Source organism: Camelus dromedarius, chromosome 21 (genome assembly GCF_036321535.1).
Source record: "Camelus dromedarius isolate mCamDro1 chromosome 21, mCamDro1.pat, whole genome shotgun sequence".
Taxonomy (NCBI): Eukaryota; Metazoa; Chordata; class Mammalia; order Artiodactyla; family Camelidae; genus Camelus; species Camelus dromedarius.
In genome coordinates, this window is record NC_087456.1 from 4,511,313 (window position 1) to 4,634,998 (window position 123,686).

The window sequence follows — 123,686 nt, forward strand, 5'->3', positions numbered from 1 at the left end:
ACTTATGAATGTAGAAGCCAACTTGAAATTGAAAATAAGCAAACACAAACCTACAGGGCATGGGACGCCTCCATCTTCTATTGTATGTTCATGAAGTACCTGGACAAACCCCTATGAAGTATCTCCAAAAATACACCCAACATGTATGGGGAAAGAGCAATGAATATATGTGTTAAAATACAGAGAGATGTACAGAGATGTGTTTCTACATTTATAGACTGGACGTGAGTGAGAAAGCAGACCAGCTCTTAGAATAATGTCAAAATTACTATTCCAGCAAAAATTAATGATATATTTTAAATTAATGATAAAAACCATGGAGGTTTTCTTCAATATTCACTTTGGTTCTGAACCAGAGCACGTAATGTCAGACTTCTGAAATAAATAAGGATTTGTATAATAGAGTTTTAATCATATTATACAAGATTACTCAAAGAATGAAGTTACATAAAAAGAGAACTCAAAATAATCAGTACAAATAATTTACATGCATATTTCACAGTACTGCACCTACGTCCATTAACAGCCACCAAGAAAATTAATTTGTATTTCTGGGATGTACAGTCACCAAAACAAAAGCCAAACACATAGTTTTGTAAAAACTAGATTTATAAGTATTATAGGAGGGGATAAATGCACAATGTAATTTGTACTTTATCTAGACACCAAGTTTCAGTCTTGTGCAAATAAAACCTCTCTAGAAAGCAGCCTCTGAAATCAGTAACACTGTCATTGTCAGCTCTCACAGTTGGGGTCAGTAAAATGTGTGCTGGTGGAAAACATGCACTGTCTTTGCATAGCTGCTGTCTGAGAGAGCAATGACTCTCAGCACAAAGGAGAGACACGCAGATCAAAGGCACAAAAACAAACACCATCTAGTCGCTAACTGGTAAAACCCACTCCATCATGGGCATGCTTGTTACACACAGCACTGTCTGAGTGCTGACGTCAGCATCTGCCTCCTACCTAGAGTCTATCCATCAGGGCCGATGGACTCAGGTTCTGTCAGCGGCCATGAGCAACGGTGGAGAAGGATAAGTTAGTTTATCCAAATACTCAAAGATGTGGTAGGGAAAGAGGGCTGACTAACCTGTGAGAACTCAGCCTCATTCCCTTTGAGGGAAAAAATCCCAACAAAGATGACCTAGAAACGCCCTCCTTAGTAGGCTCAAAAGAAACAGAACAGACTCTTCTTTGGGTGGAGTGTTCATGTGGCATTGATTCTGCTTCAGTGCAAAGATTGTTCCTGACACTCGGTTTTTCCAGGTCCGTAAGAATCTGGTGGAAGCCTATCAGAACAAACCCACTTAAATCCATGAGGTGTTCTCAGTCTTTCTTTTTTAGGGTGTGGAGGTGATTTTTCCTGACACAGTAAAAATTTCACAGCATGTATCTGAATTTTCTTTATATTTGGACAATTCTAAGGACATGAAGGACACTTTCTGCTTTGGGGAAATCAACATTCTTCACAAGGACACGTCACTAAAAAAAAGACAACTCGTCCACCTCCTGGTCACATGCCTCCTGAGCATTTCCTCATTGTAAACATCACAGCAGGTTGCAGCCACTGATTTTCACATCAGCTCGGCTCTCAGGGCTCCCCCATCAACCTAGCTGGACACAGAGTCCCTGGGGGCAGCCTCCAAGATGAAAAGGAAAGGGATAACAAAGAATTTGCTAGAAGTCCAATAAAAATAAAAGCAAAAATAAACAAATGGGACCTAATTAAACTTGGAAGCTTTTGCATAGCAATGGAAACCATAAGCAAAACAAAAAGACAACCTACAGAATGGGAGAAAATTTTTGCAAAACACAAAACTGACAAGGGCTTAATTGCCAGAATATATAAACAAATCATACAACTAAATAAGAAAAAAAAAAACTCAATCCAAAAATGGGCAGAAGACCTAAACAAGCAATTGTCCAGTGAAGACATACAAATGGCTAACAGGCACATGAAAAAGTGCTCATTATCACTGATTATCAGAGAAATTCAAATCAAAACTACAATGAGGTATCACCTCACACAAGTCAGAATGGCCATCATTCAAAAATCCACAAATGACAAATGTTGGAGAGTCTGTGGAGAAAGGGGAACACTCCTACACCGCTGGTGGGAATGCAGGTTGGTGCAGCCACTGTGCAAAACAGTTTGGAGATTCCTCAAAAGACTAGGAATATACTTACCATATGACCTAATAATCCCGCTCCTGGGCATATGTCCAGAAGGAACCCTACTTCAAAAAGACACCTGAACCCCAATGTTCATAGCAGCACTATTTACAATAGCCAAGACATGGAAACAGCCTAAATGTCCATCAACAGATGACTGGATAAAGAAGAGGTGGTATATTTATACAATGCAATACTATTCGGCCATAAAAAAAACAATATGCCATTTGCAGCAACATGGATGTCCCTAGAGAATGTCATTCTAAGTGAAGTAAGCCAAAAAGAGAAAGAAAAATACCATATGAGGTTGCTCATATGTGGAATCCAAAAAAAAAGAGCATAAATACAAAACAGAAACAGACTCACAGACAGAATACAAACTTGCGGTTGCCAAGGGGCTGAGGGGTGGGAAGGGACAGATTGGGAGTTTGAAATTTGTAGATACTGACAGGCATATGCAGAATAGATAAACAAGATTATACTGTATAGCACAGGGAAATATATACAAGATCTTGTGGTAGTTCACAGAGAAAAAAAATCCTGACAATGAAAATATGTATGTTCATATATAACTGAAAAACTGTGCTCTACACTAGAATTTGACACACTATTGTAAAATGACTATAACTCAATAAAAAAATGTAAAAAAAAAAAAAGAAGCTGTGGTATATTTTATACAATGGACTACTACTCAGCCATAAAAATGATAAAATGATGCCATTTGCAGCAACAGGGAATGGATGGACCTGGAGAATGTCATTCTAAGTGAAGTAGTCAGAAAGGAAAAGAAAAATACCATATGATATCACTTATATGTGGAATTAAAAAAAAAAAGACAAACATTTACAAAACAGAAACAGACTTACAGCATAGAAAGCAAACTTATTGTTACCAGAGGGGAAGGGAGTGGGAAGGGAAAAATTGGAAGTTTGAGATTCATGGATACTAATCTATATAAAGTAGACAACAACTAGTTTACACTGTACAGCACAGGGAACTCTATTTAATATCTTGTAATAATTTATGGTAAAAAAAGAATATGAAAATGAATATATGTATTTTCCTATATGACTGAAGCATTCTGTTGTACACGAGAAATGGACAACATGGTAAACTGACTATACTTCAATAAAAATATTTTAAAATTTATAGGGCTATTGAATATTTTTGTTACATTAAAATTTCTGAAAATAATACACTTCAAAGAAAAAACAAAGTTGCTGTAAGTTAACAAACCAGAAAGCACAGAGCACAGATGACATTTCCCTGTTTAACAGACCAGCACCAACCCAGTGCTGAGACCCCACTGCTCCCAGGACTGCCAGACGTCACCACCAGGAAGGGCGCACACACAGGAGAGTGCATCTCACGGGGACGGGACTGGAACACGCACAACTTGAAGCAGGATCCTGACAAGCTTTCTGGGAGCCAGTCTCACTATGACTTCTAGTAAATAAGAGTTTCTCGCTTTTTAAAAAACTGCTTTACTGAGATAAAATTCCCCCATTCCCGCATTTTAGGCATACAACTCAATGGCTTTTAGGATGTTCACACTTCCTTCTTTGATGCAACAAAGTAATTATTTCAGGTTTCATCCTGTCAACCTGCTGTTTGGTCCAAGAGGTCCTGACAGGACTCAGATCTTGAGGACGCCCGTGGCCAGAGCCGCTCTAGGCTGGTCGAGAAACCTGTCCTGAGAGCCTCGGGCTTCACCAACAATGCGTTCCCATCAAGGACCCCATGAGAAAGCAGCTAGTTAACCACAGTGTGAAAGAGCTCAGGAAAAAGGAGGACACCTGATGCCCGATGTTTACTCACATTTGTATTTTCATATCCAGTGCACCCCAGCACGTGGGACCAGAACATCCCCATCACCTCCATGTCCTGGTCCTCTCAGGTGGGGAGGGGGGAGGGGAGGGGAGGGGTGGGGAGGGGAGGGGAGGGGTGGGGGTGGGGGATGGGGTGGGGAGGGAGTGTGACAGGAAGAGGGGTTGGGAACTTGGGAGGAGGAGAAGGGGGTCACAGGAAGGATGAGGGCCAATCAAGCTCTTGAGGGGAGGAAGGAGGGTTCAGTCAGGTCAGGAGGTCAGCAGGTCAGGAAAACAAACAGCAGGCAAGCGGACTCTCAGGAGCAGCTGGAGGGGACGAGATGCCTCCCTCCAAGCCTTCTCCTGTCTGAACGCTGCCTTAGCAACGCCCCATGCTTTATGCCCTCTCTCGACCAATCACCTGCCTTTGCCCCTGGCACCTCACAGTGGACATTCAGGGTGACGTCACTTTTACAATGCGCCCCGCCTAACTGGTCCCCCACCACCAACTGCCACATAACCGTGGGTCCTCTCTGCAAACTTTTCTGACCTTATGCCTTCTGGTCCTGCCCAACCGATGTCCCCTGCCCCCTACTTCTGGGGTGCTCCCTCCTCCTTTTCCAAATTCCCAGGATTTCCCTTGGGCAGTGGCTAAAGAACATATTAGGTAGACAATGACAGAACCAAGAAGAATCAAATATACAGGCAGGGTGGGAGGTCCTCACTCCCCTCCGCTCAGCACTGCACACAAAGTGCAGAGAGAACGTCCACAAGACGGTGAAGTTCTTAACAGCACACCATCTTAATCACATTGCCACACCCATGTGGCTGTCCTTATCTGTAGTACACCTGTAGGTGACACATTAATTTTAAGTATGTATGTTACATGCATAAAAATAAGCCCTATGATTTTTGCCAAAAATATATAAAACTATAAAAAATAATTATATATTGTCACACCCCCTACACTGCACTTGGGTGATTCACTTACACCCAGGTTCAAGGAGGCAGAAACTACCTGGGTGGGACAGAAGCAAAGTTGTGCTTTGGGGCAGTACTGGCTGTGAGGGGGCCTGAGAAACCCTTTTGGGGCTGTGGGAAGACTTGGTGTCTAGATATGGGGGGTGGTTGTGTTCACTCAATCAAGAAATACTGAGCACATGGGGCCTGCCAGTCTCAGGAGTCGGAGAGACCCTCCTGCCCTGTGGGGAGTTGACCCCGACTCCTCACAGGCTCAGTGGGGCTGCGTTTCCAACCGCACTGCTGGGCCTTCCTGGTCCCACAGCCGGGCTTCAGGCGCTGTGCTGGCTCCAGGATCCCCTGGCCTGGAGGGACTGAGTCCCATCCAGGGTGAGCAGGCTTCAGGAATCCTGGGTCTCATCCTACTGTCAATCAGAATTCCTTCCAACCCTCAGGAGTCGGGACCCCCTGTAAATCACCAATTAACATCAGGACAAAGGTATTGAGGTCTCACACTAAGCAATAAACTGTGCCAACTGACCAAATTCAAAGTGCAGTGTTCCAATTACACAACATTCTCAATAACCCATTTTATGGATGAGAAGACAGAGGGGATGTGAATCACCTAAGGTTCTCGGTGCAGCGAGTGCTGTAACTTTACCCTGAACTAAGATCTACCTTGGAAAGCGATTCCACCTGGAGCCCATCCTGTGACCTGCTCCCTAAGGTTCTGAGGAAGACCGTTGGCTTTTCTTTGGGAAATTCCTCTTGCAATGACATTAAGTCATGCATCAGTCAGGACAAACTGTGAGGATGTGTTCACGAGGGATCCTAACTCTTAACGGCAAGTCAACTTTGTCTCAGGAAATGGGTCGTCTATTATCATTAATTCGGGCACCAAGGTAAATAAGAGTAAAAACATAAAATCCATCATACATATAAGTACTTTTAATTTAAAATATAAATAACTTTATGAACTATAAATGGATGCATTGCACTGGTCCATGACAAACAGGACATTACATACATTCATTACAAAGAAGTGCTGTCATGGGTGGGGATGTGGTGACAAGAGCAGGGTCATTTTTAGCAGGGAAGGAGGTCCCACAGCTCTCAGTACAGGGTGGGTAAGTTCACAGTGCTTCTCCCCACGACCAAACTCTCACCACACACACACACACACACACACACACACACACACACACACACACGCATAGGCAAATGCACATAGATCCTAAAATGACCATCTACCTTCTGATCAGAAAAAAGATAAAGATATGTGCTCACACCACCTAACAACACACTGACCACACACACAATTCCCATAATAACTTCTTAATACTTCAGTTCTATGAGCCTCTGAAGTTCCCCTCACTTGTGCTCACCATCATCTAACAGAAAGAAATCATAAACAATACTTCAAGTTTGATTCATTACAGTTCCTCTAAGAACTTATATTATTGCAAGTGTCAGAAGAATATAAAATTCAATTTCAGATGGAGTTTTTGGCTCAGTAGTTTTCATGGTTAAAAGCTTCCCCTGACTATACAAAATTATTGGCTCTACTTTTCTCATTCTGTGCTTTCTGTCCCAACTAAAATTTCCCTATACATCTCGTTATTTTGGATTTCAGTCAGTGGACTGATAGTGCATTTTGTAGATGGTTTGATTGTTCCTATAGATCGCTATCTATTGATGAGTATTTTATTCTTTTAGTATTAAATAGAACAACTGACTTCCAGTCTACAGCTTTTCCTGTGCCTGGAGAAACAATAAAGCTTATACCGACGTCACTCACCACTACACTACCAGACTCGCAGCTTGTCCTGACCGCACTCTGACCTCCTCTAGTCAGTGTCCAGAAAAATCAAGCCCACACACGTGTGGATGTGACTCTGTAGGGCCAGCACGCCCACCTTCTCCATTTACTTCCTCTCAGTTGTCACTACTTTCCTATATTTGACCTAGAAGTTGCCCTCCTCCTACCCCTACCCTGAGCATTTCAGAAGAGTAACCTAAAAACTAAACTCTTCATGGCACAAACTGTAATCGCATTACTAGTAGCCATAAGGTTAGCCTATGAATTAATTTAAAAGGATTAGAATGAATGTATAATAATTGCTTTAAACAAAAACATTTTGACTCATAAAATTATAATTAACTTCATAATTATCAAATGGCATTAGTCTATATTACTATCCTCTTTGCATTTACACTATCCTATATGGATACTAATATATAAATCACACTTAATACCCCCATTACTGTGCTTAGATGGCACAATATCAGTTTTCATTACAGCCGCTGTCACCATGCTCAGCACCCATTCTACGTGAGCTGGCATAACACCTGCCATCAGTGCTCCCCGCCTGTGCGGCTGCACCGGGACCGTCACTAACAGCTGTGGGATCCAGCGCCTGTGGTACTGATTATGTACAAAATCTTAACCTTCTTCAAGGCTAAAACTCATTATTCCAAACATTATAGTAATACAATTAACATGATTATCAAAAATTATATCCTCTGAATTAACACTAAACCTTATGGCCTATTAACCAGCCTTATCAGCTTATTGTTCCTGAATCAACTGACACAGCCTCCACTTTTCACTAGCCTCCTTTCTGTTAGTGCCTCCACTTGGATCAACAACGTCTCTTCTTCCACCAGCACACACAGACAGCCGATTTCATCCATCCCAGCAATCATTAACCCCCAAAACTGTATCATCACAAGTACCCTTACTACAAACATCCTTAGACTTTCACACTTCACAACTGACCACATTCTATAGTTTAATCAAAACAACATTAGTCAAAACCCTAATTATTTACTACCCACTGAGAAAATCAGACAAGATGATTAAATTCAGGACTCTGTTTATTACTGTTTGTACTCCTTGGATCATTTTCACTTGTCACTGAATTAATTTTTACCCAGAATCTTGTAGGTTCCTTACATTTTATAAAATTCAACACTAAACTCAGGCAGCATCCATTTCTTAATCTGGTGTTTCCCTATGACTGGCATGTGTAAGAGCATTTAGAGTAAGCAGACCCCTTTAGGACCTGCTGCTTTGGTTCCCAAGGGCGTAACTGGAGTTTGCATTCCTGGACCCAGAGCACCTGCAGTCATGCTGCTCACATGAGGCAGCTGGGGCACATCACACATTATAATATTCAATCCCTTGGAAAACCAGACGGCATATCCTGTCCTTATACTATCTTTACAAAGAATGATCATAACGAGCCCCATCTGTCTGTGCCAGACAGACGTACAGCCACTCCCCACAGGGCTCCCCACCAGCCACACACAGTAGGAGTGGTGGGCATCCGTGCTCAGACAGCATGATGTCACAGAGGTGCTCCAGCCCTGACAACAACCCACGCCTTACATCATGGTCTGAAGCACGTGTCAGGCACCCAGGCACGGGGTTCAGCACTGGGACGAGGAGTCCCCTCAGTTGGAGTGAAAACCAGCGAGCTTGCTGGGGCGCTGTAAGACGCGGAGCCCCTGCTCTTGAAGAGCCTGTGCAGAGACCCGCTGACTCCCCGTCACGGCAGGGACACAGCAGGCTGAACACTGCCTGGGGCTCCGGCCGGCTGGCAGGGCTGTCTCAGGGGGACCCCCGGACTCCCCCAGGCTCCTGCTCCCGCCCTCCGTGTTCTGGTGCTGCTCCCTACGCAGGCGGAGGCCCCCACTGCCAGTGAGCGTGCACACCGTGGGAGAAAGTGGCGCCGGCCTGGGTGCGGCCCTGCCTCTGAGAAGGCGGCCGGCAGTCACGGCCAGCTAGTTTGTCCCTGCACACACTCTGCAGGGAACAGCACCAGCAACAGGGCAGGGCCTGCCATCCCCAGAACTCACTTTCCTGGGCACGCCTGACGGGGTGGGGCCAGCTAGGTGGTGCGGCCCCAATCTCTCTGGCCCCGACCCACCCTCTAGCCAAGGTGTGCACACTGGGGAAAAGGTAAAACCAGTACAGAAGGGCTGCTGCAAGCCCTCAGGCCTCAGCCACATCCCAAAGCAGAGACTGCCACCACACCCAGGAGAACCCCACTCCCACAGAGATCCTGCTCCAGCCCCACAGGACCCCGTGCCACCCCTGATAGGGCTGGAACAGTCACTGAGCAGAGGAGAAGCCTCTGCTTCAACCTGGAACTGGCTCCAGTCACTCTGACTCCAGCCCTGCCGCCCCCACTGCAGTGGCTGCCAGCACGTCCCGGGGGAAGAGGGCAGCCCAGGCTCACTTCAGGTCCAGCTCTTCCCAACAAACCCGCTGGGCACAGAAGACTGCACAGGAATGCTCTCTCACAAGGACACCTTTCATTCTGGGGCAGGCAACTGTTTCACCTAATTTCGCAGAAATACAGAAAGTTAAAATGAGAAGACACAAGAACGCATTTTAAATGAAAGAATAACAAAATAACCATAATGAAAAGAAATAAATACTTTACCTGACAAAGAGGTCAAAGCAATAGCAACAAGAATGATAACTGAACTGGGGAAAAGAAGAGATGGGCACCGGGAGAACTGTCGAAAGAACTAGAAAATATAAAAAAGAACCAGTCAGAGCAGAACTGCAGGTAGTACAGAAGATTAGGCAATGCAGATGATCCATTAGCAATCCGGAAGACAGAATGAAAAACACCCAATCAAAAAAGCAAGAAGAAAAGGCCTGCTACATGAGTTTAAAGCACTTCTGAGACAGCAGCAAGCATAGTAACACTCACATTACAGGGGTCTCTGCAGGGAAAGAGAAAAAGGCTGAGAAAACATTGGATAAAATTAAGGCTGAAAACTTCCCTAATCTGAAGAAGGAAACGAGTATCAAGGCACAGGAATCAGAGAGTCTCAAACAGGATCAGCTGAGACAGACTCACATCAAGACATATCATCATTCAAAAAGCAAAATTTAAAGACAATGATAGAATTCTAAAGGCAGCAAGAAAAAAGGAAAGTGTCACAGAAAAGGAAATCCCTCATGAGTCTATCAGCTGTCTTTACTGCACATATTTTTTAAATTTACATGTATGCACTGTTCATTGTCTCTAAGAATGTTTAGAGTTTTAGCTTTTTAAACTTATGTAGTTATTAAAGGAATAAAACCAAACACAATAAAAATTCAAAAAGATACACGCATCCCACTATTAACAGCAACACTATTTACAATTGCCAAGACATGAAATCATCCCAAGTACACATCAACAGATGAGTGGATAAAGGAGATTCACCATATGTAGGTAAAGGAATACAATTCACCCATAAGAGAGAAGTGTATTTTTCCTTTTTTGGCCTTCATTCATTTTTAACTTCAAAACCCAGAATTTTAGAACTGGCATAAACATTTCCATTGCATCAAAACCAACAAAATACCTAGAAGTAAACTTGACCAAGGAGGTTACGTATATTCTGAAAACTGTAAAACCCTGATGAAGGAAATTGAGGATGATACAAAGAAATGGAAATATATCTTATGCTCTTGGGTTGGAAGCAACAACAATATCAAAATGGCCATCTACCCAAAGGAATCTACAGATCCAATGCAACCCCTGTCAACACTCATGGCATTTTTCACAGAACTAGAACAAACAATTCCAAAATTTATATGGAACAATAAAAGACCCCTAACAGCCAAAGCAATTTTTTATACTTCTTCCCCTCCCCCGCTCTCTTCTTTTTTGTTGCCTTTTTTTGCAGTTTGATGACTAGAGAAGTTCCTTGAACATTTGCTGTAAAGCTGGTTTGGAAGTGCTGAATTCTTTTAGCTTTTGTCTATTTGTGAAGCTTTTGATTTCTGCATCAAGTCTGAACATGAGCCTTTCTGGATAGAGTATTCTTCATTGTACATTTTTTTCTTTTATCACTTTAAGTATGTCGTGTTTCTTCCTTCTGGTCTGTAGATTTTCTGCTGAGGAATCAGCTGATAACCTTATGTGAGTTCCCTTGTGTGTTGTTTTGTTGCTTTTCTCATGCTGATTTTAACATTTTCTCCTTATTTTAAATTTTTGTCACTTTGATGACTATGTGCCTTGGTGTGTTCTTCTCTATGTTGATCCAGGACTTGGGTGACTGTTTCCTTTCCCAAGCTGGGAAAGTTTTTGGTTATTATCTCATAAAAATCTTTCTCAGGTACTTTCTCTCTCTCTTCTCTTTCAGGGAACCCTATAATGCAAATATTAGTGTGCTCCATGTTATCCCAGAGTTCTCTTAAACTGTCTTCATTCCTTTTCTTTTTTTTTTTTTTTCTGCAAGGCAGTAGTGATTTCCACTAATCTGTCTTCTAGCTCACTGATCAGTTCTGCTTCATTTAGTCTATTCTTGATTCCTTCTAGTGTGTTAGATCATTAAAATCATTTCAGTGACTTTATTCTTCAACTGTTTGGGTATTCTTTATATTTTCCAACTTTTTGCTAAAAATTTTGCTCTGTGCATCTGTACTTCTCTACAGTTCTCTAAACATCTTCACCATCATCACTTTAAAACTTTCTCAGATAAATTGCCTATCTCCTCATCACATTTCTTCTTTGGGGATTTTATCTTGTGCCTTGGACTGGGAGTTATTGTATGCTGCCTCATTCTGTATTTCTATATGTATTTTTAGGTAGGTTAGTTACATTTCTTGACCTTGAAGCAGCAGAGCTCTGTGGCATATGTCCTATGTGTCCCAGCAGTATGCTCCTCTCTTGTCACCCAAGGGCCAAGGTCCAGCCAGTCCCAGTGCAGAATCTGGCTTGTGTGTGGACTCCTACCACAGGTTTTGGGATTGTTGTTTTCTTCTTTCTGGTATCTGCTCCTTGTTGGATGAGGCTGGACTAGACGCTTATAGTCAGGATCCCTGGCTGGAGGAGCCAGTGCCTGCCCACTGCTGGGTGAAGCTTTGTCCTGGACCTCTGAGCAGGTGGCGCGGCTCCAGAGGCCTGGAGCCCTGCTCACGACCGCGCGTGGCCTCTTGGCCGGGTGAACAGATTCTGATGGGCCGGGGCCAGCGTGCAGGCTGCCCATGCTGCGGACTCTGGATGTCGGGTGGAGAGAACCAGACAGCAGACGAGGGTAAAGGGCTGCTCAGAAATCAGTTGGGTTCCTAGATCTTCGATGAGGAAGGAGGCTCACTGCTCATCCCCGATCCCTTTGCTGGTGGCTAAAAGTAAAAGGGACCAAGGCCCACGAGAGCGCTTCTGGGAGCTGCCTGCCAAAACCTGAAACAGGACCGCTCATGAATGACTCTGCAGCAGGAGCAGAGATAGGAAACGTCGCCACCTGGTGGACATCCATGCTAGTGGCAGTAGGAAGCCTAGCAGCCTTGGTATAGGGGTGGAAGGACGAGGTCCTAGTGGATGATGTTTTTCACTTGTCTTAAAAATCATTGCTTCATATATTTTATCCATTTTGGGGTTTATTGTAGGGTGGTAAAAATGGTCTCCGTTACTTCATCTTAGCTGGATTGATTCATTGTTTTATTGTTAATTTTCCCTTCAATGATTTGGAAGCTCTATTGTCTTTGAATGAAAATTCTCTCTAAATGTTTATAAATCAACACTAAGTTCACAAGTTTACATGTAATTGGGCCAGTATTCCTATAACAGTCCCAAGAATGAAATAATCAATTAGATCTTGTTCCTCAATAATGAGAAATTTAGCATATTTTACCTCTTTGCTGTTCCAAATTGTGTGTGTGTGTGTGTGTGTGTGTGTGTCAGGGCGCGCGCACGATACAGTTACTACTTTTTAGACAGTTGCTCTAAGATTGTTACATTAACAATGAAAATATTGGTATAAACTTCTTGGATTTAATTGCTCACTACCACTATTTAATCCCATGTCTTTCCCATTTTTGAGTTATTTACTTCTTTCTCAATCAAAGGGACAAATGATTGTCTAATTTATTTTCAAGCTGTGGGCTTGGAACCCTTACCTGTCTATACGCAGCTTTATTTTCTCCCCATCAACAACCCTCAGCCTCAACACTCAACTCTCCTTATCTAGGGCCCCAAGCCTTGTTTGAAAATATGACATTGTTTCCATCACCAAAAAAAAAAAAAAAATTTCTATATTTAAAGTGCTGCCTTTTTACGACTGGTTAGTCTTGTCTGGTAAATGGATATTAATAAAGAATTCCTTAACCTTCCTCCTGCTTTTTGCCATAACTCGGCTTCAATGAGAAGCTTTTATTTTTACCGTTTCTCAGACGGGCTTCCGCTTTGAACCACTAAACCATCACCGCACTCTTACTCTCCATGCTTATTCCTGAAAAAGTGAGCTCTCTACCGGAGTAAAGATGCTTCCCGTCAGAGATGTGTGGCTTCCTGTACCAAGGTCCAAAAGAAGAGAAAAGGAATGATGCCTGGTTCCGATGGTTCCATTTTATCAGCTTAGAGATCTGGTTATCCGTGTGGCTGCCGTGGAATCTGCAATATCTTGCCTCAGAGTTTCCTTTTTCTGGCATAGTAGGGGAGCCGCATTAGCTGAGGTCACGGTGCTCTGGCCCGTGTCAGGATCCCGGTGCTGAGGCAGCCCCTTCCCCCCACCCCCACTCCTTGTCATTTTGATCGTGCAAACTGGGTGCCAGCTTTGTGAACCGTGCAGCTGGCGGCCAGGATTGCACCCCCATGCGACTTGTCCCCAGTCCCTCAGCATCCCTCACTGCTACCAGCTAGCTCCAGGAAGGGTGCGAGCTGGCTTCCACTGCCATCCTTCCCCCTTCCTGTGCAGGCAGGCCCTCCTTTTGCGCTAGTCGGACCGAAACCTTCTCTCCTACGCTGCATACGCTGAAGAAACTCCTCAGCGTTTCCAGGCGCTAGAGGGCGCTCTTCTCCTCTCTTTGGTCCCCTGCAGCGCTTACAGTGGAAATTTAGGAGGTGGGAAGGGCTTGAGGCTTCTCCGTAACTAGGGGCTCCCGATCCAGCAGACTCAACCAACTGTGGGTTGAAAATATTCGGGAAAAAACAGAAAGTTTCAAAAAGCAGCACTTGAATTTGCCACACACCGGCAACTGCTTACGTAGCATTCACGTTGCCTTACATACCACGCGTCCTCTAGAGATGATTTAAAGTACACAGGAGGACACAGCGAAAGAGAATGTGACAATGAATGTATGCGTATGTTCATGTATAACTGAAAAATTGTGCTCTACGCTGGAATTCGACACAACATTGTAAAATGACTATAACTCGAAAAAAAAAAGTTTGTATGTAAAAAATAAAGTACATGGGAGGATGCATGTAATTCCATGTCAGTCCTGTGTCATTTTATAAAAGAGGCGTCAGCATCCATGGATGTTGGCATCTGTGGGGTGTCCTGGAGCCAGAGCCCCATGGTTACCAAGGGAGGACATGAAGCCCAGGCTCCTAATCCCAGCCTGTCATGTCCCCACGTGGTCTGAATCCTGCCTGTACCACACTCCCCTGGTCACTCTCCTCCAGTCCTTAAAGACTGCCCTCTTATTCTGGAACAGGCCAAGCTCACTGTACTTCATATCTGACCTCTAGAAATATCCGTTACATTCTGAGCATGGCTCTGCTTCAGTAAGATGGGCTGCATTGCCACTAGAGAAGACAGGATGGAGGTTCCTTCAAAAACTACAAATGGACTTACCTTATGATCCAGCCTTCCCATGCCAGGGGACATGTCAGGAGAAAAGTCTAATTCAAACCGTCACATGCACATCAATGCTCACAGCAGCCCTATTTATAATCACCAGGACATGGAACCAACCCAAATGTCCATCGACTGGTGACTGGATAAAGAAGTAGTGGTCTATTTATGCCATGGAATACTACTCAGCCATGAAAAAGGATAAAACGTTGCCATTTGCGGCAACATGGATGGACACAGAGATAGTCATTCTGAGTGAAGTAAGTAAGCCAGAAGAGAGAAAAATGCCATATGATACCACTTGCATGTGGAATCTAAAAAATAGACAGAAATGAACTTAACAACAAAAGAGGAACACACCCACAGACATAGAGAAACAAACTTATGGTTACCAGGGAGAGAAGCGGGTGGGAAGGGGTAAATATGGGAACTGGAAAATTGCCCCTCTTGGGGAGTGATGGAAATGGAAGCTACCTTGATTGTGGTGATGGATTTCTGGGTGTAGACGTGTATGAAAATTCATCAATTATTACATGTGAGATGTGTCTAGTTTACGGAACAGAAATCTTACCACAATTAAGGTGTTTTAAAAAAAGAGAGATGGGCTGCATTGTGTCCTATGTTTCTGTGTCTTCAGGGAGGCCTTAATAGGGAGGTGCTGGCCTTCCCGCCAACACGATGACATGAAGCCCGAACAATCCATCATTGGGAAGAAGATAAGAGCCATGGTCCCATCTGGACCCCAAGCTTAGACATGGTGCATGGGTGACATTTATCGACAATCCAGCGAGGTTGCGGCCAGAGCTAGAGGCCGGGGCAGCAAACCGGGAGTGGCACTAAGGAGCATCGTGGTGCAGAGGCTGGACTGGGGGCTCCTGGGAGGAGCCTCAGGGTTTGGGAGGTGGCTAACGTGCCTGCTTCGTGTCACCATCAAGTGATGCCACCTGCGGAAAATCAGCTGGAATCCTGAGCCGGGTCAGCCCTGGGTGATGCACTAAAGGCTCCTACCAGAGGCGGCGCCAGACAGACAGTGACCCAAGCAACAGGCTGCTGAGTTTCCGGCCTGTGTTTATCGTGCTTTCTGTGTCTCACTGCATTTCAGTGTCACCAGGAGGAATTGGGGCTGTGTTTAGAGGCTGATGGCCTCTCGGTTCCTCATCAGCCTGGCAAGCACCCCAGCCCTCTCTGGCCAGACCCTGGCAAGCGCCTTCCCTTGTTCTAACAAAACCCTTCCCACCCTCGCCTGCAGTGAGCTTTTGCTATTTTAATTGATGGGAATGAGGATACCTTACAGCCTCCTCAGGCCCTTCCTTAGGGCTTCTACCCTTAGACCCCGCCATGACCACCCCCCACCCTGGGTCCTGCACTACAGAGGGTCCCTCTGGTCCTGACACTCCCTCTGGCCAAGCCCTCCATGGGGTGGAGTCAGCAGGGCCAAGGGGACACGCCCATTGGCTCCACCCCTTGCTCTGGAAACCCAGTACCCCAAATGCCCTGCCCCAGCAGCCCTTGGCCCACTTCTAGTGTCTGCACCGGCTCTCCCCGGAGTTCAGGTTCCCAGGGCTCACAGAGAGGCCAATGGGTGGCTGTTGGCATGGAGGTTATGGACAGAGCCCGGATGGGAAGTCTGAGTGTCCCCCTGTGCACATCCAAGGCCCCTTGGGGCATGGGATGGAGCCAGCATTGGGAAGAAAAGGGTCAGGCTAGTGACCAGAGACTGGGAATTGGCTCTCTCCACACTGGCACTTTCTTTGCGGGACTCCCCTGAGTCTGGGAATCCTAAAGTTGAGCCTGGCCTTCCCCCTTAGAATGAATGTGTATTTGTAAAGGCAGGAGTTTAGAACCTACCGCACTTAAAATGTTTACATATGTAGGGTGGGAACTCCAAGGTAAGCTCTGGCCCTGCACTTCCAAAGGTACAGAGCAGTTATGTTGGCTCTGCTGAGACTGCAAGAGGCAAAGACCATCTCCAGAGAGGAGGGGCTCCTGTTTCATGCTTTGAAGTCAGGAGCTTCTGAGCGGATGAAACAATGGACACTGAGACCCTCGACTGTAAGGACAAGTCATGCTCGGGTAAATGGTAGCATTTTGGTTCCTTTAAATTTGCTACTGAAGGGCTGGGACATTTCATTGTGCCTTGAAACTCCAGACCTCTTTACTCACATAGGCAGGCAAGTTAGTTGAGCCAGCTCAGCCTTTATTCCAAGTTCCTAACCAGAAGGCTATGAGGTTGAAAGTACATTTCTCAGACTCTTCTGCAGCAAGGGTTCCAGATTTGGCTTTAAAAATGCCCATCAGATATTGAGATTTGCAAATATTAACTACTGTATATAAAAATAGCTTAAAAAACTAAATTTCTTCTGTATAGAACAGGGAACTATTTTTAATATCTTGTAATAACCTTTAATGAAAAATAATATGAAAAGGAATTCATACATATATACGTGTATATGAATGACTGGAACATTGTGCTGTACATCAGAAATTGACACATTGTAGCTGAGTATACTTGAATTAAAAAAAAAAATATATATATATATATATAATGCCCATCAGCAGCATCTGAGTGTCACTGAAAGCAGAAACCCAGGTGAATGGAGGCAGAACTGGGTGGAGGAGATACGTTAATTTGCTGGGGTGAATGCAGCCGGCATAGCAGAGATGTAGAAGTAATGCTCAAAACTGCACCTCACTGATCTGCAAGTGAGTTAGGGTAACAGCTTCCTGAAATCCTCCCCGCCCTTCCTGATGAGCCAGGTGTCTGGAGTTTCTCTGGAAATCACTAGGCGCAGCCTGGAACTCAAAGGTAAAAATTAAAAACTGCAGTCAGGCAGCGAAGAGAGTGGCAGGACGCATTGGACAAAAGTAGGTCAGAATCAACAAGGAATGGGGAGGGGATAGAACGTGTGCTGAGGACCCTGACTTCAGTGGTGGATTGTCTGTGTTGAGGACTCTGAGTCAGTATGAGTAGATGGATTGGTGTGGACTAAAATGGTGGCCATTGTTCAGATAAGTGTGTGATTTGGAATATATTTATTAGAGGAGGGTTTTTCTTTCCCCTTCAACATTGATCATTTCTAGGGAGCAGAAAAATACTCTGCCACACAACATATAAGTGCAAAAGAGATGCTACGGGATGATGGTAGTATGAAAAATTTCAGTTCTGCAGTTCCAAGATTTCCGTAATGAGGTTCACAGCAGTAGGTACTTAAAATAAAATAAGGTACTTAAAATAAAGACATCATCATATGTACATATCCTTAAAGATACACATATGGTGCTATAAGTGGTCCTGAAATGTGTTCTGCTTTCTAAAATCCAATGAAATAAAATCAGTAGCTCAATGTGCCTGTCGGCTCTATAAACATGATGTAGCTAATGATCACAGAATGCAAGATCAGCTAGGAAATTTGAGATTTGTCTTTTCCAGTGTCAAAGTTAATATTTTTTGCTTTACTAAAAAGCTTTTTTTTAATTAAGGCTGTCAGCATCCATTGGTATACGGGGTTCAGTAGATGTGTTCAGATGTTCTAGACAGTGAATCAGAGCAAAGACTGAGGTTTAGACAGTAGTTAAATGCCTCACCCATGTGATCAGCATCCACATATTGCTAAACTGAAAATCCTTAAAAGTGAGAACTTCATCAAAGTAACGAAAAGAGAGGGAAAATAAGAGCCACAGACTAGTGGAAGTTTTGTAACGTGTAAATATGACAAAGGGCTATTCACAAGCATATTTTTAAAAACCCCTACACTTTAATAAGAAAAACAACAAACTGACAACAGGTTGCACACTGCTCCCTGTAGGAGAATCCATGCAGATGGACTCTTATGTGAATGGGGCTGGAGCTGTAGAATTAGTTAGTCTTGCAAGTAACTCAGTTAAAAACAAATGCAAATGGGATACACTTCTAGAATATCTGAGTAAAAATCTTGGAAATCTTACTCCTCTATGAAGCAATGACAATGGCAAAATTTGTCAAAATTAACCTCTGCAGAACTCTGGAAATTAAACAAAGGTTTCCAGCAATCCGGGGAGTGTTTATTTAAAAAAAAAAAAAAGATAAATCTCCATAAAGATAGTGAGTTTTGTGGCATTGTAACTTGATCTACCCCCATCTCCGTATCCTCACCTTAAATGGTGGCCTTTAAAAGCAACAGTCTCACAATCAAGGTAGGGGCAGAAGTGATTTGAAGTTACCCAAAAAATCCATCCCCAGAGAGCTGTCACTATTTGACCTATCTGAAACTCATGCTGTGCAAACAGCCTGTCCCCGGAGTGTGTGTGGAAAACAATCAGCAGTGAGTATTTAACATTACAACTGCCTGAGGCAGTGGTACCAGTCGAAGCTAACTAGATGCTGACTAGGAAACTTAGAAAGCAAAATTGAGTAATGAGATGTTCTGGGGGTGGAGGTAGGGTTAAAAACTCCAAAAAATTCTGAGAATTGTAGAAGGCCGTACACATGTGTGGCACATGGCAAAGAAAGATCTGAGAAAATCTTAAGCCTTCAACTCTGGCTGAACTTGAGGTTCTGCATAAGCAAGTACTAAAGGCTACAGAAGAGCTGCAGACTGCCTGCCGGTGCTGAGGGCATCCCTCAGCACGCAGACACACAGCCACCTGGCAACAGCTCAAACGATTGGCTCCAGGCTTTGAAAGAAATCACTGTCCAATCATTATTACAGTGATGACAACTAGGCTTTCTGCACACACACTGATCTCATGGCCATGCATGATAAAGAATACAGACTTTACAGAATTTGTTCAGAAAAGTAACTAAATAAATAGCTGCAGCAGCAATGACAATGGAAGCAATGATAAACCCTGGAGATGAGGAAAGTCTGGCTTTCAGATCTGCCACGTTGTAATATTTTAAATGTCCAGATTTCAACAGAAAAATTACAAGATGTATAAAGAAACAGAAAAGTCTGGCCATAACACAGGGGGAAAAGTAGTCAATAGAAACTCCCTGAGGAAGCCCAGACACTGGACTTACTAGACAAAGACATAAATAAGGAATTACACATATGTTCAAAGAGCTAACAGAAACCATGCTTAAAGAATTAAATTACGTGAAGATCTCATTGTACAGAGAATATCAATAGATAAAATTTATACTAAAAACCAACTAGAAATTCTAGAGATACAAATATAATAACTGAAATGAAAAATTCAGTAAGAGGTTTCTCTGTAGATATGAACTTGTTGAAGAAAAAGTCAGTTAACTTAAAACTACTGAGATTATCCAGTCTGTGGAACAGAAAGAAAAAGGAATGAAAAAAAAAAATGAACACTGTGTCAGAGATAGGTGGGACACCATCAACAATACCAATACACACATAATGGGAGCGCCAGAAGGAAGGAGACAAAAAAAGGGGTACAAAGAATATATAAAGAAATAATGGCTGAAAACTTCCAAAATTTGATGAAAACATTAATTTGTACAACCCAGCAGCTCAACAAACTACACATGGTATAAACGTAGAGACATCTAAAATAGGCACATCAGACTCAGTGTGTCAAAAGACAAGAACAAAGAATCTTGACAGCAGAAAGAGAACAGTGGCTCAACATATACAAAGGCTCCTGTGTAAGACAGTTGATTTCTCATCAAAAACAATGGAGACCAGAAGGCAGTGGGATGGTATCGTCAAAGTGATAAAAGGAAAAGACTGTCACCAAGTATTTTATAGCCAGCAAAATGATTCTTCAAAAAAATTAAAGGAGAAATTAAGACACAACTACAAAAACAAAATCTGAAAGAATCCATTGCTAGCAGGCCTGCCCTACAAGAAATATTAAGGATAGTCCAGCAGGTGTAAATGAAAGGACACTCACCTGAAAAATAAAGAACACTATTAGAGGTAACTACATGAGTAAAAAAGTAGTATAAATAGAGTATTACATGTAAGTGCTTTCTTCTATTTGATGTAAAAGACAACTGCATAAAACAATACTTATGAAACTGTGTAGATGCGCTTATAAATGCATAAAGGTGTAATTTGTATGACAGTGACAGCATGAGGAGGGGGAGGGAAAAGATTGATACCAAAGCAAAGTTTTTGTGTACTATTGAAATTAATTTGGCATTCATGTGAACTAGATTGCTTTAAAACAAGATGTTAATTATAATCTCCAGGGCAATGGAGGAGAAGGAGGAGGAGGAAGAGGAGGAGGAGGAGGAGAAGAAAAAGATAAAATAAACAACAAATTAAAATGGCACACTTGAAAATGCCTACTTTGTACAAAAAAGTGTAGTAATAGACGAATGGGGAAAAAAAAGACATATAGAAATCAGATAGCAGATGTAACTTCAACCTGATAAGAAATTACATTAATGTAAATGAATTAAACATTGTAATCAAAATACTAAAGGCAGAAATAAATGGAATAGACAATAGATGAACAACAGAGAATAATCAACAAAAAGAAAAGTTGGTTCTTTGAAAAGATCAACAAAATTGACAAATTTTTAGCTAGTACTGAAGAAAAAAAGAGAGAAGATTCAAATTACTAAAATGAGAAATGAAAGGAAGGATGTCACTACTGCCCTTACAAAAATAACAAGGAATATAAGGGAATACCATGAATAATTATATAGCTAATAAATGAGATAATGTAGATGAAATGGATAAATTTCTAGAAGGACATAAATGACTGAAGCTAATTCAAGGAGAAATAGAAAACTCAAATAATCCTACACTAAGTAGTGACTGAAATAGTAATCCAAAACATTCCCACAAGGAAATGCTAGGCCCGTATGGCTTTGCTGGTGAATTCCATCAACTACTTAAAGAGGAAACAAAAACAAAAACAAACAAACAAAAAAACAATGCTTCACAAACTCATCTAAAAATAAAGAGGTGGGCACACTTCCCAATTCATTCAATGAGACTAGCATCACACTGATACCAAAACCAGACAAAGGCATCAGAAGAAAACTAAACACTAACTCTTATGAATATAAATGCAAAAGTCCCCAACAGAATACAACAAATCCAATCCAGTAACATATAAAATAGACCACAATTAAGTGGGATGTATCCAGGTATGCAAAGGCAGTTCAACATACAAAAGTCAATTCATGTAATACACCATATTAATAGAATAATGGATTAAAAACTAGGAATAGAAGAGAACTTCCTCAACTTGACAGACAACATCTATGAAAAACCTGGAGCAAAGATCATACAGAATGGTGAAAGACTGAATGATTTCCTCCCAAAATCAACGTTGTAATAGAGGTTCTAGTCAAAGCAACCAGACAAAGAAAATAAAGCCTCTAGATTAGAAAGAAAGAAATAAAACTATTTCGATTCCAGATGACATGATATTATATATTGAAATCACAAGGAATCCACAAAGAAAAAAAAAAGAGAAAAGAAAAAAAAACTTATTAGAATTAATAACCAAGTCTGACCAAAGTTGTAAGACACAAATCAATATATAAAAAAGTAATTATATTTCTATACAACAGCAGTGATTAATCTAAAAATAAAGTGAAGGAAACATTTTCATTTACAATAGCATCAAAAAGAATAAAATACTTAGGAATATTAAGAAAAATATGTGGAATACTGAGAAAAATGTCTGAAACTTGTATATTGAAAAATGAAAAGCTACTGATAGAAGTTAAAAATGACCTAAAATAAATGGAAAGCTCTTCTGTGTTCATGGATCAGAAGCCTTATTATTGTTAGGATGGTAATTGTCCTCAAAATGACCTACAGATTCAATGCAACTCTGGCTTTTTGACAGAAATGAACAAGCTGATCCTAAAACTAATATGGAAATGCAAGATACCCAGAATAGTCAAAACAATCTTGAAAAAGAACAAAGTTTTGAAGTTTCCAAATTCAAAACTCACTAACAAAACTGTAATCCATGCAGTGTGGTACTTGCATAAAGGACAGACTAATAGATTGAGAGAAAAGAACTGAGAGTCCATTAACAAACTCTTACACGTAGCCAGTTAATTTTTGACAAAGGTTCCATAACAATCCAATGGGGAAAAAATAATCTTTACCAAAATGATGCTGGGACACCTGAACATACACCTGGAAAGAAAGAAAACTGAATTTTTATCTTAACACCATTTATGAAAATTAACTCAAAATAATTCACAGACCTGAAACTATAAAACTTTTAGAAAATGAACAATGAGAACATCTTCAGGACTTTGGATTACAAATACTTCTAAGATATGACACCAAAAGTACAAACAACAAAAGAAAAAAAATGAAGTAAACTGGACTTCAGTAAAATTAAACACTTCTGTGCTTCAAAGGACTTCATCAAGAAAGTAAGAAGACAATCCACAGGATGGGTGAAAATATTTCCAATATTTTCCCTGATAAGGGACTTTTATCGAGAATAGACAAAAAAGACTTAAAACGTGACAATACAAAGACAAATACAATTAAAATGGACAAAGAATTTGAATAGATGTTTCTCCAAAGAAGACATATGAATGGGAAATAAGCACATAAAAAGATGTTCAACATCAGTAGGCATTAGGGAAACAGAAATCAAAAGCACAATGACATGCCACTTCATACCAACTAGGATGACAAATATATATGATATATAAATATGTATCTATAAACCCGGTAATAAAAAGTGTTGATGAGGATGTGGAGAAACTGGACTCCTCATACATTACTACTGGAAATATAAAATGGTGCAGTCACTTTAAAAGGTACTTTAGCAATTCCTGAAAATATTAAAAGTAGAATACATCCCAGCAATTCCATTTTTTGATATATCCTCAAAAGAACTGAAAATATGTGTTTGCACAAAAACTTGTCCATGAGCATTTACAGCAGAATTATTCATCATCAAATGATAAGCAATGTGGAATATTTATAACAATGGCATATTATTTGAACACAAAAATGAATTTGGGTACTGATATATGCTACACCATGGATGAGCCTTGACAACGCTGCACTAAATGAAAGATGACAATCAAAAAAGGCAGAATACTGTATGGTTCTACTTATATGATATGCCCAGAACAGGCAAATCCGTAGAGGCAGAAAGTAGAGTGGTGATTGCTGGGGGCTAAGGGAAAGGAAGGTTAGGGAGTGACTTACTAAAGGGTACTGGTTCCTTTTGGAAGTGATGGCTACAGAACCCTGAAATGTACTTAAAACCCTAATGCACACTTTCAAAGTCTGCATTTTTATGGTATGTGAATTATATCTCCACAAAGATGTTATTCTTGAAGCTGAGCCCACCTATGGAGCAACTGGCACAGCACTGACTGCGGCATCCAGAGGGGGAGTGACCCACCCACCCACTGCGAAGGAGAGCAGCACCTGACCCAGTGTTGGAGTGGCTCGATCTTCTTGCCGACGGACACTGTGAGCAGCACAGATGAGGGGGCCAACAGAGCAAGCTGAGTCCGTGAAACAGGGCAAAGACACAAAGACCTCTCAGTAAAACCATTAAGAGCGCACAGTCTCTAGGAGAACACATCTTTTTTTTTTAAATCTTTTTATATCTGTTTTGTGTTCTATTACATTTTATATCTTTACTTTTTAAACAGTTCTATACGTATACAGTTCTCATTTCATTTTTAATTCTCTTGGTTTTGATCTGTTATTGATTATTCACAGGTTTCAAATATTGTGTTTTGATTTTTTTCTTCTTTTTATTAAGGTTTTTAAAAGACATCTCAGCTCGATTCCTAATCTGCTTCAACTTGCTCTTCTATTATAGATTATACACTGTTTTCAAACCTTCTTTTACTCCATTCTTTTAAAATTCTTTCTCTCTCTCTTGTTTTTAAACTTTATTCCCACATAGGCTTTAGATAGATAAATAAATAAACTCCTTTAAGGACTACAATAGATAACTGATACTCCTTAAGCCACAGTGCCAGAGAGATATGAGCAGTATGAAGAAGCAGAGGAAGTAATCCCAATTAAAAGAGCAAGAGAAATCCCCTGAAAGAATGATCAATGAAATAGACATTGATGGCCTACTAGATCAAGATTTCAAAAAAGAAGTGATCAAATTACTGAAGGAACTAAAAGAGATAGTGTTTAGAGACATAAAATATGTCAAAAACAAAATAGAAGCTATAAAGAAGAGCCAAGTAGAATTGGTAAATTCATTGGCTGAATTGAGATCTGACCTAAAGGTTGTACAAAGCAGGCTAGATAATGCAGAGGAACGAATAAGTGACCTAGAAGGCAGGACAACAGAAATCACCCAATCAGAACAGCTGAGAAAAACAAATAAAAAAATAATGAAAACAATATAAGGAACCTATGGGATAATATAAACATGCAAATCAATGCATAATAGGGGTTCCAGAAGGAGAAGAAAAAACAAAGGGGATGGAAAAGGTATTTAAAGAAATCATGACTGAAAACGTCCCAAACCTAAAGAAGGAATCAGACACCCAAGTACAGGAGGCTCAGAGGTTCCCAAACAGGAAGAGCCCAAAGAGACCCACACCAATACATATCATAATCAAGATGGCCAGACTGAAGGATAAAGAAATGATCCTAAAGGTAGCAAGAGAAAAACAAAGAGTGAGTTACAAGAGAAGGCTCTCAGCTGATTTCTCTACAGAAACACTACAGGCCAGAAGGGAGTGGCAAGATATATTCAAAGTCCTCAATGGAAAAAAAGATGCAGCCTAGGATACTTTCTGCAGCAAGGCTATCCTTTAGGATAGAAGGAGAGATAAAAAATTTCACAGAGAAGCAAAATCTAAAAGACTTTAGCAACATTAAACCCATCTTAAAAGAAATATTGAAAGGTCAACTGTAAATAGAAAAGAAGCAGGTTGCTAGAGAAATGGGAACTCATAACTGGAAAGGTGATAACTACCATGAATTACAAATAGAATAAACATGAAATTGTAAAAGAAGACATCTAAATCATTGAGTGGGAGAGGGAAGCATGAAAATATAGAGTATTTTTTTCTTTCTTCTTCTTCTTTTTAAATGTTTTGTTCTCGGTAGGATGGGTTTAAGATTACATTACTATCTGTTTAGTACACACAGTTACAGTAATCGGTTAACAGACTTACAAAAAAGTGTAACCACAAGTCAAAAACTTACAAGTGAGTCACAAAAACTAAATACAATCCAAGATAATATGAAGGAAAATTACCATAACACAAAAGGAAGAAGAAAGGAACAAAGAAATACCAAATCAACTGCAAAAATAAGTTCAAAATAGCAATAAACACTCATCTATCATTAATTACTGTAAATGTTAATGGACTACATGCTCCAGTCAAAAGACAGAGTGGCAGACTGGATAACAAAGCAAGAACCTTCAATACACTGCATACAAAAGACACACTTTAGGGAGAAGGACACATATAGATTGAGAGTGAATGGACGGAAAAGGATATTCCATGCAAATGGAAACACCAAAAAAGCAGGTGTAGCAGTACTGATTTCAGACAAAATAAACTTTAAAACAAGGGCCATAAAGAAAGATAAATAAAGACATTTTATAATGATTAAAGGAGCAATACAAGATGTGGATATTACAATCATTAATATATATGCACCCAACATGAGCACCTAAGTACATAAAACAACTACTAACAGAGATAAAGGAGGAAATTGATGGGAATACAATCATTGTCAGAAATTTTAACACCACATTAACATCACTAGACAGATCTTCCACACAGAAAATAAATAAGGCAACAGAGAAATTAAATGATATAATAGAAAAATTAGATTTAGTGGATATTTTCAGAGCATTACAACCCCCCAAAATAGGATATACATTCTTTTCAAGTGCACATGGAACATTTTCTAGGATTGATCATGTACTTGGTCACAAAAGAAGCCTCAACAATTTTAAGAGGATAGAAATTATCTCAAGCATCTTTACTGACCACAATGCCATTGAAACTAGAAATCAACTACAGAGAAACAAAGGAGAAAAAAAAAAGGAAAGCATAGAGATTAAACAACATGCTATTAAAAAACCAATGGGTCAATGATGAAGTCGAAGTTGAAATTAAAGTATACTTTGAGACAAATGAAAATGAAAACACAACCACACAAAACTTATGGAACGCAGCAAAAGCAGTGCTAAGAGGAAAGTTTAGGGCGATACAGGCCTTCCTCAAAAAAGAAGAACAATCTCAAATAAACAATCTAACCCACCAGCTAAAAGAACTAGAAACAGAAGAGAAAAAAAACACCCAAAAGTCAGCAGAAAGAAGGAAATAATAAAGATCAGGGAGGAAATAAATAAAATAGAGATTAAAAAAATAAGGAAAATAATCAATGAAACCAAAAGCTAGATTTTTGAAAGAGTAAATAAAATCGACAAACCTCTGGCAAAACTCACAAAGAAGAAAAAGAGAGAGCACAAATAAGCAAAATAAGAAAGGAAAATGGAGAAATTACAACAAATAACATAGAAATACAGAATATCATATGAGAATATCATGAAAAACTACATGGAAAAAAATGGATAACCTAGAGGAGATGGACAAGTTTCTGGAAACATACAGTCCACCAAGACCGAATCAAGAAGACACTGACCACTTGAACAAACAGATCACTAGGAATGAAATCGAATTAACAATAAAAAAAAAAAACCTCCCTACAGATAAAAGTCCAGGACCGGACAGCTTCACCAGGGAATTCTACCTCACATAGAAAGAAGAACTCATACCAGTCCTTCTCAAACTCTTCAAGAAGATTGAAAAGAAGGAATATTCCCAAACTCATTCTATGAAGCCACCATCAACCTGATACCCAAACCAGGCAAAGACACCACCAGAAAAGAGAATTATAGACCAATATCACTGATGAACACAGATGGAAAACGTCCTTACCAAAATACTAGCAAACAGAATCGTACAGCACATAAAAAAGATTATACATCATGCTCAAATGGGGTTCATCTCAGGGACACAAGGGTGGTTCAACATACGCAAATCAATCAATGTCATACTTCACATCAACAAGAGAAAGGGCAAAAACCACATGATCATCTCAATAGATGCAGAAAAGCTTTTGATAAAATTCAACACCCATTTATGATAAAAACTCTCGCCAAAGTGGGTATAGAGGGAACATATCTCAGCATCATAAAAGCTTTATATGACAAACCTACAGCCAGCATAGCACTCAACAGTGAAAAACTCAAAAGCTTCCCACTAAAATCTGGGACAAGACAACGATGCCCACTATCACCACTCCTATCCAACATAGTCTTGGAAGTCCTGGCCACAGCAATCAGGCAAGTAAGAGAAGTAAAATGGGTCTAAATTGGAAAAGAAGAGGTAAAAGTGTCACTATATGCAGATGACACAATACTATATATAGAAAACCCTAAAAGGTCCACACAAAAACTACTAAAGCTGATTGAAGAATTTAGCAAGGTAGCAGGTTACGAGATTAATGTTCAAAAATCAGTTGCATTTCTTTACACTAATGATGAATCAACAGAAAAAGAAAGTAAAGAAACAATCCCCTTTAAAATAGCACCCAAATTAATAAAATATCTGGGAATAAATCTAACCACAGAGGTGAGAGAATTATACACAGAAAACTATAAGCCATTGGTGAAGGAAATTAAACAAGAATGTAAAAAATGGAAAGGTATCCCATGCTCTTGGATTGCAAGAATCAATATTGTTAAAATGGTCACACTGCCCAAGGCCATCTACAGATTTAATGCAATCCCTATCAAATTACCCAGGACATATTTCACAGAACTAGAACAAATCACAATAAAATTTATATGGAATCATCAAAGACATAGAATTTCCAGGGCATTACTGAAGAAAAAAAGAAAGAGGCTGGAGGAATAACTCTCCCAGACTTGAGACAATACTATAGACTTACGGTCATCAAGACAGCATGGTATTTGTACAAAAACAGACATATAGACCAATGGAACAGAGTAGAGAGCCCAGAAATGAACCCACAAACTTTTGGTCAACTAATCTTCGACAAAGGAGGCAAGAATATACAATGGAATAAAGACAGTCTCTTCAGCAAGATAAACATAAGGCAAGATACAATAAATCTCCTAGAAGAAAATACTGGCAAAATATCTGACATATATCTCAGAAATGTTCCCCTAGGGCAGTCTACACAAGCAATAGAAATAAAAGCAAGAATAAACAAATGGGACCTAATTAAACTTACAAGCTTCTGCACAGCAAAGGACACCATAAGTAAAACAAAAAGACAACCTACAGAATGGGAGAACATTTTTGCAAATGAAACTGACAAAGGCTTGATCTGCAGAATATATAAGCAGCTCATATGACTTAATAAGAAACAACCAAATAACCCAATCCAAAAATGGGCAGAAGACCTAAACAAGCAATTCTCCAAGGAAGACATACAAATGATCAATGGGCACATGAAAAAATGCTCAATATCACTAATTGTCAGAGAAATGCAAATCAAAACTACAATGAGGTATCACCTCAAACCAGTCAGAATGGCCATCATTCAAAAATCCACAAATGACAAATGCTAGATAGGCTGTGGAGAAAGGGGCATCTCCTACACTTCTGGTGGGAATGCACTTTGGTGCAGCCACTGTGGAAAACAGTATTGAGTTTCCCCAAAAGACTAGGAATAGAATTGCCATATGACCCAGGAATCCCACTCCTGGGCATATATCCTGAAGGAACCCTACTTCAGGATGACACCTGCACCCCAATGTTCATAGCAGCACTATTTACAATAGCCAAGACATGGAGACAGCCTAAATGTCCATCAACGGATCACTAGTTAAAGAAGTGGTATATTTATACAATGGAATACTACTCAGCCATAAATACTGACAATATAGGGCCATTTGCAGCAAAATGGATGCTCCTGGAGAATGTCATTCTAAGTTAAGTAAGCATGGTAACAAGGAATAAAGAGAAGTTACCTCCAGGTACAGTTATTTTGATTAAAATATCCATACAGAAAGCAAGTCACCCCCACGACTGCTGCCAGGAGGAGAATCTGATTGTAATAGCCCAGCCAAGGAAAGTAGATTCCGACTTTCTCTCCGTAGAATTTCCTGCAGAAAGACAGAAGGTAGTTTCAGAAGACAAACATAATCAATCTGTAGCTTCATCCTCATGTTAATTTCTTTTTTCTTTGTTTTTTTGGGGGGCATAATAAGGTTTATTTATTTGTTTTTTAAATGGAGGCATTGGGGATTGAACCCAGGACCTCATGCATGCTAGGCATGCACTCTACCACTGAGCCATACCCTCTTTCCATCATATTAATTTCTGATTCTAAATCAAGGGGGCTTTAAGTTTAAACCTCTGACTCAATTCACACTTAAAACATATGCGTTTTCATAGCAGCCCCCAAATTCTACCGTGAAATAAGAAGTATTTTACGTATCATAGAAGTACAGATCACTGGTTCACCTGCTGAAGAGAGATAAATGAGAACAGAGCAAAGGAGGGGACGAGGCCGACTCCGGAGCAGATGCAGGAGATCATCACCACTCACTGGACAGTCTGGCACATTCAGCAAATCCCCCCAAAGATCATTCTTAACAGGCTTGACACAAGTGGACATCAACAACTGGCTCAGTCATCTTCTCCTGCCTTATCTCGGGAACGTCCCTGGAGCAAATGCATCGTAAACCACAGATAATAAGGAAATGGCTGATAATGATAACAACTGGGAGTGCAATGTCTCTCTGACAAAATATTTACAAAACTCATTGTGGGAATGGGAGAGGGCAGGAGGGATGTGACTGAGGAAGGCACTGCCCTGTATTCTTTATATCTAGCACGTCTGTTGTTCTTAGGTTTTAAAAACTCTTCAATGTTTCTCAGTTAATCTGGAGTAGATGGAACAGGCCAGGGAGGCAAGATTAGAAGAAAGGAGGCAGGGCATGAAGCGGTGCCAGGCTGGTCCTGAAAGGGAGACAGACACAGACAGGCAGACGCAGAGGGCTTAGGGATGAGGCGGAACAATGAGACGGCTGCTCAGGTGTGTTTGCTGTCGCTGATACTTCCCTCAGCTGGCTCACTGCTGACTCGGCAGTGCTGGGTAAAACCTGTGGATTTCCTCAGCTCTGAGTTCTCTCTGAGGCTTCTGGCTCAGTCTGGAGCTGGGCTGAGCTCTGTGGGCTTAGCCTAGAGGGGACTCAGCTCTGAGAACAGCCTGGAGTCCTGGGAAACTTCACGCAGGAACCCCCTTGGGCTGGACCAGCACTCACAGGGCTGCTGTGAGACCAGCTCCATCGTCAGAGACCTGGGCGTGAACCATTCCATGGGGAAAAGGGCTGAGCCCGATGCCAAATCAGATAGGAGGGGCAAAGTGTGTTCATTCTCATGTGACTGGGCTTTGCGGCCTGGTTCACGGATGGCAGGCTCAGGATGGTGCCTGGCAGAGAAAACCCTGGCAATGGGTTTGAGATGTCTTGGACTCTTTCTTGTTAAGTTTTTTGTAATATATTCTAATCAACTATCCGTCCTGAAAATGCCACATTCAAAACTGAAAGAATGTTAGAAGTTGCCTGCTTCAACTGCCCAATGGTAAACACACCCTGCTACAGTTAGAGAGCTGGTCAGGCAGCCTCTGCCTGCATATTTACAGTGACGGGGAGTTCATTACTTCCAAAGGTTACATGTCGGCAAGAAGGTCAGAAAGAATTTTTGAACCTTAAACAGATGTCTACCCCCTAGTCCTTGCTGAAATGCTAGGAATAATGAGGATCCCTTCAAATGTAGTTTTGTCTGATTGTTATCTCTCTCTGTGAAAAACACCCCAATTCTTAACATCAATTTTTTCAAAATTCAGCTTTGATTTCTTTTTATCAAAGTTATACCATACATTCATTAAAGAGTCAAACAGTTCTCGAACACCGATTGTAAAAAGAAGCAGTTTCCAACAACAGCCCCATTTCCTGGCCAGAAGCAACCACGTTCATCTCCTACTTCTGACTCTTGGAATAATTACTCCCTTTCTCTGACTAATGTCCTTGTAACACAGCCTACTGACTTTTTCAGCTTTATGTATCACCTATTTAACCTTCTATTTTGGAAAATGAGGATTAAGCTCTCTTTCAAACCCCATCTCATCTACACACGCAAACCTTCATTCTTCCAAGCTTTTGATACAATTACATTATAATTTTGATCAGCTCAGTATCCTTGCTTTACATTATTATGACTCTGTACAGACTGTTCACAGCTGTAGCAAGTTGTCTGCTAGGCTTACTTTTTTCTTCCCTACTTTGTTTTTCCTGGAGTTAATAAGTGTCTTGGTGGCTCATAGCTTAGATTTCTGTGCACTTAGCAATTCAACCCCAGAACTTCTCCTAATGAATAAATTTCTCAATACTTTCCAATACATTGTCTACAAATTTCATCTCCTTGAATAAATCTCTTCAGATCTCCTTCAACCTGGATTAACAACATGCTAGTCTTGTCACAGAGCTCAAGGGGCCACTAGTGGGAAGCAACAAAGGGAACACATGGACCAGGAGCAGGGAACAGATCAACATATTTTCCTTAGCAAAACATACTTAAAATAATGGGAAAATTGTTTTCTTTAGAAACACAAACACACACACAAACCCCAAAACCCATAAAGAATGATTAAAGAGCCTTCAAACCCATAGCCCTGCCATAAAATACTGTATAATATAAAATAAAAATAACAAAAGGAAAATATCATATAAATATGAATCTCAAGGGTGATGGGGTACACTCAGTGGCACAGTGTGTGCTCAGCATGCATAAGGACCTAGATTCAATCTTCAGTACCCTAATTAGAAAAAAAATTAAAAAGAAAAGAAAAATGTATCAACTTTAAATATTTACATATATACAAACATCCTCTTTTAAAACTGTTTTCGACATGATAACACGGGTTAATGAGAAAGTGCCTCTTCATGACTGTGATCCTGCTGATAATTGAGGGAGAAAATTAGAGTATGACCACATCAAATAAAATCCCTTATGAAATAATGATCCCGGGTGACAATCATTATTGGCTGCTGTCATCACAAAAAAGAGAGTCAACTGGACAAAATGTACCTTGTGACAGGAGTACAAAACTTCACATAACAAGTATTCTTGCACAGAGTTGAACCTCAGTCAGATCAAGCTTTTAGGGGAGGATCAAAACACTTAGCTAAAGCCAGTACATAGGATGGAGAAACAAGTCTAACACCACAGGGGAGAATGAAATCAGCCACACAGTAAATAGAGAAACCCCTCAGCAATTTCAAGAAAAATGAGAAACAGGAAAATTATAGATTAGAACCCACTTGAGAGATATGCTAGCTGCAATGGGTGAACCTAGTCTGGATCCTGATTTCAACCCCAAAACTACTTAAAAGTGTATTTTTGTGACAATCAGGGAATTATTTTGTAACCCTAAAAAAAAAGGAATATTCCAATTGTATTTGAAAGAGACCTTGTCATTTCACTAATGAAAGGTTAAGCTATGTAGGATTGCCTTCAAAATGACCCCGTGGTGGGGGAGGGGAGGAGGTGGCGATGAAAGATGCAACAACAGTGACTCTGAGTTGATAATTCTGGAGCTGGGTGACTGATACAGGCAGGCTGGCTGTGCTGTTCTCTCTACTTCTGTACATGTTGAATCTTTCCATAAAATATGAAACAAACAAAAAGACTTCAGTGTTTTAAAACCCTCACTTGGAAGGTTAAGAGGTTTGCCCAAGTAGGTGTGCACCTGCATGGGGCACTGAGATTAGAAGCAACAGGCACCTGGCTCCAGGCGGACCTGGGGCTACCTTGACCCTCCTCTTCTCCTCACCATCAACAGCCAGCCCATAACTGCATCCTGTCAGCCCCACTCCCCAAACGCATTCCTCCCTGGCTCCCACCATCTCTTATCTGGCCCAGTCCAAGGGCCTCGGACCCGGCATCCCTGCTTCCTGGGTCCCTGCAATTCATTCTCCACAGTATCTTTGCAAAATGTGAGTGAGAGAAAATTACTTTAGTGCTTAAACTATCATGACTGCTTCTCACTGCACTTAGAGTCTACACTCCTTTCCGTGCTCCTGACGCCCTTCTAAACCTCGCGTCTCGTCACTCTCACCAGCGCTGGCTCCAGTATCTCCTCAAACCTGCTGAGCACATTTGTGCCTCGGGGCCAATGGACAAGCTGCCTCTATTCCTGGGGTGACTTATCCCAGATCCTCAAAGTCCAGCCTCCTTATCGCCATCTCAGCTCACATGTAACCTACTCAAAGATAGCTTTCTTGACTCATTTCCCCCCAAGTCTCCCATCTCAAAACTCTGTTATTTCCTTCATTTCAATCTGACATTGTTTCCTTATTCACCCGATTATTTTTATTTGCTCGGTTGTCCTTGGCCTCCCTCCCACCAGCAGCCTTGCCCAAACACCGTAAGCTCCCGGGAAGCAGCCGGCACTGGTGCTCTGAGAAGACACATGCTGAGCGCGACATTACACTCACCTGGTGTAGTGAAACGGTGTCAAACAGCAGATACAGCAAAGCAGTGAGAATTTCTCACTTATTTTATTTATTTATTTATTTTTTAGTTGTACAGCACCAAAGTTTTCTTTTTTTTTAACATTTTTAATGATTTATAATCATTTTACAATGTTGTGTCAAATTCCAGTGTTCAGCACAATTTTTCAGTCATTCATGGACATATACACACTCATTGTCACATTTTTTTCTCTGTGACTTATCATAACATTTTGTGTATATTTCCCTGTGCTATACAGTGTAATCTTGTTTATCTATTCTACAATTTTGAAATCCCAGTCTATCCCTTCCCACCCTCCACCTCCCTGGTAACCACAAGTCTGTATTCTCTGTCTGTGAGTCTATTTCTGTCCTGTATTTATGCTTTGTTTTTGTTTGTTTCTTTTTGTTTTTGTTTTTTAGACTCCACATATGAACAATATCATATGGTACTTTTCTTTCTCTTTCTGGCTTACTTCACTTAGAATGACATTCTCCAGGAGCATCCATGTTGCTGCAAATGGCATTATGTTGTTGGTTTTTATGGCTGAGTAGTACTCCATTGTATAAATATACCACATCTTCTTTATCCAGTGCCCTGTTGATGGACATTTAGGCTGTTTCCATGTCTGGCTATTGTAAATAGTGCTGCTATGAACATTGGGGTGCAGGTGTCATCCTGAAATAGATTTCCTTCTGGATACAAGCCCAGGAGTGGGATTCCTGGGTCATATGGTAAGTCTATTCCTAGTCTTTTGAGGAATCTCCACACTGTTTTCCATAGTGGCTGCACCAAACTGCATTCCCACCAGCAGTGTAGGAGGGTTCTCCTTTCCCCACAGCCTCTCCAGCATTTGTCACTTCTGGATTTTTGAATGACGGCCATTCTGACTAGTGTGAGGTGATACCTCATTGTAGTTTTCATTTGCATTTCTCTGATAATTAGTGATATTGAGCATTTTTTCATGTGCCTTTTGATCATTTGGATGTCTTCCTTGCAGAATTGCTTGTTTAGGTCTTCTGCCCATTTTTGGATTGGGTTGTTTATTTTTTTCTTATTGAGTCGTATGAGCTGCTTATATATTCTGGAGATCAAGCCTTTGTCGGTTTCACTTGCAAAAATTTTCTCCCATTCCGTTTTACTTCTGGTTTCCTTTGCTGTGCAGAAGCTTGTAAGTTTCATTAGGTCCCATTTGTTTATTCTTGCTTTTATTTCTTCTAGGAGAAAATTTTTGAAATGTATGTCAGATAATGTTTTGCCTATGTTTTCCTCTAGGGGGTTTATTGTATCTTGTCTTATGTTTAAGTCTTTAATCCATTTTGAGTTGATTTTTGTATATGGTGTAAGGGAGTGTTCTAGCTTCATTGTTTTACATGCTGCTGTCCAGTTTTCCCAACACCATTTGCTGAAGAGACTGTCTTTATTCCATTGTATATTCTTGCCTTCTTTGTCGAAGATGAGTTGACCAAAAATTTGTGGGTTCATTTCTGGGCTCTCTATTCTGTTCCATTGGTCTATATGTCTGTTTTTGTACCAATATCATGCTGTCTTGATGACTGTAGCTCTTTAGTATTGTCTGAAGTCTGGGAGAGATATTCCTCCAGCCTCTTTCTTTCTCTTCGGTAAAGTTTTGGCAATTCTAGGTCTTTGATGGTTCCATATAAATTTTATTATGATTTGTTCTAGTTCTGTGAAATATGTCCTGGGTAATTGGATAGGGATTGCATTAAATCTGTAGATGGCCTTGGGCAGTATGACCATTATAACAATATTGATTCTTCCAATCCAAGAGCATGGAATATCTTTCCATGTTTTAAAGTCTTTTTTAATTTCCTTCATCAGTGGTTTATAGTTTTCTGTGGATAATCTTTCACCTCCTTGGTTAGATTTATTCCCAGATATTTTATTACTTTGGGTGCTATTTTAAAGGGGATTGTTTCTTTACTTTCTTCTTCTGTTGATTTATCATTAGTGTAAAGAAATGCAACTGATTTTTGAACGTTAATTTTGTAACCTACTACCTTGCTGAATTCTTCAATCAGCTCTAGTAGCTTTTGTGTGGACCTTTTAGGGTTTTCTATATATAGAAACATGTCATCAGCATATAATGATACTTTAACCTCTTCTTTTCCAATTTGGATCCCTTTTATTTCTTTCTCTTGCCTGACTGCTGTGTCTAGGACTTCCAGGAGTATGTTGAATAGGAGTGGTGATAGTGGGCATCCTTGTCTTGTCCCAGATTTTAGTGGGAAGCTTTTGAGTTTTTCACCATTGAGTACTATGCTGGCTGTATGTTTGTCATATATAGCTTTTATGATGCTGAGATATGTTCCCTCTATACCCACTTTGGCGAGAGTTTTTATCATAAATGGGTGTTGAATTTTATCAAATGCTTTTTCTGCATCGATTGAGATCATGTGGTTTTTGTCCTTTCTCTTGTTGATGTGATGTATTAAATTGATTGATTTGCATATGTTTAACCAGCCTTGTGTCCCTGGGATGAACCCCACTTGGTCATGATGTATAATCTTTTTTATGTGTTGTTGGATTCTATTTGCTAAAATTTTGGTGAGGATTTTGGCATCTATGTTCATCAGTGATATTGGCCTATAATTCTCTTTTTTTGTAGTGTCTTTGCCTGGTTTTGGTATCAGGGTGATGGTGGCTTCATAGAATGAGTTTGGGAGTATTCCCTCCTTTTCAATCGTCTGGAAGAGTTTGAGAAGGACTGGTATGAGTTCTTTGTATGTTTGGTAGAATTCCCTGGTGAAGCTGTCCGGTCCTGGACTTTTATTTGTAGGGAAGTTTTTAATTGCTATTTCTATTTCTTTTCTAGTGATCGGATTGTTCAAGTGTTCAGTTTCTTCTTGATTCAGTTTTGGTGGACTGTATGTTTCCAGAAACTTGTCCATCTCCTCTAGGTTATCCAGTTTGGTTCCATATAGTTTTTCATAATAATCTCGTATGATATTCTGCATTTCTATTTTGTTTGTTGTAATTTCTCCATTTTCCTTTCTTATTTTGCTAAATTGTGCTCTCTCTTTTTTCTTCTTTGTGAGTTTGGCCAGAGGTTTGTCGATTTTATTTACTTTTTCAGAAAACCAGCTTTTGGTTTGGTTGATTTTTTCTATGGTCTTGTTAATCTCTATTGTATTTAATTCCTCTCTGATCTTTATTATTTCCTTCCTTCTGCTGCTTTTTGGGGATTTTTGTTCTTCTTTTTCTAATTCATTCAGGTGGTGGGTTAACTTGTTTATTTGAGATTGTTCTTCTTTTTTGAGGAAGGCCTGTATCACTATAAACTTCCCTCTTAGCACTGCCTTTGCTGTGTCCCATAGGTTTTGAGTGGTTGTGCTTTCATTACCATTTGTCTCAAGGTATTTTTTAATTACAGCTTTGATTTCCTCATTGATCCATTGTTTTTTTAATAACATATTGTTTAATCTCCATGTTTTCCTTTTTTTCTCCTTTGTTTCTCTGTTGTTGATTTCCAGTTTCATGGCATTGTGGTCAGTAAAGATGCTTGAGATAATTTCTATCTTCTTAAAATTGTTGAGGTTTCTTTTGTGCCCAAGTACATGATGAATCCTGGAAAATGTTCCATGTGCACTTGAAAAGAATGTATATCCTATTTTTCGGGGGTGTAATGCTCTGAAAATATCCACCAAATCTAGTTTTTCTATTGTAGTATTTAATTTCTCTATTGCCTTGTTTATTTTCTGTCTGGAAGATCTGACTAGTGATGTTAATGCAGTGTTAAAATCTCCAACTATGATTGTATTCTCATCATTAGCCCCCTTTATCTCTGTTAGTAATTCTTGTATGTACTTAGGTGCTCCTATATTGGGTGCATATACATTAACAAGTGTAATATCCTCATCTTGTATCATTCCTTTAATCGTTATAAAATGTCCTTCTTTATCTTTCTTTATGGCCTTTGTTTTAAAGTCTATTTTGTCTGAAATCAGTACTGCAACACCTGCTTTTTTGGCTTTTCCATTTGCATGGAATAACTTTTCCATCCTTTCACTCTCAATCTATATGTGTCCTTCTCCCTAAAGTGGGTCTCTTGTATGCAGCATATTGAAGGTTCTTGCTTTATTATCCAGTCTGCCACTCTATGTCTTTTGACTGGAACATTTAGTCCATTAACATTTACAGTAATTAATGATAGATGTGTGTTTATTGCCATTTTGAACTTATCTTTGCAGTTGAATTGGTATATCCTCTTTGTTCCTTTCTTCTTCCTTTTGTGGTTTGGTAATTTTCCTTTGTATTATCATGGATTTTATTTAATTTTTGTGACTCCCTTGTAAATTTTTGGCTTGTGGTTACCCTTTTTTGTAAATCTATTAACCCATTACTATAACTGTTTTTATTAAACTGATAGTAACATGATCTCAAACCCATCCTACTGTTAAAAATTTTTTTAAAAGAAAGAAAAAAATATTCTATATTTCCCTGCCTCCCTCTCCCACTCTCAGTGATTTGTATGTCTTCTTTTATAATTTCGTGTTTACTTTATTTGTAATTCATGAGTTATCACCTTTCTAGTTGTGAGTTTCTCATTTCTGTAGCATCCTGATGCTTTTCTATTTAGAAAAGCCCTTTCAATACTTCTTTTAGCATGGGTTTAGTGTTGCTAAATTCCTGCAGCTTTTTTTTTTTTTTTTTTGTCTGTGAAACTATTTCTCCTTCTATCCTCAAGGATAGCCTTGCTGGATAAAGGATCCTAGGCTGCATCTTTTTTTCATTCAGGGCTTTGAATATATCTTGCCACTCCCTTCTGGCCTGTAGTGTTTGTGTAGAGAAATCATCTGGGAGCCTTATGGGGGTTCCCTTGTAAAGTACTCTTTGCTTTTCTCTTGCTTCTTTTAGAACCATTTCTTTATCCTTGACTCTGGCCATATTGATTATGATATGTCTTGATGTGGGTCTATTTGGGTTCTTCCTGTTTGGGACCCTCTGAGCTTCCTGTACTTGGATATCTGATTCCTTCTTTAAGTTTGGGAAGTTTTCAGTCATGATTTCTTCAAGAACCTTTTCAATCCCCTTTGATCTTTCTTCCCCTTCTGGGACCCCTATTATGCGAAGATTGGGATGCTTTATATTATCCCATAGGTCCCTTATGCTATTTTCATTATTTTTTATTCGCTTATCTTGTAGTTTTTCTGAATGGGTGCTTTCTATTGCCCTGTCTTCTAGATCACTAATTCGTTCCTTTGCATTATCTAGTCAGCTTTGCACAGCTATTAGATCATTCCTCATCTCTGTCAATGAGTTTACCCATTCTACTTGGCTCTTCTTTATAGCTTCAATTTCATTTTTGACATATTTTATATCTCTAAACACTATCTCTTTTAATTCCTTCAGCAATTTGATCACTCCTTTTTTGAAATCTTGATCTAGTAGGCTATCGATATCTATTTCATTGATCTCTCTTTCAGGGGATTTCTCTTGTTCTTTTAATTGGGAAAGGTTTTTCTGCTTCTTCATCTTGCTCATACCTCTCTGGCACTGTGGTTATGGAGTATCAGTTGTCTATTATGGTCCTTAAGGATTTTATCTATCTAATGCCTACTTAGGAATAGAACTTAGGAAAAAGAGAAAAAAATAAGAGAGAGAGAAAGAATTTTAAAAGAAGGGAGAAAGAGGGTTTGAAAACAGTGTATAATGAATAATAGAAGAGCGATTTGAAGCAGAGTATTAATCGGGTTGAGACGTCCTTTTAAAACCCTTAAAAAAGGGGGGGGGGAGATGAATAGATGTATTTGAAACCTGTGTCTAATCAATAACAGGATATCAAAACCCAAGAGAAATAGAAATGAATTAAGAAGTAAAAATTAAGAGAGTAATAGAAAATAGAACAGGTAAAAACAGATTTTAAAAAAAAAAAGAGGGGGGTTGTCGGTGTTCTCCTGGAGTCTGTGTGCTTTTAATGTGAAGTCTTTTTGTCTTCGTCCTGTTTTGGAAGCTCAGCTTGCTGTTTTCAGAGGCCCTCCGTTGGCGCCCTCTTCTGTGCTGCTTCCAGCACCTGTCGGCAAGCAGATCGCGCCTCCTCCCAACACTGGGTCAGGTGCAGCTCTCCTCTGCTGTGGGCGGGCGGGTCGCTGCCCCTCCGGATGCCGCAGTCAGATGTTGCAGACTGGCCGGGTAGGAAGGCGGGTCGTGCCCCCTCCCAGCACCTCGGTCAGGGGCTGTGTTCCTGCCCGAAAGGCGGGAGGGGCGCTCTCCCTCTACCTGCGCCGCCGGTAGCTCCGCTGCTCTGTGCGGCTGCGCGCTCCGCCCTGGTCGGCGCTCCGCAGGTGGGCTCGGGGAAGACCGAGGGACAGCCTTGTCCCTGCTCCGAGCCAAAACCCAGCTCCTTGTTTGTCTTTGCGGAGCAAGTTCTCTGAGGGACCAGGATGGAAGGATCCTATCTGCCCCGGGCTGCAGGCCAGTCTCAGTCTGGCCTTTGAGGCTGCTAAGCCCTTCCGTGCGGATGCAGGTTTCGCCCCCGCCCCCGCCTGGGTGCTCAGCACGGAGGATATAGCGATATGGCAGCTGTGCCTGAGTCCCGCCTCTCTTGCCCCGAAAACTTTCCGCGGGTTTTCAGAGATGGGGGTGTGCACCCTTCCCCCAAGAGCACATCAACCTTTCTGTTTTATGGAGGGCCCAGGTTGTTCTGCCCTGTGCACCCACAGCCACAGCGCGCAGCCCCTTGTAGTCCCCCAGGGCTGCCTCCGTGCAGCCGCCCCCGTCCTCCGCCCGGCTTGGGCAGCCTGGCCCTGCCCGCCGCTGCCGGCCCGCGTCTCAGGCTGGGTGTCGGGGGGACGCTCTGTGCCTGTTTAACATAGTTCTGTCAGACAAGGGCTGCTCTGTACAGATCCGAGCCTCAGAGGCTCCCCCTCCGTCCCACTGGCCTCTCAGTTGGAGAGAGGAGACCCAGCGAGCGAGCGCCAGTCCTCCTTTGCCGCTCCCTCCCCGCGGGACCCGTCCCACGCTGCTTTGCCTTTTGTTCTTTCTTTTTTCCTTTTCTCCTAACAGATTTTTGGCGTCTTTATCTTTTGAAGAGGGCGATGTTCTGTTGGAGTTCTGCAGGTGCTCTGGTTGGCTGAGTGGGTCTGTAGATGTGGGTCTTGGTGTATTTGTGGGAGAGGGTGAGCTACGAGCGTCCTTCTACTCCGCCATCTTCTCCGTCGGGAGCATCTTTTCATGTGCAGTTTAAAAAATAGTGACAATAACAAATACTGGTGATGTAATAGAAAAGAACAAATCTGACTCCACATTAGATCTGTTCCTTTTCCTTTAACCCTGTGCCCTGTTCTCTAGGCTTAGTCTTGCCGGCTCTGCACCTTTTGGGAAACAATGTTGCCTGTAGCCTGAAATAGACAGGAGAGCCTGTTCTCGGGGCTCTGACCTTTAAGGCTGTCAGCACTTCTGCACTCCTATAACAACAAGCTGCAGACTAGAAAGTAACATTTGTTTTGTTGGAGGTTTTGGAGGAGCACCATGACCTGGCGCACGTGGACAGCTGCGGGAACAAAGAATTCCTACAGCGAGAAGTTTACAACAACGAACACGCACCCCACCCTTTTTTTTTTTTTTTTAATAAAATGGGCCTGTATTCTGACTGGGGGATGATGGTTCTCCAAGGCATTAGTCTGCCATCCTCTCAGTCGGCTGGCTTTCCAAATAAAGTTGCCATTCTTTGCCCCAACACCTCATCTTTTGATTTATTGGCCTGTCCTGCAGTGAGCAGAGTTTGGACTCGGTAACAGTTTCACACATACAGCAAAGTGATTCAGTTATACATATAAATATGTATATATTTCTTCTCTTCAGGTTTTTCTCCATTATATGTCATTATAAGAAATTGAATATCATTCTTTGTGCTCTACAGTAGGACCTTATTGTTTATATATTTTATATAAAGTCATGTGTGTCTGTTAATCCCAAACTCCTAATTTACCCCTCCCCCACCCTGTGCCTTTGGTAACCATGTTTTGTTTTCTGTGTGCAGGAAGCATTTTTAGAAGCAGATTTCAGTGAGTTATAGGTGATATACATTTAAAATTCTGGTAGATATTGCCAAATGGCTCTTCAGAAAAGACCATACAACTTTATACACCCACTAACAGCATTTGGTGAGAGTGCCTTGCCAACACTGTACATTATCAACCATTTTTCATTTTTGACAATCTGAGAGGTCAGATTCTCACTGTTGCTTTAATTTGCCTTCCTTTTGTTAGGATTGAGGCTAGGTATCTCTCTGCCTCCCCCTCCCAGAACACATACACATCCTTGTTCACTGGAAAATACACATACAGAAAAAACAAATTTCTAGAGCACAGGGAACTATATTCAATATCTGGTAGTAACTTATAATGAAAAAATATGAAAAGGAATATACGTATGTACATGTATGACTGAAACATTAGGCTGTGCACCAGAAATTGACACATTATAACTGATTATACTTCAATTAAAATTTTTTTAATTAAAAAAAGAAAATACACATACAGAAATGTGCACAAAGCTTTATTTTACGTGTGTGTATGTGCGTGCATACACACACATTAATGAATAGATACCAAGAAAACACTTGTGCAACCATCACTCAGGTCAAGAAACAGAACATGGAATGTGACCAGCTCCCCAAATCACACCCTGCCACCAAGCTCCTCTCTGATCATAAGCCCCTCCCTCTCGCAGAGGTAACCACTATCTTGTGGTCACACCCAAATAATACAGTCTATTTTGGCCTATATTTGAATTCTCTATGGATGGAATCATATTACACACGTCCTTTTGACCCATGTTGTGTTTGTGAGATTCATGCCCTGTTGCATGGTGATAGGATGTCATTTCACACGATTAAAAATCATTTCAAATTCTCTCTGTACTGGGGGCTGGGGATCTTCTCTCTCCCTTCAGTGTCTCATTGGTGTTGTAAAATCTCCCCACATTTCTAGGGAGAAAGATTAAGAAGGTGGGAAGTGGGCTGGGAATTGGGAAGAAGCTGAGGCTCAGAGAAGCCACACAGACAGCAGGTGCCAGCCCAGATTCACATCCACGACTGTCTGACACCGGAGTCCAGGCTCACTGCCCCATCCCAAGGAGATGAAGCAGCTTCACACAGACCAAGGGCGTCCAGGGTGATCCGGGCTCCATACAGGGCACACCCTAGACAGTGAGGACTGTAGGGATGCAGAAGAGAGTGAGTTCAGGGAAGACTTCCTGGAGGGGGCAGCAGTTGACCTTTGCTCTGACCCTTCTTCCTCCCCAAGGCCCCTGTGCCCCTAGCCCAGTATGGGGGGGCTCCAGATGCTCTCACCTCTGGGCAGTGTCTTCTTGGAAATGACTTGTCTGGCCCCAGATGGGTCCTGAGACAGGTTAGAAGGTGGAGGCCATGGGCCTGTGCTAGGCTTCTGGGAACCCTGTGGTGACTTACTCTCTGCCCTCCCCTTGCAGACACAGCCCTGGACTGCGACCTGAGCTGTGAAGTCACGCAGGATAGGGGATTTGTGGACAAGGTAGAGGGTTTTCTGGCTGGGCCCAGAATGGGGGATGGAGTTTGGAGCTGCTCTAGGCTGGGTTAAGAGGGATGAGGCCCCTCAGGTGTCCCCCTGCCTCCCGGCTGATGCCGAGGTCGGGGGGGCCAAAGAGGAACCAGGCATGGCTGGGGGCCATTCACTGGGAGAAAAATCATCACCAAGAATTTTCAGGCACACAGGTGCCCAAACCTTCCTTTGAAGGGAAAACTCCTTCTGGATTTTCAGTCTAGACAGGGTCAGCAAACATTTTCTGCAAGAACAAGCTAGTAAATATTTGAGGCTTTGAGAGCCATGGTGACTCTGCTGAATTACTTGGTTCTGCCACTGTGGGATGACAGAGCCGCAGGCAACACGGAAACAAAGGGATGTGACAGTGTTCCAATAAAACTCCACTTAGAAAAAGAGGCAGTGGCTGAGCCAAATGTGGCCCTTGGGCAGTAGTATGTCAAGCCCCTGATGTAGGTGAAAAGGGAAACCTACCAAGGATGAAACTACGAGCTTTGGGCTGGACTGTGCTGGCACTTAATGCCCTGGGAGCTCAGAGAAGGGTCAGGATGGGTTTTGTGAGCAAGGACTCACTTGAAGTCCACTTAAGCTGGGCTCCAGAGCGATGCCAGAAGGATGACATTCCAGGTGCTGGGACAGCAAGGAACAAGACCTGGACGGAGGAGTGGATCTTACAGTCAGGAAGTTGCCTAGGGAAAGAGGATGTTGGCTGGAGACGTAAAACGGACATCCATGAAAGACAGCTGTGTAGTTAGACTTGACTGTGTGGGCACTAGGGAGCCATTTCCATTTCTTGAGCAGGAGTGGACCTATCCTCAGAGGGTGGGGTGAAGATGAACAGATGGGGTTCAGAGGCTGGCCAGGGGGACACTGAGGAGGGGTGCTGGTTGGTCTGGGACCTCACCACCAGCTCTGCTCTGCCGTTGGCAGCAGAAGTGGGTCTGGGGGCTTGGTGGGCTTGGAGCCATCCTGCTGATGATCTGTGACAGGGACAATCTGCACTGTGATGACCAGGATAACTGAGAAGCACGTGCACTGCCTGCAAGGAGAGGGGGCAATGGGGAAGCTTGTGGTCCTGGACTTTCAGCATCACTGCTCAGCTACACTGCAGGGATTCTGACCCACATGAGTGGCTCTGAAGGCAAAGCTCAGGGCCAGAGTTTCAGCTCCTGATACACCGTGATGTTCCTTCAAACCTACCTCAGACTGGCAGCTGGTCCTCCCCAACATCCCCAGTGCCACCAGGCACACACACCAGGGCAGAGCTCTGGACATGAGCTGACTCCCCTTTCTCCCCCTCTAGGGGAGTGGAGAATGCTGACATGACTTAAGTGCCTACTGTGAGCTGGGCCCTTTCCCAGAACTCTCTGACTATTCAAGCCGGAGGGCAGCATCTCCTCACTTCAGAGGTGAGGCTGCTGAGGCCACTGGAGGCACTCCGCCAGTCTGCAGCAGATCCAAGCTTTCCTATTCCAGCACAAAATCCGGCCTCCTCCCCAAGTGCTCTAAGTTCCTTGGCCCTAAGGATCTCAGGGGCTGAGGAGGGTGGTCCGGGGGGGGGGTCCTCAGTTCCTCTCCCCCACTTTTGGCCAAGATCCAAGCAATTGCCTGAGGCGAACATCATTGCTGGGGCTTGGCACATGGGGTCTAATAACCACAGGATTTAGGGGCTCCCAGGACTGAGGGGGTGTGGCCCATACAAGCTCCTGAACCTTCTGGCTGAGATGAGCACATCAGAGCCAGAGAGCTGAGGGACCCACAGCAGGAGGGAATGTCCGTGTGGAGAGCCGGGGGACACAGGGTCTTTGCTGTCTCTGCCCGGAATTTCTTTCTCATCACCCGCATCTTCAGCCTCACCTCTGGCAGGTACTGGGTGCCTGCTGTGGGCCAGGCACCATGACAGGCATGTCACGTGGTCCTTTCATCCTCATAGCCTGAAATTAACCCTTTGGAAACGTTATCATCCCCACTCTATAGCTAAGGAAACTGAGGCTCGGTGAGAACAGCAACTGAATTCCAGGAATGTCCTCACCTGGTGGGTTCTGAATCCCAGCGCAGGCTGACTCCTGAGCTCTGCACTGACTCCCTCTACTAACAGGAACTGGGAGTCGTTGGGCAGTTCCTGTGGGATCAGTCTTCTATGTGGATTGTTTCAGAGCTGCACACGCATCCTCTGAGGTAGGGACCTGTGTGATCCCCATTTTGCACGGTGAGGAAACTAAGGCAGCTCAGAAAGTTGAAGGGCCTTGGCCAAGGTCACAGAATCCACATTTCCTGGGCTCAAGTTGAGACTTATCTGAATCCCAGCTTGAAGAGAGAATCCCTAAAGCCTGCCCCATCCAAACCCCTCATCTTATGGCTGGTGAAATGGAGACCCAAAGGGGAGCGGAAGCTCACCCAGACCCCACAGTGGTCGTCGGCAGCAACAGGACGCAGGTCTCCATGGAGTCCCTCACATATAGTTTCCATTTTACAGATGGGGCAATTGAGGCGTGGAAAAATAAATGGCACAGAGAAGGCTAAAGGAAGTCAGGGTGGTAAACCCAACTTTAGCGCAATGAGATTCCTGAGGTCTCTTCCCCTACCTGCCAGATCCCCCAAGACCTGTTCGGGGGCAGGGCTCCTGGCTTCAGCCAGCTTGACGCTGGGCCCGCCTCTACAAGTTCAGATTTTCTGCCACTCCAGCCCTGAGCCCCTGCCCCTGGCCTGTGCGGTGCTCTGCCTCACCTGTGCTGGTAAGCTGGGGGTCTCGGCCAAGGGCGGTGTGAATTTGGTGCTGTATGCTTTAAACTTATAATACAGTGCTTCATGTCAATTAACTCTCAATAAAACTGGAAGAAATAAATTGCGACTTGGGAGACAGATTTGGGTAAAACTGAGTGTTTCAAGGACAGGAGTCAGGGGCTTAAAAAGCCAAGAGGCTGTCAAAAGTCGCCTGATGAGGATTGTGACTGACACTGACATGAGCCAGTCAGGAGACACGTGTCCTTAAGGAATCACAGGTTATTTCAGGATAGTGGCTCAGTAAGTAGCTGAAGTTTCTGGCAGGTGTTCCGGATGACTTCATTAGGACAATGAATGCTCACAGGGCCGGATTCTCTGTGGGCTGAGATGTGTGTAAGTCACACCTCCTTAGTGAGCCCTCTCGAGCAATGCAGACTCCATTTTTATTTTTCTTTCACAAAGGCAGTCTTCTGCTGCCAGGAGCAGTGACCCCAGCTCAGCCTGGAGGACATTCAGGTGAGCTTCAGCTCACTGGCTAGTGCTGTAGGAATAGCGGAGTTTGCCATCGATCTCTTCCCTGCAGGCGCGGCAGCGCCCACGCCAGCTGTCAATGAGCACAGCTACCTGTGCTCAGGCTTGTGCTGGGGTGGGGGCGGGGAGCGTCCCTCCACCCTTCTAGGCTCACCTGGCTGGTCTAAGAATTAACCTGGCATGAGGCAGACTAACAGGAGAAAAATAAAAATTGAATAACACGTATACTTCCTGTGTATACCCATGGGAGACAGCCAGGGTAAATGGAGTGAACTCACCAAGAAGGCTGCAGCCCTCACCTTCAACATCATCTTCAGCTAAAGACTAAAGAGGAAGCTGTAGGCAGTGGTCAGTTAGAGGTCAGTTACATGGAATGCCCAGAGGAATGAGAAGCTCAGTTAGACAAGGGCTGGAAAGGTGTCACGTTGACTTAGACGTGGGAGTCATCAGTGACTCGCTGCGTGGGAATGGAGGAAGGGAAGACACACCAGAGTGGGTGGGGACGGACTGCTGGTGGGGAAGCAGGCAGATCTCTCAGGAAGTTTGTTGTAAGTAAGACTGGTTCACGTGAGAGGCAAGAAACGGAGGTGTTTACAGAGAGGGGAATTTAAAATCATCACTGAGGAGGAAGAAGGTGCAAATTAAATAAAAGTAGCAGGATCACTGGGCAGTTCGTGACTTTCTTCAGCAGCACTTAGATGCCTGGGGGGATGTAAGGGGGAAGAATGAGAATCAGTCTGTTGTGTAGTTGGGAGTTTTGCCAAGTAAGCACACTGAAAAGACAGAAAAGGGAATAAAGGATCTAAGTAGGAGTTATTAAAAATTTAGCTCCTGGAAATTGTTGAGAAGAGTATTTCAAGAGTATTTCCTTTACTGTCTTACATTCAGTGATTGGGAACCTGCAAATTAAATTGACTAAAGCAGATTACTGTGAGAAAAAAATTATGTATGAATACATGCAAGAGTTCACAAAGCAATGGGATTTGAAGGGGTGGCTAGAAGTGGGGGCTTATATACAATTTAATAAGTGACAGGAAAAGGAGAAAGGCATTTTCTGAAAAACAAATGACTTCTTGGTGAGAGGGGAGAGAAAGGGCACTAATGGTAGAACAAGTGACATTTAGGAAAGATAGATAATGCCTTAAGAGAATGTATGGGAGAGATGGCAGGTTTGTGACAATGTCCATTTGAGTCTGGTGCTGGGAACTTGTTTCTAATTTTAAGACTGTTTCCAAAAAGTAAGTAAATAAATAGAGAAAATGAAAAGCCTGAGGCAGATTTCGTTTCTCCGTGAGAAAACATCTGTGAATCAGTGTTTAAGGTAACATATAGAAAGCTTGATGGCACTGTAACGATTGTTGTGATCCATCAGAACACTGAAACAGCCACGGCAGATCCAAACGCTGTCGGTCTAAATCTTTAGGCCTATAAACAGTGATTAACGCTGGAAAATTCAAAAAAAGCTATCAATCAACACGGCTCAATATCAACAAGTTTGGTGGGTGGTTGGGTGCTGCTTAAACAGCTGGCATCCGGGCTCAGTTTGAGTATATAATACTCCAAAGTGCTGGGTTTTAGTCCCAAATCTGCTTAAAAGTCAATGAGATGCAGAGAAACGTGGTGTAAAATACTACATCAATTTTAATCATGCATATATAATACAAGAATATTTCCTTTTAACAAACATTGTCAGTATCTTATTTAGTGGGAAATAACTAAAATGTGAGGCAAACAGCCCAGCAGGTAAATGTTTACTATTTATCTTGCAGATCATATAGTTTTTCTTCAAAATCTTCACAAATTCTTCACGTGCTTTCAAAACCAGATCTGGACATAGACTTGACTAGTCCATCGAGCCTACAAGAGAGTCTGTAGGACTTAGATTCAAGTTCAGTAATAGCTGGAAAGAAAATGAAAGAATTAGATTCTTTACTTAAAATACTTCATAGGTAACTAAGTGTCAGTTTACTTTTTAAGAAAAGCTGAGACTCTTCTAAGTTTTAAGAAGAATGAAAAATACCTACATACGATTACAACACAAAACACAAGATTACTACTCTAGACTTTGCCCAGGGCTGCACACTGAATTAACTGCTCTTGTGGCTAACGATCAGAGCGCCTGGTTTTCTCACTCTTCATTCATTTACTCAGCAACCATGTGCTAAGGCACTGTGACAAGCACTGGAACCACAAGATGAAGATGACAGAGTCCACCCTGAAAGATCTTGTACTGTAAACTGGAGAAACAGATGTACAGGCAGTTTCGGTACAGAGACATAAATGCCATGACAGGTATAAAAGAGGGCACAGTTGGAACACTCAGAAGGGACGTCCAGCTTTGTGTCAATTCTGTCCTCTCTTTGGTGGCCGTGATGTGTAAGTAGATACCCGAAGGAGGAGGAGAAAGTGTGGGAGGGAGAGGCAAGAAGCAAGCACAAAGAGCGGAGGCAGGAAGGGCGCCCGTGGAGCTGGACGCAGTCTGCCCAGGCGCTGGAGCACAGGGGCAGAGCAGGGGAGTAAAGAGATACGGCTGAAGCCTTTGGCAAGAGCCAGATAGATGTGGGTGTTTTTCTTCCAAGCTAAGGAATTTGGGATTTTTCCTGAGGGCAAAAGGTTAACCAGTGACAAAGTGAATGACAGGAAATTGTCATCCACCAGGGGACAGGTACATGAACTGTGATTGCTTGAGTCTGGGTTTTTGGCCTCAGTCACTACCAAACTCGAGAAGCTGACGACCTCCATGCTTTCTGAGAACAGGTCCGTGTGCAGGTGACAGGCCCACGGGGACAGAAGAGGAAGGGCACAGCCAGAAATAGAGAACACAGACTTCTTGAGATTTTTTTTAAAGCTATGGATCATGATGAATAAATGAGGAATAAGTACACTTATCATTATGAATGAAATTATGCTTTCACATTTTTCATTAGACATGTGTAAGAAAAACATTTAACATAGTATCTGTTACTCAAACAATAGAAAGAGGTTCCATTTACTGTTCACAGTGTATTTCAGAAATCAATGTCTAAATTTAATTCAGAAATGTTGGCAACATACCTTCTTTTAATTCTCTATCTATATTATTCTCCAACTTCTTCCGCATCTGAAATAAGTCAAATATTATTTTTAGTGTTTAAGTTAAACAAAAAACACTATCATAGGAATGACAGCTAGCTTATGAAATGTGGCCTTTAAATAATACTTTTAGAGACTTGACCTAACTTGGGGATTGCTTACATAGAAAAAATAATCACAGGAATAAAATAAAATAAATTCCTACTTACTTTGATTTTAGATAATACAGAACATACATATGTAAGGCTATTTAGATTCCCCTGATGGAAAGCACAGTAAACACTGCCCTGTCGGATACACATAATCTCAGAGGGCGATGCCTGATCTTATTAGCACAGAATTTAAACAATTAAGTCATGTTCTACACTGAATGCATTACTTTGCCATTCTCAGAAAAACTGCCCTTTATAAAACTTTATTTTTTAACGTTAATGGATTTTTCCTTAAAATGAGCTTTCAATTCCTGCACTTTTAGAAAACTAAAATTTTAAGGTCTGTTCTTGCTAATGTTTTTAGCACAGAATCGTAGATGCATAAAATGAAGAAAAGTGTTCTGTTATAATGTCAAGTGAAAGTTCTACTGGCAAACAAGTTAAGCAAATGTATTTTGCTCTCTGTATATGACTAAAATATTTACATCAGAAAATCTGCTTGAAGAAAAAAAAGGAGAGGCTAGCACCTGTTTCAAAAGTTGGTTTCTGATTCACAACTTCCTTGAGTTAGAAATAAGGAAAACAATATGTAATTCTTTAACTGTAACTTTGTTTCCGTTCTAGAAATTAGGGCCAACTTTTTGAAACTTGACTTAATTAGTTACGTATTTAGTTATGAAATGTGTGGGGACATTTCAAACTACAAGTGTTCCCACCTAGAGTGTTCTTTTAAAAATCTTTCTTATAAAAGCCACCCGCTCACTAAACAGGGTCTAAACTAGTACACCAGACATAATAAACACTGTGGTGACAACAGTGACACGAGAGCCGAGGCCTTTGTAAACGTTAGGTGCAAAGACAAAATTTGGGGCTACCATTTGCCAGTATTTTCAGAGACTGTTTTCCATAACACTGTCTGACAAGAGCATTCTAGAGAGGCCTTCTGCCATCAACAACGTGACAACAGTGCCAGGTGGGTCCTGTGAAGTGAAAAACGCCTAACAGATGAAGGGAGAAGACTTAACTGAAATAAATTCATATGACTGTTAATAAACACTATGCAAAATGTACATCACACTTTTACATGAGTTGAATGTAAGATTACTATCTTTTCCTCTGCAAAGCTATTTTCCTAAATAGGTACTTCTGAGACCCTTATGTTTATTTCTAGGTGAGGACCCCCATGTCCAGATGGTGGAAGTGGTCTGAAGTCCAACATTAATAAGAAGTTGCCTGCAGTTTTACTTAAACTTTTCCATTAAACAAAAACACAGAAAGGTGAGAAAGTTATACACCTGAAGACAAAGGTGAGAAAATTATACACCAGAAGACAATGTATCAGCAAGTTTTAATTCTGATAATTTTTAATTAGGAGGATTCTCTCATAACTGGCAGTTTGCAGACTATGTCCCATAGAAATGGAAGGTCCCACTGGGGACACTGCAGGATTGAGGTCAAAACTGAGGTCACAGGCTGGAAGATAATGCTGCCCTCTCTTTCCGAGATCAATTTGATAACAACGCACTTGCCACACACGTACACACACACATTCATTTCCAAAGTGAATATGTTTTCAGATTACTGATACTTTTCACTTAAAATTTGGTACCATTCTTATTTTAAATGTTATAAAAATAAATACAATTCCAGGATTGTAATAGAATCAAGTCATTTAACCACTTTGATTCATTATCCTGTTGTAAACAGGTTAACGTATGAAGGAAATGACACTTGTCAGTTTGTAACTATTAAATACATATGTTTTGCTGCAGAGAAAAGAAATGAGAAAGAATTTGTTGATCAAGGAGCTAAAAAATTAAGTACAGAGAAAAAAGTGAATGAAAGAAAAAGAACTGGAAGAAGTTGAGTGATTGTCTTTCAAAAGATAACACGCTTCCTCATTTGTCCATTCAGACAAAATGAAATGAGGGCAGGAGGGAGTCCACAGGGCAGAGAGCTGATACCAGAAACAAGGTTACTGAACTCTGCCTCTGCCTTATGAGAAGTGAGCTTAACTACTGCGATAGTTTGATTAGAATTAAAATTCAGAGTGGATGTGACCTGCCTTGGAAGGCTACTTTTTAAAAGAAACATGAGCAGATTCTGCTGAGATGCAGTACTGTGTCATGTAAAAAGTTAAATTCTTAGAATATTAATCATTTTAGCTCTGGTGCACTGGTATATTCCCATTTAGAAAAAGGGCTGCTAAACTGAATGGACATTTGAGAAATTTAATAAATCATTAGAAAATGTTTGAAAGTGTCATTAATACACCAGAAGTCCAAAATCAATGAGTGTAAAATTTAGTCTTCCTATTTAAAATAGATTTGAAGGACATTTATTAACTATTGTGGCCATGCTTCATGTTAGGCACACCAATACTTAAAAACTCTTGAACATAAAAAAACTCTAAAACAGAGAAATTTTGTCTGTTATAATATTGTCTGGAATCCATTTTTAAGTTTTCAGTTCTCAGAAAAAAATTCTATGTGCAAGAAAATCTAACAGTGATGTATCTGCTCAGGCTAATTTTAACTTTTTTGTATTTTATAGTAATATAATTAAATTACACAATTGAGTAAAACTGTAAAATTGCTTCTGACATGTAGGACAAAAATCCCAGAAATAAACTAGAATGTGAAATCTGAGGGTAAAAAGTAGCAAAACAGATACGGGGTCCATCTGTTACCACTACAACGATGTCACATGACAAGTATACTTCATGCAGCAGTAAGAGAGGCAATAAAGCCAAGTGTTATGAACTGGAAAAAACTTGCTTCGACAACCAGCACGACTGAAATCACAGACTTAGAGCAATACTTCTGTCAAGTTAGAAAAAACTGCAGAGTAAGCTGGAACTTCACAGTAAGAACAGTCCAAAATGTTAAAACCTTGACATAAAGGAGAATGTTAAATTCAATCCCAATGCCATTTTTAACATTTTGCTTTCTAGAGCCATAGCTGAAAAGCTGTGGAAGTCTGTTGTTTTAAGCCCCATGCAAAAACCCATCCCTTCCTGTCATTTTAAACAGTATGTTCACACCTCTCAAGGCATTACTTTATGTTTTCCCAGCAGAAATAATTACATCCCTAGTAATTCCACAAGGCATCTTCTTTCTCTAAGTCTAAGAAATCTGTAAGCAGTAACTGTACAGTAACTCCTGTGAGGCGCCCGGCAGTGCTGAGGGAGACGTGTCTCTGCACCCAGACAGAGCGGGGCTTGTTAACCTCCCTGCTAAACCTAGCATGATTCGGCCCCACGGCCCCACAGAAGAACTACGTGTACCTTGGAACTACAACACTGAGTTTAAAATAAATCACTTTCCAGTGTATCTAGACATACTAAAAAATAGACACCTCTTTCCCCAAAAAATATTAAAGGAAAAAACTGTCCTCAGGAGCTTCTCTTGCATTGCTTTTGCACTCACACTCTTCCACCATCATCCTGCAAAGTGACACACTGTCGATTTTTTGGTGACAACTAATGAAAATATTTCGAGTTTGCATCATGCTTAGCCACTGACAGAAGTGTTAGCCATGCATTTTTTTTTTAACACCACGCAGTCCGGTTTCATGACTCTGAAGCACTTAGACTCAATTCACCCACAACACTGTCTACGAAACCTGAGATTTTTTCTTCTCTGATTTATTACATGAAGCCAAGTGAGAAGAAACAGATTGAGACCTCACTTATCAAGGGCCTGTGCTACCCTTCTCTGCATCAAGAAGATCATGAAAACACCATCAAACCATAAACCAACGCGCACTGCTTTAAATGGCTATTTTAACAACTATACACAATGAAAACTGGTTGTAATTTAAAGACTCCCTATCACTGCCACCTCGGTATTCCTAGTGAGGGCAAGACAGAGACGTAAGTGAAATTCATTTTAAAAATTTAAGTATTTGCTTTACTTGACTACATACTTAGAAATGTTCTACAATTGCTCAGTAAGACATTTTATAACAATTAAAATAATGCTGTAAGTAAAATAGTAATTAAGGATGTACTCTTACAGAAGAAAATGATAAAAATTTTAAACTTAAAAACAGAACTTAATGTTTTTAGTGTTACAAGTTTATTGAATTCATAAAAAGAATATATCTTGGATTCCTTTAAATAAAAAACATCTGCATGTGGTTAAGTAGCTCAATGCCAATCATTTACTTATGCTTAGGGGTAGAAAAACTGGGGTGCAGCAAAACTTGAAAATGACTATGAACCAATGCCAAACCGAAATCAATCAGAAGCTAAGCCAAACATTGGAAAGTGGATCTCTAGTTATTTGGTAATAATACTTAGTTTCTAAACTAGAATTTAAAATGGAGCTTTTTAAGAAATTTAAAATTTGTCAGTTTAGTTGCATTTATTGAATAAAGTTAATAACAGGTATCTCTTGAAAATTACAAGTCCAGGAACTTTAAAAAATTATAAAATTTCTGTCTCCTTTATTAGCACAATTAATTATGGCTTTTACTTAGTGTGCGTAAGTCAAATAAACAACTCAGAATTTCATCAAATTAAAAACAAGAATGGTATCAGAAACCTGAAACCCAAGGGAAAAAAAGATAATATAACTAACCCTGAACAGATCGCTTATGCTAGTTGAAGGGTCTGAAAAAATCCTGAAGTTCCTCCTTCGAGTAAGACTCCTTTCGGTCTCTACGCTAGTACTAGAACTTACATCAGAAGGCAGTCCGTCAACAGGCCGTGCGGGAACAGAGCCGAGGAGAGAACTCTTGTGCTGCTTCTCCAGCTGAAGTTCAGTGCTCACTGCTGCCAGCCTCTCATTAGTCCTGCGAGGATCACAAAGCAGATTTCATTCATTTCATTTTCTTCCTAAGTGATGTGTATTTTTAATGTGTATTTTTAAAGTTGCTATAATAGTAAACAGATTGTCCCATTAAACTGTATTTTGACACCAAAAAACACGTCAGCGCAGACCTACTGTAAACAATTACAGTTTAAAACTGTCCTAAAGAAGGAAGTATATGCTTGGGGGGCCCTTAACTAACAAGTACTTCAAAGTGGGGAGAGTCAGAGTTGGAGACGCCCCCCACAGAGGAACCCCGCTGCCTTCTGCACTGGCTGCATCTAGACATACTCACCCTCAGGAAACCAGTTTAGAAATAAAAACTAAACCATCCCTCAAAGCCATTTTCAAGCATTTGCTTTCACCCCTCTTATATACATATTTCACGCATTACCTGGGAGACATTAAACATTCGGCACTGAGGAACAGTTTAGAGCCACCACCTCGGGGGGGCACCAGGCAGCAGAGTCGATGGTGGGAAAGTACTACGACAGCGCCAGGGGCAATTTCAAGTGTCCCCCAGTGTCCCAAAGCTCACTTTGTTACTTTGCTTTTACCAGAGTCCTACATCAGCACGTTTTCCATAACCAAAAAAAACCTCAAGCGGATTTTCACTTTTATAAAAAGCAAAACAAAAAGCCAGAATAGCACTGGGTGCTTGTTTTAGCCCGAGCCATCAGAGGGGCAACGAGCACCCCGAGCAGCGAGAGGGGCCCCACCGAGCTCCTTCCCCAGAACCACACTCAGTATCCCGGCATCACACCGCCACGGCTTTGGACTGTGTCTGTGAGCGCCTGTGCTTTATGCATATTTATTTTATGCACCCACCAGCAAGACGTGTCCTAAGGTAACTGCCTCTTTGCTTTACACCGACAACTTTCATAGGAACGCTCTACTTTTGGATAGCGGGGACACCTGTAGCTTGTAACACTGTTAGGCACCGGAGGTGGGACCTGCCTTTTCTGTCTTCCACACACCCCCTCGGGCAGGCCACCGTCTTCTTTTTAGCCACTTTGTGAACCACTATACTGCCCTTCACCCCTATGTGAATTTCCCCCTATTCCCCAAGCATGCCTTTACGTAGCGGAGACAAACTTAGAAGGATACAGCACTTCATCTCGGTGCCCACGAGCGGTGACACCAAATATCACAATCAAGAAAGTAAATTCACCAAACGCCAGAATGGGGCCCCTTGGGTTTAAGTTGTACTCTTCCAAAACACAGTTAATTTTAAACTCATTAACATTTCTATGGGAATTCCAGCTAGAAATTTTGTGATAATATGGCTATCTAAATTACAAAGTTTGCTAAACCCCTAGCTTAAAGACTAGATCAGGTTAAATATATGCAAATATAAAACATAAAGTCATGTAAAAGCAACAAAAGGCAGCAAGATGCAAACTGCCCTGGACTGACATTTTAAAGGAGAGTTCATTTACTAACACCATTTCCCAAAATCACACTATCTAGTCAGCTTTCACCTGCTACTCACTTCATGAACCTGGCTCAATAAGAATGGTGACTTAGAGGCAAATTAGTGACCTAAATTATTTTCTATAATTCTACGTTTTGACTTACGAGTTTAGTTGACTTGCCAATGACACTTTATTTTCTAGCTCTTCCAGGTACAGTTGTCTATATTTTTCCAATTCTTTTTCACTACAATCAAACTAAAAAGTTTTACTTTTCAGTTCAGTTTCCAGATCTTTAACTCTGTGTTCCATTTGACTTACTGAAGCACGTTTATACTCTCTTAACAACTCTTCTTGAGATGCTGCTTGGGCCTACAGCAAATTAAAAGGATACAATTTTAAAAATACTTATAACCTGTGTAATTACAGTACATTTGTTCCCTTTAGTTTTGAGTCAGTGATTCAGAGAGCAATTTTAAGTGTGAAAAAAAGCTGAACTTTAAAATACTTATCATCAATGTCAATTAAATCTGAACTACGAAATTAAATTTGAATCACTCTTACATTAGTACTCTTGTAATGTGATAGTTCAAAGAATAATAGGATCAATCTAAACTTTTAAAAATTGAACAATACAACCTAGGAGTAATCCAAGAGTGTGGTACAGTATTTAAATCACAATATATTCTTTTCCTCCTAGTCATCTTGATTTACACCAATTGGTCTTAAAAATGATTCTCTAGTGAGAGATGTTCTGAAAGATCAATTTAGTGATAGTAATGATGGAAACTGAATTATTTAAAGGAGTAAAAAATGCGGCCTTCCTTCCAGAAATCTACAAAACAAACCGCTATATGGGAAGTAGAGGAAACACATAAAATGTACACATCCGAACTGTAATTCTCAGCGAAGTGAATTACAGCACGTTACAGATCAATGCTTCACCTGTAAAACCTGGCTGATTTCTTCCAATTTTTCTGCAATATCCTGTCTTGCTTGCTCTTCACTCTCCTGTTTGTACCGCATGACTTGACTGAGTTCTTTCAGTTTTTCTACTACATCCCATCTTGCTCGCTCCTCAGTCTCCGTTTGTACTGCTCCACTGGACTGCGTTCCATTGCGTTCATTTCTAAGTGACGCCTGAGGTGCACTACTTCTTCTTCCAACTGCTTTTTCTCCTCCTCCAGTGTGTCAGATTTCTTTTGCAATTCTTTCATAAATAACTCCTTTAGAAAAAGTTGAGTTTCTGCACTCAGATGGAGAAGTACTGAAGATGTAGATTCCACTTTTGCTGGAAGATCAGCATTCTGCATGAAGAAGATAAAATTGTTTGGTAATGAGGTTAGCAGACTGAGAACAGCCTAACTCTAACCCATCAAAGGTTGAAATAAATTCAGTTACAATAAAATGGTATCTGCCTTGTGGAATGGAGAAACTCAAATTACTCAGAAAATCAAGAAACAAGTTCAAACCAACAAGAGTCACAAAACAATACTATTTACTGTCATCATCTTTGTTATTCATTTGTACTTGACTTTACACTCTTATTTTTCTGTAATCGGTTCATGTCTTTCCTACATAAAATGACACAAGGCACCTCTTAGTAGAAAGTCTCTTACCCCTTTCTCCCCCAAGTCTTAACTTTCCATGATTTTTAAAGTTTTAGGGAGATCATATTGAGTTACTTAGGGCTGAATTAATAAATGCCTCCCAAAACAAGACCTTGGAAAAAGACTGCAATTAATACATCTTACAAATAAGGGTTCTAATGCCATAAGCCTTTCTCTGAACCACAGATATTTTATGCTTGTTTGAATTGCATTCCAAGGAGCAATGAGTGATTCGCAGAGTTAAGGAGAAATCCATCTCCTAGTGTAGTGGTTTAGTAAGGTGATCCATACATTTTTCTAAAGAAAAAAGCCTTAATTCTTGTAATCCTTTGTGGCTCTCCACAAAACAAGAGAACATACTCAACAAAAACAAGCAGAAATACTTGCTGGAATTTCAGTGACACTGACTTGGAAGAACTACTTTCCTTCAGATAGAAGGATTATTTGGTAAGAAGGCAGGCGGAGATGGTGGTTGTAAAACAACTCTACAAATTCCTTGACACTTCCCCTGTGAAATTCCCTCCCCTGAAGTATGTACTGGCCTCAGTCAACTGGTTTCTAGGGGACAGAATGTGGGGGCACTGCTGTGTGATTTCTAAGGCTAAATGGCTTCTTTCACTCCATAGGGATGCTCACTCTTAGAACCCAGCCACCACGTTGTGAAGCCCAGGACACCTACTAAGTCTTTGTACATGCAGCTGTCCCAGCTGATGACCCCAGGGAATGTCCTTAACCAAAGCCAGCTCCAACTTCCAGATATGAGCATGAACAAGCCTTTAGATTATTCTAGTGCCCGCTTGATGCCAAGTGGAGAAGAAATGAGCTGGCTCCACTGAGCCCTGTCTAAACACAGATTTGTGAACCAAGCAGATGCTGTTTTGAGTCACCAGGTTTTGAGGCAGTTTATTATATAAATTATTAGCAATAAATAACTGGCACAGATATTAAAAATGGGGCACAGCCATTAAAAAAGAACCCAAAATGTGGGGATGCCTTTGCACCTGGAGGTAGGTGAAACCTGAACAGATGTAGAGAAGAGTAAGAGTGAAAGCCCAAAGTGTCCCCGAGACTGTGAGTGGAAGCCTGAGGGCCCTTGAAGGGCTGAGAGCGACGGCTTCTAGGCCAAGGAAGAAAATGACACTGAAGCCGGAGGAAACGGGACTCTTGCTACCGAACAGCTGAAAGTAAAATTGATGAGAGAGATAAGCTAAAACAAACAAAAAGATTATTAAATAGAAAGGAGACATGACTCACTGGGTTCAAATATCTGTATCCCATTTAAAGCATCCCCACATGCCCAATTGTCACATAATGGGTAAGCAGAGAAATGGCTTCCGGGCTAAGATCAAATCTAGGGTGCTGCCAGGAAAACAGTCTAAAGATGAAGTCAAGATTCTGTTAAGACCTTGGAAAGATTTAAGGTGCTGCCTCAAATTCCTTTAAAGATCTTAAAATCGTAAGAATTTCAAAGGCATGGCCCCACAACAGCTTCACAGGAAGCCCAAGGTGAAGAGTTTATCTCAAGAAGACGTGAGAGTAGCTTTTCCAATGGCATGAACCCAATAAAATTCACAGGAAACTCAAAGTTTTAAAGAGAACTGTGGTAGCAAAAACACTGCTTGCCAGCTTGGACTGAAAGAGACAAAGATAGTGCAAAACAGGAAGAGGCCTTTGGGTTTTTCTTAGAAGGTCTACAAGGAGGAAGATGGCTTGAGAGAACTACTCAGCTGCAAACACAGGTCACTGCTCATGAAAGGGACAGAACCAAGAGCTCAGAGAAGGCGGTGAAGGAGAACCCCTCCCAGGGTTAGGACTAAGTCCTAATCAAAGAGCTGGCAGCATCAGGCTGCATTTCAGAACTGCTACGGACCAGTGTGCCTCCCATCTTCCATCTGTGAGTGAGGGAGTCCTTAGCAGTTTAGCAGAATGTTGGGTGTGTGGCAGCGAATAACCCGTGTCTCCTTATCCTCAAGCCTCAGCACTGAGAGGAGTGTACCCAAGGGGCTGTACTCCAGAAACCACGCCCAGGAACCTCAGCCCCACCTGGACCTGGTGAAGATGCGAAAGTAAGACCCTGGACTGGAGCCTGAGCCTAACACCACAGCGACCGAGACCTGCTCGGGGACTGAGCAGGGATAAGTGGATTTCTCATATGGAAGCAGTAAGAAAACATTGCGGCTAATGAGTAGATTATGCTGGTTTTTGAATGTCTCCATAAATTTTCAAAATTAACTCCATAAAAAAGGTAGAATATGGGCCAACCTTAAGTGCCCTGCTCCTAAAGAACAGAAAACAGTGCAAGTAGCACCAAGTGAACTGCAGGGCAGGTTTGAAAAGGCAGTTCAGCTTCTGCCTCACTCTTAACCCTGGAACCCAGTCTCATGTGGGCAAGCTCAGGCCACAGAGACAGCTTAGGTGTTCCAGGGGAGGTGGTCCACCTGCCCGCCCCACCAAAGCCACAGCCCACTGCCAACATCAACCATCAGACATCAATGGATGAATCTTCAAGTGATTCCAGACCCCCGCCTTCGAGCTGCCCCACCTGAAGCTGAGAGGAATAGAGACCAGCTGTCTTGGCCACACTTTTCCTAAGTGTAGTTTGTGAACAAAATAAATGCTTATTTAAGCCACTGAACTTTGGGGAGTTTGTTAGGCAAAAACAGATAAACAGAAAAGTGGATGAATGAAGACAGTAAGAAATGCAACTTGAATATAGTAGAAATTGGTCTTCTATAAAGTGGAAAGTAACAAACGTTGAGATTCACTTATTAATGACAAAGTGCTCATGAGAACAAGCAGATAACTTAGAGAAAGACCTAAGAACTAGTGAGAAGGAAGGTATTTCAGAGTTCCCTCCAATTACAGTTTCTTGCAAATTGGCATGTATTTCATAGTTTCCCCTCAACTTTGAGGGTAAGGAAGACTGGTAAGCAAGGAGACATAGGACTTGAAGTCTAATAACTGAAAAACAACTAGAAATAAATAGTCAGTTTACCAAAATCAGCCTTTTTACCTCATTTCAATTAACTTCTAAGAGACAGGCAGCTTTGAGAATTTATTAATCTAGCACTCACTCTTCATTTTCCTTCCCTCAGAGAGAAAATAAAATATTATGGAACCATAAATGTAGTGTCCTTTGGCAGTATTTAAATTAAATACAACTTTTCCTTTACCTTACTTCAAAGCTGGTTGGTAAGGGAAGGTAAGACTGTCTCAGATTTATGTTGTAGCACAATGTTTCTCCGTATCACACAGATTGGCTTTGAACTTTTGAAATTCAAATTACTAATCTGTTATTTGTTTCTGATAAACTGATTGAATATTATCTAATTTTTAACAGCTGTACCCTTGAAAAATTTTCCTTGTATGGTATGAAATACTTATTTCATTAATTATACATTAAGCTATAGAATACAGCTAGGCATCTCTCTTTTTAAGTAAAAGGAGGTAGACACAGGGAGCTGAGAGTGCAGGATCTACACCAAGAACAAGATCGGCACCAGTGTTATACACAAGAACCAAGCCAAAAGAGGACTTCATCGTGAAACGCAAGATGGATTATAGAGGCTTCCAAAGAGGAAGGTTGAATTAATCTTTTCCAGGCTTAATCTTTTGCCTCTAGATAGTGAAATCTATGGATGACTCTATGAATTATACTAAGTGCAACATAATGAAGTATATTGCAGACTGAGTCAGCAGATCCCGTGACCATGATTTGATGGAAACTGGAGTGAAGTGGGAGGCACTGGGTGAGAAACTAAAGGTTTGAATGGGGGGGATGGACTTTAGCTTTGCAAGACTACTTTCTGTCATGTCACAGAGTCAGCAAGGCATAAGCTGGCCACAGGGCCCTTCAGGAAGCAGCAGATCTCCACAGAAGTGGAGTTACAGACATTCCATGACACTGACTTTTTATTACTATGTAAAACAACTGGTAATATGCAAGATGACTCGGAAAGAGTTCTCATAACATCCGACTTGGTACTGGCATAGGACAGACATAGGTCAATGCATCACCACTGAGAATCTAAAAGAAACCCTCACATTTATGGTCAACTGATTTTCAATACGAGTGTCAAATAACTGAATGAGACAATAATAGTCTTTTTAACAAGTGGTACTGGGACAATTGGATATCTACATGCCAAAGATCAAAATTCGACCTCTACCTCATACAATACACATAAAACTAACTCAAAATGAAAGAGCTGAAACTACAAAATTCTTAGAAGAAAACGTGTGTCTTCATGACTGGATCTGGCACTTGTTTCTTAGGTAGGACAGTAAAAGACAGAAATAGATTAACTGAACTTCATCAATATTAAAAACTTCTACTCTTCAAAAGACACCATCAAGAAGGTAAGAAGGCAAGCTCCTGAATAGGAGAAATTACTTGATAATCCTACATCTGATCAAAGACTTACACCCAGGATACAAAAAGAACTCTTACAATTCAATCATACAAAGACAATCCAATTTTAAAGTGGGCAAAAACCTGAACAGACAAGTCTTCAAAGAAGATACACAAATGGATAAGCACATGAAAAGATCCCCAACATTCTCAGTCATCAGAAAAATGCAAATCAAAACCACAATGAGATGCCAGTTCACACCCACCAGGAGAGCTAATGACCAGTGTTGACAGGGATGCATAGAAATTGGGAGAATTACACACTTTGGATAAAAATGTTAAATGGTGCAGCCACTCTGGAAAACAGTATGGCAGTTCCTCAAAAGGTTAAACAGTTACCATATGACCCATACGACAGCATTTCCACCCTTAAGTCTATTCCCCAATGAAAACATGTTTACACCAAAACTTGGACGGAAATGTTCGCAGCAGCATTATTAACAATAGGCAAAATCAGAGGCAGCCCAAAGGTCCATCAACTGACGGATGGATAAACAGTTTAGCCCCACAACCGAGTAACGTTCGACAATAAACAGAAATGGAAATACTGACAAGAGCTGTAACATGGATGAACCTTGAAGACGTTTTGTCAAATGAAAAAAGCTAATCATGAAGGACCACACAGCATGTGATTCCATCCATGGGAAACACCCAGAACAGGCACATCTGTAGAGACAGAAATCAGACTGGTGGTTGCCGGGGGCTGAGGGGGACGGGGGCTGGGGGTGATGGCCAAGGGATGCAGGCTTTCTTTTTGGGGTGATGGGAATGTTCTAAAATTGACTGTGGTGACAGCTGCACATCTCTGGATATACTAGGAGATACTAACTATGCATCCTAAATGGGTGACTTATATGATACGTGAATTTTTTTTTTTTTTTTTTGGTGGCAGGAAGTAATTAGGTTTTATTTATTTTTAGAGGAGGTACAGGGAATCGAACCCAGGACCTTGTGTATGCTAAGCATGTACTCTACCACTTGAGTTATGCAATCCCCCCTTTAATATGTGAGTTATATCTCAATAAAGTTAAGAAAAAATCCAAAGACAGGATCTAGACAATTTTCCTAATTCTCTCTTTTGGGTGTACAGACACGATCTGAACTTTTCCATGCTTTGACAACATACGTAAAATGAAGAGAAAATGAAGGCAACGCCTAACTTCAACTGGTTTGTATAATGACCTTTCTGCACAAGTTACTCTGAAATCCATGAAATCAATATACACACATTCTATATCCATTCACAAAAGTGAAGAGACATGACAATTTTCTGGACCATGCCATGAAACATTATCCTCTGATTTTATCTAGCTTGCCTCATGGTGAGAGATCACTAAAAAATACTGTTTAATAGGGAAAAAAAGTTAACTTCTGTGAGGAAAGATGTATAATTCTCAACTCATCTAAGGGTAAATATTATAAGAGAAAAATAAATAAAGAAATGGCAGAATGAAAGTCAAAGTTTAAGAAACAACTGCATTATAAAGATAATAAAAGTGTAATTATAATGAAGATACAAAAGAAATCTGTCCCTGAAAATCTAGTGTCCTGCAATGCTCTGCACTGCACTCACGGCCGACGTGCTAGGTTTCACACGTACTGGGTTCGCAGTTTGATGTGACTTCCTCTCTGAGTCCTGTGTCTCATTTTCTGAGTTAGTGTGATGATGTGCTGTCACCTCCAGGGATGCTTCCAACATGGACACTTTCTTTCTGGTGTCAGTCAGCTCTTGTTGAAGCTGTCTCATACAGGCCTAAAAAGATAACTCTGTTACTGATTTTTAAGTCACCTTATCATTAAGTTACATTAATAATATATAACTCCAACATAATGGACTTTGAGAACTATCCCCACAGACATCAATTCACCTTCTTTTCCTCATAGGCACACATTCCTGTTTACCGAATTTCATTAAAGACACAGAAGGCGTGACCCTCCTGCCTTACTGACAGTAAGTTAACTTAGACAATGGATGCAGCCCCACCAGCCATTCCCTGCCCCTCCCAGGAAATGGCCAAGCTTTACCCCTACTGAAGTCTCAAACAGAAATGGGTGTGTGGGTGGGATGAGTGGTGGTAAGTTCCACACTGTGCAACATTCTCCCTCTTTCTCATTAGAGGCTTAAGTTCAGAGTTCTTCACATATTCAATCTGGTGTTTAAATCCTTCCAATAGACTCCTATCTCACAATAAAAATGAGGTTATTCCAATGGCCTTTGGGGACCCGAGACAACCTGGCCTCCCCTGCCTCCTAGACTGCAGCTCCTACATCTCCCCCCACCCCTCCCACTCACTCCCTTCCTGCCACTCAGGACTCTTGGCTGCTCCTCCTCAGTCAAAAAATGGGACCCCAATGCCAAACTCGTACATCACAGAGCACCCCAGTTCCTCTGTACTGGACAAACTTACATCCAAATGACAGTAACTGAGCCTTGAAATGAGAATTGTGAGCACACTATTTGAAAAAATGTTCAAAGTAAATTATAAATAGAACAGGGGAGACTAAATCAAACACAGTTTTGCTAAAATTTACATTTGTCTCAAATTATGACTGAATGAAAAGTAGATGCCTTTAAGGAGTGGAGAGATCATAACAATACATAATTTGAGATGGAAATATTTCTAAATTTAATTCCCGTTGACATGAATACAAATAAAATTATATCAACTAAAAATATATGAAAAGCTACTGAATGAAAAGTACTGCAAGATACAGCTTTTACACATCAGTTCATCTGGGAAATCTGGATTTGACTGTCAAGGTAATCCACACAATTGAATCTTTTCTCTCTTTTTTTTTCTTTTACTTTTTTTGTTCACCCAACTGAATCTTAATTTCAAAATACTCATTTTAGGTCTGAGCATTTCATTTATCTACTATACCATGACACTAAAATGTGGTGACAGGAAGATTAAAATGATTTGGGCAATATAAGAGGAAATTACTAAGACCTGCCTGTATCTGTCAACAACTTACAGCTTAATCTCTTAGAATTTCAGGTGACATGGCATCTTTACTCAAAGTAAAGCACCTCTCAGGCCTTTTGTTTGCTGGATACAAGGCATGCTTTTAGGCTGCTTTACAATGTATATATTTATAGCCCACACATTTTTTATATTCAACTAGTTTCAACACTCAGCTTTCATCGGATACTACTTTGAATTTTCTTTGAGGAAGTCTGAAAATCAATTCCCTTTCTGGGTACTTACTTCCATTTCTGCTCTGTCCATTACATACTGATACAGTCTGTCCTTTAAACATCTGGATTCATCGATTAACTCCTTGTTTCCTTCCTCCAGCATCAGAACTCGTCTGCTCATGGCTTCAAGTTTTCCCATGTGATCCAGAAACGGCTCTGGGATATTAAGTATTGTATTTTTACTTTTGGCCTCATTTTGAGCAGCTTCCAGTTGCTGTCGAAGCAACATGTTTTCACTTTCTAGTTCACATACTCTCTCCTCCAAGAACGCCTGCTTTCCAATGTATTTGTTGACTTTCCCTTGTTTGCTCTGAGACAAGGATTCAGTTTCCTTGTTTGAACGCTGGGCTTGGCCTCGGTCTCTATGCACACATTCTAATACCAACGTCGTTGGTCTAAGAGCATCTCTCCTGGGATGGAGCTCAATTTCTTGGCCACGGAATTGACTTTCAGCTTCAGGAAGTTGCTGAGGAAGCACCTCGCTGTTATCTTCTGGGTCAGACAGCTCAAAATCCATTGTGTCCTGTAAGTGAAACCCCTCATCTCTTACTCTTTGAACTGTACTCAATAAACTGACATATCATAATTTCCTTTGAAGTGAAAGACTAATCTCTAAGTTTATACAACAAAAAGTTTGCAATATCTGGGTATCCAATTGGAAGAACTTAAGGTGGATACAAATCTCAAACTTTAAACAAGCAGAAATCCCCAAAAGTTCAAAAATTTAATTAAAGACAGTGAATCCATGAAAGTAAAAAAAGAAACCACAAAAGGGTGTTTAAGAAGCTCAGAACTGGGAAGGACTTTCTTTCTCTGAAATACAACAAACCCAAAAGGCTTAAAATAAACAATGAATAAATCTGACTACACTTAAAAGTTATATCTGACATCTAACCTTTACAGCTACCCCCAAAGTAAGAGCCTTAGCTCTGTATATATTTGGACAGGTTAAATTTCCTAAAAAATATTTTCCTGAGAATATTCCATGAATATTCTCCCTTTCTAACATTTTTAGGGCGAGTTACAAGAATTACACCTACAGAGAAGTGATAAATCTAAGCACTCTACTAAGCACATCTACAAACATCAGTTAACTCTTTTAGCTGTGACAATTCTGGAATAAAGGGTTAAAAACACAAGCAAGCTGCAGGATTTCCCCCAGGTCTTCTGACTCTCTGACTCTTACACCAAACCAAAGCTAATTTTCTAGGATAAATATATAAACACAAGAGAAGCCTTCTATTTCCCTAATGGTGAATACACTAAAGGTAAAGAAGGTCAAATTTACAGAGCTCTTCTTAGAAAATCAGGAGACTATTTGCTTCTGCAATAATTTTTATTTCTTCTTCATGGTGTTTATAACAGTAATGGATGTGAAGTAGCAGGGAAATACAGTGAACTGTTTTATTAAATATAAAATACTGATCAATAAGTTATCACTAAGTATAGATTATGGCATGTCTGTCACTATATTCAAAAGCTCCTTGTACTGAAATCGGATACCACATGGAGCAGAGCGTTACTTTTTATCACACGTAGGAGAACGACACCCAAACTACGGTTTCTGAACTGGCTACACTTTTTCCTCCTTACCATCAGTGGAAATGATAAAGTAACCTCTCCATTCGTCTATCAAAGGAGTGAGATCACTGCCAGAAACTAGAATGCCTGCTGTTAGTGGCAACAGTTTTGAGATCATGGAAAGTTCATCAATTCCTATAGGAAATACGAACAGCCTCTCCTTGGATGAGGCCATTGTGAATGTCACTATGTCACTGTTGCAGGCAAATGGATTTGAATTCAAAATATTGCTTTATCCAATGAACCAGAAATGAAACCCCCAGAAAATATATTTACATATATAGGCTTTTAAAACCCTCTATACTTTCTGTACCTATAGTATTGGTTTTTAAACTATGTAAGTATACAAATTCATACACACACGTTTGAAGATGACTAAAGAAAATACCTCAGCATTCATTTTCTTGTTAGTCTTTTCTGCCTCCTTTTGTTGGGAAAGATGATGGGCCAGGATTTCATCCTGTATTACTCTGGCATTCTGCTCTCGAGAAAGTTGTCTCTGAGCATCATTCCACTCTTCTAAAACCTGGAGACATATTTCATTAGGTTTTGGGTTTTATACCATGAAAAAAAGTCAAAAAAAGCTTAGGAGGGGAATCTTTAACAAAAATTTTTTTGAACTGTTAAAAAAAAAGTAGCCTTTTTAAGCACAGGGATCTTTAATGCACATAAATAACTCAATTCTAATATATATGACAGCTAAATTTATCACAGAGCAAAAACACAAGGGATGTAGTATCATGAAAGAAAAAGTTTTTTTAAACACTTTTTAAATTAAGTTATAGTCATTTTACAATGTTATGTCAAATTCCAGTGGAGAGCACAATTTTTCAGTTGTACATGAACATATATATATTCATTGTGACTTTTTTTTTGTTGTGAGCTACCACAAGATCTTGTATATATTTCCCTGTACTATATACAGTATAATCTCGTTTATCTATTCTGCATATGCCTGTCGGTATCTACAAATTTTGAAATCCCAGTGAAAGAAAATTTCTTTATAAGGCATTTAACCAATTCCATCAGTCTCAAGGCAATTCAGTCTGGATTTTAACTTCAAAAAGCCAAAATTAACACATGGATTTGAATTAGACTTGTTACTTTGTTGAATGGACCAAAACCGTCAATCCTTATGTTAAAGATTAAGCTCAATTTAACTTCCATTCCTTCATTCAGAAAAGACACAGAGCATCTATTAGATGCCAAGAACACCAAGAAATTAGTAAGTTAAGCTCTAAATGTCACAGTTCATATTTAGGATGAGATAACTTTTATTTGTTTTAAATGAAAATATAGATAAATTCAAAAGATTATAAATAATATTGATGAAAGTGTTAGAGATATGCAATTTTCATGTAAGACAAATTTACCTGATTTGGTTTATTCCTTATGCTCTTCAGTTTGCATTCTAGTGCTTGGGCAGTGATTTCAAGTTGTTGTTTCAGGTAAACTTGCTCATTGTATTGTTTCTCTTTTCTTTTTAAGTCATCCTTAGTTTTTTCATATAATACATGAGCATTTTTCTTCTTCTTTGTTTCTTGTTCTAATGTGAATCTGCAGTGAAATATGCTTACCTTAAAATTTATTTTGTTAGAAAACAAAAGGTTCATTTTATGACCTGGTTCCTCACATGCTGATTTATTACCCTAATGGAATTTCTATGTTCTCAATTTTTTTTTCATTTCTAAGTCTCACATTTTAAATTCCTCACTTCAATCTCTTCATAAAGATAGACTATATATATATATTTGAAAAGTAGCAATGAAAAGACATAATGCTACTGAGTTTCAGTCAAGAGTAACTCTGGTCAATAGTGTAGGAAAGAAATTTTGCAATTATTCAGTAAGGTTTGAATTGAAAATTACCCTTTTTCCCCCACATAGTCATAAACTACTCCTTCATTAGGACAGAGAATTTAGTTATTAATTAAAAGAGAAGTTGCTATTTAGAAACAGGTTTATAAGTTCATGAGAAATAAAATTTCAACTTCATGAGATATTACAGGGACTCCTACATGATCTCCAGGGGAAGGTAACATCCGCAGATGTCTTTTCCAGAACACTGACCCACTAATTAGCATAATCCAAGGCAAGGCTGGGGAGTCTACTCCCTGATGCCCTACACTTTATGTTTCTTCTTTTGCAGCATTTTGAACTTACCTTGTTGAATATTATTTATTTAGTAAATCATGTTTAAATCCCTTTTGGTACAAGGCAGTATCCCTATTAAGTAATTAAGAAATAAAGAGTAACCCGTGCTTTCAGCATAGACCTTTGAACTAAACTTATCTCTGTATGACAGAGATGCTGAATAAACCAACCAGTAATCACTTTCCACTTTACTTTTTAGTCCATCCATTCATATGTTAAGAGTCAAACTGCATAAATTTTTTTAAAGTTTCTGCCTTGAGAAAAATGGTCATTTCATAATTCTGCAAGTGGGAATGTAAAGTAATATAAACTTTCTGGAGGACAATTGAGAGATAAGGATCAAAGATTTTTTTAAAGAAATATAGAATGAGTGTGTGTGTATATATATATATATATATATATATATATATAGCTGTTATTTCCAAGAGTATCATATTCCACAATATTAATGAAATTTTCTCCCCTGTAAAATCCCAAAAGGTAAGTTAGCAATTTTAAGTCTTTTCCTACATACCTACAGTATTAAAATAAATATAAATTTATTTCTTTAAAATCAAGAAATTCAGTACCTCATGCTGCAGAGCTGTCGTTCCCACTCCACATTTTGAAGTTTTAACTGTGATTTTGCTTCTCTTGTTTTCAACAGCTCTGCTTGTAGCCAGTTCACCTTATTTTCCATTTCTTTAATTTTTCCTCTAAGTAGTGCACAGTCAGATTCTTTCAGTTCTATTGATCTGAGTGAATGAACTGGATCCTGAATTTTCAATAACCTATCAAAATCTGCATTAGGAAGAAAACATAGAAACAAAATGTATGAATAATTTTTGTGCATAAAGGCCTGTGCATTTTCACATTCACTCATCCATATATTGAACAAATGGATATTGAGCATCTATAACATGGAAGACATTCTTCTAAGCTCTGCAGATTTTAAAAGAATGACAAAGTAATATTATGAACATTATGCAAATAAATTTGACAATTCAGATGAAGTGGGTAAAATTCCTTCAGAGAGAGAAATTACAAAAGCTCAATTAAGAAAGAACAAATAAGCTAAAAAGCCCTATATCTTAAAAACCAAAAGTCCTATTTAAAGACCTTACAACAAAGAAAATTCCAGTCCCAATGGTTACACTGGTGAATTCTACCAAGTATTTTGGGAAAATTTAATACCAACTCTACACAAATTCTCAAAAAACGAAGAAGAAATATGTCCTCATTCTATAAAACTAACATTACCCTGAATCCAAAACCAGACAAAGATATTACAAGAAAGAAAACTAATGTCATGAAAATGGAGATAAAAATTCTAAAAACATCAGCAAATTAAATCCAACAATACAGGAAAATTCATCACAACCAAGTGGGGTGTATCCCAAGAACGCAGGGCTGTTTTAACATGTAAAAATCAATGTTATTCATCATATTAACAAACTAAAAAAGAAACCATATGATCATGTCAGTGGATAAAAAGAGGCACTTGCCAAACCTCCATATCTACTCCTGATAAAAACTTCCAGCAAACTAGGAACCAAGGGAACGTCTTCACTATGACAAAGATCTGTGCTAACCCTACAGCTGACACCGTATGCAATGGTGGAAAATGGAATGCTTTTCCCAGAAGGGGAGGAACCAGACAGGAATGGCTTCTCTTACTCCTTCTATTCAGCACTATACTGGAGCCAGTGCAATCAGGCAAAATAAAGAACCAAAAGACATCTAGATGGGAAATGAAGAGGTAAAACTGTGCTAATCAGTGGGGAATGATTACATGGTGCGAATCAGCTAACTCCAACCTGTGGGCCAGGTTGCTTGCTTTGGTAAATAAAGTTTTACTGAAATACAGCCACGTCCATTAACTTGTGTATTGTCTATGGCTACTCTTGTAACAATGACAGAGCTGATTAGCTGTGATAAAGAATGTATTTACTGGCTGCAAGTCTTAAATGTGAACTGTCTTTAGTAAGACAGTAGTTTAAAGAAGAAAAATCTTGACCACCTTTGGTTACATAGAAAACCTGAGAGAATCCATAAAAAGGCTACTAGAACTAATAAATGGGTTCAGTCAGGTTGGAGGGCACAGAGTCAGTATACAGAAGTTAACTGTATTTCTATCATCAGAAACTAAAATTTAAAATAATTATTTTAAAACAAACAAATAAATAAAAATACACTAGTTATAACCGCACTGAAAAATAAATACAGGTAAACTCATAAAAGATGGAAAGACCCAGACACTAAAAACTCTAAAATATTACTGAGAAAACCAAGGAAGACCTATATAAACGGAGAAATAAACTTTGTTCGGGGTTAAAAATTCCGTATTGTTAAGAAGTCAGTTCTCCCCAAATTAATCTACAGATTCAACATAATCTACGTCTAATTTCCAGGACACTAGCAGACTGTTTTTTTTGTTTGTTTTTTTTTTTTTACATTGACAAGCTGATTCTAAAATTCATGTGGAAAGAAGGGTAATAAAATGAAACAAGATGAAGCCAGAGGACTGTGGCCTTTAACTATGGAGTTGTCAGAAGCAGTAGCTGGATTTTGAGCAGGGGGGTGACAAAGATCTGAATTTTAAAAACTATCTAGTAATCATGGTTGCGGTGTAGACCAAGGTTCCAGGAGGCGGACAGCATAGAACAAAGTCCTGAGGTGATTTCAGTGTTCTAGGAGGGAAGAAGTGATAACCTTCACCTGACCTTGGGTGAAGGCGTAGGAGCAGCAGAGTCAACAAAAAGCACAGGGAGTGGGAACGGTCACAGCCCCTGGCTGGCAGCGCACAACACGTCTGATTCTGCTTTAACACAAGGCAGGTTTCTGAGACGCAGTGGACTGTAACGGAGCCGTGCTCCCTGGGGCAGTACTAGGTGTGCACACGTTACCACGAGATACTTAAAAAGGCTGTGTAGTCATACGGGGGTCCTACCTTTACTCTCCGGGCCAAGTTGTTCCATTAGCCTCAGGGTATTCTTACAATTAGGGTAAAGAGACTTGCGATCCTCAGAGGCTGTTTCTGGTGCCAGAGTTAAGTCATCGAGGTCATCCACAGAATTCACATGCTCTGTGACCTACAAATAAATGCTATTTCAGTGTCTCCAACATCGTTATAAAATATGCTTAGTGTACAGAGGTGATAAATATCCATCTTTTTATGAGAGCAAAAACACAGACACTTCTCGAAAGAACTGACTTTTGTCAAAAGGCTAACTTTATCAATAGTGTTTCTAAATTATTTTTAAGTAAATGTCTCTACAACAAAGGAGGATTTTCTGTTTTTCCACTCTATCTTTTATAAATTTTTTTTTACCATAGGGAAATATTTTTACAAGTAGTATTTTACTATACCTTGTCCTTTTTAGTAGACATTTTCTTTGAAGACCTGAAAAAAGAAAAAAGCAATTCATTTAAGCCAAATACTAAATATTGAAAATACAAGAAATATGTAAATCTATTATTTCTTATATAAAATCTTTGCATTGATAATTAATTTTCAATAAAAGGGATTAAACAAAAAATGGAAACAGTAACATTAAAGGACAAAGAAAGCATATCAATTATATTATTGACAAAGTATTAAATTTAAATCAAGGGAACAAGCAAAGGAAAAGGAAAAACATAACATTACTTGTATTATTTGATAGGGAAAAAATACCAGGATTTTCTTGTTATTGTCTTTTTCAATAAAAACTGGCTTTTATGGCAATAAAACCTATTTGGAAAGTATTAAGTCCTTATATGAAAGAAACCCTTTTCTAATAACCATGATATTAGCTTTTCTGAGGACTTAGCATGCAACTGCTGTGCATTATTATCAGCACTTTACATGTCTTAAAGACATTTTAATCCTCACAACAATCCTGGGAGGTAGGTAATACATTAGGTACTTTACCCAGGAAGAAAATGAGGCACAGAAAGGCTAAGTCATTTGTGAAGCCCCTATGTCTGCCCAGAATTCCAATCCAGGCAATCTGGCTTCAATACTTGCATTTCACAATATGCTAAGAAAGTAATATTTATTTTTAAGTATTTTTAACTATTGTAGTAAATGAATCTCTATTATTATTCTATGTCTAGGTATAATTATAAATAATTTTGGGGGCATATGTCCAGAAGGAACCCTACTTCAAAATGACACCTGCACCCCAATATTCATATAGCAGCACTATTTACAACAGCCAAGACATGGAAACAGCCTAAATGTCCATCAACAGATGACTGGATAAAGAAGAAGTGGTATATTTATACAATGGAATAATACTATTCAGCCATAAAACCCGACAACATAACGCCATTTGCAGCAACATGGATGCTCCTGGAGAATGTCATTCTAAATGAAGTAAGCCAGAAAGAGAAAAAAACCATGAGATCACTCATATGTGGAATCTAAAAACAAAAACAAAACATAAATACAAAACAGAAACAGACTTATAGACATAGAATACAAACTTGTGGTTGCCAAGGGGGCGGAGGGTGGGAAGGGACAGACTGGGATTTCAAAATGTAGAATAGATAAAGAAGATTATACTGTATAGCACAGTGAAATATATATAAGATCTTATGGTAGCTCACAGCAAAACAAATGTGACAATGAATATATGTATGTTCATGTATAACTGAAAAATTGTGCTCTACATTGGAATTTGACACAACATTGCAAAACGACTATGACTCAATAAAAAAAGTCAAAATAATAATAATAATTTCTGAATCTTAACACCTGTTTTTTAAAAATAAAAAGACTTTAGGCCTAGGCAATACTGGAAATCTACTTTTAATAAAGATTTGCTTTTGCTAAAGACATTAATCAGCGGGCATTCATTATCCATTCAGCTGTTTGTTCATGCATTTGACAGGTCCCTATGGAGCATGATGGCTTTTTTAATTTAGAACTTAGTAATCCAAAAGTAATCATCTGTGATAGATTGTTAATAGTTTATTACTCTATTATATGTAAACAAATTCTTTCCCTTCTTCCTAGAATCTAAACGAATATTAAGTTAATATAATCTGATATTTTACAATAGCATACAAAACCATAGCCACTCATGGTGATACTGTCAAGGACACTATAGAATCATCAAGGAATGATTAAACTCTATTCAGTATGGCCTAAGTGTTTGTATAGTCATTATGAGTATACAATTTTTAAAAATCCATGGACAATGGTGTAACTTTAAAGTCATTATCTGCGCATTCAATTGTGTAAGAATATTATGCTTCAGAACTAATGAATAAGCCCTTACAACAAAACCATACATGAATAGTTTACTACAATATCTTAAAGATAACATAGTACAATCAATACACTTTCTAATATCAGAAATGCGAACAAAGTTAAATTGAAAAACGTCTTCTATGGAATCGCATCCAACAGCATAGAAATATGCTCTACAATCTACCATCTCATCATTAAAAAAAGAAAGGGAACCCCCATGAGCCCCACGTTCCCCTTCAGTTATCACCCAGTCCTCTCCTGCCTTCCCAGGGAAATGTCCTCTGAGGGGCTGTTCACACCGACTCACTGCAGCCCGGCTTCCCTGGGGACGTATTACTGAAACTACTTCCAGTCAAAGGCACTTGTCCTCATCTTAGCCTTTCGACAGTGTTCCTCCCACACAGTTGAGAATTCTCTTGCCTTGGCCTTTGCACTATATGCTGCTGTTCTATTTCCAGAGAAGGTAATCACTGCTAATACATCTTCAGCTAGAAATAAAGAACTTGTAGATTTTACCTGCCACAACCTTGATCTCCTTCACTTAAATGGCTGTTGTCACTCATGTGTAGGAGACCACCAGCCAGTGAGGCAGTCTCCTCAAATACACGTGAAGTCACAGATGCTTTTAATGTCCGTTTTCCACTTTCATTCTTCTTTACTTCCTTCATATGCAAGCCAGGACAGCTACTTTAAAACAATCCATAAAAAAGCCAATTTTTAAAAAATAGTTCTACTGATAAGTTAAAAAAAAACAATTTTTGTAAAATTCCAACTCTTACCCATCTTCAATCATTTATTAATTCACAAAATGGTTAACAAGTGCCAACCATATGCAAGGAAACACAAATTCTTGCTTCAAAGACAGATTTACAATTATGATACAATGTGATACGCAAGAGCTGACATATGAAAATAAAGTGAGCATGAGGAAGGCTTTACAGAACAGGGAAATAAACAGGAGATCATGAGCAAAAGAGATGGGAGGAAATTATTCTACTTAAGAGATTAGAATGTGAGCACAAAGATTAGGCACAAGGCATTTAGATGTGTTCTGGGAACCTGGAAGGAAGAGTACAAAATACATGGAAGCAAGTAGAGAGATGAGCCTGGAAAGAAATTCTGAACAGTATCTAGGAAAATAATAATTACCTACTGCTGAATACTGATCTAGGCTTACCTATCAGAATCTCCTTTCTGCAGAGCAGGAAACTGCTGGTCGTCAGTTTTCCCCCTCTTCCTCTGCTGAGTTAATTCTTCATGATAACTGCCATCACACATGGTTTCTGATCCTTTAAGTTCACCACTTTTTTTCCTGTTCTCTTCTACTTCAACCTTTAGTGAAAGTTTGATACAAAGGGTAATTATTACCTTATTCATTATAAACTTTGTTTTCATTCATTTTATCATTTGACTCAGAGTTTGCCCTGATTTCAATTGATTAAAATATTTTTGTGCTTATTTTAATTTCTATCATTTCAAGTCATTGAAGTGTTTGTAAATTCTGCTTTCTGTTTGAGGAAAAGAAACAGAATTTCTAAAATTTCAAAAAGGACTTTCTGAATGTTGTGCTCTTACATCCACTCTTCCCCATGTGAATGAGAGACAGAGAAAATGAAAGACAAAGGCATAAAATTTGTCCTCTTCTGTCTTTACCACCTAGATTTTGCATTAAACAGCCAGATTTAGAAGATGTCACATCTTCGTGCTTCAGTAACAAAAAGGGAACACTCTTCTTTCTGTGCTAAAGCTATCCTTTCCCCACTACTTTTTATAATTCTTCTTTCATTTGGATCCTGGGGTATCAAAAAAGAGGTGTTTAATAAAATATATAAACCCAAGTTTACCGAAAGGAGCAGAGTGAAACTGATGAATTGCCAGTTAGTGTGGAATTCTGCAAAAGGAATAATGCTTCCCAATTTCACATTCAATAACCATGACCATTTTATAGCTAGACGGCATAGGAGTAATGAGTGATCTACTTTAGCCCCACTGTTTACTGATAATGGGAACACAACCAAGAAAGGTTAAGTGATTTGTCCAAATTCCCTAAAGCAGTATTCCCCAGCATTTTACGGTGTCAAAAGAGATGATACAATTCTGTAACACTGAATCTAATAAGCTACCAAATAAATCCATCAAATTGATTAGATAAGTTAAAAGTGTGACTCTGGCAAAGTTGGGGGCAGGGCTCATCTCCTTTTTCTATTAAAGGAGAACACCTTCAGAGTTCTATCTTTAACACTTTGCACCTCACACAAAAGAACACACACATTTTAAAAACCTATTACTAGAACTAAAAAAAATCATTCAGTTCATCTCAAAATTCAAGTTTTCTCTTTTGGAGATAAATGCTGAATTTCTTTTGCTGAGAGTTCATACTACCTATATGATACAATCATGCATGTCAAAACTTACTACATTTTATTAAATAATATAATGTAAGTGACTCAACAGAAACACCCAAAAGTGGTGATTCAAGAACATGTGGGAGCACATGTATCTGTTCTTCAGAATACCTCAAAGCGGCCATGATGGAATTCTAAGTGTCCAGTGATCAGTAAGACAGGTAAGCCCGCACTCACTAACGCACAATACACGGATCAGTTTAGTGAGAGCTTGTGCTTGTATCCCTTCTCTCAGTCACTGCTTCCTTCCCATGCTATGGAAGTGCAACTTACATTTAAGCCAACAGATTAAAACAAAAAAACAAGAAAAAAACCCTTGAGATTATATTTCCTAAGCCATTTCACTTGCGTTTATTCCAGCTCAGAAGGTCATGTGGCACACAGCTGAATTACTTTCCCACTTCATACGAAAGACTGGCACAGAGACTTAGGTTGGTTAAGGAACAAAACCCAGGAAAATACTTCCCTGAGTTCCTGTTATTTAGATGGCAGAAATAGTCTGTTTCTACACGATTACATATTTAGATGACCCAGTTTTATACATAGGCTATTTTCATAAGTGGAAAATCAGATCAAATATGGATCAGAATGGAGGAGATTATTGATAAAGAGAAAAAACAGAGTAGCAGCAAAGGAACCTCTACCTCTTTCTGAAGCTGAATTTTCTTTTTCCAAAGCCAGGAATTCTACTTGTAACATGCCTACCTCATTCTTAAACCTTTGCATACCTTGGTGTAACTCTTTTAGATATACTTTGGGTGTTCTGTTACCATTTGATGGAGAAGAACTCACATTTCCTAATTCAGGGTCCGTGTTTTTAGAGTTATCAGCACCACAGTTATCTGCAAGCGATGGCTTCTGGAGGTGGTCATTGGTTTGGTTTTCTTACAAGTAATTGAAACAGCAGACACATCATGACTTTTTATTTGAATCATGTGTTTCTTCTCACTGGAGCGGGCAAGCCACAAACCAAAAAGGCTTTCAGGATCACTTACCTGAGGTGCATGTCCAATGTCTGATTTCCAGTGAGTATTTTGGCTTTCTGGTTTTCTTTTTGTAGCAAATTCTTGGTCTTCTTTCACTGTAAATGGAACTCGGTTCCTTACTTTTCTCTATCATTACGAAAACTCTCCTCAGTTTTGTTAAAAATGTGTTCAGTGTCTGGCTTATCATTTTCATCCAACTTATTTTCATTCAAGTAAAGTTTTGAAGATGACTGGCAACCATACTTTCTTGACTCAGACTTGGAATAAGATGGAAAGTCATTTTCAAGACTAGGCTCTTTGTGTTCAGAGACTGCCTGGAATCCTACAGAGACAGAGGCTCCAGGTGCATCCTTTTCCTCAAAATCAAATATATTATCTGTCACATTGGAAGGTAGTTCCTTTAAGTCACCATGCAGTTCTGAGTTGTCATGTAGCGGCACTACCTTACGATGAAAATTAATTTTGCTTTTTTCATGGATTTTATTGATTTTCTGATTTGACTTCTTTGTGATAAACTCTGAATTATTTTTCCAGTCGAATTTGCCTTGCTTGACCCACATGTCCTCATGCTTCTCCACACAAGAATGTTTTGAAGATACAGGTACGTCCTTTCTGTCATGTTCCTTATTCATTTCTGGTTCTCTAGGCATTTTTTGCAGATGCACAAGTGAAAGATTAATGTGCTTGATTTGATCTTCAGATTTCTTTTCTTTCACAGTACGTGCTTGTGAAACACATTTATCCTTAAGTAGTCAAGAACGGGTAAAGAAAAATTAGAAAATAATTAAAATTTAACAAACTTCGTAATCTATGTTGGGCTACTCACAAACTAAGAAGTGAAACATAACTTGCCTTAGCCTTGAAATAGGAGAAAAACAGGAACTCAGAAACCTTTGTCACTGTTTGAACTAAACAATTCACACGTGTTAAATCTACCAAGAATTAGAGATTAGATTTTTAACATTACAAAGATTTCCTCACTAAAAAATATTTCACCTCTCATACCTTAAATAGTGAGCCCCTCCAGTGCATGTAAAGATTTTTTTTTAAAGGACTAATAACTGGAGAATAAGCAAACTGCAAATTATTAGGTGCCAAAATCAATTAACATCAATCAGAAAGAGGAACAAATTCCTGAATTTTAATGCAAACGATATACTATGATAGTGATCTATCTCAATATGTATTCTCTGCATCCACTGAGTTATATTATACTCTAACATTCACTAGTGAGAGTGAATAAAAGAATTTTTAATAATATTTGCTGATTTCCTACCCTGAAATGAAATAAATTAGAAAGTTTTTGTTTCTTCCCTAACAACAAAGGTCCAATCCTGGAAAGTTTGATTCTCTTACTAGGCAGTTGGGTTGACTCTATGACCCCTATTCTCTCCCTGGTTGTAGATTCTGAAATCGATTACATAGAGATCACAAGACAAGAAATCTTTCATCTTGGCATTAATGACTTGCAATTTGAAACTGCAAATTTTGGACCACTGGGAATGACTGTTCCTTACATGAAACTAACTCGGTGGCCATCACTGCTATATTATTTACAATTTCAACTGCTTATATCACATGATTTAATATTTGATACCACCTTCTTTATCATGTGAGGAAGTTATAAAAATGGAAGAAGTAAACAATATTCAGGAAGGTTTTTTGCCTCAATTCCATGGATAAAGTTTAACTATAAATTATTATAGATCCTAACAATACTTTAAGTTTTGTAATTAGATAAAATGCTATTAAAAACTAAATATTAAATAATTATTTATTGACTCTAAAAGTCGTTTGAAAGGCAATTTCTTTTGAACTGTGTTTTTAAAGCACAGAAAACAGTATTAAACAAGAAATTTAAACTTACATTTTCACATACCTGTGAGAGGTTATTTTCACTCCCATCAAGTCTTTCTTGCTCTTCCTCAGATGCCCTTTGGAAGTCTAGGTCTGCTGAAAAATGAATATGCTTAGTTAAAATTCACTACTTAGAACAGCTAGATAAAAGGCATCATCTTTATAAAAACATAAAAAGCATTTCATCAATTGACAGTTTAAATTAAGCTTAATCTTTAGCTGGATATTTACTTCTTTAAGAAATACTTCTAATTATCTAAAACTTCAACAAACTATTTGGGAAATACTAGATGTTACCAGATTAAAGGCATACAAACATCTCAAAGTTTCACTCACAAATTGATTCACCAGACATGAACAAAACAAAGAGAAGTAAAACAAAATTTAAAAATACAGTAGAAATATACAAAGTCACGATAGACTCTATTCTCTATACTCCTAACAGTACCTTTTTAACAACATACCAAGCTTCAAGAGCAATGTTATTCATGGTTTCCAAAATTACTGTTATTTTTTATGCTTTTATCTTTCCTTAATCTGAAATGTTTCCATCATTCTGACAGGTTCCTTTTCCTCTTTGAAGACTCAGCCTGCTCTGTGAAGTCCTCCTTGATTGCAGCTGTCTTTCCACAGAGACACAGGGATCTCTTTCCTTGGAGCTACCTTGGTACTTCACAGATTTTTCTAGTGTGTCTTCACCAGCTGAACTGTAAACTATTTCTTTACATGTCTATCCTCTTTGCTCCCATGCTGTAGAGGACAAACTCTTAAAAGTATCTGTGTATAAACAGTATTTATTAGAAAAACTTTGAGTTTAGAGCTTGTAGTCACTACTATAGGAGATAACTGAGAATCTCTTGTAAATACAACATTAATTATGCAGGTAAGGAAAGAAAAGATACAACTATAGGAGCAGAAAAAATATTGTATGACTTATTACTACAACTCCGATTATATCACTGATTAAGGCACTAAATTAATTGGTATATAAAGTAGAACACATTTTAGATGTGGTTAATCAACAGACTGGGTATCCTAGAAGAATTAGAATTGATATTCCATATATTATTTTTAAGTGATAAAGCACTCCTTAAAAACCAGTATCCTTTTCGACCTATCAATCCATTAAAAATAAAACAAGCTGATATACTGTGTGGACACAGTTAAGAAGGAGGTCCTGTGTAGCAAATTCCCAATGACTGCCACTACCGCTAGGAAAGCCACTTCTAAAATACAGAAAGGCAGAGAATATACTAGAAATACTTTGATATTTAGTTGCAGAGGTGCTTTTTCAGTTACACTGACTATAGCTATAACAAATATTTATAAATTCAGAGCTAGATAAAAATAAAGCTAAGAAACCATACTTTGAGAAGGGAATCTTTGGATGTCCACCTAGGTTTCCCAACTCATCACAAAGCTCTAGACATCACCCTCCTACCTGCTCTCAGGAGTGTGCTAAATACTATTCTGAATGAACTTACTTTCACCTAATTCTCTTTGCTATTTAATATGTTGCTTTGGTCAGAGGATGAATGTAAATGTCATGCCAAAAGGTCTTGTCTGGTTGTAGGTTGCATAAAAAGAGTAAACACAAAGGAGATCCTGCCACAAAATGATTTCTGCAAAGTCAGAGTATGGTGAAGCCACACACAGGTAGACTATGGCTAGCTCTCTATGCTGCTTTATTACCTTCTTTGCTGCTTCTGTTCTCTGGCAGCTGTGATTCACACAGGCCATGGAGCGCTGCATTTTCTGACGGAGACACGGCTCCAATATTTATCCGGTCTTTATCTACCAGGGCTGTCTGCCTCAGTTCTGTGGGTGCTGACTGGTTTGTGCCCACTGATTGTGATACCAACGGACATTTGTCAACTTTCAAATGCTCGGCTCTTCGGCCAGCCTTATTATTGAGGCTCAAACTAGTAGAACCCCAGTCTGAAGAACCTGAAAACAAAGTTTCCACTTATTAGGATGTGAATAACAACACAAACTTGACTTTTATGAATTCTCTTCCCAGAGCAGCAGCCCCACGTCCTCCTCTCCCCACAAACACACTGCTCCTTCCCAGCTGGTTGTACTGTACTTTACATGTCATTGCTGTTCACATAGGGAACCACTGTCTCTCTTTTTTCTACCTTTAATTTTCTAGTATTACTAATTTGGATTCACTCATCACTCTCTATAAAAGTCTATATTCTGTAAGAGCTTTATGAATAATTATGATTCTTCAACATATGAATTTTTTCATTAACAAAATGTATGTCTAACCAGCCATTTACTGGATGTTTAAATATGCATGACAGTATTGAGTCCTAGAGATGTGGGCTTTAAGAAAACTTTTACTGAATGGTACTACTTAAATTACAATGAGAGTCTTTCCTCAATGTACCAATATCTTCAGAATTCTTACCTTAAGCCTTGGATAAACATCATAAATTTATATAAGAAAGGATAGCCTTGAGTGACTATTTTTTCCATATAAAAATAGGGTAAATCTAGGTACAAACTAGATCCAAAGAGTACAGAGTGCCATGAGACAGGAAATATATAACAAAATGTTTTCCTTTTTTAAAAAGAATTAAGTTGTCAGATTCAAATTTTTAAGACAAGTTAAAGAAAAAAAGGCAAGAAATGTAGAAGTGAAATTTAAAGCCCACTTCATCACAAGGGCCCCTTTATTATTTCACACCCATGAACCCTGTTTAAAACAGCAGTTCTCAAGTGTCATCTGAGAAGCCCTGAAGTCCCATGTTCCCTCCATCTAGGGAGTCCAGGAGGTCAAAACAATTTTCACAATAATACTGAATGCTATTTTCATTCTCATTCTCTGTTAAGTGTGCAGTGGAGGTTTCCAGATACATGACATGTGATAACATCATAGTTCTAACGGCTAATGGAATGTTTGTGTGTGCTTGTTTTTTAAATCTTTCAGTTTTATTTTCTAATATACTAAACATCAATAGATACAACCCACTTAAAAGTTCTTCAGAATTCTCAATAATCTTTAATAGTATAAAAAATATCCTAAACCCAGAAACTTTTAGGATTATTGTTTTAAAAGATCATATCTACCAAATTTTAAGGTAGGACTAATTACTTCCATCATTTTTGATAATCAAAGACACTACACACACACACACACACACACACACACAGAGCTAATCAAAACATCCAGTTGGCTTAAGATCTTTGGGCTAGGGAAATAGCTCAGTGGTAGAGCACATGCTTAGCATGCACAAGGTTCTGGGTTCAATCCCTAGGACCTTCATTAATAAATAAATACAGAAATAAATAAATATCATCAATGTGATAGCACTAGATGAAATAATTAAAGTGAAATATGACTGACATGTTAGCAAGTGAAGCTTTACTCTACGTAAAGGTCAGAATTCAATTAAGCATTTTAAAACTCTGGAAAAATTTTAGAACCTAATAATCAATCTCTCAGAATCCCTGAGAAGTATAGGGACTCCAAGCTGAGCACTGTAGTGTCTCCCAACCTCAATAGAAACATCCAAGTCAAAGCTGACATTTTAAAAATCTATTTCTTATGTTTATATATATTTTTCAAACATGGATACCAATAATAACATCTGCCTTATTTATGTCATCTTTCAATTAAATTTGAAATAAAAGGAATTAGGAATAAGAAGACTGTACTTCTTTTCAGAGTTAAATTTGTATTGCAAAATTTACCTGATTTGAATGTTTGTAAATTCTTCATTTCTCCTGTTTTATTAGGAACAGAATCTTTCACTCCAACTGCAGGCTGAATGATTTTGAAACAAACCGATTAATAATGTACATTTGATACAATCTGTAGTAATAATTCAAGGGGGGAGGGTCTAGCTCAGTGGTAGAGTGCCTGCTTAGCAGTGCATGAGGTCCTAAGCTAAATTCCCAGTACCCTCATTAAAAAAAAAAAAAAAGTATAAAAGTTTTTACCTTCAAGTGAGGGTATTTTTCAGTAGAATCTAAAAGCCAAAAGGGACACATAATCAATTATATGTAAATATGAAAGCCAACTATCCATTCACGCAGAGTTAGTACTGAGTGCAATCCTCATGCTTGCTTTGGAAATGAACACGTTAGGTTTTGGTGTTTTGTTTTACAGGGGCAGTTAGGACAGCAACAAAACAAATATGAATCCATTATAGATACTCAATAAAGAACAGGAATATAGGCTTAACAAAACATGCAGTTAAGATCTCAAAATTACGATGTTTCAAGTGACTTATTTATAAAATAGAAACGTGCACATGTACCAGTGTGAACATGCTGCCTGAGGAGGAGAAACGCGATCTCTACTCAGAGGAACAAGTCACGGCTCCAAGAAGACAAATGTGAAAGCTGACAGTAAAATGCAGCAGCACATCTTTCACGCGACTGACACCATTAGACTACAAGTATTTATCATGCTCTTCAATTTGTCCTGTGATTTAGGAAGTCCACAGTTGTGATGGCAGTCCATTTGAATGTGCAATTCACTTCTCATCAGAGAAAGTGTTATGAATTGATCAGCTTGGATACACACTTGTAGAATAATAGTTCATAAAAATATTTTTTCCCATACCCACATGGGCTATTGGTATGCCTACATTTCTTGGATCCTCTAGCCATCAAAGTTTCTTGATCCACTCATGCAAGAAAGAATGTATACTGAGTTTTCAATACTGAAATCTGGTGATCAAAAAAAAATTTAATTGCCACAGAATTAGATATTAAAAGTCTTTTATGTTTCAAAACCTGTGCTGTATTCACTGAAAATAACAACTTCAGCATTTATGGAATGAACCGTATTAATTTGTTTCCAAAATTAGTTTGGTTTGGTGAATCAGGCTAATGTTTAAAAGGACTTTTGTGAAACAACTATCTTATAAAAAAATTAGGTATCCTTAAAAAAAAAAAAAAGCACAGCCAATGCTTCATATTCAAATATTCAAATTAATCTAACTTGAATAACAAATACCAATACAACATACATCTTTGAAGCCTGATAGGAGGAGTGGCTGTAGTTTACCCCAATTCTAGGTCCCCTCCTGATTCCAGTATTCTCTGGAAAGGCAATGATCTAACCTTGCTTCAGTGCAAATACACTGACATCATCGAAAAGGAGTTCTCTCATTTCCTCCTCAATTCCAAAATCACCTACCTGTGGCCTTTTTTCCCTCCTTCCTTCCTTTCACTTTCCTCTTCAAAGGTACCTCTACATCTGTGGTCTTAATTCTTCCCCTTCTCTAGTCTTTTGATGGACAATCCCCACCACTTCTTTTTTCTCTCTGCTTAGCAGCAGTATCTTACATCTCTAATTTCTACTTCAACTCTTTGCCTCCCTCTGGCTATGAACGTGCTCAGAAAGAAAAACAAAATCATGCTTTTCCTTGTTCCTGTTGTGTCTTTAACTCCCCAGTGGCTCTTCTTCCAGATTCCCCTAAACACAAGTCTACCCTCTGAGCGTGACCTGAAGACCAGCAACAAGGGCATCACCTGAGAGCTTGTTAGAAATGCAGACCCACTGCTCAGAATGTGAACTTTTCACTGGGTCCCCAGGTGACTGATTAAAATTTGAGAAACTCTGGTCTATACCGAGTCTGCTTCTGCACCACTCGGACTTAACTGATCCTTCTGAAATCCAGCCGCATGCGTCTCACTGTAACACTTCCCCAAAAGCTGCATCAGGAGTTGCAGACTTTTTAGTGGACTCTTTACCAGGCTCCAGCTCCCCTGACCTCCCCGGAACGCACCCTGCTCTCTTTCTCCTTCCCACTCTCTTCTGTTGGCCTATGAGACACCATCCTATAAGGCAGCAACACGCTGCATGACATGAAGACCCAGACATTGACAGCTGACCACACATGCCTGTGCTCACCCATGGCAGGCACACCCAGCTCTGCGTGATCAGGTACCGCAGTCCTCACTGCCTTCCTAACGGTCAGGGGGACGGGGGAGTGGAACATTGCTGTGCTTCCCGGACAAGCTTTGGTGCTGGAAGAAGCTCACTTCATACCCATCTCATTTCAAACACTCTTCTCTTCCTTCTTCTAAAGAACTATTCTACATTACCACCTCCTGCCTCCTTTTCCTTCATTTACTCCCCTCCTCTCTGCCTCTCTCATTCTTCACTCTCTCCTTCCCTCCTCCTGATTTCCTGACTGTCCTCAGGTCACAGAGCATCTTGAAAGAAAGCTAACAACTGAACTCCTTAAACAGCATTCTAGTATAATCTGTTGCTGACACCTGGTAAGATACACAATTTACTTCCTTTTCTCCTCTTTTTTCTCGCTATACATTCAACAGGTGATTTTCTTTGGCTGAGAGAATAGATCCAAATCCATGTTTTAAATCAACATTCTGTCAAATGACTTTTTCATAAAATAACAGTGCTTACTTTCTATTTGTCCATTTAATGAATTTTTTTCTCCTAGACCTGCAGCTCCAGATAAATGATTAACATAGTTTGGCAGTTGAATCTTGGAGGTACTCTGTTAAAATTAATATTAATAATGAGTTGCATAAAGATTTCCTGATCCCTTTCTAAGAAAATACCTGTGTTTCCTACCTTATTATTATTTTTTTAAATTTCCTACTTTAAAAGCAATTAGACTTAAAAACAAAATAAGCATATCCTGGAAACCCCAACATTTAAATAGGAAATTTCATATATACTCTCCAGATCAAGTCTATCTTTCATCTTCAGTTGGCTTTTGACTCTGTAAACTGAGCATGGAAAGCCAGAGCAAATATTTTCACAGACAAAATACTGACTTACATGCAGATTTCAACAAAGAATTAACTTCAAAACACCTAATTCCATTCTGCATTCCTCGACCAAAGAAGAGGACATTTTAAAAAAAAATGCATATTTTTATATGTGTAACTGAATGCTTTGCAGTACACTTGAAACTAACATTATAAACTGACTACACTTCAATAAAAAATAAAATTAAAAATACACATATTTAAATATATTCTTTAATAAGTGTATGTGCTGTAAATTTAAAATGTTTCTTAGTACAGATATTGTTTTTAGTATTAAAATAACATACTTGGCATGAAAAGAACCGTTGGAGTCTGTCATGTTGAGTATTAACAGAACACTGTGGAAACTGCTACATTTCAGTAAACAAAGGCTTAGCGGAATCTATTATTTGGTAAAACTTTTATTGATAGAAAAAATAATTGAATAAAGTACCAAAGTAGAAAAAAAAACATGTTTAAATTAACAGTACAGAAATTTTAAATGTAGCTATACAGCTCTTCAAAAAAGTACCATAAGTACATTACTAAGGGAAGAATAAGAACACTGTTTAGTGACCACCCGCATGTGCCAGGCCCTTATGATGCACATTCTCTTCTCTACACGCAACAATAGTAAAAGTGATTCTAAGGACGGTTACCCACTTGCTGCTTCCTGGCCACTCCAAGATGCTGGAGCACCGTGATGAGCAGATGGGACCCGCTGTTCTCTCTGTCCAGAACATCCCTCCCTGGGACCATCATGTGACTGGCTCCTTCCTGTCCATCACCTGGCAGCTTTGGTCACACTCAGCTCTTTTCTGACTACCTAAATTCCACCCTTACTCCACCCCTGGCCTAACTACAAACTCCCCTACTGTTGTCTAACCTAACGCTCCCCACATTCCTTATATGAAGGACTTACTGTCCCTGATTAAGGGTTCCTGTTTACTTGTCCTTCTGTTCCTGCCACTACAGCCTAACCCCTCAACTGCTACATTCAGTGTCTAACTGCCTGGTGCTAGTCGGTGTTCAGGAACAGGAATTTATTTAAGGTCAAAACATCTAAAGTCCCCAGAAGGCGTCAAGTGCCAAAGCACTATATACCTATCGCAGATGTCCGGTAACAGCCTACCGACCCTCAACATACCCCAAATGAGAAATCCCCGTGCCTGCTCTTTCCCATTTTATTGTCCTTCAGATTTTAAAAGTGTCCTCAACATTTCAGTAGGCCACTAGTGGCCACTGTGATCATTCTGTCTTACATTTCTATAGCACCCTTTACAGTTGACAATGTGTTTTCACATCTGTTCCAATAGCTTTGTTCATGACACATAACCTGAGAGGTAGGTATCAGTACCACGTTTTTGAACAAGGTCACTGACATTAAAACAAGTCAGACAAGTTTTTCCAAGATCCCACAGTGGGTCAGAACCAGGATGCTACCACATCTGCTGACTTCAATCAAGTACAGTGCTGTGCCACTAGGCAGGAGCTGCCGAGATCCAAGAGTTCAGGCTCTTCTTACCTCTTTCCATGGCTATCACCTTGGAATAGGTCATCACTACCCTGTACTTAGCTTCCTTCAAGTTTGGTCACCATAAAGGTACTCAGTGCACGCTATTTTCCCTTCCCAAAATGGGCTGTCCTCAGTAAAACATCACTAAGCCAAACTGCTGGTATTTTAACCCCACATATTTATTACTATTCCCCATGCTTTTGCTTCTCCTGAAATGTTTGTTGCAGATCTACTTGACAATCCAAATATAATAATACTTTAAGTCGCAGGCACTGTCTTTTCAAGGTCAAAGTGGTTAAACAAATGGAAACACCGGTTTTTTTTGTGGTTTTTTTTTTAGTACAACCTGTTTCTCTCTGAATCTAAGTTTTACACATTCATTTATAACAAAGAAACAAACATCTGGTCACAGGCTGACCAAGAATTATTTAGTTTTTAGAAAAGGTAACTTCAGAACCCAAACCGATTCCCTGCGACTTCTAAGCCTTGGCTTTTGCACTACATACACCAGTTTCATTAGGTGAGTCTGGAAAATTAACAGAAGTGCACTCTGCAGGGGTTTGACATATAGCACGGAATGATTTTACTAAGTGTGGGTTAAAAGGAGGAAAAAATTTTGCTGAGCAAATGCAAAAGTGAGAAGGTGAAGTCAAAACATCCCTCCATTTATGTTTTAACATCATGCAATGCTTATATTTGAAAATAATAATAATAATAGAAGACAGCACCTCAGAATCCCAGGGTGATTTGACCTCTTCCTTTTCTTCTAATCCTAATGCTGATGCTGCATCTACAAAATGCAGTCACAGATACATTAATGAGAACACAATCCACTGGGAAGTTTAAATGTATATAAAAGTCTATCTTGATTCATGAATATGTCAATAAATTAAAGTGGCAGAAAAGAATTTCAGAGGGTTGAAGCATTTTCTGGAAGAAAAATTGGTCGTACTTGGGATATTTATGAAGAAAGATGGCAAAAGAAAAACACTTAAGAAGAAATGGATATCATATTTGGATCTACACACTTCAGATTTTTTACACTAGCTTTTTTTTTAATGGAAGTACCGGGAATTGAACCCAGGACCTTGTGCATGCTAAGCATGCGATATCCCACTGAGCTATACCCTCCCCCCTCCAACCATACTAGATTTTAAGCAGAGAAGAAAATCCATAGATGGTCACTGACTTCCTACCTTTGTCACTTTTGTGTGCTCCATCCACAGAAATCAATTTGCTATGATCTGCTTGCTCCTTTAGAACACTGTTAATAGTCCGAGTGCCGTTCTCTTTTCCCCCAGTTTTTGGCTTTGTTGCTTCTTCCTATAAAAACAAAACAAAATGTAACAAAAACCCGACTTCAGAAAACATCATATTCCTACACTTGGTCATTCAGTCAGGAAGACAACATATATTTACTGTATCCATCAGATCATAGGCATTATCCTGGGAGAAGCTGGCAATATATATAAAAGACAGATTCTGCTCTATATTCTAGGGGAGGTAGAGACACATGAAAATGAATCAACACAGACAAGTATCATTCAGCAGCTCTACACCTGCAGTGAACAGACACAGTAAGGGCACAAAGGAGAGAAGAGACTTGCTGCGTGTCAATAGCTCAGGGAACGCTGGGAAGACCAGACTGCGTCTTAAACGACAGACCCAGTGCAAAGAGCAGACGTGAAGGGGATTCTAAAAAGGGCAGCCTGAGCCGAAGGTCGAGGTGTGAAACAGCATGAGAAGTCACATGGAAAACTAGAACTCAGTTACTGGGGATGGAATGGAGAGACAAAATTTGTTAGATTAAATATAAGACAGCACTTCATTAATTTAAACGTGAGGATTTCTAAAAAAAGAATTAATTTCAAGTTAAAACTAACTTCCATAGGGAACTATATCCAATATCTCACAAAAAACTATAATGGAAAAGAAAGGAAAATAATTAGATATATACATACATATGTATAAGCAAATCACTTTACTGCACACCTGTAACTCATACATTACTGTACATCAACTACATTTGAATTAAAAAACAAACTTCTATAGCCAAAAAGAAAAAAGGTGAGGATCAAATTTTCTTTCTGTTGTTCATAAAATCAGCTATATGTCCTTCAGAAGAGTCTGAGCACTTTTTTCCATGAGCTCACTTTTCCTTCTCTTAATTTGAATTTGAGATAATTTCTATCGTAATTTGTACATAAAGCTCCTGCTCTCACTTAACCCCACTATTTCTGCTGTTTGTATAATAATCTCTCTCATTTTGACACTCATTTATCTTTATATTCATCTTGTCCTTATTAGATGAATCCTTCCCCTTTGTACCCCTGCCCATCTTCATATTCATCCAGCTATTCTTTCCAGTTGCTCTCTTACTCTTTCTTTTCTTAATGGCATATTTGAGAACTGTTTATTGACACCAACCTTTACAAATATCTCAGTCCTGCACGTGTACCTCTCTTGTTATCACACTGTTTTCTATTGTGATCTTGAGGACTTCCATTTCTGTGTAGGATCCTATTCATCTCCATGAGAACCGGGACGGTAAGTGAAAAAGCACAGGAAGGAAAAGTTAAAAACAAAACTTACGTCTGTAACACCAAGGACTGCTGAAGACATGAGTGGTTCCGGTGCTGGGAAGGCAGGATGTGAAAAGCCTGAAACTTCGGTTGATGGTTGGGGAAAGGTTGTAAACACAACTTCATTTTCATTATTAGAATTATTGTCCTCAAAGAAGGTGCTAGTTTCTTGTTTCAAAACACCATCTTTTGCCTCTGCTGTAGTGAAAACAAGGTATGGTAGATGAAATTATCTGTAATTTCTCATCAGTGAAAACAGAAAGACAGTCTTCAAATAACTTACTGTTTATCATGGGTTCTTGCCAGGCCTGAATTAGCTTTGCGAATTTTGAATGCTGGACTTTCTAGAGAAGAAAATAAAAGCTTTAAGAACAACAAATACAAAACTGAATAAAATAATTGTAACATTCCCCATTCCTAGATGATCTAACACAAAGAGCGCTGGCTTTGGAGTCATTCAGATGTGGATTCAAGTCCTGGGTCTGTCATTTACCAACCTACATCTTCTCATGGGGTGAGGATTACGAGAGATGACCTCAGGGGCCCCAAAATGTTACTTTCTTTACCCCTCATTGATTATTATACAAACACTATGGTATCCATTAGATGACTTTCTTGACCAAAATGATCCAGAACAAAAACTTATCCCTGACAGTTTAGAGTCCTATTGAAAAATCTAACATTAAGAAATTTAAAGTAATTGTTATATTTTGAAATGTGCTTGCATGATTTATATATGTGTGAATGATCTCTTATGGGGGAAATATGAGAATTTACTTTTTAGCAGTATCTTATTTGGATGAGTTAGAACAGCAAACAGTATAAGCTACTTCTATTCCATTTGCCAAAAAGCTAAAGACAAATGATTGTTCAAATTCAGCTACTTCTAAGAAAGAGGAATAAAAAAAAAAAAAGTAATTCTGAGGGGCAATGACTTCTGAGTGAAAGCCACACACACAGTAAACAAAGCTGTCACTAAATATGTTCACAGAGGCAGAGTGAGGTGGACTGAAAGAACAGACACAGAAGAAGTGTTTTCTGCAAAGAAATATTAGGTTTGGGGCAAATCATTAAAAAAAAAAAGTGGGGAGGAGGAAGAAAAGAAAAAATGAGACATGACTATTCAAGTACAAACTCAAGGCAAGAAAAAAAGGAAAATGTAAGTGTAACAAGGCATGTGGAGAAATACATATATTTCAGCATTTATATATAATGGATCAGTGATGTATCAGTATTATTAGGGGTATACTATGAGTGAAAGCCTCTGTTTTACCTTTTTATTATATATATAAAAATATACAAATTATATATGCAAGTATATATATTATTCTTCAGCAAGTTTTATAAAAATATCAAAATACATGATATATAAAACATATATATAAAACAAAGGCCTTTGTTCATAGTATATCCCCAATAATACTGACCTGTATTACTCTACAACCGTTTGTTTGTAAATACCACTATAAGTAAGAGTTAAATTTTGTCACTCTAAGTCACTCAATTGAACACGGTCGTCTCTCACTACCTGAATGCTGCAAATTATTACTAGAGAGAGAGAAAAATAGATTTTAGAACGTTCCTAACACATCAGCTTTCCACCTAGAGAAAGAACTGGTAATCAGGATTCTAAGGATAATATATAGCTTGAAAAGATATATTTAATGGAACATGAGAGGGGGCTAAAAGAAGGTTAAAAAGTTTTCATCTCAAATTCTAAGCTCACAGTTGGTGGACACTGAAAAACAGACTGTAACCTTTTCCTATTTCTCATATACTTCTTATCTATTTCCTATGACATATTTCCTTTCATAACTGAACTTTTACAACCTAAACAAAGGGAATAGAAATTTAAGTCATATTTTTAGAATTTGAATAGATTTCACTATGACATAGTACGCATATTATATTACCTGTACCATCAAATAGATTTCATTATGATAGAGTGTGCATGTTATACTACCTGCAGCATGATGCAGAATTCCATGTCTCTTCATGCATTCACATTCAAAAAATAATAAAATGCTTCTTCCATTTAAGACCTTATTCTTGGTGCTCCAGGAAATGCACAATTATGTTCCCTAATCTCTAGCGGTGTATACTGATGCAGGGGTTATAAAATGAGTATGTAAATAACTATACTACAAAGTAGCTGAAACTTGGAAGTTTTAGAATGGGACACGAGGACTGGACATACTTTTTAAAACTATAATACAAAAGAATTCTGAAGTAGGTTTTATCATATAGTTGTTATTAGGAGTCTACTTGGAGAGCTGGTTGTTATTTTAGGGAAAACATGTACTTTTCAATTAGATGAAGATTTTTTAATATACTTGTAATGAGATAATTTAGAAAACACAGAGGAATCTCTTTATAACATGGATTTTGAGAAACAATTTTAATTTCTGAATTTCTATAATTTCAACTATTATTTTAGTCTTAATGCAGAACCAGAGATAGAAATAAAGGGGAAAGAAAAAAAACCACTTTCCTCACAACTCTCTGATACCAAAATAAAAAGTGTCCAAGGGGGAAAAAAAAGATACATGCTACGTAGTTTTGTAACTGAAAGACCCCAGGAAGAGGCCATGATGATCACAGTAAGTAGCTGCGTGCACTGAAGATGTCCCTGAGGCACAAGTATTATACAAGTGCCATCAGTGTGGTTTAAAAGTCAAAGAATCCTTATCCTTGATCAAGCTTCACACTTCCCCTGTTGTGGGAAATCTTTTCACAGTACAATTTTCCTGTCACGATCTATTTTCTAGTCCATTTTGCTTCAGCCTCATCTTCAGTATTTACCAAAGTAAAAAAAAGAAAAAAATTCAACCTGCCATATTTTTATAAAGTGGTTTACTCTGACCAACTTTCTAATACAAACATAAAACAATGACAGACAGATCACTGCTAAATTTTAAGAGTAAATACTATGCAAAACTAAATTCAGAGCAGAAAAATTAATTTCACAAGAAAACACTTTACCTTGGGAGCAAGATCTTAGTCACCGTCCGATGGAGGCCTTGAATCATCAACATCATGTCTGGATGAAATACTTTGGAGCAAAAATACACATCAAAAATGAGTGAGTTCATTTCTTTAAACAAACAAAAGTCACAAAAGTCTATGCTGAGGGATAAGAAAGCAGATTTGGGAGCCAGGCTGCCTGATGGTTAAGTCACAGGTCAACTACTTGTTAACCATGGAATCATGGGTCAACTAGTCAACCTCCTTAAACCACAGCTGCCTAACAGTAAGCTGTAACAGCACAGCTACTCTGCAAAGCTGTTGTGGTGACTGTACAAGGTAACAAATGTCAAGTACATAACACACTGTCTAACCCAGAGTAGGACACTCAACAAGCCTTGTTTCTTTCCTCTGTGTTCCCTTAGTCAACATATTTTTAAAAATCCATAAAATCCTACCTGATGACAGAGATGTCTTCAAACCTCAGTGCAACCTTAATCACTAAAATCTCTATTAAAGAAAAAAGTAAAATAGATTTTATATCAGCAATAGAAAAATACAAAATATTAAAAGTATAAGACCAATGTTCTGTTAACAAGCATTCCTTTGGGACCACACCTGGAGACTACACACTTGAGTGAATATTGAGTATAATCCTGGTAGGTAATTAATGCATAAAAACCACTTCCCCTCCTTCATATTTATCAAAAAAAAGGGTGTTTATCCAAATTTGATATCTTAAAGTGAACTGCTGTTTACAAGGACCAAAATCCCAACCAAACTTTATGAGACTCACAAAAAATGATAATCATTAGTAGAATCAGTATCATAAACTGACGTCAAACTTACACAGCATGGTATTTCTGGATGATACCCATGGGACAAACCCACCCTGCCATTTGGCTTTGTCAACCTCTTGTTATCTGGGCATGGTCATCCCTATTCGCTCACATACCGTCTAGGGCTGCTTTCACAATGCAATGGCAGACATGAGTAGATGTGACAGACACCACATGGCCTAAAATATTGACTCTCTGGCCCTTTATAGAAAAAGCTTGTGCATCCCTGCGTTATGTCGTAACAGGAAACCCTAAGACTCAAATCGAGTCTTCTTACTCTTCTGCTCAACATTCTTTGGTGAATCCGTGCAGCTGCCATTGCTGGTTCCCAACTCAACAACCATTTCTTCTTTGTCGTCCTTGCTGGACAATGGCAACTTTTCTTGGATATTTTCTGCCCCAGGATACGAAGAAGGTAAACTCTCCTTAGCTGCAAAAAGAGAAATGATTATTTTACGGTCATCACAGTAACTGCATTTCCTTTCCCAGTGGCTGGTTTAGGAATGAGCATGTGATGTAACCCAGCCAATAAGATGCTAGGGGAAGTCTACCGGAAGCGTCTCTGTTTCCTTCCTAGTTAACAGAAAACATGCAGAAAGAAGCAGCCCTCCTCGCCTGCGGATACTGTCATGCAAGAATATGATGCTTGGAGCTGCTGCTGATCAGACCAGGAAAGGCAACATCAAACACCAGCAGCCTCACAGCTGAAGGAGGGACAGCATCTGGGATCCTGATGACATCACCGAACCTTCTAAACAATCCTGACTCCTGTTGCTGTAGCCACTGTTACTTAGGTCTCTTATTATTATTTGCAGCTAAAAGCATTATGACAAATTTCCCAAGGTCTACAGCAGACCTCCTCCTTTCTATAGTACTAGAAAGGCTTTCAGAAGCGTGCCTGAGCTAGGTAGTCACCTCGTTCCCAACCATTCCTACAGCATCCTTTCTGCACCAACAAAATGAAACTCACAGATCCTGCAAAGTTCACTGGCACATCTTAGCCTCTGCACTGCTGTCCTTTCTGCCAAATGTAATCTTCAAAGATGTTCCACCCACCAAACACTGCCCTTCTGCCTCCTTCCATGGCAAACTCCTACTCCCTCTGCATGGCTTACCTGACATCCTACCCACTTTTAAAAAACTTCTTTCCTCACCATGGACTTAAAGTATTTGGCACATATTAAATACTAATAAAAAATACATAAAGACAGTTACAAAGTCCTCGTGGGCTCTGGGACACAGTAAGCACAGAATAAAGTAAAGCAAATCATAAAAATGACGATGACAGCAACAAGCTCCTGGAGGCCAGGAACTGTGCTTTTGACCTGTTTGCATTCTGTAACTTCAGAGTGGTGCTTACTACCTAAAAGACACTTGATAGTCATCTGTTGAGTGGATGAATTAACAGATAAGAATGCTTTCTTTGAAAGTCCTGTTAAAAAAAATACAGACATTAACCAGGGACAACTCTGTTGTGTTATGAGCACCTTGAAGACCAAAACTCTGTCTTTTCCATCTTTGTATTTCCTACAACAGAAGTTCTTTGCTTGATCAAGGTCTACCAAGTTAAAGGTGCCCTCATACAGTTCAGACTGAACAGCACGCAAGGGGTCACACCTAGGCAACACAGTCTTCTTTTTTTTTTTTTTATGTGATGCACTTCTGTGCTTTTATTACAATTTGTTGAGTCCTGAGTTGTGCTATTTGAGTATTTATTATGACAATCCTTTAACTAATGGCAACAGAAAATCTTGTTCTAACAAAATTAGTTTCATGACAAGTATCCCAAAAAAGAGAAGAAAACATCTGACTCTCATGAAGGCAACATGTCGCACTCTGCACTTCTGAGGAATGAAATTTGTAAGGGAGAGACCTTGTTGGTGTAATGATGTGAAAAGTAACCAGTGCTTCTCAACAAGGCACTGCTTTCCTGACTTCTGCACTATCACTAGGTATCTTTAAAAAACAATCTCTTGTTAGTAAGCTGCACACTGGCCCAGCTGTGCAGCTCTAATTGTTGGCCATTTGTTTACAGCACCAGGAAGGTATTGCCGAGCTCCCAGTTTTAAAGACAATCACTTTTTAGTGAGGCTAATCACTATGCAATAACTAGCATTCATTTACCCAATGTAATCCATTTGCTGTAAAAATTAAAGATCCAGTTCCGTAACAAGGACAACTTGTTATAAAGTTACAGGAAACGTACAAATTTAAAAACCTGCTTTTCATATTTACACAAAGATATAATATGGGATTTCAGGGGCCATGATTAAATAAATGAATTTCTTTTCAGACAATATTGTCTCAGATTTTTAATTACCTACAATTAACTTCTTAAGTAATTCTGAATACTAGCCCATTAAGAAAAAATTAATTTAAAAAAAGTACATGAAATTTACACACTGGCTTTTTTCACTGCTCTTTCATTACCAAAAGTTCCTCACTCTTACTTCCGTATCTATGGTAGGCCCAACAAGAGTAACTTATTACCAGAACTCTGTCCTAGGTCGCTATTTTGAGGGGGAGTATTTGGTATCTTTCCATCTCTGTAGTCGACAATCAGTTGGTAAAGGCTATGTATAAAAAAAAGCGATAAATAAATATTACTATTTGAATACTAATATGAAAAACAATTACCAATTATATTAAATTCTTAGATTATTTCAGACAGTATCAGAGGTAATATCAAAACTTCAATTGTCCCATACACTTCAAATTTGTACAATCTACAAACTTTTAAATTTAGCATGTGTAATTAGAAAAAAAAGGAAGGTGAAGTAGTCATGAACTGAGGGCAGTACAGCTCAGTAAGTTAACTAGAGCGAGCCTGACATATGGAAGGTATCTCGAACTCAGAAGTCCCAGCTCTATAACCAACAGCTATTTGTTCATGGAAAAGTTGCTTCTCTTCAGCTCAAAGTCTTCCTTTATAAAACTGGAATCTTACTGTCTTCTTAGGCAGTTAAGTTATTAATACTCGTAAGAGGATTATGAAGATTTATTGAGATAATGTAACCCCCAGATGCTCGGAGAAATAGTGGAAGAATGGAATAATTTCTTCTCGAAATTAAATGCTGGAACTATTTGAGAATCCCAAATAAAACCCAATGTGTGTTTTCTTTCATAGGTGTAACATTAAAATGTGGCAGTTTTCAGAAAATGTTACAAATTATGGTGATTAGCTGTTCTTCGTGGTTTATAATTCAGGGCACCTCAGCTACTATATAATTTGTAGCTACATTTACTTATAAATCTATGACCTCATACAAGCATACGTATGAGAACTAAACAAGCTGTCACGCTGAAGTTTACGTGTCGATCACCAAGAAGACTGCGGAAACTGGATCAGCACAGGCATCCCGAGAGCAGAGGTCAGTCATGACCCGACTGCAGGACCAGTGTCTTTTTCCTTTTCTTCTTTTAAAGTTTTATTAAAGGTCTTTAGAGAGCAACATCCAGACCCCAGACTCAGCTGCCAAGGAGATCCTGTTAAAACTAGTTTTAGTACCAACACTACAGCAACAGAATAAAGGGAAACAAGAGAATGATTAGAATGCCCTCGCCCTGCCCCAATGTCTTGTGGGAGAGGACTGTCACTGTGATCTTAGGGAATCCCTTAGGTTCTTGGAAAATTCAAGAGGAAGATTATAAAAGAAAGTCCCCAAAGGAAAATACAGGATTTTCTGCTCTACTAAACATTTCAAGACCCAAATAACTAGTTAGAAAAATCAGATATGTGACATTACTTGTACCCCATGCATAGGGGTTACACTGGAATGAAATGGAGAACAGCAGGACCCTAAGGATAAAGGTCTTACAAACCCTGAGGTAAAGAACCCTGTGCCCACTGCTCCATCTCACTAGTCTGGCCTTTTGCTGGTTTCCAGCTGATGATGTGGAGGGTCTCACTGCCATCCCCAAAGTGCCTGCTCCCAACTAGGAACTCTCACCTGTCACATAACAAGTAACAGTTAGGTCATTTTCAACCTCAGTTTAGAGATAACTGGCACTTTAATGTAAACACTTACTGTTTAAAACCATTACAATAAGCATATCGTTCAGCAGACCATCCGAGTAAATCTTGAGAATCGACATTAACACGTTTCTGAAGAAGCAGCTTGACTATGTCCGGTGAGTCATGATGTACAGCAAGCATGAGTGCTGATCTAAAATAAAAGAGACAACTTCACGCTTAGGAACTTAGTTAGCTTAACTTAAACAGTTAATTTGATCTATTTTACCAAGTTAATATCCTGCCCACCCCTGGAGAACTGACCATTAACATGCTCGAGTGCTCATCTTTGCAAATTACCTCCAAGGCCACAATGGAGGGACAAAAAAGAAGCCTCCTGTCCTACTTGGGTAGCACATAGCAGAAGTTGCTAATTTAAAGTCCTCTGATGGACAAGAAAGGATGCTGAGGTCACTGATCTGAAGTAGGTAAAGATTTAAATAAAGGATTCCCCATCTCTCCCCTAGTCTGAAATATAATACTTCAAAATCAGCTAGAGGTCAGGTAAGGAGAAGCTGTTTGCAGGCTGAAAACAGTAATATGAATAAAAGTGGCAACAAAAATAGTCACGGCTGCAGTTAACCACGCTGAGAAGCACGTGCCCAGCACTAACCTGAATAATCTACGTATGGTCTTTCTTAGGCACAACCACCCTTGAAGGATGTACTACGACCCTCCTTTAAGTGTCAGGAAACATATTGGTTGGTAATAAGTCATGTCCCCCAGGTAACACACCTGACCAGCAGGAGAGCTAGGAATTCAACCTCGTCTGACTCTAAAGCCCAGCTCTTTTCTCTTTATCATCCACGAATGACTTGTTTTCTTTAAAGGGAATGTTTATTCAATAATTAAAGCTATTTTTCTTCCTTCTACCATTATCAATTAAAAATAACAACATCAAAATGTACTAGAAATGAAAAAGGATAAAAACTGATGAGCCCACAGTATCTGGTAATATTTACTCTCTTAGTGATACTCACTTAGTGATAACCTAACAACATCAGTATCCTTCAAAGAAAGTAATTTAAAGCAGAGTCACCCAAAAAGCAAAACAAACTCCTCTTTGTTTAATATGCATCTTTTAAGAAAAAAATATATACCAAGAAGAGGTTAAAGCAAATTATAAAAGAATGAAGAAATTCAACACTGTCTCATAAAGTAAATTAAAATTAGAGTCCATACTAATAAAACTAAAATGAAACCCCTGAACTATTTTAAGATCGTATGACCAAAAAAATCAGGTTGCAAATGACATCAGTCACTATCATAAATAAAGGAAGATGAATCCTGCTGCATACTGTTCTTTGTGACACCAGGCAGAATAATTGCTTTTCTACCTGACTGATGATGTGTTGATTCTAAGTTAATCCTCTTCTTATTAAGTTAATCTTTCTGATTGGCTGTTACTAATCTAGAACAACATTAAGATTTAAAAAAAAAAGAGAGAGAGAGCAAACTATTGTACCTTTGAAAATCATCAACTGCATGTACATTTGCCCCGTTCTCTATCAAAAATTTGACCATTTCTTCTTTGTTCTCCCTGACGGCGAGTAAAAATGGTGTGAAGTTATACTGTAAAATAGTAAAAACAGTTGACAATGTACAAAATTACATACAAATTTCAAAACTGAATTTAAAAACTAGTCTCTGAACTTAAACATACACTATAAAGTTAATAAAAAGTAGCCCCTTCCTCCTCGCCCCTGTGCTCCTTCTCTTTAAAAGGTTCCTCCTTGACCTCTTCGAAAATTTCCCTGTGAAGTCATTCTCTGAAACTCACTTCAGACATTTGCTGGTTCCAGGAACCTTCGCTTCTATTGCAGTGTGTGTCAGGCATTCTCTAGTTACCTTACTGCTCAACTACTACTCCTGACACTCTAAACACTGCTCCAGAGAGAACCATTTAGCTGCTGAATCAGCTACATTTCTAAGGAGCCATGCTGAGGAGAAAGATACCATACTGTCTGCAACATGCATAACCTATCCAGTTACAACTATGACTAATCTCATAAAGCTTGCAGACATTCCAATGGGAATATGACTATTTGCATGTAAAGAAAAAGTTTTTCTTAAACCAACTTATAAATTCTAATTTGAAAAATTCCATCCCACTCTTAAGGGATTATTATAAAATATGAAGTAGACTATAAATATAGACTGTCTTTAAAATCTTGAAATATATATCAAAATATACAACAGGAATTGTAAATTCAAATGCTTACAGAGGCAACATAGGTGGCCCAAGTAAGTGAAGGTCACAAGTGAGGACAGCAAACTGGAGAACACATGCCCCACCGAGAAGGGGCCACCTCTGCAGAGCAGACCACATAGGCCTGGGCTCAAGGGGGACCAGATATGATTCTTTAGGAGAAGTTCTGAAGTGTAGATTTCTGCACAAATCTCCTAAATTTTAAATGTTGACTCAATGTGTGGAGACAAACTGAACATATCCAGCGCCATGTTTAGTCTATAGACCACTTGTGTTTTTATGTTTGCTGTGTTTCCAAACAGTTGCATATAAATCAAGTATTTGTATGTAAAACCTTGCCTTTCTTTAGAATCATATGTCTTACACACAAAAACACTGGGCCCCAACATGTAATAAAAATTATCATTAAGACTCATAATACCCACTTCAAGAATTTTTCCAATGCCTACTAAAACTACAGTCAATCTGTATAGAATTCTCCCTGATTGTTAATCAAATGGGTAATTAGGATTAAGAATTAAGAGGTATAAAACAAGGTACTAGGATGTATTGCACAACATGGGGAACAGAGCCAATAGTTTATAATAACCATAAGTGGAGCATAACCCTTAAAAATTTGTGAAACACTCAACTGTATACCTGTAACATATAATATAGTACATCAACTATACCTCAATTAAAAATATATTGTAAAATAAAAACATTTAAAAAAAGCTCGTAATACCCGCTTCAAGAATTTTTCCAATGCCTACTAAAACTACAATCTACCTGTATCTAATTCTCCCCAGTTGCTAATCAAATGGATAATTAGTTCATGAGATGGCTGAAACTAATTAAAACAATTCCAATTTGTTACTAATGTCAAGGGTCTTGATGTTTAAAACTGCCATCTTGCATGGTATACTTATATATAATGGAATACAACTCAGCCATAAAAAAGAATGAAATAATGCCATTTGCAGCAACATGGAAGGACCTAGAGATTATCGTATTGAGTGAGGTTAAGTCAGACAGTGAAAGACAAATCCCATAGGATATCACTTAATATGTGGATTCTAAAATACAATACAAATGAACTTATTTACAAAACAGAAATAGACTCACAGACATAGAAAACAAACTGATGGTTACCAAAGGGGAAAGGGGGTGGGAGAGAAATAAATTAGCAGTTTTGGACTAGCAGATACAAATTACTATATATGAAATAGATGAACAACAAGGTCCTAGTGTATATACTACAGGGAACTATACTCAATATCCTGTAATAAACCATAATGGAAAATGGAAAAGAATATGAATGTGTGTGTATATATATATATATATATATGAATAAGAATACATATATAACTGAATAAGAATATATATATAACTGAATAAAAATACGTATATAACTGAATAACATATATATATAACAATAAGTATATGTATAACTGAATAAAAATATATACAACTGAATAAGAATATACATATATATATATATATATATATATATATATATAACTGAATCACTTTGCTGTACACCAGAAACTATCACAACACTGTAAATCATTTAGACTAATTTAAAAAAAACTGTCATCTTGATTATACTAGGGCTCACTGAATCTAACAGATATATTGCAAGAGTCCGTCACACAGCTTTAACCAAAAGAAGGCTCATGATTTCCTATTATTGAGATCAGAAAAACCCTGTTGACCTAACGACCTGGATGGGAACAAAAGGTGCAAAATCTTTAAAGGGTCTGACTCTACTTGTTGAATCACTCACCACAAGCAAGTTTCTAAGACTGTCTGAGTGCCACTGAATGATCAGTGGTTAGAAAGGAAAAGGAGCTATTCTTCCAGACAATAGATACTGTCAGTAATATTGCCAATAAACTCCTCAATCACAGAGGAAGAGACAGATAAAAGTCAGGCTAACATAGCTGGAAAGGAGAGCACTGAAAGAAGCAGCATCTATCAAACTCCCGCTCTTCCAGAGATGTCTTATTTTTGAGATCTGTGAATTTACATGTATTACACGAATCCATTCAATAGTCCTTAACCAAGGGTTGTATCAGAATCTCAGGGAAGTATTTCTAAATACCTGTGTCTAGACCTGAGTACATCTATTCAATCAAAATCTTCAGGGGAGAACCAGGAGAAAAAGCAGGAGGACCAGCTTCGCCATCACTTGCTCCCCACCTACAGCCACAGCCCCACAGGGGAGCTACACACGGCTGAGCATGGAAGCCCCCAAAGTGAAGGTGTACGTGGAGGGCCAAGTGGCCACCAGCACAAGTGAACGCCCCTGCTGGCTGGCTGTCAAACATGACCTGACCTCACTTGCCCAGATTCTAGAACCTGGGATCCTAGGGTGCTCAGGGCCTGTGGTTTGATGCCTTCCCTGCCCAGGTGCAGTCACGCAGCTCCCCTTGCTGGGTACTGGGTTCCTTCCTCCTCCCACCCATCCCCAGGCAGGCAGCCAGCCCTTGCCATCGCTTCACTCCCTTCAAGCCTTCATCTTCTGTAGGCTCTGAGTCTACCACCCACTCCCAGGCACTTCCTAATGGGAAGTTGTTCCTTCTAGGGTAGAAGTGTGGCTGGGAGACAGAGCTCTGCCCTTTCTGTGGGCACTACCTCTAGCCTCCGCCCTTGGCTTTGGAGTTGTTTCCATGATAACAGGGCCTGATGTATTGTATTCAGTATACATATTACTAAAAATAAAACACCTGTAGCTAGAAAAGACCCTGTATTTCAAATATCTTGTAAATAAAGTCAGTTGAGCTATACCTTGTTTATCGCCTCAATATTTGCATTATAGCGGAGCAGCTCTGCTGCAATTGATGTATCTTCAGCCAAGACGGCGTAATGCAGAGCAGTATTTTGAAAGTCGTCCTCAAGATCTGGGTCAGCACCATGTTCCAGCAGAATAGTGACACACGCTTCTTTCCGGCATTGTACAGCCTGTTGGTATCACGCCAAGAAACAGACTGTAAGTGCTAGACATTCCAAGTTAACATTCCTCAAGTTCCAACAGTTTGTTATATTTAAAACAGATAAATTCATTTTTAGTCTAAGTAATTAAATCAAATCAATCTCACATGGACACGGTTGGCTTCTACACACCTTGATGAGAGCTGTCTTGCCATCCTCATCACAAGCATCCAGATCACACTTCCGCTGGATAAGGAGAGCCACCACTGGTGACTGGCCACTGGTGCAGGCTAAGTGTAGGGCAGTCCTGCGAACATGAGAGGACTTTTTAGGAAATTAGAGCTTACTAGTTCAAACATACAGTTACTCACATAATTGTAAACATTCAACAGCATGCTACTCCTACCCCTTTAAAACTAACATTTAGTCTTCTTATCTTAGTTCTTTCTATGGGGAAAGAACAATATTTATTAGCTCTTATTACTCACCACATTAATGGAAGAACTACCTGTTTGAAAAGAAAGGGCATGCCATTGAGATTCAGCTCAACTTGGGTCTGACTTCTACTTTAACACTGTCACTTATTAGCTCTCACTTAGCCTGTCTGTGCCTCAATTTCCTCATCAACAAAACGGGCATGAAGTAGTAGTTAACTTACAGGATGCCACTGTGATACTTAAATGAAAAGCTATGCAAAGAGTCTGGCAGTTCCTTGCACAAAATAACAGCTCAATAATTGTTAGATAATATTATAATTATTACTGTTACTATTTGACAAAGACAACATTTCAATTAAGTAAAATGATAGTATATCTACTTTGTTGCTGCAAGGATGAGAGAGAACACTGTATTTCAATGATTCTAACATGCTCATTGTCTCACACTTCAACATCTCTGACATGGGAAGGCAATTTAAAATTCATGTCTTACAACCACAGTTGGCAGCTCCTCCCAGGCGCACCCCCCCGCCCCACCCTGCCGCTGTTACCTGTTCTTCCTGTCTCTGCTGTCTACGACATTTTTCTTACGTGACAGCAACTCCTCCACTGTATGCCTGTCACCTAAATATGCGGCTCTGTGGAACTCTGTATCATTCCTATGGGCGTGATACCCAGGCACGGGGTTCTCACGATTCCTGCGCTCTCTCTGATTGGTGCTGAAGCCCATCCAGCTCATGAACTTAGCAAGTCTCTTCTTCATCTGGCTTATCACCTTCCAACACCGCTCACTTCCCTCCTGGCCTCTTGCCGCCTCCCCATCTCAGCGCTGGCGCTACAGAAGAGCCACAGAGGTCTTGCTGCCACATCTTGGCTGCGAAGCTCAGCAGCTTGGAATGTTTGGTCCAGAACAGTCGTAGCCTAGCAACAGCACTGATCCTCAACTGTCCCTCCAGAGCCAGTGTCCCTGTGAGTGCGCACAGAGGCCCGGAGGCCCAGTGTGCCCGGTGCGCACGTGGGAGCCTAAGGCATTTCAAAACTCTGCAATTGCTTGTGGGCCATTTTGGATTCCCTTCAAATGTTGGTGCTAGGTGGCTGAGTGTTTTGGGGCATTTCCAGAAGTGAGGCTTGCCCCTGAGAAAGCCATGTTTGTATGCAACTGTGGTTAGAGTGGGGTGGAACCACAGGATGCTGAAGGCCTAGTCCCCCACAGAGCTCCCCACCAAAAATCTCTACATCTCCTTATCCCTCAGTGTATTCCTTTCCACATCCCTCTGGTCCCCAGCCAGTCTCCAGGGAATTTAGCAGATGCAAACAGCAGAAAGCTGTTTTCATGGTTTCAGAGATTGTGGCAATATGTATCATTAAGTACAAACTTGAGAAACCAATACACACTCTCCAGATGAAATGAAAATGTGTTCCCGCACGTCTGCTGACCCTGCTCTGTGGCTCAGCCTTAGTTTACATGCTTTCTTCACTTTATTTTATTTTTTGCTTTTATTTCCACCAATTAAATCTTTAATCAATCCAATATTTATTTGGGAGCATGGTAAAACATTTGAGAGCTTTTTAATCACGTAACTATGAAAACATGTCAGTTACTCAGAGAGGCCATGCTGCTGGCTGACCACTTGCAGGAGGAGTGGAAGGCAGGGCAGGCCTCTTCTTCCTGCCAAACTCCATCCTTCCTCCCTTAGCTGGCTAATTATGGTTTCTGGCCCTGCCAGGATCAAAACTGCAGGGGGCGGTAGAGTTCCTAAGTGGCTGACACTCCTGGGAGCTGGTCTTGAGTGGACTGGACCTGGCAAGTGTTTTGAAGCTGACTCTCTCAGGGGCGTTTCTGGGCCCACACCTGCCCTCACCTGCAACTCCCCTGACCTAAGTGAATGTGGTATTACTAATTTACCCTTTTAACCTATCTTTTCTATTAGCATACACTGTTATTTCCCTCATCTTAAAAAAAAAAGATGCATTCACCCTCCAGCTGAGGCCCCATCTCTCTGCTCTCTGGCACACACGCCTCCTGCCCCTGCAAAGGAGCTGTTCCCATTCGCTTCCTCTGATTCCTCTCATTTTCCATCCAAGCAAGCGTGTCCACTCACTGCAACTGCTCATGACAGGGTCACCCACCACCCACCAGGTGCTGACTCCACAGGGAGCTCTGTCCTCTCCTTGCATGGCCCAGCAGCCACACTTCCCACCGCTGCTCTCCCCGACTTCCTCAAGCCCTTTCCTCACGGGGCTTCCCGCATCTCAGGCTGCTCTGGTTTCCTCCCACGGCCCTGGCCAGTCTTCTCAGTCCCAGCCCCTGAATGCTGGCACACAGCACCCCTGAGGCTCAGTCTTCTGGCCTCTACTACTTTCTGCTGTGGCCCACATCAGCCTTAGGGCTTTATGTACTATCTGCAAGTTGGTAACTTCCAAACTGCTATTCCCAATCCAGACCTCCCTCCTGTATTCCAGACTCAAATACCCATTGACTCTCAACTTCATCTCTTGGAAGTTTAATAGGACTTCTCCTGGGCCAGCCCTCTCCTGTTCCTGCACTCACCTGATCCTGCCTTTTCCTGGGCCTGCCCTCACCTGTGCCTCCCCTCACCTGGCCCTGCCCTCTCCTGGAACTGCCCTCACCAGGGCCTGCCCTCACCTGGTCCTGCCCTCTCCTGGAACTGCCCTCACCTGGGCATGCCCTCTCCTGGAACTGCCCTCACCTGGGCCTGCCCTCACCTGATCCTGACCTCTCCTGGGCCGACCCTCTCCTGGGTCTGCCCTCTCATGTTCCTGCCCTCACCAGGGCCTGCCCTCTCATGGACCTGCCCTTTCCTGTGTCTGCCGTCAACTGTGCCTGAACACACCTGGTCCTGCCCTTCGACCTGCCCTCTCCCGGGCCTGCCCTCACCTAGTCCTGCCCGCTCCTTGTCCTGCCCTCTCCTGGTCCTGCCCACTATCTCCTGGGCCTCCCCTCACCTGGGCCTGCCCTCTCCTGTGCCTGTCCTCACCTGGGTCTGCCATCGGGTTTGTCTGCCCACCCCTGGGCCTGCTCTCTTCCAGTCCTTTCCTCTCCTGGTCCTGCCCACTATCTCCCTGGCCTCCCCTCACATGGCGCTGCACTCTCCTGGGCCTACCCTCACCTGGGCCTGTCATGTCTTTTGCCTGCCCTTTCCTGGGCCTGCACTCTCCTCATCTTGCCCTCTCTCTCCTGTGGAAGTAAGCCACAAAGAGAAAGAAAAATACCATATGAGATCGTTCATATGTGGAATCTTAAAAAATATATATAAATAAAAAACAGTAACAGCCTCACAGATATAGCTAGCCAGTGACATTAGGTTGGTCACTGTTTGCAGTCCCCTCCTGGCGTCCATGCTGACAGGTCTGTAGGCATGGCAAGCACTGGGCGTGGGCGGCCTCCAGCTCTGAGCCACCCGGGGCCAGGACAGCTGGACTTGGGCTGCCCCTCTCATGGCTGTGTGGGCTCGGGCCCATCCCTCACCTCCCAGCCTCAGTGTCCCCATCTGTAAGGTGGGAGTGAGGCTTCATGCTCCCAGCACAAGGGTATGAGCTGGACCTGCTGGTTTACCCAGAGATGGGGCAGAAGGGGACCCCAGGGGGAGAAAGGCTGGTTGGAGATGCTAGGTCACAAGGGGCAGCCCTTTGGGGGGCTCTTCAGTGGCAAGTGTTCACGTCCTCTGGGGAGGGAACTTGCCAACTCCTCATGCTGCCCCTTCGAGCAGTACTGGGCAAACTTGCACTTGGCCCCTATCATTGGGAAGCCCGTTCTCTTCCCTGCCTCTGGACCATTCCGGGGACAGTCTTGGTGGTGGTGGTGGGCAGAGCCACCTGCCCTGGACTCCTAATCAACGTCTGGGGACAGAGACCAGGGCCAAGGTTCCACGGCCAATCGCACACCTAGGAGGGTGCCCACTCGGCCACCATGGCAGGGTGGCAGTGCGACCTGAAATCTCTCCTGAGCCTCAGCCCCACCTGCAGTACGCCCTCTCCTGCACCCAACTTGGGGACTAATGCAGCCGCCAGCCCCCAACCCAGGGCCCCAGCCCCGGAACGGACCCTCTCTGATGTCCTGGAGAACCCCAGCAGAAAATCTGACCACAGTCCAGTGCCTCCCCGAACACCGCCCTACGTGACAGCTGCTTCACTCTGTCCTGTCCCAATTGACCAGGGGTCGAAGCTATTTCAAAACCCAGCACCTTCCCCCCAAGGGGCCTGTACAGTCTCAGATGGCCCAGGCTGGGCCCACACACTTCCCTCCTCATCCCAGCCCCTGGCAGCCCACCCCACAGCCCTTCTGTCTGGAAAGCAGGTACAGCCCAGAGTAGATGCTCAGATTGTGTGCTGGGGGTGAGGTGGTGGTAAAGGTAGGTGGAGCAGAGCCACCTCCACCATGCTGTGCACTCGCAGGCCTGGAGGGAAGACCAGGGCTCACGGAGGGAGGGGACCACCACTGGGCTCCATCCTGTGCCGGGTGCTGGGTCCTCGAAGCAGCAGTCCCGGGAGCACCTACTGTGGCTCCACTTTGCAGGCGGGCACATGGGGGCCACAGAGGAGCCACCCTGGTAGAGACTCTCAGGTCCTGGGCACCCAAGACAGGATCCAAGCCCAGGTCTATTGGAAAAGTCCCTGCCCTCTGCATGTCCTGGCACTGCCCCAGGGCAGGCAGCACCGATCTGAATTCAGCCCCTGTCCTAGGGCCCATGGGAGCCGGACCGAGTCGAGGCCCTCCCAGCATCCCTGTGGGCCGGGCCTCATCTGCACCAGCTCACTCCTCTCCTTCAGCGCATGCTGGGTGAGCCAGGCCCGCCCGCTGTCCTGCAGAGGGCAAGAGGTGGTAATAAGCATGAGAAACAGGACAGCACCCCAATCAGGACTGCCCCTCGGAGAGCCCACCCTGGCCGCGCAGGGGGGGCAGGCCTTCAGGGAGGAAGGAAGCAGGGGGAAGATGCTCAGGACACAGGAGAGAGAACCTCAGGCCCAGCTGGGCTGTGGGACCTGGAGGGGCCGTTTCGGGTCTGGACCCTGAGGAGGTGGGAGGTACCAATGGGGAGGGAAGTTTAGGGGTAGGTGAGGGCAAAGCCCCGTCAGGCAGCCGCACCCCTAGGACTGAGACCCTGGAGTGAGACTTCAGCTGCTCTTGGGGCCAGAAGACAGCCCAGAAGAGCCCAAACATGAAGTTCTCAAACAGGGTTCCTTGGAGCCCTGGGACTCCACAGTGGGGACCGTCCTCTAGAACTTGAACTGCTCCATGCCCTGGGCTTTGGGGCAGGATCTGCTGGTCAGAAGGCAGTCCCACTATGAGTCAGCACCATGGAACTGGCCCGCTTTGCCTCTTCTGGCTGGATTTCAGGGAAGAGCTGGCCAGGGAACCAGGCCACCAGCACGCACAGCTCCCAAACCCAATGCCCTCCCCATCCCTGCTCCTCAGAAGAGCCCTCCATACTCTGCTCCATTCACCTCCTCCCCACCTGCCAAGAACCACTACCACCAGCACACCAGCCTGGGGGAAGAAGGGGGAGCTGACCTCCATTTCGCCAATCCCAAAGATCTGCCCTCCCAGTCTCCCGACCAAGCACTGCTGGTTTCCTGGACACCACACCTGCCCCCTCTTCCCAGGGCTCTGCCACTTATTCCCTCCCCTCCTGATCCTCGGCTTTGGGGCTATGAACAAAATCAGGTCCCGATAACTGACTTCCTTTGTAACCCCACATTTCTTGTTTGGTGCCTCTACAGAGGCTATTGTGTGGAATCCATCAGCCCCACTAGCTCAGGAGGGGCCAAGAGCCCTGGACCTGGTCACCTGGCCCCGCAATGACCCTCTGGCGTGAACACGCAGCCCAACCTGGCCCCTGGCTGCCCTGCCTGCCCTGGCTGTGGCCCCAGCCTGCCCTGGCTGTGGCCCCAGCCTCCCGTGACTCCCTGGGCCTCCTGCAAGGAGGGCTCCCCTCCAAGTGTCTGCAAGGCCCCACCCCTGCCCTGCTGCCATGGAGTCCCGCCCAGTGTCCCAGCCCACCGATCATGCCCTCCTGTGCAGGCACCCCACTCACCAAGGAAACCAAGCCGCTGAGAAGGTGAACAGGGCCCCAACCCCTCCCTGCTGGATCCCCCCCAGCACACATGCACCCCGGCCTTTGTTGCCAACACACACAAGGTTTGCCCGCACCTCTCCCAGAATCTTGAACACGGCCCCCTGACCACATGAGCCCCTAACTCTGGGTGACACACAGCCCCAACACCAGGGAACCCCCTCACCCCGCACCCGACACCCGCTTCTTGTGTTTTTGGTGTTAGCGCCTCCTCCCTCCACTGACCCAGAATGCAGCATCAGGACACAAAGGGCTTTCCTTTTGCCTCTTCACTGCACCTCGTCGCTGGCACCAGAACACCTCACAGGAGCTGGGTAACTAGCTGCTTGGTAAGGATTTGTGTGGCCACAACACATGCAACTCTTAAACTACGTCTCCTGAACACACATCCCGACAGCCCACTCTCCTCATTTTGCCCTGATTTCTCAGGAGGCCCCTGCAGACCCTGCCACAGGCCACGGCAGCCTGCTAACCCATCAGAATCGTCCTACCTTCAGAAGAGGAGGAACTTTCCCCCAGCTGGAAATATAAAACTCCCTCATCCCTCATCCCTCATCCCTCATCCTGGGAGAAACCAGACCCATACTTCCTTGAAAACTCAGCAAGCACCTCCCAGTGTGCCGGCACCACCCCCGGCCCTGGGGGCCACAGGCAAGCACCCCAGAACTCTATTCTCACAGTGCAACTGGGCTTCCCCAAGGGAGCCCTCAGGGACGGGTGGCCAGGCCAGGCCTAAAGAGGAGACCCTCTATGCCATGCACTCTCTGCCCAGAGGGCTGCCCCCTGGGCCTGTCCTCAACGGTCACTCACCTGGAGCGCATCCCTGCCCCGGTCCCGGGTCAGTCACGTGAGACAGTCCTCAGGGCCACCAGCGAAGTAACTGGGGTTGTTGTTGCCCATGACCAGGTAATTAATGGAGCTGTCGCTGGGGTGGGAGGGCTCCACCCTGGGGCCAGGGTCATCGTGCGGCGGCAGCTGCTGTCCCTTCATCTGCAGGAACTGCTTGCTGGCCTGCAGGAAGGCCAGGGGCCCCGAAGAGTTGCACAGCCTCAGCACTCCATCACAGCTCTCCAGTCACAGGTAGCTAGGCGTGGACTCCAGGAAGGATTCCAACTGGTAGATGCGGACACAGGCAGGGCTGCTGCAGGAAGGCACCCTGGCAACTTCACGTAGAGCTTGCAGCGGTGCGGTCCGGGTTGCACAGGGTCCAGGAGCAGCGCAAGGCGTTAGCAGGGAACTCAGTGGCCACCAAGAAGTAAATGAAGAACTTTCCCTGCACCAGCATGGGGCACGACCCAGCCCTAGAACCCAGGTCCAACCCCGAGACCACACATGGCTGGCACCCCAGCAGCAGCAGCAGCAGCAAAAACAGCGGATTCAAAATCCATAGAGCATCCGGGGCAATGGCCTGGCCCCTCATCCTGGGTGGCGGGGCCAAAAGGGTTCCACGGGATGGGCATGCAGCCGTGGGCAAGGACTTGACACGCAAGGGTCTGGCGGCGAGTAGCACCAGGCTGGGCTCCGGCCAGGTTGCAGAGCTCTGAGAAGAGGCAGGAAGAAGAGAGGGATTCATGCGACCACGGGGGCAGCAAATTAACAGGCTCACAGAGGCACACCACTCTCCCCGCCACCGCCACACATTGCTCGCACCGCTTCACCCTCCTGAAAGCTAACTAAACTGCACCCTGCGTTCTGTAAACGTGGGGCAGCAGAGCCGCCTACAGCACAGGGCGCAGAGGAGATGGGAGCAAATTAACACTCTCCTAAGTGCACACCCTTCTCCCCGCCCCCGCCACACCCAGACAGCACCGCGTCCGCCTCCGGGAGCAGGCTGACCGGGAGACGTGCACCCCGCGAACGTGGGAAAGCAACGGCCGACCCAAGCCGCGGGGGAATAAGGAACAAATTCAGGCTTGCACGGGGCAGCCCGTCCCACCGCGGCGGCCCCCGCGGCCCTGCGAACGCACAGCACACGCCTCCTGGGAGCAGGCCATGACATGAGGACGGTCGGAGGTGTTCCAGGGCCGTCCTGCGCCCTCCCACCTGCCGGGGGAGCCCGGCTTTCCAAACAGCAGTATGAACAGCAGAGCAGACGCGGGGTTCAGGGAACACTAACGTGGGGGGTGGGGGTGGGGCTGGGGGGACCGCAAACCACGGCTGTGGCACGCACCCGCCTCAGGGTCCTGAAAGGCCCCGCGGCCCGGGCCTCACGCACGACCAATTGCGCAGCCCAGGCCTCATCCGCCGGCTCCGCGACCTGCACGCCTCCACCAGCGCCCCCGTTACTTGCCCAGCGGCGGCAGCGGCGGAGACGAAGGCAAGCGGCGGCCCAGTCCCCGGTCCGCCTTCCTCCTCGGGAGCTGTTCCCATGAGCGCCTGGCTCTTTCCAGGCTTCCACAAGCTCTGGGGGGCGGGGGGGGCTCCCTCGTCCGCGTGTGTGTGCGTCCGCGCATGCGCGCCCCTTTTCCTTTGGCAGGGAGCGCGCACCCCCTGGCTAGGGCTCTACGTGTATAGGACCTGGCAAGTTTGGCTTAGTTGGGCGGATCTCCATCACCAAAGCCCTCACTCTGGCACCAACCAGGTCCTGGAACTCAGCCAGAACCACCACTCGCCCTTGTCAGCGCACACCCCTCAGCTCAATTCGACCTGCCCTCCCACCCAGTTACTGCCCCCCCCACCAGCCAGCCCAGTCTCCCACCATACCTCTAAGACAGGGGTTCATCTCACACTGAGGTCCCAGTCCCCACTCCCCACCCCACTAGATACTAAGCTATGGCTCCCACACCCCAAGCTCACCCCTCATGCTTCACTAGGACCCCCAACATCCTGAAATGGCCACTGTCTCCCCTCAGCTTGGTCAATTCCACTCCAACCAGCCCCTTACTTCTCTGACTGTCCCCCCTCACGGCGGGATACCCCCCTCTCCAAGTGCACCCCTACCCGCAGCTGAACCCCCTCACCCCTCACCCCCAGGTGGTGTAGGGAAGTCCGGTCTCCGGTCACTATAGGACTGCCCCTAGCGAGGGATCCAGTACAGCTAGTGTCAGACACTACAGGGCTCCGCTGGCCTGGCTGGAGGCGGTTCCAATTCCAGGAGCCCTGATCCTGGCGCTCTGTGCCCTGTCTAAGCCGGCGGGTCAGGGTGGTCCCTGGTTGCCCATCACTAGCCTGTGGGCCTTGGGTGGTTGATGGCCCAGATGGTGATCGGGACCCCTAGGGTGGAGGCACTGGGTGCACGGATATGCAGCAGCGGCAGGGGGTGGGGGGAGCGACTGAGCCCAGGGGATAGACAGCAGGCTGTGGGCTGTGTGCCTGGCCTGGGCTCAGCCCAGGTGGGTTCAGGGACCGTGTCCATTCACCCTGGGACAGAAGGAAGAGGGACAGGAGATTTAAAAGTGTCCATGTTAGGAGCCCACAGCTTGAGAGCCAAGTAGGCAGCTGTGCTGGCCTGGCCACCTTGGAACCCACCAAGACACTGGTCCCTTGCATCCCGAGAGACTGTTGACTGGCCAATGAGACCTCCCCTGCCCCCCGAATAAAGTTTACAGGCAATTGATGGGACTTTGACAGGTCATTTTAATCACCTATAATTGTTACTTTGTGGGAGAGCAGGTCCGTGGGAGAGCAGGTCCAAGTTACAGTGAACCTGGCAGGGTTCCTGCCCAAACCCCACCCTGGGGCAGAGGAGGACCCACCCAGACACATCCTCTTATCTCTCACCAAAAGGCACTGTAGTAGAAAGGAACACACCAGACTCCATATTAGATCTGTTCCTTTTCCTTTAACCCTGTGCCCTGTTTTCCAGTCTCAGTCTTGCCAGCTCTGCACCTTTTGTACAATGTTGCCTTTAGCCTGAAATAGACAGGAGAGCCTATTCTTGGGGCTCTGACCTTTAAGGATGTTAGCACTTCTGCACTCCTATAAACATAACAAGCTGTAGAATAGAAAACAACATTTGTTTTGTTGGGGGTTTTACAGGGGCACCGTGACCTGACCCACGTGGACAGTGGCAAAGGATTCCCAGATAATCTATTCTGAAGTCAGTCAGTGCGTCGTGGTGGGTTCTTGGTTGTTTACTGTTAGGCTGCATGACTCAACGTTATATATGTATCCAATATTACATATAAAGAATGCCACCCAGTTTGGCTGCCACCCCCACACCGCCAGAGACAGGAAAGCAGAAGAGCCCTAAAAGCAACCCAAAGCCCCTCCCCTGCCTAAACTACTTTGCCCTCCCCTCCTTCCTCCCCCCAAGCCCTGAACAGCAGGCCTCCACCCAGCACAAGAGCAGGGGAAGCAGCACCAAGAACTAACCTGGTTAGTCAGAGGTCAGTGGGAGACAGCTCATGACCACCCCCACCTCACTGTGCCAACTTAGAGAGGTCCAGCCTTACCACATGACTCCACCTGGGCCTCAGGTGCCCAGACCAGTGGTGGACACTAGCCCAAGCTGGATCAGATTCTCTCCTCCAGGAGTCAGAATGCTCTGAAGACACATACCTCTGGGAAGCCAGGGTCAGCTCTCTTCTGCCAAGTGCATGGGGATGTGGTAAAAGTGAAAAGAGGAAAAAAATAAAAGAACAGCTGTGCAGAGATGCAGGATGCAAGATTTTGTAAATGTAAAGAGGGAGGGGAGTAGCTGCCTTGGTCGTTTTTAGTTCCTGGTTACGTCCATACCTGAAACTGTAACTGCTCTTCCTGTCCCTGCAACATCATGAGAAACATCCCTGGATCTTAATCACAAACCTCCCAATTTCTACAGCCTATTTTCTACAAGCCGTGCCTCATACGCTTTAGCACCCTTCCCCACCTTTCCCTCAGCTAGCTCCACGTCATTCTCCAGGTCCCAGCTTAAACAGCACTTCCTCCAGGAAACCCTCCTGGACTACTCCGCAAACTTTTGCTCCACTTTTTATGGGTATAAAAGGGAGCACTCTGCACCTCAGCATATTCAGTAAATGTGTTCACTTTCCCGTTAGACTGTAAACACCAGAGTGTAAAAACCACTTCAATCCTACTGCTTAGCACATAAGTCAGGTACACACTCAATAATGTTACTAAATGGATGAAAATCAAGAAACTGGTGGAGGATGTAGAACGAGTGAGAATGATGAACACCCTTCTGATAAAAATGAAGCTGCTTTGACCCTACCTCCCTCACCCCTTCCAAGTTTCTGGTTCCCCCTTCTTGAATCTCCACAACAGGCCCAAGCTGGTCATGACAAACATTGTATACTTTGGTGCCAACACATTCAGGAACCCAGGCTGCAGGAAGCACGTTTCCAGGTAACTTGCTGTAGCACAGGAAAGTCTACAGTAGTTCAGGGGGGAAAAATTACACGTCTTGAGGTCTAGACAAATCTCAGTTCTGCTGCACATTTACTGGCTGTGAACCCTAGACAAGTTATCAGAGACCCAGTTTCCTTTTCTGTAAGTAAAAAACTAATACCTCAAAGGTGAGGATGAAAATGACTGAAACCACAGCACCTAAGGCAAGCTTGCAACTAACGCTAGTCAGCTGGTCATGGTGAGGTCCACGCAGACCTCACCCCTACACCCCACCCCCAGCTCCCACCAGCCATGGATGGGTTCAGAGCCCAGAGCCTGCCCTAAGACTGCGCACCTGAGAGAGAACTTGGAGAACATCTATCCCGTTGGCTTTCCAATGTATGGGAGCCCTAAGAAGTGAAAGAGAAAAGAGAAGCAAAAAGGAAGAAAGAGCATCTCAGGGTCAGGCGGGTGGGCGGGCGGAGCAGGCTGGACGTAGGGTCGGGTAGCTCGAGACAAGTCCTTTTCCAGGATAGGATTCCACAGCTTAGATTGTCACTTGCACCTATTGTCTTCCTACTAAAACCACACGCACTTGGAAGGGCTCAATTCAAACTCCACCCTTTATATCCTCTACGTAATGATTAGGAAAGGACTTTGCAAAGAAAAGGCGAAATTCCTAATGAACAGATTCAGAAAATGAAAAAAAAATTTCTTCCTCAAAATCTTTAAGTCCTTCTGGAAACATTAAGCTTTAAAAAAATCAGTGATTCAAATATTATTAATATTTCAATCAAGAAGATAAAATAAAAATAGACAAAAAGCAAATTTCTTCTCTATAACACAGGGAACTATACTCAATATCTTATAGTAACCTTTAATGAAAAAATATGAAACCAAATACATGTGTATGTATATATACGTATGACTGAAACTATGATGTATACCAGAAACTGACACGTTGTAACTGACTACATCTCAATTAGAAAAAATTTAAACAAATAAATAAGTAAATATATCAGTTATTTAAATATCATTAATCTGTCAATCAAAAAATCCTTTAGAAACCCAGCACTGTTAACCAACATTTACTAAATACTAATAAAGCACAATACAGATTAAACTTATATTAAATATCATCAACCTGAAGATTAAAAGCTATCATCTGGACCCAGGATTCCAATTCCATTATTTGTACTTGGATCTTACTTTAAAAGGGGGAAAAAATTACACTAAGAGAACTTGACATTTCATCTAATAAGAGACATAAGTCACGAAAGTCGACAGCCGTGATAGAAAGTTACCAGATCTCAATCACTTTCAGGCTAGGAAAAATTATCAGATTAAAAAAAAAAAAACCAACTTTTCAACTGACGCCTCATGAAACTAAGGACTTTTTTCAGTACACATTTGAGCTTTAATTTCTTCTAAGGGCCCAAGGACGTGATGGGCAATTTAGCACTGGCACCGTGGAAGGCGCTGAACCAAAGCCGTCCACGGAAAACACAGGCGAGGGGGGCAAACAAGACAGTGATTTCGGGGCTGTGCACACACGCCGCTGCGAACCGCTTTCCAGACCACGGCCGGCGCCGCGAGCATCTGAAGGACTTCGCGGCTTCACAGTCGGACGTCAAGGGAGCCTTGTTCCCGTTCTGCGGGGGTCCCTGGGTGCCGGGGTCCCGGCTGCCACCCCACCCCCCGCGCCCCTCCCCCCTCCCCGCGCCCAGGGAGGGCCGCCCGGGAAGCGCCGCGAGCAGCGCCCCAGCCCGAGCGACCCGGCTCCCCCCCCCCCCCACCACCGAGACCCGCGGCGCGCAGAAGGCGGGGCAGCCCGGCCGGGGTCGGGGCCGGGGTCGGGCCCGCGGTTGGTGTCGCGGGGCCGGGCCCGACGCTGCAGCTGCGTCCGCCGAGGCCGGGCGGGGGCAGACACTCACCTCACCACGCTGTGGGAGCCCTCGCCGAGGTCGCAGGTTGCTGGAACGCGGCCCACGTCGAGCACCTGCACGCGGACCGCCTCGGGGCCCGCGCCCGCCGCCCCCATGCTGGGCACGAAGCTCCGCGGCCGCCGCTCGGCCCACGGCGCGCCTCCCGGAGGGACCGCGCCGCCGCCGCTGCAGCCGCCGCCGCTGGCGGTTGGGAGCAGGGCCGGCGCCCCCGGGAGACCCGCAAAGCCGCCGCCCGCTCGACCAACGGCCCCCTGCCCACCTGACGAACTGACGATTGGATGGGCGGAGGAAGGGGCGCGGCAAAGGAGGGCGCCGGGGCGGGGCCGTGCAGCGCACGCGCGGATTGGCTCTCGTAGCCTGTGGGCGGGGCTGCGCGCTCAGGGCGGGAACACGTGTATAAACTGCTGTCCACAAAGATTTCATTGAGTAATAGTGGGTCTCTATTACAGGTCAGTAACCAAGATCATTCAGACCGTTTTAGTTTCTTCTTAAACTTTTTAAAATAAATTATTTCAGTGAAGTAAAATAGAACTAGAGTAAAAGGAAAAAAAACATACGTATAGATCAATAAATTTTGACAAAATGAACATACTTATAGAGTCACCACTCACATCAAGAAATAGACCCAATTTCAACACCTCAAAATTCACTTCATGCCCCTTCTAAGTCACTAATTCCTTTTCCCCAAAGTAATCACTGCCCCGAACGTCTACCAAAATAGATAAGTTTTACCTTAAAAAAAAAAAAAAAGCTTTATATACATAAAAACCTAGAGCATTATTTTGTGTCTGGCTTTCTTCCCTTCATTATTATGTTTGTATATGTACCCATATCACTGCCTGTAGCAGTCATTGTTTTCATTGCTCTATGGTGCTCCATTGCACGGCTTTTATAAAAGTTGGTTCATTTGACTGTCAGTATTGGATTATTTATAGTATTAGGTTGTCATGCATCTTAATAATCCTCTATTTTTTAATCACTTAGTAGTGTTCCATTGTATGGAGATATCATGATTTGTTTATCCATTTACCGGCTGATGGACTTCTGAGCTGTTTCCAATGTGGGGCTATTACAAATAAAGCTGCTATAAATATTCAAGTACATGTGTTTGTTGGACATGTCTTCACTTCTCTAGGCCAAATTTCTGGGAGTAGAATTGCTGGGACTTATGACAGGTATCTATTGGACTTTTTAAGAACCTTCCAAACTGTTCTCCAGACTGCTTGTACCATTTTAAGTTCCTGCCAGCAGCATATGCGAGTTCTAGTTGCTCTACATCTTCATTTGCACTTGGTGTGGATGGCTTCTGAATGTTAGCCATTCTAGTGGCTGGATGGTGGTATCTTATTATGATTTTAATTTTAATTTCCCTAATGAAGATTTTGAGCATTTTTTTTTCATGTAGCTTCTTTAGTAAGATTCTGTTTTTTACTGGACTGTTTGTCTTATTGAGTTATAAGTGTTCCTTATACCGATTAGTTACAAGTCTTTAGTTGGATATGTATGCTCCTGGGTCCCCAGCAGCAGCGTGAGCAGCAGCAACTGAGAATGCAGGATCCAGAGAGCGCCAGGGCAGCGGCCTGGCCCTCATTCTAGCTGAGGGGTCCCTCGGGATGGGCAGGCAGGCGCGGGCCAGGCTTGGACATGCCAGGGTCCGGCAGTGAGTGGGCCTGGCCGGGCTTGGGCCAGGAGGCAGGGGCTCTGAGTAGGGGCAGGAGGAAGAGAGGGCTCCAGGTGACTGAGGGGGCAGTGGTGGCTCCTAATGTCCGAGCTCCTGACCCCAGCCTGGGGCTGCCAGCAGCAGCTGCAAGAGAAAGCAGAAGGGGACTGTGAGCCCCCAGGGAGGCTAGGGCTCGGGCACACTGGGGGCAGTGCCCACCCCGGGCTTGGGGCCCTGACACCGGCCCTGGCCCTGCTCTCAGGCACCTGCTCTGTGTACCTGTCTATTTGCCACCTGCCAGTGTGTCCACGTGCAGGGGCAAGGAGCCAGGGGCCCAGGCATGTGCTCCCCAACCCAGGCCTGGGCAGGAGCAGTGGGCAGCCCTGGAAGGCCGCATGCCACAGGGGCCTGGGCTGTGCCCATCTGAAAGGACAGCCTGGCATGGCCCCCCGGGCCCTGTGCCTGCCCACAAGCCCCGTGGTGGCCACGGAAGTCACTGCCCCTCTGGGCCTCTGGCTTCTCTGAACTTATCCCTCCCTCACCCCATCTTTCAGGGAAGGATCTGTAAACCCAGCCAGAGGGGAAGCAGGACAGGGGAGCGCAGGAGAAAGGCCATTCCAGCCATCCGGCAGCCTCCCTGCAGCCCTGCCCTCTGAGCCTCAGCCCTGTGGGGGCAGAGACCCCTCCCACCTCTGGCTCCTCACAGCAAACCTCACAGGTTCTTTGGGGGATGAGGTGGGGGTCAGACCCTGGTCTCTGGCTGTGACTTTGACATCCAACTGCCTCCTCTCTGCCCCCACCCGCCCCGCTGCCTGTCACAGGGCCCCTCAGGGGCCCCCTTCAGCCTCCCACCTGTGCTCCTGCCAGGACGCTCCCCTCCCCCCTGGAGCCACTGGGTCCAGGCTTCAGCCTGGACTGACCCCTGCCTTCTGCCTTGGCCAGGCCGGCGCTGTTGCCCCCTCCACTTCATGGTGAGGAAACTGAGGCTCAGACGGGGTCACAGTGAGCAGGCGGGAGTACCCACACCTGAACCCCCCAGACTGACCCCACTCTCGTGACCCTGGGGTGACCTGCCTTGCTCCAGGAGAGGGCGCCGGCTGGGTGCCACCTGCTCACACCCACGGGAGGGGAGCCGCTCCCGGCCAGGGTGAGCAGGGACGCAGCAGAGCTGTCCTGGACTCAGGAAGCCAGCACCGCCCATTCTGAACTCGCCCCCCATGTGAATCCTGGGAAGTTCCTTCTGCCTCCAAGCCTCAGTTTTCCCACCCTCCCCACAGCCCCTGGCCGGCCACCGCCCCACGCAGCAGCTGGGCCAGCGGGTGGCCGAGGGAGACTACGGTCTGCGCCCCAGAGCCCGCCCGGCCTCCTGGTGCCCGCAGCTCCGCTCTGCGGGCCCTGCACACGCTGGCCGCCGGCCCACAGGGACTCCTTGCTTCTGGCTGCCTGGGCCCAGGTGGCTGGTGACACAAGGTCAGTCCCTGCTCTGCAGTCCCCTCCTGGCATCTGTCCTGACAGGCCTGTGGGCACGGCAAGCGCTGGGGGTGGGCGGCCTCCGGCTCTGAGCCACCCGGGCCAGGACGGCTGGACTTGGGTGGCCCCTCTCATGGCTGTGTGGGCTCGGGCCTGTCCCTCACCTCCCAGCCTCAGTGTCCCCATCTGTAAGGTGGGAGTGAGGCTTCATGCTCCCAGCACAAGGGTAGGCACTGTTCCTGCGGGTTTAACCAGGGAGGGGGCAGGAGGGGACACCAGAGGGAGAGAGGCTGGGTGGGGATGTTAGGTTGTCAAGGGCAGCCCTATGGGGGCTCTTCAATGGCAAATGTTCAGGTGCCCTGAGGAGGGAACTTGCAAACCCCTCGCGCTGGCCCTCCGACCATCACCAGGCAGACCTACACTTGGCCCCTGCCATCGGGAAGCCCTTTCTCCTGCCCTGCCTCTAGACCACTCTGGGGACCGTCTTGGACATGGGCAGAGACAACTGGCCTGGCCACCCACCCCCATGTATGGGTACAGAGGCCGGGACCAAGGTCCCACAGCCAACCCCAGACCTGGGAGGATGCCCACCTGCCCACCTGGCAGGGGGACCTGAAATCTCACGTGGGCCTCAGCCCCGGGTGCAGCACCCCATCCCCTGCACCCAGTTTGGGACCTAAGGCAGCCGCCAGACCTCGCCTGTGGCCCCAGCCCCAGGACAGACCCTCTCTGATGTCCTGGAGAACCCCAGCAGAAAGTCTGCTCACAGTCCAGTGCCTCTCCCAACACCACCCCACTCTCCACGTGACAGCTGCCTCACTCTGTCCTGTCCCCATTTACCCCGGGTCAAGGCCACCCCAAAACCCAGCACCTTCCCCTGAGGGGCCTGCACAGTCTGAGATGGCCCAGGGCAGGCCCCTACTCTCCCCTCCTCATCCCAGGCCCTGGCTGCCCACCCCACAGCCCTCCCATCCAGAAAGCAGGTGCAGATGGAGTAGACGCTCAGGACCGCGTGCTGGGGGTGAGAAGGTGATGGGGGCAGGTGTGGGCAGGGCAGCCTCCACCACGCTGTGGGCTCGTGGGCCTGGAGGGAAGAGCAGGGCTCACAGAGGGAGGGGACCACCACTGGGCTCCATCCTGTGCCGGGCGCTGGGTCCCCACAGCAGCAGCCCCGCTATGGCCCACTTTGCAGACGGGCACGTGGGGGCCACAGAGGAGCCACCCTGGAGGGGACTCTCAGGTCCTGGGTGCCCGAGACAGGATCCAAGCCCAGGTCTGCTGGACAAAGTCCCTGCCCTCTGCACGGCCTGGCACTGCCCGGGCCAGGTAGGACTGATCCGAATCCTGCCCCTGTCCCAGGGCCTGCAGGAGCCGGGCAGAGTCGAGGCCCTCCCAGCATCCCTGCAGGCTGGCCTCATCTGCACCAGCTCACTCCGCTCCTTGAGCACCTGTCGGGGGAGCCAGGCCCACCCCTGTCCTGCACGGAGGGCAGGAGGCGGCAGTGAGCATGAACAGCAGGAAGCACCGCAGTCAGAGCTGCCCCTCACGGAGCCCGCCCTGGCCGCACGGGGTGGGGGGGCCCGGCCTGCGGGTTGGGGAAGGAGGGATGGGGAGGCTGCTCAGGACACAGAAGAGAGAGGTTCCAGCCCCAGCTGGGCTGTGGGGCATGGAGGGGACGTTTCTGGCCTGGGCCCTCAGGAGGTGGGAGGTGCCTGTGGGGAGGGGGTTTAGGGGCAGGTCAGGGCAAAGCCCCTTCAGGCAGCTGCACCCCCAGGACTGAGGCTCTGCAGTGAGCCTTCAGCTGCTCTTGGGGCCAGAAGACAGCCCGGAAAAGCCCATGTGTGAGGTTCTTCAAACAGGGTTCCTTGGAGCCCTGGGACCCCATGGCAAGGACAATCCTCTAAAACTTGCACCGCTCCACACCCTGGGCATTGGGGCAGGCTCTGCACCCTGACCCTTCTGGCAGGATCTTGGGGCAGAACTGGGCAGGGGGACCAGACCACCAGCAGAGACAGCTCCTGCGCCTGCCAGGGGTCACTTATCCTCCACTTGCCACGCCGCACCCTCCGCCCCACCCTGAACAGACCCACACACGCTTTCCAGGGGCTGAGCTTCTCCATCCCCATTAACTGTCTCCATGAAAAGCTGCAACAAGACCTTGGATAAATGCCTCAGAGGCGCCTCCAAGGCTTGGGCCGGGGTTAACCCGCATCGGGCCCCAGGCCCACAGAGGGGTGGTGGAGGCTGACAAGTCACGTCCACCGGAGGCCTGGGCAATCAGAGCTACTCTCCCCACCTGCGGCTCTCTCCTGAGAGCGTGTTTGTGTGCACAAAGGTCCCTGTGTGCAAGATGTGTGGGCATGTCGGGGGCACAGGATCCCAGGAAGCTTGAGGGAGGTGGGCATGTCTGCTCTTGGGAGGCCCCGGCAGGCTCAGATAGAACTTTCTAGGGCAGCCCCATGTCCTGAAGGATAAGCGGGTGTTTGCCGGGCAGAGGACAGGGCGGCCCAGGCCGAGGCATGACCTGAGCAAAAGGCTGAGCACACGAGTGTCTTCAAGGTCTGCAGGTGTTCGGGGTGGCAGGACCCTGAGCAAACAGAAGTGTGATGAGAGTGAGGGGCTGAACGGGGCGGCCTGGAGCAGAGCCAGCACAGGACGAGGCCCCCACCTCACCCTCCAGCAGCTGACCACCTTGGGTCCTTTCTCCTCCTGGGCAGCTCCACCTGGCTTCCAGCCAGATTCCCCTGAGGACCCCTGTGCCCAGGCAGGCGGGCAGGGGAAGGAGGCATCCCCGGGGGCTGGGCCTGGCAGGCTTGGTGGGTGTGGTGGATTTCTTGGGGGGCCCGGCCCTGCTGGCAACCCAGCACCACCAGGTGCCCCCTCCCTGCCTGGTGGGGATGCCTCGCCGGTCTGCCCGAACCTCTCTTTTGTGAGTGGAGTATGGCCAGGAGCTTCTTTAGGGCAGGCCTGGGGTGCCCCACAGTCAGCCAGGGGATTGGGGGCCTGGTTGGCTGTTGTGGGCTGGGAGTGGGGACAGATGGTAGCCGTCGCGCTGTGGGAAGGCTGGTCTAGTGCCCCAACCGGCTCCGTGCTCATGAAGGGAGGCCTGGCTGAGCTCCCCAGACCCTCCTAGCCACCCCAAGCACCTTAGGTGGCTCAGACAGGCTGTCCTGGGCCTGTGATAGTGGTCTCCCGCCAGGGCTGCCTCTGCCTCCGGGTGATGAGCTGCCTCCCCTGCTGTGGCCCAGGAGGATCTGTGTGGGCCCATGAGGCACCCCAAGCAGGGAGGGCAGGCTGCAGTGGGCAGGGTGGACCGGGGCCCCCTCCTGCTGGTGTTACCGAGTCCAGACTTGTTCTCGCCGCACGACAGGCCAATAAATCAGGAGACGAGGTGC

At 42.3% G+C, this 123,686-nt stretch overlaps 1 protein-coding gene across 16 annotated transcripts; it reads right to left on the reverse strand.

Moving 5' to 3' along the window:
- Window positions 1-48,392: 48,392 nt before the first annotated feature.
- LOC116147079 (putative ankyrin repeat domain-containing protein 19) lies at window positions 48,393-117,394 on the reverse strand. 16 transcript variants are annotated; one of them, XM_064477024.1, is made up of 23 exons: window positions 90,762-90,824; window positions 90,489-90,676; window positions 89,093-89,219; window positions 88,625-88,686; window positions 83,588-83,616; window positions 83,339-83,411; window positions 81,332-81,586; window positions 79,662-79,732; window positions 77,792-78,525; window positions 75,569-75,723; window positions 74,908-75,078; window positions 72,522-72,555; window positions 72,103-72,244; window positions 69,743-69,953; window positions 68,394-68,577; window positions 67,409-67,546; window positions 65,450-65,962; window positions 63,841-63,993; window positions 57,165-57,526; window positions 56,386-56,591; window positions 54,679-54,790; window positions 49,824-49,869; window positions 48,393-48,669 (listed from the first exon to the last, which is right to left on the reverse strand). In XM_064477024.1, the coding sequence occupies exons 10-19, from the start codon at window positions 75,667-75,669 to the stop codon at window positions 57,275-57,277; spliced, it is 1,899 nt and encodes a 632-aa protein (XP_064333094.1). In that variant the 5' UTR covers window positions 75,670-75,723; window positions 77,792-78,525; window positions 79,662-79,732; window positions 81,332-81,586; window positions 83,339-83,411; window positions 83,588-83,616; window positions 88,625-88,686; window positions 89,093-89,219; window positions 90,489-90,676; window positions 90,762-90,824; the 3' UTR covers window positions 48,393-48,669; window positions 49,824-49,869; window positions 54,679-54,790; window positions 56,386-56,591; window positions 57,165-57,274. The 16 variants fall into 16 exon arrangements, 15 of the variants coding, with proteins under 15 accessions (XP_064333094.1, XP_064333101.1, XP_064333093.1 ...); XM_064477031.1 differs by having other exon boundaries at window positions 74,908-75,075; window positions 79,662-79,735; XM_064477023.1 differs by having other exon boundaries at window positions 79,662-79,735.
- Between the last annotated feature and the right edge of the window lie 6,292 nt (window positions 117,395-123,686).

Excerpts from the sequence above, each read along its gene's own strand:
- LOC116147079 (XM_064477030.1), bottom strand. The coding sequence starts at position 75,669 with ATGTGTGATGGCAGTTATCATGAAGAATTAACTCAGCAGAGGAAGAGG. Across the intron at positions 69,954-72,102 it reads ACTTGGCCCGGAGAGTAAAG|ATTTTGATAGGTTATTGAAA; the intron begins GTAGGACCCCCG and ends TTCCTAATGCAG. Across the intron at positions 68,578-69,742 it reads CGACAGCTCTGCAGCATGAG|ATTCACATTAGAACAAGAAA; the intron begins GTACTGAATTTC and ends ATTTCACTGCAG.